This window comes from Lampetra planeri, chromosome 53 (assembly GCF_965212315.1).
Source record: "Lampetra planeri chromosome 53, kcLamPlan1.2.h2, whole genome shotgun sequence".
Lineage (NCBI taxonomy): Eukaryota > Metazoa > Chordata > Hyperoartia > Petromyzontiformes > Petromyzontidae > Lampetra > Lampetra planeri.
Window position 1 is genome coordinate 842,165 of NC_136159.1, and position 143,265 is coordinate 985,429.

Here is a 143,265-nt window from a genome sequence, read left to right on the forward strand (position 1 = left end):
GACACCCCCCGTAGGATTTAGATTTGCCTGCAGCGTGGATACCGTGCAAGCGAAATGTTGAAGATGCGTCAGGGATGTCAACGCCACGCTGCGGCGACAAAGCGGACTGGCACACAAGGTGCACCACCACCACGTGCCTTGCTAGCCCCGCGACTCTTGTGTTGTGGCCTCGAGTTACCCTGGTCGTGTCTTGGGGGGGGGCGGAAGCCAGTGGTCTTGATTGGGGGGCAGTCATAACACTGAGGTTGGGCTTCCCCGCCCAAACCCATCACCACACCAGGGCCGGCCATAGGGGGTGCGGGACCCGGGGCGAGCCACAACCGACGCCTTCAAACTTAACCGGGAGGATGACATCGAACATCAACATGGTGACGTGGAAGCGTGGGGACTCCCCAAAGCGCGGGGCCTGGGGCAGTCGCCCAGCTTCGCCGTGCACCTCGGGACGGCTCTGCGCATCACCCCTTTTTTTAACTCGGAGTGGACTCGTCCCGATTTGTCAGCGCTGCCTCTTGTCGCCACCCCCCGTCCCCCTCCAGGTATCACGACAAATGGAATAGTCCGGACTGACATCAGTGAGTTTCCCATTGAATTTGGAACGATGGCAAATCGCTCCACTTATGAATTGTAATTACATTTCCCTGCTCTTTCACCATCAATGTCACGCGGGGGTGGATAACCTCCGTATCGTTTGGGGAGGAGGAAGGGAGTGGCAGCGGTGGCGCAGTGGTTAGCGCACTGCGCTATGCATGAACCCGACAAACCCGAATTCGATTCCTAACAACAGTGTGGGCATTGACCAGCGTGGTGAAGTATGGTCACACCCCCCCCCCCCATGAACGACACTGTTTTATCAACATTCACAATGCGTGCTTGTTATACATAACAGCATGGGCTCCGTTAGGCAGGGCGCGGCAAACAAGGTGGTGTCAGAGTGAGACACCCAGGCAGGAGGCACTTGTGAAATCCAGGCTCCAAGCTGCAACGGATTTGAGTTATGGTCCATTGCGGGGTTTTCTAAGAACTTGTGAAATCGAGGCTCCAAGCTGCAAGAGATTTGAGTTATGATCCATTGCGGGGTTTTCTAAGAACTTGTGAAATCCAGGCTCCAAGCTGCAACCGATTGGAGTTATGATACATTGCGGGTTTTTCGACGAACTGCAGCGAAGGGCGACGTCAAACGGAGATGAATAAAGGCTCGGGAACCCGCAGCGGTCACTCGCAAAACCTGTCATGGAGTCGATTCACTTGGAGCATGGAGTCGTCGGCCGCTGTGCGCGAATGGGATTCGGCGACTCCGGTCCGAAGATCCGGTCCAGCCTTCCGAGCCGATCAACCTCTGCTCACATTACAAGGGCACATTTATTGATAATCGGATGCATTTATCTGCACACAAGGACCGTTGCCCGAAACATCGACTTGTCATATTGTTCCCCACGGAGGCCCAACATTGGCGAATATGTCTGCAGCGTTGTGTCTGTGTGACGGTCTGTGCGAGCGCCTCGCTGCCGACGCCGTCTCGCCGCGAGCCTCGTGACTCCGTGGTTCGGGAGCCTCCTGCGAGCTGTCGCGTCCCCAGGCGGGTTCACGAACCCAGGCGGGTTCACGAAGCCACTTGCGGCGCTGCAACCTCTGGGCCACCACCGCGGCAGCTGGGCGAGATTCAGGAGTTTGACAAATCTCGGCGCGATCCGCCAGCGCGGCCCTCTACGCGCCGCTGAGCCCCAGACTCGCAGAGTCGCCGGGACCAGCCTCATGGCGCCATTGACACATCAGACGTCACAATGGACAATGACGTTGATGAGTGCGGTGTGGCGTCACAGGCCACGCTGAGGCCAATAACGGTGACAGCCGATATTTGAACCGGTCCTGCAGGGCTTCCCCAAGGTTGATTCAGCCTTAAATGAGTACTGTGCCGGCCTTAAAAGGTGCTCGCTAACAGCACTTGCCTCAACAGTTCGTTCAAGGCTGTACGGGGGATCTTTGTCTCTGTGACGTGGTGGGCGCGTGGGCTTGGCGTGGTGCGTGCGTGTTGGCGTCGGCGACGGAACGCTGTGGAGGCTGCCTGGCCTGTCGCTCCGTACGATGCTCCGGGTCTCATCGGACCCCTTTGAATGAACATCGCTCCGAAACATTCAGGCCGGCCTGCCTTACAATCCATCCTGGGTTTAACCGGGCTGGATTTAAGTGTGAGGAGCTCACAGATCCTTGAAATATCTGGACTTAGTCCCATCGGTGAGCTCCTCCGGCAAGCAAGGCTGCGCTGGCTGGGCCACGTAGCCCGCATGCCCAGCCACCGCGTGCCCAAGCAGCTTCTGTTTGGCCGGGTAGAGGAGGCTGAACGGGCGCTGCACATGTTAGATACGAAATGGAGCTGATACGGTACAGGAGGATGTGGAGGTGAGTTGACTTACCAAAGACCGCTACCAGCGGTGTCAAGATCGGCTTCTGTGGAGGAGGAGGGGGGGCTCGTGAAGGACGCTGCTGCTGCTTCTGGGCAGTGGGAGGCAGTCGCCCTCCAGCAAGAACGGAGGAGCGCCGAGCCAATAAAATGCAGCGAGTTGACACAATGTGGAGCGCAGGGGGTGCATCTGCCAGGCATCTCAGTCGACCTATAGCACCTGGGTCTGTCCCGTGACCTTCTGCCAGCAGCAAGACTTCAACACTTTGCGTGGCCCAAGGTGCACCTAGCCTGGCACAAACGCCGTGGATGGAAGCTGTTGTTGTTTGTAGTCATGATGTCGGCGATGATGGTGCTCGGGCGAGCAGTGATGGTAGTGGTGATGTTGGTGATGGAGCTTAATGATGGTGGCGATGGAGCTCCGTGATGCGCAGCCACAGCACAAGCTCACGGAGGGACGCGTCAAACCGGTGTGACATGGCCAAATCACCTTTATTATTATTATGATGATGTCTACTGTAAGTGGTGATAGCATCGTTCGAGTTTGTTACAGCGAACTCTGCCGAGCACAGCCTCAAGTTACACGCCCCGCGGTCCTCCACCTCCTCCTATGTTCCCGTTGTCCCTGTCGTGAACGTTTCACTTAAGACGCAATCATCAGGGATGGACATGCATTTACCCGTCGACTCTGGGACGCGGTCACGCGGTTTATACGGCACACGTGACTTCTCTGCACCTTAAGCGCCCTTCATCATCATCGCTCAACATCGCTCCTCGCTTAATTAATTCCTCCATCAGTCCACCTTTCCGTCACCCCTTCATTGTATTGATAAAGCCTTCATCTTTGTATCTCTCCATCACTGCTTCCACCACCACCTTCCTTAAACTCCTCCAATCAAGCAAGTCCTCCATCATACATCACTCACGATCCCATCCCTTCGTCTCTCTCACTCCAACCGTCCCTCTCCATCGCGCCCTCCTCCATCCACATCGCTGAACCTCGCAATCACTCCTTCACTCTACCCCTCACCATCTCGGCCACTCCACTCGTCATTCCACGCTTCACTCAGTTACACCGATCTCTTCAGCACTCGAGTCATCCATCCCTGAATCATTCCCCCCACCATCAGTCTATTCCTTCCATTGCTTCCGTTACTCATTCCCTCTGTCCCGCTTAATATCTCAACACTCATTCAATCCTTCCTCCACTCATTCCCTCCGCGTCATTCATTTCTTCTACTCCTGCCTCACTCGATCATTTGCGTGTTCTCTCGACACTCCCATCATCACTGCATCTCTCCATCCCTCGTTTCAGTTCCTCATTCACACGCTCCCTGCACGAGTTAATCCCTCAAACACTTCACGCCTTTTCCTGCCTCCATTTATCTTGAGGATCGGAAGCTCTTTGACTTCCACCAATCTCTCTCGATCCCTCCATCCATCTCGACCTCCATCCATCTCGACCTCCATCCATCTCGACCTCCATCCATCTCGACCTCCATCCCTCCCTCCCCGAGCGAAATTCCGGAGAAATTCAACCGCCATCATCAGCGGCGGCGGCCTCCGAGTGAAAGTGAGGACGAGTTTGCATATCACCACGGGCTCAGCCGCAGCCGTTCACGAACGCACGCACAGAGAGCAGCAGCAGCAGCTACAGCAGTAGCAGCAGCTACAGCAGCAGCAGTAGCTACAGCAGCAACAGCAGCAACAACAGCAACAGCTACAGCAGCAGCAGCTACAGCAGCAGCAGCTACAGCAGCAGCTACAGCAGCAGCTACAGCTACAACAGCAGCAGCTACAGCAGCATCTACAGCAGCAGCAGCTACAGCAGCAACAGCAGCAGCTACAGCAGCAGCAGCTACAGCAGCAACAGCAGCAGCTACAGCAGCAGCAGCAGCTACAGCAGCAGCAGCAGCAGGGCGACTACGACGACACAAAACACCCCCCCCCCCCTCTGCGGTCTCAAACACCCCCCCCCGCGTCTTCACGCGCGCACCCCCAAACACCCCCCTCCCCCCCACCAAGTTCAATGCTACACGACTTTATCTACCCCCCTGGCTTGATGATGATGATGAGGCGGTGGTGGTGGTGGCAGTGAGCGCTACCTCAAGGCAATGTACGCAAGCGGCGACTCAAAACAAGGTTACCCCCTCCCCTCGACAACGGCGCTGTTTGTCGCTGGCCGCTTCACGTTCTGGTCCCTGTGCTCATCAGCTGCGTTAGAAGGGGCAGAAAATGCACCTCTTTGTCCATGAAGCCCCCCTCCCCCATCCCCCTGCCCCCCTCCAATTGCCCATGGGGGGCGGGGGGGGTGACAACTCCCAGCGAGGAGCCCTGCTCAGGACGACAACGCAGGCGGATGACTGAGCGCAGCTGAGCAACAGCCGACGTCGTGATCACAGTGGCGAGCAGTTACCGTGCTCATGGGATCACCCCCCCCCCCCCGTGTCTAGTTCCTCCACTCACACCACCACCACTTAATCACCCATGGAATATTCTCCAGGAGCCCCCCCCCTCCACCCTTTGACCCGCAACTCCTAACCCCCCCCCCCTCCCATTTTCTGGAGCTCGGCCCTGGACAGCTCCGGCTGACGAAGCTCTGGCCACACCAAACACGCTTTGTCTGCGCTTCCATTGCGGCCGTTTCATCCGATTAGACGTCAATCACCACATGAGCGAAAGCATAGCGAGACAGAAACACAGCTGATGAGCATGGTGGCATGGAAGCCTGCGGTAATCTGCGTAAAAGTTACGAGCGTTTAAACCTCTGGCTAAAGGCGTGGGCTATCCGCAGCCACTGTTACGTATCGGTCACAGTTGACCTTTGTGGGTTAGGCCACGCAATGATCCGGCCACAGCTGTGTCGTCAGGACCCTCCACCACTACCCCGACGCAGCCAAACAAATTGTCACGTGGCGTACAAGCGTTTAACAACAACAACGACTACAATTGTTTCAGCTCACTGACTCACCCACACACTCATCCACTCCCACAAAGACAAAGATCCCCCGTATAGCCTTAACATACTGTTGGGGCAAGTGCTGTTAGCGAGTAGCACCTATGAAGGCCAACACGGCACACGAGGGGGTGGGTGGCCAGCACCACGCCCGGCCGCCTTTGTCTCCCCAATGGCGATGTTCACACACTCACCATCAGTTACTCATTCACCCACTCACACATCCACCCACTCACACACGAACATCCACTCACACACAGACAAAGATCCCTCGTATAGCCTTGAACAGACTGTTGGGGCAAGTGCTGTTAGCGAGCACCTATGAAGGCCGGAACTCACACACCCACACACACCCACACACTCACACACACACTCACACTCACCCACACACCCACTCACCCACACACCCACTCACTCACCCACACACACACACTCACCCACTCACCCACACACTCACCCACACATACTCACACACACTCACCAGTGAGTCAGCTCAAACAATGACAATCCTCGCTTTGTTAAACGATTGTAACACCTCCTGACAAATCAGTGTATTTGGCTGTGTCGGCTGGTGGAGGGTCTGGACGACACAAACACATCTATTATGAATTACAACTTTAAATTCCGCTTCTAATTTAGTGAGGATGCCGCAGTGGTGCAGCGATGAGCAACACTGGCCACCCAGACTGGGGGAGCATGGGTTCGACTCCGCCTTCCGCCACACGCTTTGAATGCACGGGGCCAGCTCCGAAGCGACATTGCATCCATCCCCCTGTGACTCTGTCGATGGGTGGCACCAGCGGTCACGTGTCGTGGCGGTGGTGGTGGGGTGTGGATACTCCCACCTCTCCCCCCACGCCATGGCCAACGTGGTAGGCCAAGTACCCTCCAGATGCTCCCTCTAAGTGGAGGTCCCACCCGCGAGCAGTGGCGTGAGCAAGGCTGTTGCAGGGCTGCCCCTTTGCCTGCTGCCGTCCAATGGACACACAGCCACGGACGGAGCCGGGGGCGCGGGGGAGGGGGGCACAGGGGACCCCCACTCACTCGTCTAGCAGTGATGCCCGTACTCTGCCCCCCATCCTTCCACCCCCCCACCCCCCCCCCCCCGCACAACTCATTAACGACCCCCACACACACGAGCACCGGGAGATCTTCCTCCCCTCCTCCACACCGGCACACACGATCCCTCTCCTCCTCTCTACACTGTACACTCCTAGCAGATCTGTGGTGTCCTCCCTCCCCCACCCACTTGGATGTAGGGGTTAGGTTACGGGGTTAGGGATAGCATTGGGGTTGAGGGTCTGGGTAAGGGTTAAGGGTCAGGGCTGGACATCGTCGTGACCATTCCCGAACCGCTTCACCCATCATGCACTTCACCACAACCTGCGCCGCCACGACAGGGCGAGCACCGCGCTCCATCACCGCGCGGCTGGTGCAGGTCACGTGGAGCCACGTGGAGCCACGTGACCTGCACCGCGCCGACAGCGACACCGGCGCACAGCCCGTGGGGACGAGCCCCCTCGACCGCACCGAGACTCGGGGCCCGACGATTGTGCCCTTGTCATCACGGTGACTTAGTCACTCCGCGCGTACAGCACGTGGCGTTGTGATTTGCTTGGCCGTGCCGGGTGGTGGAGGGCCTTGACGACACGGATAGATTTAGCGCGAACACTCGGCTGCGTTTCAAATTCGTGACCGCTGCGAGCGTGAAATGTCCACCCCGCTCAGTCGCACAGAACAGTGGAGGGGAGCGGGGGGTGGAGTCAGGGGTCCCTGTTTCGTGATCCCCAAGTCTGGGGGGGGGGCAGTGGTGGGGGGCGAGGCGGGAGGGGGGGTCGTGGATATGACATCGCAGCATCGCGAGAGGTGGTGACGCCCGTGTAAGATCAATGGTGTGGCCGCCCTGCGGTAAAGGGGGGGGGTGTTGTGGCCGCTGGTGGCCCCTGTGGTCTGGGACGTCTCTGACGCCGCATGCCAGGGGTGTACATGGATGACATTCGGGGTTGGGTGAACCCTGCGACTCAGGCCCTGACCTTGCACGCTGGGGTTCGATCTCTCTCTCTGTAAGTAGACGGCGTGGCTGTATCTCTCGCTACATGTCGAGATGGTGTGCACCTTGTGGGGGGAGTGTTGTACAAATAAATATTTTGAAATTCTGATCGTGGCCGGTCGTGAGGCGTCGTTGTATGACGATGGAGGCCCCCACCCCCTCTCAACCACCCAGCCCCCCCCCACCACGCTCCTGGCGGAACTCTCAGAACTCGACCTTGCAGGCGGGGAACGCCTCGCCCTGCATGAGCACGGTGCTGTTGGCGGCGAGCACGGCGACGTGCAGGCGGCGCTGCTCTTCGCGCGTCTCGTGGAACCACTGGCGCAGCACCTCCGTGTCGTGCGTGGGCACCACCGTCACCTGGACCCCCCCACACCACCACGATCAGTCACGGTGACACACAGGTGTGCACTGTACAGGTGACACAGGTGCGCACTGTACAGGTGACACAGGTGCGCACTGTACAGGTGACACAGGTGCGCACTGTACAGGTGACAGGTGCGTACTGTACAGGTGACACAGGTGTGTGCGTGCGTGCCGGCAACAGAACTGTGAGCTGCGTTGAATCAGCACTCCACCCCCACCTCCGCCCTCCCATTCCCCCGGCTCACCTGCGCGTCGCCCCCCCAGGTGGCCTTCCCCCGGAGCAGCGCGTCGAGCACGGCGCGGCAGGGCTGGCTGGCGCCCGCGTGCGCGCCGCTCACCACGTAGTGCGCCGCTCGCACCCGCCGGAAGAATTCGGCGTCGCAGGCCCCCGGCGCGGCGTGCCCCGGCACGAACGCGAGGTCCACGTGCACGGGGAGGGGGGCGGCCCCCCGCGGGGAGGAGCGCCCCGCGCCTGCAGCGGCACAACGCAGAGTGGGGGGGGGGGGCACACCGCACGTGAACACGCAAAGACAAAGATCCCCCCCTTCCCCCCCGCGTGTGTCGACTTTGACAGACCGCCGGGGCGAGTGGCTGTTTGCGAGCAGCACCTGCGGCGGCCGGGACGGTGGGGGGTGGTGTGGTCACCCACCACGCCCGGCCGCCTTTGTCTCCCCAGTGGTGACGTTTACACGCCACGCCAGGTACTCATTTAAGACTGAGTCGACCTATGGGAGGCCCAGAACTGATTCAGATAATGGTCACTGGTGTTGGCCATGGGCGGGAATCGAAGTCGGGTCGACGGGTTCGTAGTACAGCAAGTTTACCGCTACACTACCGCTACCCACAAAGACAAAGATCCCCCGTATAGCATTAACAGACTGTAGGGGCAAGTGCTGTTAGCGAGCGTCTGTGAAGGCCGGCACGGCACACGAGGGGGTGGGTAGCCAACACCACGCCCGGCCGCCTTTGTCTCCCACACACCCACACGGACACACACACACACATGGGCACAGGAGTACAGGTACACAGGTGACAGGATATAAAGGTGACTGTGCGCACAGGTGACGAGGTAAACAGGTGGCAGGTAAACAGGTGGCAGGTAAACAGGGTGTACAGATACGCGGTTACACGGCGGGGAAGCGATGTCAATCGAGGGGAGCTCGCAAGGGGATCACGCGCAGGGCTCGCCACGATGGGAGGGGGAGCCGAGCGCGCTCTGCTGGCAGCAACAGCAACGAGCCATGACGCTGCTGGTGACGATGGCGATGCAGACAATGCTGCTGCTGCTGATGGTGGTGCTGCTGCTGCTGATAGTGGTGGTGCTGCTGCTGCTGATGGTGATAGTGATGCTGGTACTGATGATAATAGTGATGCTGCTACTGCTGCTGCTGAAGGGCAGCCTCACCCGTGCCGGCCGCCTTCCCGTCAACCCGTGCCCGCGTCTTCCCATTGGGGCTCTTCGCCGCATCCTTCTCCACATCCTCCTCCTCCTCCTTCTTCTTCTTCGCCTTCTTCTTCTCCTCCTCCTTCCCCGCGCCCGTCGCCACCCCGGCTGCCCTGGCCTTGGCGTGCGACCTCCGGCCCGGCGAGGAGGGCGCAGCCGTCGCCTTGCGACCCTTGGCGGCCTTCTCCCCGGGCTCCCGCTTGAGCTGCCCGTCCGGCGGCGTCGCCACCTCGGGGTCGACCATGGCCACGCCGGGGTCCCGCGCCGGCGGGCGGGGATCCGGCGGCGCCGCCGTCACCGCCGCCGGATGCCGGAAGTCGGACGAAGGCGCCGGGGGAGGCGGCGGGGCCGGCGCCGGCTTGTCGGCGGGCAGGCACTCCGAGTCGTCGTCCGAGTCCAGCATGGCGTCGGCTGTGATGGACGGGCACTCCTCCGTCTCGGGGGGCACGTCCGAGTCCGTCTGCGTGGGCAGCGACTCGCTGACGGACGAGGGCGGCGTGTCGTCGTCGTCGTGGTGGTGGCGGTGGTGGGTGTGGTGGTGGTGACGGGATGCAGCTGGCGGCGGCGGCGGTGGCGGCGGCGGCCCGACGGGCCCGCACAAGGGCCCGGCCTCGCTCACCAAGATGCCGCCTCTGCCTTCTTCATCTTCTTCTCGTTTCTCTCCACGGTCCCAACCTCCTGGGCTCCACGGTCGGTCGCCACGTCGGTTGTCCCCATCGGACATCGGAGACAGCGATGCCCTCGCGTGCTTGAACTCGCAGGGAGACACGAGGCACAAGTCGACGGCAGCAAGAGGTGCAGCCTCGCTGATAAGAAACCCACTGCCACCATCGTCGTTGTCATCGTCGTCGTCGCTGCGAGCTCTGCGGCCAGTCGAGTCGTTCCCCTGGTCGCACGGCGCGCCGTCACCGCGTGCCGGGACGGCCGGCGCGTTGTCACGGTGGGCTCGGGGCGACGGCACCTCCACAACGGACGGCCCCTCGAGGGTGCGGGAGGAGGACCTGAACGAGGAGTTCCTCGACAATTCCGGAGAGGCTACCTCCTCGACGATGGGCGAGGTGAGCGGGGAGCCGGCAAGCGGGTCCGAGGGCGACGTCACGGACTCGATCAAGGGCCAGCGGCCCGACTCCGGCTCCTCCTCGGGGGCCGCGTCGGGCGTTTTGGCGAGCTCCACGACAGGGTACCCAGCGGGGGACCCCTCGGGCGAGGGGCCGCTCCCCCCACGGGGAGACCCACGGCCGCCGCTCTCTGAGGGGTCGCCCTCCGGCGCGGACGACTCGGGGGAGTTGTCGGATTTGCGCAAACTCAGGTTGAGGACGGGCTCGGGTCGTGCGACGGGGCCCGGCGGGGCGTTGCCCCACCCCAGCTTCGCGTCGGAGAGGAGGCAAGGCCCTGGGCCCTCCGCCGACGGGGAGAAGTCCACCTCTGTGGGGCCGTTGGCCACGGCTCGAGGGGCCGCTTCACGTTCGTGTGAATGCTCTTCTCCACGCCCCATCACTGCCGATTCCCGCTCGGGGGGATCGCGGCAGTCGTCGACCGTGAAGTAGCGCCACTCCTTCTCCGGCGGGGCCCGCGTCTCGACGGCGCTTCCCGGGATGAGCACCACATTGGCCTTGCTCGGGCGACGGGGGCCCTGGGACTCGGGCGACGGGGCCTCGAACTGGATGTAGCCCGGCCCCACGATGTTCTCCTCCACGGGCGACAGCGACCTCTCCGAGGAAGACCGCGGCTGCTGCGACAGAGACCCCTCGTGCTTCCGGCTGGACGCCCTCTGCGCCCGGTCGCCCTCTCCGACGGTGGCCGGGCCCGAGCCGAGTGGCGGCCGCGCCTCCTCGAAGGGGCTGAGCGAGGGGAAGTCGGCGGCGACCCCCAGTGACGGGGGAATCTTGTCGAAGCTCAGCGACCTCGTGCTCTTCGGCGCGCCGCCCTCGCCGGTCAGCGACTCGAACTCCTTCAGGTCCAGCTTGGGGGGGCCGGCGGCCTCAGCGGCCTCGGGAGTGGTCGACGAGCCCCGATCCCTCCCGCCCGGGGACTCCTCCTCAGACGCAGACGACTGGCAGGATGGCGGCCGGTAGCAGGAGCCCAGAGGCGGGGGGCTGCGCATGGGGGACAGCACTTTCTCGTCGGAGTGGACAAAGTCCGGCACGGGCTCGTCCATGGGGCTCACGTTCTGCTCCCCGTCAGGGCTCGTGGCGCTGGGTGGCGCCGCGCCTGGCGCGGTCGCATCCACGACCTCCGCCTGCACCATGCTGAACTTCTCCTCGACGGGAGACTGGTAGAACGGCGTGTGGCCGGCGCTGGCCGGCGGAGAGACCGCGTGGGAGTCCGGGCGGAAGGCCGTAGTCTCGTCAATGATATGATCATTTAGCGAATTGTTGAGCTTCTGCTCAAAGTTAAGGATGTTCCGGTCTAGCGTCGTCCTGATCTCGGTGGGTGTCAGGTCGAAGTTCACGCTCCGCTCGCTGCCGGGGGTCTTGAGGAGCGGCGACGGAGGAACCGGGCTCTTTTGGGGACTTCCATTGCTCGCCGAACCTCGCCGGAACAGCTGCCCTCCCTCCCCTCCCTCCTCGCCATTCTTGGCCACGTTGGCAAGGCAGAATTTCGCAGGCTGCAGTTGAAAGGACCTGTCTTCTTCGATGGAAGAGGTGGGAGATATCGTGTGTGCCGAGACGATGCAGTCCTTGCCCTGCGTCTCCTCCGTGCGGGTCACCGTGGAGGACGATTCGCTGTCGAGGCGCTCCCTCTCCAACCACGCTGGGTTTGCTAGGTCCACGTGGAGCTTCGTCGCGTGGCCGTTACCAGCGGCTCCGTTCCCAGCGGCTCCGTTCCCAAGTGTCTGGTTCCCTACGAAGGCCAGAGACTCCATCTCTAGGTAGGTGGACAGATTATCCGCGGCAGGGTAGTGCAATGGTGCAGACGGCACTTTGCCACCGCTCGTGGGGAAGTTTTCTGTCAGATTTGACGACACTTTTTCACGTTCGCGTTCGAAAGCAGCAGCTTCTTCTTGTTCGTCATCGCCGCCGCCGTCCTCGTGTCGTTCAGGCTCTTCATCGGAGCTCTCCGCGTCGGCCTGGTTGGCAGCTCCGTCCGAATCGGTCCGGCTATCAGAATCCCGCGGCGCTCCGGGGCGAGCGGAGCTCGTGGCGTCTCCCGTGATGGCACCGCCGGCCTCGTCGCCACTGCGGTCTCCAGGACCCTCGGAGGCTTCGCCGCCGCCCGGGCCCGGCTTTTGTCCCGCGTCGTTGTTCGCGTCGTTCCGCGTGCTGTCCCTCTCTTTGAACTCCTGCTCGTCATTGTCTTCGGTCTCGGCCTTCTCCTCGTAGTCCCCCGTGTCGGAAGATTCCCCGAAAGCATCGTCCTCCTCCTGCTCCGCCTCCACCACCGCCGCCACTTCGCGTTCCTCCCCCTCCTCTCGGCCCACGCCTCCTTTCCCCACCTTGATCTCACCGCCCGACTCTTCGGGAGGCGAGGACTCGAGCTCGGCTTCGCCGTCCGTGGCTGCGATCCCTTCGTCGGGGGATTCCGTGGAGAGTGCGGTGCAGAAGCAGGGCTCTTCGCCGATGCTCGGGACGATGTCCTCCTTGGACAGCGGCGTCTCAGGACTCCGGTCCTCCAGGACCTCATCTTCCACAGGGACATCTCCCTTATCGATGATCTCCAAGCCGGATTCCTCCCCCACCTCCCCTTCCACCTGCTTGAGGTCTTCGAAGTCACGGGTCAGATCTTCAGGTGTGGACATGCGGGACCTTTCCAGCTGCTGCTCCATCTTTGTGTGGAGTGTGGCCAGGGCGGGTGACGGCGCCACATTCGGAGCGGTCACCGTGGTACTCCTGGCTGGGCCGTCGGCCTTCTTCTTGTCCCCCTTCGCTTTGGCTTTGTCTGCGGTCTTTGTGGCGACGGGCGCCGTCTCCTTCAGGGAAGATTCCCTCTTGAGCGGCTTCTCCGGGGTCTTCTTGGTTGGCTTGCGAACGTCCTTCTTCACCTCCTTGGCCTCTCGTTTCACCTTCCCCTCCGAGGCCCTGGCCGTCTTCTTCGGCTCTTCCTCCGTTTTGGACGAGAGTGACGACTCCCTCCTCACCTCCTTCCTCACCTCCCTCTTCACCTCTTCCTTCTTCAGCTCCTTCTTGTCGACTCTGACCTTCCGCTCCGCTCTCTTCACATCGTCACGCTTCACTTCCTTCGTCACGTCCTTCTCCCGCTTCACCTCCTTCTTCGGCTGCTTCCCCTCTTTCTCCTTCTGGCTGATGCTGTCTGCCCTCTTCAGCCTCTCCTGCGGATCCTTCACCGTCTTCTTCGGGACCTTCTGCATCTTCTTGCTCTCCGCTGGCACGGCCTCCCTCTTCTCCTGCCGGTTCTCGGGAACCGCGGCCTCGCTCGGGGCCACGGACGCCGACCCCGCCGCCGCCTCCTCCTCGGCCGGCTCGGCCCGCCAGCTCTTCACCGCCTCGCTTCTGTCGGCGTTCACGTGACCCAGGCCCCGGTCCCCCCCCGCGCCCCCCCGCGGGCCTCCCGGCGGAGGCGGCGGCGCCCTGTCGCCGGCCGGCCGAGACGCCGGCCCCGCCGCCGCGTCCTCCTTCTCGTGGCCCGCCGCGAGGTCTTTCTCCGTGACCACGGGCCTGCGCAGGAAGTCCAGGTGCCGCAGCCTGTCGAGGCCCTCGAGGATCTTGCCCTGCGGTGCCGAGCCGGCGAACAGGACGCGCACGGTCTTCTCGCACGGCGCCACGGGGTGCCACACCACGAGCGCCGAGATGGACGTCGCGTGGTTCAAGGGCGGCGCGGTGCCGGGGCCGCCGGGGTCGCGGGCCCAGCCCCGCACGAAGCGCCGCAGCTCCTCGCTGTCGCCCACCGGGTTGAGCACGTACATGTCCAGGCGGCCCACGCCCATCTTGTGGAAGAGCGTCACCGGCTTCAGGGCGTCGGAGGCCGGGGGTCGGAAGAGCGGCTCGGGTTTGATGCAGAGCTTCTGCAGGAGCTGCACCGTGAGCCGCGCCTCCTGCGCCGCCGTGCGGGCTGACGGGGCGCTGGCCGACGAGGAGGAGGAAGGAGGGTGAGGAGGAAGGTCGGGCGCGTTGAAGAAGACGACGCCGATCTCGGGGGAGACGAGGTTCTTCATCCACTCGCTGGGCGAGGTGGAGCCCTGCGAGGCTTCCTCGTCGCCCTCCGCCACCTTGCGCTGCAGGAGGCTGTTCACGCTCGGGAGGTTGTCGGCGCCGGCGTGCGTGATCAACATCGAGTCCACCCGGTCCAGGTGGCGAACCTGGGGGGGGGGGGGGGGGTTACGGGGAGGACGAGGGTGGGGGGATGAGGAGGAAGAGGAGCAGAGGGAGGGAGGAATAAGAAAGCCTCGTTCACTCGAGGATTGCTCTCCTTCTGGCGCCATGCTCGGGTGAGGTCGTTTTGCCACAACGCAGAGCAACGACCGCCAGCAGCGCCACACAAGGGTAGTAAGCGTGGCGTTGTATACTAAAGGATGAAGACGCAGCCCTGCAAGTGCTCGCTCGGGCCACTGCTATACGGAAACCTAGAGAGCCCTTCTAGAGAGAGGGTGTTTTGGCCTACTCCTCCACACTAACTAAGCATCTTGGAACATGTGGTCCACCAGTTAGTCTGTGATCGGCAGGTAACGTATGGTGGAGTTTGGATACTTCGCTACCGTGGGGAACGGTGGCGCAGTGGTTAGTGCACTCCGCTCCTGGGCTTCTTCTAGGTCGACTCAGCCTTAAACTGAGTATCTAGTGCGATGTGTAAACATCACCACTGGGGATACAAAGGCGACCAGGCGTGGTGCTGGCCACCCCACCCTCTCGGTGCGTCGTGCCAGCCTGAATAGGTGCCCACTAACAGTACTTGCCCCAGCAGTCTGTTAAAGGCTATATGGGGGATCTTTGTCATTGTACTCCTCCTCTTCCAACACGTCTGGTCAATGTGGAAGAGTCGCCCCCCCACCATCCCCCCCCCACTGCACCCCCCCCCCCCCACTGCCCCCCCCCCCCCACCCTCCTCACCAACTTCCAGAGTCCCGAGCTGGGGTGGGAGCCCCCGTCCAGGAGGATGTTGAAGCCGTTGACAGCGAAGAGCGCCGAGTCGCCTCTTCCCCCGGGGAAGATGTAGCAGCAGGGGCGAGTCAGCTGGTCCACCATGCGGGGGGGGGGGGGAGTGGACATACACGTTCACCTTCGCTATTCAAGACGAGATGTTTGGTGGATGCGTGGTCAATTAACAAACACCCCAACCCCCACCACCCACAACTCACATTGTTGTGCTTTACATCTATGCACCCGGGTCTACGTCCCTATGCCTTTCCCAACCCGACCCGCACCCCTGACCGGTGTGGTGAAGTATGGTCAAATACCCCCTACCACTGCAACGTCGCGTTGGGGGGAGGCCCTCATCCAGCAGTGGATTCAAGATGGTGATGCGGGCGCTGCCGTAGCGCGTTGGCCGCCTGTCACAGAAGGCTCCAATCCAGTGGCCGTCCTGGTCAATTTACAACTTGGCATTGGCGCGTGTATTCGGGTGGCAGCAGGAAACTGTTGCCGTGTTGAACTCGGTGGTGATGACAGAACAGTTTATCGACCCGAGGAGGTATGATGGGCTGAGAGAAGGCCTAGGCCACGGGTCGGCAACGAAAATAACAAGGAGGCATTTTTGTCGAATTCGGTGAAATAAATAAACCTCAATAATAAGTAGCGCCATGAAGCGGTCACTTCAAGAGCCACCGCACGCGGCTCCGGAGCCGCCGGTTGCCGACCCCTGACCTGGGCCGACTGTGGGCAAGGCGGCGACCCCCCCCCGCCGCCCCCCCCCCCCCCCCCCGGGGCTCTCCGCTGCACCTTGAGGAATCCCCCGGACGTGGGGGGCTCCAGGAGGTCGAAGGGGCCCTGCACCTCCAGGGACTCGGAGAGGTACTCGGTGAACTCGAGCAGCCCCTCGGTGGGGGGCAGCAGCGGCTCGGGGTTCACACAAACCTCCAGCAGCTCCTGCAGCGCACACGGGGGGGGGGGGGGCACGGGGGGTCACGGGGGGTCACGGGGGGGTCACAGGAGATTCAGGGTCATCACGGAGGACATGGGGTATCATAGGGGACACCTGTACACTCACTCACCTGTACACTCACTCAACTACACACACACTCACCTACACACACACTCACCTACACACACCCCTACACACACCACTACACACACCTCTACACACCTGCACACACCTGTACACACACCTGAACACACCACTACAAAGCTACACACACCTGTACACACCTGCACACACCACTACACACCTACACACACCTGCACACACCACTACACACCTGCACACACCACTACACACACCACTACACACCTACACACCACTACACACACCTGTACACTCGCTCGCTCACCTGCTGCAGGTGCTCGAGTGCCGGCGAGGAGAGCGCGTGCCACCCCCCACGGCGAGGACAGTGCAGGGTGAGGCGGGGGCGGTCAGGGGGGAGCTCGGGGGAGCTCGGGGGCTCAGTCACCTGGGGGGGGGCGGTGAGGGGGAGGGGGGCGGGGAGGGGGGGGCGGGGAGGGGGGGGCGGTGAGGGGGAGGGGGAGGGGGGGCGGGGAGGGGTGGGGGGCGGTGAGGGGGGGGGCGGGGAGGGGGGCAAGACCGCGGGGTCGGGAGTGTGCCAGGGTTAGGGCTGTGGTAGCGCTCACGTTGACACTGCACAGGGGTGGACACTGCACTTGCTCGGGGTTTGGGTTAATGGATACGCTTGTGGGGGCCCAGGGGTAGGGATTAGGGACAGAGTTGGGGTTAGGATTGTACTTGGGGTGCCACGGTGACTAGGAGATGTTGACTACCTCGCCTGGTATGCAAGAGGTCGTGGGTTCAATCCCGACCCTGACGCCTGCTGCTGTATATTTGGAGGTTGCGTGTCTCTCTCTCCCCGTTGTCACGTGGATTTTTCTCCAGGTGCTCCGGGTTTTCTCTCCGCATTTCAAATCAGCGTAGCAAGTTTCGTTTAACTCCACTGCGCAGGGTCACGGATAGAGTTTGGGTTGGCATCGTGATCGTGTGGGGGGGGGGTGGGGGTCGGGGGGGGAACCTCGGGCTCGGAGAAGATGATGTCGGCGAGCGAGTCGGGGGTGAAGAAGCCGTCGCGGAGACACAGGTCCCCCGAGTCCTCGTAGCAGCAGCCGGCCAGGACGAGCAGCTTGTGGCGGCACGCGCCCGCGACCAGGGCTCGGACCTAAGTGGGGGGCACGGGGGGGGGGCACACGCGGGGGGGGGGGGGGCACACGCGTGAGCTTGAAGAGCGGCGGGGGGAGGGGGGGCTAATACCCCCTTGCATGCTGGTCACATAATGCAGACGCGCGTGACGCATGCCACGATCCTAACGGTACCCCTGAATTCTAGATTTGAAGTTTTCGCGACTGCAAGGATCCATACTATTTGGTTCTTTCGGTAAAGTCACGCAGGTGAAAATAATAATAAAATAAAATAAAGTGAAAAAACAAGTAAATTAAATCACGATGTATCGGGCGCAACACAAGCGCCCTTCATAAGATTTGTCCATGAAGCCATCCAGATATACAAACATAGACACAACTTCAACCGAGAGGATGGATTCAAATTGAGCAATCATTGGATGGATGTTGTTAACCAAGTTAAACTTTAGCTGCCTTATAGTTTATATTCATATCCACATCTCCAGTATTTTATTCCCAGCCTTGCTCACTACCATCACTAGGAAATTTGACGTGCAGTGTTTCAATCGTGCAAATGTGTCCCCCCATCCCACTCCCCCCCCCATCCGATGTACAGGAGCATCACGTCCACCCTGAGGATTGGCCTCCATAGCCCACGCCCCGCCCCCACACTCACCCCGCCCTCGTCCCCCCCCCCACCCTCCTCAGCTATATAAACTCTTCTCAAAGCCACCTCGTTGGCAAACCTCAGCAACTGTTCTCGCTGTGGTGGTCCCCACCTGATGAAGGACGCTTGTGTTGTGCCTGAAACGTCGTGATTTTATTTAGTTGTTTTTTCACTTTTTAATTTAATTTTATTATTATTTTCACCGACGTGACTTTACCGAATGAACCAAAGAGTAAGGTACCCCTACAGCTAAACACGACCCCTAGCACAATCCCAACATCTACCCCAACACCACCCCCGATACTACCACGAACACGATGTTACCCTGCCACCTCAAATACCCCAAATTATAGCCCTGGCATCACTCCCGAGGCTATCCCTACCTCAAACTAAGTATGTTGAACTTCTTTAGCATCGTACGTAGCCAATCACACTAATCGGAGGTGAGGGGGGGGACAACAAACTGAACCCTAAAGAAATGAGTTTCCAATTTGTATTTAGGAGTGCATAGCTCCAGTGGCTTCGTGATCACCACTCCCACAGAGGACACGAATCACGCGCCTACAGGGCCGACCTGGGGCACAGGAGGACACGAATCACGCGCCTACAGGGCCGACCTGGGGCACAGGAGGACACGAATCGAAACTCAAAGGCAACAGAAGCAGAAGAAGCCGCCACGCAAAGCCAAGGGAGAAGGATCCCGCCTCCCCGTATAGCCTCACCCGGCCCGTGGGGCAAGTGCTGTGACCCCGTTAGCGAGCGCCGATTGTGAGGCCGACTCGGCTCACGAAGGTGAATGGCGGTCTCCCCCACCCCCGAATGCTGATGGGGTTTACTCACTGCACCAGGTACTCAGTTGAAGGCTGAGTGGACCTAGGGGAGGTCCATTGATCGGTTTGGATATTGGCCGTGAGCGGGAATCGAACAGGTTATAGATTTGAAGCTTTCGTGACTGCAAGGATTCATACTCTTAGGGTTTTTCGGTAAAGTCACGTAGGTAAATAATACATTTACTCACAGTAAATTTAGTTGTGACGGTCCCACCTGAAGACGGAGACTTGTGTTGCCTCCGAAACGTCGTGATTTAAATTAGTTATTTTTTCATTTATTATTATTTTATTTTATTATTCTTCTTTTTTTACCTACGTGACTTTACCGAAAAAACCTAAGTGTATGAATCGAACTGGTGTCTGCAGGGTTCGTAGGGCAGTGCTCTTTCCACTGCACGCATCCCGTCACACACACCAACACATACTCACCCCGAGATGCTGAGACGCTCACGCACATCAAGAGTAGGGAGTGATGCAGGGGGATGGAGGGGAGGGGGGGTCTAGGATGGAGGGGGGGGTAGGGGTGTAGGGGAGGGAGTGATGCAGGGGGATGGAGAGGGGGGTCGAGGGTGGAGGGGGGGTAGGGGTGGAGGGGAGCGAGTGATGCAGGGGGATGGAGGGGAGGGTGGAGGGGGGGGGGTATGGGAGGGGGCCCCACCTCTGTGAACACCGTCTCCTCGGCGGGGTTGATGAGCACCACGCTCTGCAGGTCGTCGCTCTCGTGGTGCAACACTTTTTGTCCTTCAGGAAGGAGAAGAGGAGCGGGCGGAGCAGCCAGCAGAGGGGGCGGGGGGGGGGCAATGGGGAACGCGACCACCGACATTCATGTTGACGAGCAGAGCTCAGACTCGTACCTCGCAGTTCATCAAATCATTACTCGACAGGCACCTGCGCACGTGCACACTCCCCATTGGTCAATCCACTGCTCGATTGAGGAGCTCTCTGCCTTCCCGTCCACCTTCAAACCTAATTTGCCCGTGCCAACTTTCATCACAGGAAATGAATTTTCTTCAATATCGACCGGATGTCCGTGCGGTATTATCGATTTCTTCGGTAACGCGGCCGTCTCGGCCATGATGTGTCTATTCCCTTGGTCGCTGTAACTTTCTTTTATTTGCCTTTGCCATTTAGATGATCCATGCCACTCGTGCAAATGAGACTGCGTTGTGGTCTCTTGAGTTCCCAGCCTGGTTAAGCCAAATAAACAGGGAACTCGATGAACTCGCTCATTCACTCACTCATTCACTCACTCGCTCAATCATTCACCCACTCCCTCACCCACCCACCCACTCATTCGCCCACTCATTCACTCACTCGCTCACCCAGTCGAGTGATTGAGTAGGTAGATGAATGAGTAAATGGTGAATGATTGAGAGGGTGAGTGAGTGAGCGAGTGGGTGAATGATTGAGTGGGTAGGTGAGCGAGTGAGTGAGCGAGCTCAAGTTCTAAGCTGACTTTGTGCGACGAGGTGAGAGCTCAAGAGGAGACGAGGAGAGATTCTCACGCGCAAGAGAAGACCCTGGGGTCACCCAAGACCACAAAGGCGAAGCAGACACAGCCATGCTGGAGCAATGAGGCGAATAGGACTCGGGACAAGAACGGGAAGACCCCGCGTGGCCTGGGGCGTCACCCCCCACAAGGAGACGAGCAGACAGAGACCCCCCCCCCAAAAGGTGGGGGAAGGCGCCTTTAAGCGATCGCCAACGAAGGCCGGCACGGCACACGACTGAGTGGAGGGGGGCGGGCAACACAGCACGCCCGGCCGCCTTTGTCTCCCCGGTGCTGGAGATCCGGCAGCGCGAGGGTTAAGCCCGGCGAGACACCGCGGATGCCTCCGCCGCCGCCGCTGAGATTTGTGGCGTGTTGTTTTTTCTCTCCTTCCTCCCTCCCCAGGAATCCGGAGAGAGTTGACCTCGCGCCATGAATCGCCGATGAGGCGCGGCGAGCGAGCTCGGAATTGGCGCGCCGGGCAGCCGCACCACGCCGGCCGCACCACGCTGGCACAACCATCCCGCCCGACGAGACATCATCGGTGTGAGGGCCACCACACGCGTTTACAACCATTGGGGATTTGACAGCATGTTGATGAATGGGGGGGGGGGGGTCGTCACGTGTTGTGTATTATGGGGGGCCGCACGTCAGGGGCCGCACTAAAGGCCGCCAGGGGCCCACGGGGCCTCGCAACGAAGAGCGCCGCTCCGTACATCGAGAGCCGTCCTCGTACACGGAGAGACCCACGGGCTCACGTGGAGATACACAGCCAGCGAAGACTCCCACAGACACCAGCACACACAGTGGGGGGGGGCAGCGTGAGTGGCAGGGCCCCTTAGTGCAACGCCTCTGTCCAATCCCCCCCCCACCGCCACCGGCCCCGGGCAGTGTGGGCCCTGGCGCAGTTGCACCGCCTGCACACCGTGACGGCTGCGTCACTACGCAGAAGGGACCATGAGGATGATGATGCTGATGAGAATGCTGCTGCAGATCATGTTAGATCGTGATCGGGGTGGTTGTGATGAAAAAATGAAGGTGGTTATGATGGTGAGTATTAATGGTGATGTTCGCGATGTTAAGATAACGGTGGAAGTGGTGATGATCCTCGTCATGGTGAGCCTACTGCTGCTGATGATGACGATGCTGTTGATGATGGCGATGATGACGCTGATGACGGTGGTGCTGATGATGCTGATAATGACGGTGGTGCTGATAATGATGCTGATGGTGATGCTGATGACGATGCTGATGATGATTATGATGACGGTGGTGGTGTTGATGATGACGTTGATGATGATGACGGTGGTGCTGATGATGATGCTGATGATGGCGATGCTGATGACGATGCTGATGATTATGATGACGGTGGTGTTGATGATGATGCTGATGATGATGACGGTGGTGCTGATGATGATGCTGATGATGGCGATGCTGATGACGATGCTGATGATTATGATGACGGTGGTGCTGATGATGATGACGGTGGTGCTGATGATGATGCTGATGATGACGACAATGGTGCTGATTCTGATGATGCTGATGATGATGATGACGGTGGTGCTGATGATGATGCTGATGATGGCGATGCTGATGACGATGCTGATGATTATGATGACGGTGGCGCTGCTGATGATGACGGTGGTGCTGCTGCTCATGAAGATGACGACGATGGCGTCTCCAGTGCTCGCCCTCGTGCGAGCCGGGGTTTGTCTCGTACCTTGGATCTCGGCTGAGAATCGCGCCGAGTGTCGCGACACGAACATCTTGAGCTGCTGGTCCAGCGAGCGCGACCGGCCGTTCACCTCCCAGCCACGCACGCCTGCAAAGACAGAGACAAAGGTCCCCCGTGTAGCCTCCAGAGACCGTTGGGACGAGTGCTGCGAGCGCCTACGAGGGCCGGCGCGGAGCACGAGGGGGGCTGTGGGTGGCCATCAACACCGTCGCTGATGTGTCATGCCCACCGCGCACCGCAACAGGTGCCCAGCGATGCTGTTACTCGTAAGAGGGAATCGAACCGGGGTCACCGGGTTTGTGGCGCAGTGCAATGCGTAGACGATCAATTCAAGGTACAGGCCACAGCAGTGCGACCGTGGCCATGCAACCCGAGCTATGGACCACACAGTGAACCCACAGAGACACACAGAGATACATGGAGACTCATAGGGGGCACAGAGAGACACATACAAATATAGAGGTACATAGACATGTATAGAGACCCATACATAGAGAGACATTTAGAGGTACTGTAGATTGAAGACAGGCCACAGCAGTGAGACTGTGGCCATGCTGCACAAGCTATGGACCACACAGTGAACCCACTGCGGGCTGCGCTCCTTCAACGGAGGAGGTTGAGGAAGAGCGACACGACACGGACTCTCTCTGTCTGCTGAAGCCCTCTCGTAGTGGCGAGCTACAGCAGCAGTAGCAGCAGCAGCTACAGCAGCAGTAGCAGCAGTAGCAGCAGCCTCGACAGTGGCCTCGAGCTCCTGAACCATCTCACTGCTGCTGCTGCAGAATTCTCCTGGATCTGATCTAACGTCGATTTATACAGCGCCCTACTCCAAGGCGCTTTCACAACAATATTACATTTGTACATACGATGATCGTGGTTGAAATAAAGAGTGGGGTTTTGGTATTGACAGGGGTTGGGTTGAGGTAGGTCTGCTCGTAGCTGGGCAGCAGGAGCACGGAGTAGCAGTCGGCAGGCTGTGCTCTTCACGAGGCATCGCTGCTGGCACGGTCCATGCCAGCAGCCCGAGTGGCTTTGTGGCTGCTGCTTCATGGCGCCTCCTGTAAGGTTGAGATCCAAGCGCGCGCTCTGTCGGCGTTACTGACTCGCGGCTGTTGGACGCGGGCAGCAGCGGCGGCAGCAGCAGCGGCGGCAGCAGCAGCGGCAGCAGACGCCGGCAAATGTCACTCGGAGACGAGCGAGTTGACGAGCGACATTAAACCCGCGCGAGCAGCAGCAGCGACAATGCAACTCATTCACTCCGGGCCAGGCGCCAGCCAACCACCGTGATGGCTCGTGCCGCCAGAATCAACAACAACAACAACAGCAGCAGCAGCAGGACCCGCAGTGTTGGCCGCACGGACCCTGCCAAACCCAACCAACGGCAGGAGAGAGATGGCAGCGAGGCAGGTTTTGGATGCCAAACAATCGCGTGGAGCTCTCCCCGTTATCCCGCTCGTGTGCGCCAGTTTGCTCTGGGTACGCCGCGCTGTGTGTGTGTAGTACCAGCGGTGCGTCAAGATCGGCCTCTGTGGAGGAGACTCGTGAAGGACGCTGCTGCTGCTGCTGCTACTGGGCAGTTGGAGGCAGTCGCCCTCCAGCAACAGCGGAGGGCAGAAGAGCGACGTTCATAACAACGAGCGGAGCGCCGGGCGCATAACACAGCGAGTTGGCATGGTAGGGGGCACAGGTGGTGCATCGACCAGTCATCTCAAGCATTCAACCCATGGCACCTGGGTCCATTCTGTGACCTCCTGCCAGCGGGCGTTCGACACTTCACGTGACCTCAACGTGCACATAGCCTGGCACGAGCGTCGTGGTGACGTAATCGCCACTTCGTGGCGAATGGCAGTTGTTGTTGTGTGTTTGTGTGTGGGGAGCGGTAGTGTAGAGGTGAGAGGTGAGCGCGCTGCGCTACGAACCCGGCGAACCGAGTTCGATTCTGGCTCACGGCCAAGACCGGTGACGATTATTTGAACCGGCCGCGGGCCTCCCCTAGGTCGATTCGGCCTCAAATGAGCATCTGGCGCGGTGAGTAAACATCGCCACTAGGGAGACAAAGGCGGTCGGGCGTGGTGCTGGCCACCCACCCCCTCGTGTGCCGTGCCGGCCTTCACAGGTGCTGCTCGCTAACAGCACTTGCCCCAAGGGATCCTTGTCTTTGTACAAAAACAAGTTATATTGAGATGTGAAAGTGCAGATCTCCAGTGGCTTCCTAATATACCGCGCGCGTTCAGCAGCGCACCTGCGGTGGCCGTCGTGGTTCGATGGCGAGACAACAGCAGCAGCGGCAGCAGCAGCGGCAGCAGCAGCAGCAGCAACAGCTGCTGCTGCAAGGATGACCGCAGTCAGTTCGCGTGCCCCTTGACGACATCAACAAAGCGTTTGTGGGTTCATATGCGGCAAGCACTTTGTGTGCAATGAGCGCGACCCTAGAAGCAGGGCCATTGCCCGAAACGTCGCCTGTCATATTTTTAAGACCACACAGTGGCATTGGCGAATGTGTTGAGGTTTGTTGGCGTGCACACTTGGAGGCGCGACTGCTGCTCTGTGTGCACCGCGCGCGGCCCAGGGCAGCGCCACGGATCGCACTTCCCACTGACATTGTTCATGGCCAGAAATCAAAGCAAGGTCACACGGAGACAAAGGTCCCCCGGGTAGCCTCTAACAGGCTGTCGAGGGCAAGCGCTGCTAGCGAGCAACACCCGTGAAGGCCGGCACGGCACACGAGAGTTGGCCAGCACCACGCCCGGCCGCCTTTGTCTCCCTTCGTGGCGACATGTACGCATCGCAGCAGGTAGTCATTTGAGGCCGAGTAGACCTAGGGGAGCCCCAGGACCGGTTCAGAAAATCGTCACTTGGTGTTGGCCGTGAGCGGGAATCGAACTCGTGTTCGTAGCGCAGCGTGCTGACCGCTGCACCACCGCTCCCGACACCCCGACTGACGCACGCCCACACCGGGCAATCATCACCGCACTCTGCTGACTCAGCTGCTCCCTGCGTCTCGCCCCAACAAAGGCGATGGATTTAATTTCCCTCTCTCGCCTCCTCCCTACGAAGTACAACATCACTCAATGAAACACACAAAGGAATCGACGTTTCGGCCCCAAGCCTCCAACCACGCAAAATAAAGCACTTGCACGTGAATGAGCGCTAATTCATCATCATCATCATCATCGCCGCCATCAGCCATGGCGATCCACTGCTGGACGAAGACCTCCCCCCGCCAGCCTGCCGACATCGCCCGCGTGTCTGCGACGTAGGGGGTCCACCCGGAACGTTGGACGCGAGACGACTGCCCCATCGCTCCGTCTTCACGGACAAGTTCCACTCCTCGCCTCGCGCTCTTCCGCTATCCTTGACCGCCGCCGGCTATCAACCCGTGGAGCCAGCGAATTGGACCGAACATGTATCCACAGCACATACACAGGAGCAATTAGAACCATCATCATCATTATAATTAGAATCATTATAATTAGAATCATTATCATCATTATAATTAGAATCATCATCATCATCCCTCCGCCGTCCCGTCCCCTCCGATCGTGTATTGCCGGGAGGAGACGTGGGGTGCAGCCAAGACTGCAGAATTTTGCATCGAAGGGGGGGGGGGGCGTTAGGGGCCATGGGGGACGGAGAGAGCCCCCCCCCTACCCACCCACGCATTCCGATGCACCCCCTTCGTGTGAGTCGTGGGGGTTCGTAGGGGGGCTCATTCGGAGTCCCGAGGACGAGGGGACGTGTGGAGCGAGGGGGGAGCCCGGTGAGGTCTGCAGACTCGCCCCTTGGCAGCACGCCCACCACCCCGAGTTCTTACGCTCACCCCGTTAACCACAAACCAGTACACACACATCTTGTTCTAACGCACATCTCATACTAACGCCCGCCATTTCAAGGACACATCAGTGAAGCTGAACTTCCGGTTCTAACAAGTACCCTGTTCTACCGCACACCGCTTCCTAGCGGACACTTTCTGCCCTGCAAACTCCGTTATACTGCACAGTCACCCACACACCCACTCACCTACCCAGTCTACCACTCACCCACACACCCACTCACCTACCCAGTCTACCACTCACCCACATACCCACTCACCTACCCAGTCTACCACTCACCCACATACCCACTCACCTATCCAGTCTACCCCTCACCCACACACCCACTCACCTACCCAGTCTACCACTCACCCACATACCCACTCACCTACCCAGTCTACCACTCACCCACATACCCACTCACCTACCCAGTCTACCACTCACTCACATACCCACTCACCTATCCAGTCTACCCCTCACCCACACACCCACTCACCTACCCAGTCTACCACTCACCCACACACCCACTCACCTACCCAGTCTACCACTCACCCACACCCCCCTCACCTACCCAGTCTACCACTCACCCACACACCCACTCACCTACCCAGTCTACCACTCACCCACACACCCACTCACCTACCCAGTCTACCACTCACCCACACACCCACTCACCTACCCAGTCTACCACTCACCCACACCCCCCTCACCTACCCAGTCTACCACTCACCCACACATCCACTCACCTACCCAGTCTACCACCATCGTGCCCGGGTGCCTTTCCACGGCACAAAGGTAAAGGTCCCCCGTGTAGCCTCAACAGACTGCTGGCGCAAGTGCTGTCAGCGAGTAGCACCTATGAAGGTCGACACGGCAGACGAGGGCGTGGCCAGCACTACGCCCGGCCGCCTTTGTCTCCCCAGTGCCGATGTTGATTATACAACTCACCGGCTTCTTCATTCAGGGCCGAGTAGACCAGGGGAGTGTGTGTGAGTGTGAGTGAGTGTGTGAGTGTGTGTGAGAGTGTGTGAGTGTGGGTGAGGAGGGGCATAATCGGTTCAGATAATCGTCGCTGTTATTGCAATCTAACTCGGGTCGCCGGGTGCGTAGCGCAGTTGCGCTAATCGCCGCGCCACCGCTCCCCACACTCGGTCACAGGCGGACATCTCGGCTGTTGTGAGTGTGCACCATTGTTATGGTGCAGGCACGGCTGGTGGTTGTTGTTGTTGTTGGACTGAATGCGTTAAAGCGACCATGGTGGTGTTTCACTCTTGCGGGGCTGTTACGGGGCGAGATGCGGCCATGATAACACCGACTACCCACACGTGCCCCAATTAATACCACGAGTAATTATACAATAATAATGATACTATATATGTATTGTGATTCCTGATATTCAGAAAAAAAATCCGATGTGATGTTAAAATATTCTCTGCAGTGTTTAAAAAGATAATATTCAATTTTTTTTCCATATATATTATATATATAGGATATCTTAGCCAGCACCCAGAGAAAAAACCCCACGTGCAAGGGGGAAACACTCTATCCCATACAGATGGATCCTCGACGCCCACGGTAAGGGAGTTGGAACAGATGGAGATGAGTCCACACTTCGCCGCATTCTCCTGGCGAAGAAGGGAAGAAGGGAGTTTCGTGACCTCTCTGCGTGATCCACCAACCCTCGCTGCTGCTTCCACAATCGTGGATTACAGGCCACGTGCAGTGTAGCCAACACCACCACCAACACCACCACCACCACCAACACCACCACCAACACCACCACCACCAACACCACCACCACCACCAACACCACCACCAACACCAACACCACCAACACCACCACCACTACCACCACCACCACTACCACCACCACCAACACCACCACCACTACCACCACCACTACCACCACCACCACCACGCATGATGACGAGGATGATGAGGATGAGATATATGGACAGAGTCTGCACGAAATCACCACGTGATTGATATAAAAATCTTAAATATTTGATAAAATTACAACACTGAGATTGCACAATGAGTGGACGAGCTGTGCAGGAATGAGACAGCGTCAAGGTTTAGGACCAGGGCTGGAGAACCGGGGTTAGAGTGACAGTAGGTCTGGGATTAGAGTGACAGTAGAACTGGGGTTAGAGTGACAGTAGGTCTGGGATTAGAGTGACAGTAGGTCTGGGGTTAGAGTGACAGTAGGTCTGGGGTTAGAGTGACAGTAGGTCTGGGGTTAGAGTGACAGTAGGTCTGGGGTTAGAGTGACAGTAGGTCTGGGGTTAGAGTGACAGTAGGTCTGGGATTAGAGTGACAGTAGAACTGGGACTAGCGCCAGGGTGCTTGGATTTATTGGCTTAGAGTTCGGGTTGGAGCTGTAGGGTCAAGGTCAGGACTAGCGTTAGGGCGAGGGTTAGGGCTACGATGGTTAGGCTTAGGGTTATGGTCAAAGTTAAGACTAGCATTAGGATTAGGGCTGTGGTTAGTATCAAGGTTAGGGTTGTAACTATGGTCAGAGCAAAGGAATAACTGGCATTGGACTAAAGGGATTTAGGGCTATGGTTAATGTCAAGGTTAAGGTTAGAATTGGAACAAGGGTTAGGAAAGAGCTGGGATTATGGTTAATGATTAGGGCTATGACAATTGGTGGGAGTAGGGTTAGAACAATTGCTGGCATGACGTCAAGTGTTAGGCTATGAGCTTTGGTCTAGGAGCGCTGCTAGGGCCTGCGCTAGGGCGAGGGTAATGGACGGGGTTCATGTGCGGGCTGTGACTCGTGCGTGGGTTTGGGGTTAGAGCGATGGCTGGGGACTATCGCTCGGGTTATGGGTGAGGTTCGTGTTAGGTTCATACATGGGTACTCGTGTCAGAATGAAGGTTAGAGATAGGGGTTAGGGATTAGGGGTTAGGGCTAGGATGGCAGATAATGGAAAGGGCTATGGTTAGATATAGGACAGGGGCTAGGCTTAGAGACAGGGCTAGGGCTGGGGTTAGGACCTGGGCTAGTGTTGGAGACAGGGCTGGGGCTGGGGCTATGACCTGGGCTAGTGTTGGAGACAGGGCTGGGGCTGGGGCTATGACCTCGGCTAGTGTTAGAGACAGGGCTAGGGCTGGGGCTATGACCTGGGCTAGTGTTGGAGGCAGGGCTAGGGCTGCCCTCTCACGCTGGGGCTAGGTCAGGGCTAAGCCGATGGAGAGATCGATGCGGGAGATCGATGCGGCGAACACGCGCGGGTCACGCCCCGCGCGGAGCACGGATACGAGCAGAGGACACACAGACAAAGATCCCCCGTATAGCCTTCACGGATTTATGGAGGCAAGTGCTATTAGCGAGCACCTATAAAGGCCGGAACGGCGCATGCGGGGATGGGTGGCGATGACGATGCCCAGCCGCCTTTGTCTTCCGAGTGTTAATATTTGCATATCGCACAAGGTACTCATTTGAGGCTGAGTCGACCTACGGGAGGCCCATGACCGGTTCAAATATTCGCTGTCACTGTTATTTTGTCATGAGCGGGAATCGAACTCGGGTGGCCGGGTTCGTAGCGCAAAGCGCGAAATCCACCCACCACTCCCCAAGTGGGAAGACGCTGGCGACAGACCGATCCGACGTGATGATGTTCGTTTGCCTCGTATGAGATACGCTGCGACATTACCCGTGTCATAATTGCTATTTTACATGATTTACCGTTAATAGATGCAAGCATTTCATTACAATACGTGATTGCAATACGTGATTGATAATTAGACGCGCGCACAGAGGGGCCTTAATTACAATTAGTCATCCATTCATATCGCGTGCGAATAAATCTCAAGATACTAAGACAAAAGCACAAACACACAAAGACACGTACATAGAGACAGACACACAGCAACACACACACACACATATACACACGGAGACACACCCACTGATACACACAGACACACTGACACACCCACCGATACACACACTGACACACCCACCGATACACACACACAGACACACAGACACACTGACACACCCACCGATACATACCCACCGATACACACACACTGACACACCCACCGATACACACACACTGACACACACACACACTGACACACACACAGACACACACACACCGACACACACACAGACAAAAGACAAAGACCCCCCCCCCCCATGTGACCGCTAACAGGCTGTTGTGGCAAGTGCTGTGAGTGAGCACCGATGAAGGGCGGCACGCGGCGGAGCGGTGTGGCCGACACCACGCCCAGCCGCCTTCCCCCCCCTTCCCCAGTGCTGATGTTTGTCATACCGCAGCTGGTACTGATTTAAGGCCGAGTTGATCCAGGGGAAGCTCACGACCGGTTAAAATATTCACCACTGCTTATTGCTTGTAGAGCTGGAATCGAACTGGGGTCGCCGGGTTCGTAGCGCAGTGCGCTACCCTCTGTGCGGCCTCTCCCCTACAGCAGCACGCGCCACGCGGCGACATGCACACAGATGAAGATCACCGCCGGTGTAGCCTGGCACAGATCGTTGTGTAGGAGCTGTTGGCGAGCGCACAGATTGTTGTGTAGGAGCTGTTGGCGAGCGCACAGATTGTTGTGTAGGAGCTGTTGGCGAGCGCACAGATCGTTGTGTAGGAGCTGTTGGCGAGCGCACAGATCGTTGTGTAGGAGCTGTTGGCGAGCGCACATTCAGACCGCCATGGCGCGCTCGGCCGGGGGGGGGGTCTGGGCAGGGCCACGCCCGACCGCTTTTGTCTTCTCCCCCTCCCCCCAGTTCTGATGCTTACACACCGCACCTGGCGTTTATTTCAGGCCGAGTCAACCCACGGGAGGCCCACGATCCGTTCAGCTGTCATTGCCCGGTGATATTTGGCGAGAATCGATCTCAGGTTGCCAGGTTCGTAGCGCAGTGCGCTAACCACTGCGCCACCGCTCCTCCCGCACACGGACACGTTCCCCGACACACACACACACTGACACACACACACACGGACACACACACACCGCAAGACACACACACACACCGCAAGACACACACACACCGCAAGACACACACACACGGACACACACACGCCGCAAGACACACACACACCGTAAGACACACACACACACCGCAAGACGCACACACACCGCAAGACACACACACACCGCAAGACACACACACCGTAAGACACACACACACACCGCAAGACGCACACACACACCGCAAGACACACACACCGTAAGACACACACACACACCGCAAGACACACACACACACCGCAAGACACACACACCGTAAGACACACACACCGCAAGACGCACACACACACCGCAACACACACACACACCGCAAGACGCACACACACACCGCAAGACACACACACACCGCAAGACGCACACACACACACCGCAAGACACACACACACCGCAAGACACACACACCGTAAGACACACACCGCAAGACGCACACACACACCGCAAGACACACACACACCGCAAGACGCACACACACACACCGCAAGACACACACACCGCAAGACACACACACACCGCAAGACGCACACACACACACCGCAAGACACACACACACCGCAAGACACACACACACCGCCGCTGCAACTCACCTCGCTCCACATCCTCCACAGCCACTCTCAGCTGCTCGTCACTGCTCAATTCGCCCACGACCACCACCATGGATGCACCGCCATCCACCGAGCACGGTGACCCTCCACCGATGCCCCCTCCATCCTGCACCCCCATTCCTCCGTGGCCCGCGTCGCTTCCAAACGGAGCCGCGTCGCTCGCCATTGCTTCTCTCTCTCTGTCTCTCTCTCCACCTCCTCCTCGTCCTCCTCCTCGTCCACCTCCTCCTCCTCCTCGCAATGCGCTGTGGACGCGCCGCCCCTCTGCGCGCGTTTAAAGGGACCGGGGGCGGGTGACGTCACCGCGGGCAGGAGGAGATGCGGGCGGGGGGGGGGGCTGCGGGGATGAAGAGGGGGTGGGGGGGGCTGCGGGGGATGAAGAGGGGGTGGGGGGCTGCGGGGGATGAGGAGGGGGTGGGGGGGGCTGCGGGGGATGAAGAGGGGGGGTGGGGGGGCTGCGGGGGATGAGGAGGGGGTGGGGGGGGGTTGAAGCGATGGGACAAGGAGGGCGCCCCCGTGCACGATCACGACATCGCAGGGTCGTGATTGGCGGTGGACTTCATCCAGCGGTGGATAGACCCTGGGGCATGGTGATGACGAGAGGCGTGGGTGGGGATGAGAGGCTGGGAATGAGGGGGGATGAGAGGGGAGGGGTTGGTGGAGGATAAATGGGGGGGGGGGGGGGAGGTGGCGTCGGCTTCGGGAGGGCCGTCATCCAGCAGTGGATAGACCATCGCTGATGATGAATGGTCGCTAGGGGTGACTTCGGAAGATGAGGGGCGGGGTGAGTGGGGGATGGTGGCAGGGTGAGTGGGGGGTGAGTGGGGGGTGAGTGGAGGGTGAGTGGGGGGTGAGTGACAGGGTGAGTGGGGGGTGAGTGGGGGGTGAGTGACAGGGTGAGTGACAGGGTGAGTGGGGGGTGAGTGACAGGGTGAGTGACAGGGTGAGTGACAGGGTGAGTGGGGGGGTGAGTGGGGGGTGAGTGGGGGGTGAGTGGCAGGGTGAGTGGGGGGTGAGTGACAGGGTGAGTGACAGGGTGAGTGGGGGGTGAGTGGGGGGTGAGTGGCAGGGTGAGTGGGGGGTGAGTGACAGGGTGAGTGACAGAGTGAGTGGGGGGGTGAGTGACAGGGTGAGTGACAGGGTGAGTGGGGGGTGAGTGACAGGGTGAGTGACAGGGTGAGTGGGGGGTGAGTGGGGGGGTGAGTGACAGGGTGAGTGGGGGGTGAGTGACAGGGTGAGTGGGGGATGAGTGGGGGGTGAGTGGGGGGTGAGTGGCAGGGTGAGTGGCAGGGTGAGTGGGGGGTGATTGGGGGGTGAGTGACAGGGTGAGTGGGGGGTGAATGGGGGTGAGTGACAGGGTGAGTGGGGATTGAGTGGGGGGTGAGTGGCAGGGTGAGTGGGGGGTGAGTGGGGGGTGAGTGGGGGATGAGTGATAGAGTGAGTGACAGGGTGAGTGACAGGGTGAGTGACAGAGTAAGTGGGGGGTGAGTGACTGGTGGTACCAGCGGTGTTCATTTTGGTCTCGATGGAGCAGGCTCGTGAAGGACGCTACTGGGTGGGTGAGGCAGTCGCCCTCCAACAACAGCGGGGGGTAGATGAGGGACGCTCACAACAACGAGCAGAGCGCCGGGCGGATAAAGCGCAGCAATTTGGCATAGCGACGAGCACAGGTCCGTCACATGACCTCCTCCCGCCAGCCTTCCACACTTCACGCGATAGCCTCAAGGTGCACGTAGCCTGTCACAACGGCACAAGCGCCGTTGTGACATCACGGCCACTTAGTGGCGAATGGCGACATTTGTGGGGCGGTGAACATTGGCCCTGCGGTGGCGCGTTCACCACTCGCTGCAGAGGTTCCAGCCAGGTGGGTAGCACAGCGTGCTCACCATTGCACTACCGATACCCCCACACACAAAGATCCCCCGTTTAGCATGAACAGACTGTTGGGGAAAGTGCTGTTAGCGAGTGCCTATGAGGGCCGGCACGGCACACGAGGGGGTGGGTGGCCAACACCACGCCCGGCCGCCTTTGTCTCCTTAGTGGCGATGATTACACATCGCACCAGGTACTCATTTGAGGCTGAATCGACCTAGGGGAGGCTCGGGACCGGTTCAGATAACCGCCACTGGTGTTGGCCGTGAGCGTGAATCGAACTCGGGTCGCCAGGTTCGTAGCGCAGTGCGCTAACCGCTGCACCACCGCTCCCTCCCCACACTCACACTTACACACACACTCACACACACTTACACACAAACTCACACTTACACACACACTTACACACACGCTTACACACACACTCACACTTACACACACACTTACACACACACTTACACAAACACTCACACTTACACACACACTTACACACACACTTACACACACACTTACACACACACACTTACACACACTCACACTTACACACACTTACACACACACTCACACTTACACACACTCAGCGCGAGGCCAACTCATTACATCTCGCGGGGCATCGCTCCTCTGAACGAAATAGTGCCTCGGTTCAGTTTGCAATTGCGAGTTTGCGTTTTAAGTAAATCTCTTTTTTATTTTTCATGGAATCTGGTTCGTAAGTACGGGTGTGCGTAAGTCGGGCGTTCGTAATTCGATAACTGCCTGTATAACGGGGTCTACATAGGCAGTCAGCGCCCCCTACTGCGAATAAACCGATTGCTGAGACTCAGTTCTTGGGTAGCAAGTGTCGTGATGATCGTGACCGTGGTGTGCTAGTCTGTAGGGACGGCTGGAGGCCTTCACACAGCAGTGGATTCACCACGGCTGATACCATCCCCACACACAACATCGTTCTGGGTCATAATTGAGTTGTTAATCGAACCTTTATTATTGTTATATTGGCAACAAGCGTACACATACACACGTGCAGTGTTGTCGCAGGGGTAGCAGGACATGCTGATGAGTGATAATACTATAGACGAAACCAGCGTGGATTTGTCGTGTAGTCATTGCAGCGATGATCCCCAGTAAGTTGATGATCCCCAGTAAATTGCCAAAACCTCAGCAAATGAGTCAAAAACACGAAATGTATACAGTACAGTAATATTATAGGCGACGTTTCGGGGAATAGCCCTTATTCATATCACATCATGCTACGTTGAGATGTTTTTGTTAATCAGAATCTTTATGTATCCTGGAGAAATCCGATGAGCTATGAAGCTCTTTTCCACCGATGTCCAGGAGGTGCTCGTGCAGCATCACCAACGAAGTCTTCAGGCGAGAGAGAGAGCAGATGCCACAGCCGTCAGGATCACAAATCTGGCTGGCGCCTGATGAAGCTGGTTGTAATTACTGGCGAAACGTCGTACTCGGATTGTAAATGTTGTGGCTTGGCTCTCCAACACACCGGTTAGTGCTGTACTAGTACACTACACTATACACTACTATACACTACACACTGCACTATACACTACACATTATACTACTATACACTACACTATACAATATACTACACTATACACTACACTACACACTAGTGCTGTACTAGTACACTACACTATACACTACACTATACACTACACTATACACTACACTATACACTACACTACACACTAGTGCTGTACTAGTGACGAATTGGCCACGTTCTGTTTACGTGACAACTCTTACTAGTTGGCTGTGTCGGGTGGTGGCGGGTTTTAACGACACATTTATATATTTACGCGATCTAACCCAACAACCTCTACTATGGAGATGCGTTAAAGACAAACTACGGGCCACACAGTAAACCACTGTAGCATGCGCTCCTTCAATGGAGGAGGAACAGCAAAACGACGCAAAACTCTCTCTCTGCTGAAGCCCTTCTCATCGTGGCCAGCAGCAGGACTCGACGTTTCACACCCAGCTCCTGAATCACGAAGCTGTTGCCATGGACACGGAACATCATACCAAAAGACAATCACCAAGCACTCGCGCCCTCAAGCGACAGACGTTGGAATCTGCTCAAAGTTCGAATTATATCACTGGTCAACAACAACAAAAAAAACAGCTGTTTTAGACTAATTTCAGGGTGCTGATTCCAAATCTGTTTTCAAATTTGCTCTATCACATCTCATTTTTATGCTATCGGCATACCCCATTTTCATTGATTTTACCCGAAATTAACTCTGTCACTTATGATTGCAAGTTGTTGCGAGTCAGTGACTGCTTTAGTGTTAAAATATGGTGCTGTATTTTTAGGATAGTGTGTTTATAATATCATTTTATGTAGATATCCACATTTATTTAATATTTTTCTTCTGCAGTTTTTATTGAAAATGCAATATTTGATATCTCAAAAACCTGATGTGATCGACAAAAACTGATGCCAGATTTGGAATCAGCACCCCAAAATTACCTTCAAACCGTTGGAAAACCTTATGCCAGAAAAAGTGTGTTGACCAGTGTCAGTATTCGTCGGGGGGATTTGTATTCGCCATCAGATTCGTCCCGAGGCCCACAGCGAACTGTTCTGATATCCCCACCGTGGCCACCACTGGTCCTGTAAGAGCTGCTGCTGCTGGTGGTGCTGGTGGTGGTGAGGGGGGGGCATCCACACGTCACCCCACACGTCACCCCACACGTCACCCCACACGTCACCCCACACGTCACCCCACACGTCACCCCACACGTCACCCCACACGTCACCCCACACGTCACCCCACACGTCACCCCACACGTCACCCCACACGTCACCCCACACGTCACCCCACACGTCACCCCACACGTCACCCCACACGTCACCCCACACGTCACCCCACACGTCACCCCACACGTCACCCCACACGTCACCCCACACGTCACCCCACACGTCACCCCACACGTCACCCCACACGTCACCCCACACGTCACCCCACACGTCACCCCAGCGCCCGTGTGGGCACAGACGACTCGTGGTTCTGCCCATTTGTGGAGACCGTGCGGGCACTTTCGGGATGATTGGCGAGATGTTAACTAATTCTAGATTTGAAGCTTTCGTGACTGCAAGGATTCATATTCTTAGGGTTTTTTCGGTAAAGTCACGTAGGTAAAAAATGTAAGTTAATAAAAGTATATTATTTTATTATATTATTTTATTTTTATTTTACTTTTATTAATTTTAATTTTTTACCCACGTGACTTTACCGAAAAAACCTAAGAATATGAGATGTTAACTACCTCGCCTGGTGTGCAGGAGAGCGTGGGCTCGATCACGAACGCTGGCGCCTACTGCTGTGTATTTGGAGTGTGCGCTCAGTCCGGCTATCTGAGAGTAGTTGGCTGCTACAACAACAATAACAACAACTAACAATGGTATTAACAACAATGACTACAATATTGACAATAGATAGGTTCTTTGAACGCGACTTTACCGAAAGACCCAAAGAATATGAATTCCTGCAGCCACGAAAGCTTCAAGTCGAGAGTACGACGTTTAAGGCGGAGGAGGGGTATGATGATGATGAGGAGTATGATGATGATGAGTATGATGATGATGAGTATGATGATGAGTATGATGATGATGATGATTAGTATGATGAGTATGATGATGAGTATGATGATGATGAGTATGATGATGATGAGTATGATGATGATGATGAGTATGATGATGATTAGTATGATGATGATGAGTATGATGATGATGATGAGTATGATGATGATGAGGAGTATGATGATGATGAGGAGTATGATGATGATGAGGAGTATGATGATGAGGAGTATGATGATGATGAGTATGATGATGATGATGAGTATGATGATGATGAGGAGTATGATGATGAGGAGTATGATGATGATGAGTATGATGATGATGATGAGTATGATGATGAGGAGTATGATGAGGAGGGCTATGATGATGATGAGTATGATGATGATGAGTATGATGATGATGAGTATGATGAGGAGGGCTATGATGATGATGATGAGTATGATGATGAGGAGTATGATGATGATGAGTATGATGAGGAGGGCTATGATGATGAGGAGTATGATGATGAGGAGGGGTATGATGATGAGGAGGGGTATGATGATGATGAGTATGATGAGGAGGGCTATGATGATGAGGAGGAGTATGATGATGATGATGAGTATGATGATGATGAGTATGATGAAGAGGGCTATGATGATGAGGAGGGGTATGATGATGAGGAGGGCTATGATGATGATGAGTATGATGATGAGGAGGGGTATGATGATGAGGAGGAGTATGATGATGAGGAGGGGTATGATGATGATGATGCGAGATTGCTGCCCGCGTGGCGACTGCTCATGTCAGGTCGGAGGTTCCCCGCCTCGGCGTCTGCGCGTGAGCGACGCGCCAGGTCAGAGGTTTTACCTCTGACACGACGCGCCAGGTCAGAGGTTTTACCTCTGACACGACGCGCCAAGTCAGAGGTTTTACCTCTGACACGACGCGCCAAGTCAGAGGTTTTACCTCTGACACGACGCGCCAAGTCAGAGGTTTTACCTCTGACACGACGCGCCAAGTCAGAGGTTTTACCTCTGACACGACGTGGTGCGCCGATTGCAGCTAAAGCTGAGTACGCGACTTCACTTGGCAAATTGCATCTTTTATTTATATTTTAGTTTTGTTATCCTGACAAATCCAAAACGACCACCGCCCCCGTCAGTCGGCCACGTGAGCGAGTGACCGGAACCCTGGAATTGAGCTGCTGGGGTCGCGAACGCCGCCGCCCGCAGCTCGCCCGGGCGGCGGTGGCCGCCGCGCTCAGGCGCTAGGAAAGCCGCCGAAAGCCTGCGGGGGTAGGCCCGGGCCGCCGCCCGCAGGGGAATGTCCGCCAAAGGCAGGAAAAGGGCGCCGCTGCCTTCGCGGCCCGAGCCGCCCACGGTGGAGGAGGTGGTGGAGGACGTCCACGGCGCAGGGCCCTCGGACCCCGTGTTCAGCTTCTCCGAGGAGAGTGAAGGCGAGTCGAGACACTCACTCACCTACTCACCTACCCACTCACCCACCTACTTACCTACTCACTCACCCACCCACCCACCTACTCACTCACCCACCTACCCACTCACCTACCCACTCACCTACGCACTCACCTACCCACCTACTCACTCACCTACCCACTCACCCACCTATCCACTCACTCACTTACCCACTCACCTACCCACCTACTCACTCACCTACCCACTCACTCACCTTCCCACCTACTCACCTACCTACCCACTCACCTACCCACCCACTCACCTACCCACCTACTCACCCACCCACCTACTCACTCACCTACCCACTCACCCACTCACCTACTCACCTACCTATCTACTCACTCACCTACCCACTCACTCACCTACCCACTCACCCACCTACCAACTCACCCACCTACCCCCTCGCCTACCCACCCACTCACCTACCCACTCACCTACCCACACACTCACTCACCCCCAAGGCCTTCTTCTGCCTGGCGGAGGCCTCCCTCCCGTGTGAACCTTCACGTACTTGGGCAATGCTCGGAGGGTTGAAAGTTGCGCGATTTAAAGTCTTTGGTTTGTTGTGCCGGGTAAGAGCCCAGCCGAGGTGCTCAGAGGCGACGTGTCCACACGAGAGCGCCACGGAGCGGACTTGTCGTGTGGACACTTAAAGAAGCCACTAAATAGTCGCGACTCGTGTACATCGCGATGTTAATAGAATGTAATGTTGCTAATAGTGGTTATGTTTGTGCATTGTTTTGGGTGCTTTGTGGAACACGTTTTTCTTTTGCATCGATTTCGATTTGCTTAATCGTTTTAACTTTTTTTACGTCATTGAGTTTGTCATTTCGGTGATAGAGGTCACTGTCCTTGGTCTCTTGCATTCTTGCCTGGTTAAACAAAATCATCTTCAACTCGAAACTATGTCGTGTCTCTCTGTATTTGTGTGTCTATGTATCGCTATGTACGATTTGTATCTGTCTCTATGTATCTATCTGTCTCCTTGTATCGATGTCTCTATCTGTCTATATCTGTGTATATATCTCTGTGTATCTTTGTATATCTATATGTCTGTGTATCTCAATGTACTATATTTTTCTGTCTCTGTATATCTATCTATCTCTATGTATAAATATATCTTTGTGTGTGTATCTCCCTCTATGTATTGACATGTCTGTATGCATCTCTGTGTGTGAGTGTGGTGAGCAAGGTCACTTGTGAACCCGACTCTCTGGAGTTCTCGCCCGCTAAAGTCAACGTGAAACTTGGGTGGCCGTGGGTCCCATTGCCTCCTTCAGTGTAAACCTTTTATCATCATTGTCCCCACACCAAATAAGTTACCGATAAAAATTAATTCTGCAGTCACCTAGTAACAATGCTCATACATCGCATGTTCTAGTCGCGTAACACAAACCGGTGTTGCTAAGTATTTGCCACCTCCATCGATGCCAACTTCTACTCAGGCCCATTTTGTAATTTAGAATCGCTATTGATGTATGCAGCATATGCATTTTTATAGAGGCAGGTAGTCGTGGGTCTCTTAGTCAGTCTTGATCTCTCTCCGAGTCTATAGATCTCTGTGTGAGCCTATGGGTCTGCACGTAATGAGTCTGTGGGACTGAGTGTATGAGTCCCTACGGATCTATGGGTCTCTGTGTATGTCAATACAATATGGATTTTTCAACGACTACATGTAACCACATCTGTACAAAAAAGGTGCATATGTCTTCATTGTATTTAGAGGCAATCAGTAATCGGCACAGGAGAATAAACATGGTATTGAGTCCGGACTTAGGGGGACAGCAAGGATGGGCGAGGGAAGGGGGTTGCAGACCGTGCACAGGAGAATGACTGAGCTCTCGCTGAGCGTGGTTGGCATGGGCTCGAGTGCAAGGATTTCTATTGGGCCATCTGTCCACAATGTCCCCTATCTGAACCACTACCGTTCCTGCTCCCTCTTCATAATCTCTCTCCGTGGCTACTACTCCTTCCCCATCCATCCAATCCATTCATCATAATTTGCTGTCATCAATTTTGCTTTTACTTAATTCACGCATCACAGGTTCACCCATTACTTCCTCTCATGTGTGTTATTCGCCTCATCTTCACCATTACAGTCATGCGTACCGTTGTTAATTCGCTGCAAAGCGCCTTGGTTAAAGCGCTATATAAATTACGTTAAGATAAGGTCTTTGTAGCCTGGTGCCTGAAAACCCCTGTCACGGGTTCCAGTTCACGGCCTACACACTCAGTTGTTATGCCACTGCACTAAGCTCTGCTCTCAAATGTCACCTCTGGCACAGGAGGAGGAGCAGGGGTGCAGGACATGGGCGGGCGTCCTGAGCACGATACCACAGACACCCAGGTCCACGACTGCTTCCAGCGCTGCCGGCGCTTCGTGGAGACGCACCAGCAGCTGCGTGCCGCGCGGAGCCTGTTGGACGAGAAGCTTCAGCAGCTGCAGAGCAGCGAGGAGGAGCTGCAGGCCACCGTCGCCGAGCTACAGGCCAAGGCCAACGAGGGCGCAGGCCTGGTGGCCTGAGGGAGGTGCCCTCTCGGTCGTCCCCCGCTTCCAGAGACACTGAGTCGTGAAAGCCCGTGGCATCAAATCACGTGGCACCGCATGCAGAGTTCCCAGCCCTTCTCAAATTAGTGTTTACAAGTGATTGTTAGGGTACGCTGAAGTTTCGTGGGCTGGTCTTTAGTATTTATCAGCATACTGGATGGTACATTCCCTTGACCCTTTTCTCACATCCTGACAGGTTTATTCAGTGCTTCTCATGACCTGTTGGTAAATTTGAAGTCGTACTTGGTAGTAACGTGAAATATTGCCACTTACAATTGTGTACCATTAGCCCTTCCGCCAGCAGTGGTTTGAGCAAGTAATTGCAGGGCTGCATTTTAACCTTTCTTTTTTAACCCCTTAGCTGGTACCGTTATCGTATTTTCCACGCAAGGCACGTTTCGGTGATGTTGGGCTGCCGGATGTGGTTTTCCCGGTGAAGGGAAATCTTGGGCGACTGACACCTGAGAACCGAATGGTTCGTGCCACGTCCAAGCAGCCAAGCTCCTCCAGCGAGAGACGCATGATTTATGACTACTCCCTGTGGTATTGCGAGGAGGACAGCGCGGTGGCCGAAGACATCACAAACACGCTCGACTCAAAGGATCTCCGCCGCTTTGTGGACCATGTCGATGAGGTGGCTGGTGAGCTGGCCATCAAAGCAGTCACCAATGTCATCCAAAGCAGCCGCTACTCCGTGGTGGTGCTGTCCCCGCAGTCACTGCAGTCAGCCTGGTACAGATCCATTATGCACTGGAGCCTACAACAATGCTTGGAGCCATCCGTTTTGTTCAAGTTGGTGCCCGTGTACGTGGGAGGGGCGAAGTCGCCTCAGATACTGTCTCACATTGCCGGCCTGCAGTACTCCCACCGCCACTTCCACACCCGCCTCATCAAAACGGTGGACTTGAAAGTCAAACTCCGTAGAGTCACGTAGCGCCACGGTCCCCCGAGTGCCAGGACGACCTCGGCGACGCGATGATGCGTCTTATGGGAAGATACAATCCAAGAAAACAAACAGTTCTAAATGTTATTGCTACACGGTTTACGCATGTGTGTATGGGTGGGTAGCGGTAGCATAGTGGGTCGCGCGCTCTGCTAAAAACTTCGGTGATCTGAGTTCAGTTCCGCTTACGACTATTAGACAGTGGCGAATATTTTAAGAGGTCCCGCGTTGCCCCCCCCCCCCCATGTTGACTCAGCATTCAAAACTAGGACCTGGAGCGGTGTGAAAACACAATCATTGGAGAGACGAAGGTGGCTGTGCATTGTTGGCCACCCACCCCCCTCGTGTGCGGTGTGCCGGCCTTCATAGGTGCTCGTTAACGACACTTGCGCGAAAAGTCTTCTGAAGACTGCAGCTGCCAGCTTGGTAAGAAAAAGCCAAATTAGGTCAAGCTTTTCATTATAGTACTGCAGTGATGTCACTGATTTACCATAATAATACATGAGAGTGATGTCACGACGTCGCTAGTGCCATGATGACATGCTCCCCCATCACTTTAAAGTCCTCATTAAAGAAGCTTCAAACTCAGTCTGCCTGGGTCACGCAGCATAGGAGTGTAGCTAAAAATAAGAGCTGAGCGACTGCTGCAGTTTGCATATGTCGTGCTTATGTGGATTTTGACCGGCTGCAAGGCGTGTCCATTAGCAGTGGGCCAGCATGAACATGAGCTGAGCATCGGGCTTCTTTTGATGGTTACTTTCTTCCTCTGCATTGGCATGTCTCTGCAAGATAAATTATTTTTAAATTAACTTGTTCCACGTGCACGGAGGCAGATGGAGCAATGAAAAGGACTCTTGTGCAGGTTAAGGATGGATTGTTACCGTGAGAGATGGCAACGGCTTGGAGAAGCCTTCGTCCAGGCGCGGATTGACCGTGGCTAATTATAAGCATGAGGATGATGCGGAGGGAATGCTGGATTGGTGGTGGGATTAAAAAGCAGGTGGCTTTTAAATGTGTACTAAAGAAAATAATTGTGCCTTCTTGGGGGTGTGTGTATTTATGCCATCGCTTTTGAATGTTTGAAGGCCAACCCTGTATTGTGTGTGATTGCGCCAGACATCCGCGCGCACCTGTGATGCAGCGCTGTAGAGGAAAGGGTTGGTGGATAACAGAGATGTGCGAAAATCTCAAACATGCCAGGTTACTAAGTGACCAGGAGTTATGGCAGCAGTGCACGTGGATGCACAAACTCCACTGTGCAGAGCTCTTGGGAGTTATCACATTGTATGCATGCTTTATTTTAACTGGGTACTCTGATTTCGTTCCGCAGTCCAAACACTCGAATGTGGAGTTGACCAAACATCCTGATGTAGGACCCTTCCTGCAAGAGAGTTGAATCTCAGTGATCATTTTTTTTTATAAATATAATTAGAAGTGTGACCTGACATTACTGTACCCATTCACCATTGAAAAATAAAATCCAAGAGACTTGGGATAAAAACAAGAAAAGCCGATTTTATTGTGGTGCATTTGATAGATAATTCTGCGCATTATCAGTACCACCTGATAGCACACCTTTCCTCAATACAACTCTTACTTTTAATGCATTGACATTCTGACTGCATAATTTGTAGCAACAGACCTCGTTTGGGTCAGTTGTGAGTGGGCTTGGGCAGGACACGTCGCGATCAAGGGTGTCAAGGGTGCTGACTGGGAGCCGAGAATAACGACTGAGTAGCCAGCCAAAGGGAGGGCGCCTGCCGAGGAGATGGAGCGATGGGATGACCCGTTGTGCAGGAGCGAGGATGGATCGTTATATTTTGTAACTGTGAGGGATGGCGACAGTTTGGAGAGGGGGCCTCCATCCCAACAGTGGTTAGTTCAAGGCTTATGATGTACTCATGTATGTTGAACTTCTTTCGCACCGTACGTAGCCAACCGTGCATATCGGCAAGCTGATTATACTCGCCTGTCGGTGGCGAGATGGAAAGAGGGTGTGGCGTTTCACGATTTCGTTTCTATCATCACAATCTTGGGATGGCTGGGCTCGCCTAGAGACACGTGACCTTTTCCTCTTGAAATAAAACTTTGACCTCAAATGCGCGTGTCCATGCTTGTAAATATTCCCATGACGCTTAGCACTCCCTGTCGTGGTATTTCACCTGTATTACACCGGGAGATGAAGGCAATACAAAATGCAGCCTCAATCGCAAGGGTATCCAAGATGAATCGTGATGCAGACCTTCCCCAAGCGCAAACCTTTGGATGCCCGAAACAAAGCGTGACCCCACATCACCAATGAGCTATTTTCAGTAAACATTCTCCAGTTTAATGCATTTATTTTTTTGTCCTAGCAATCATAATAATTTTAACGTGTAACGCACCACCGCACAGTATTTGCTCATTCTCGTAGAGCAAGAACGTCTCGGATGCACAAGGAACCACAGATGCAGCAAGGCAGCGACGAGATGATCCAGTGCCAATATTCGCCCAATCTCTGCGGTATTGAGGTGTTATCGGCCAACGAATGAGTGTTTACACGTGGGAGGAAACCCGGGCACTCGGGGAAATCCCTATCGCAGCAGTTGTGCCATGATCCACCAACCCTCGCTGTCCCCACAGTGCTGGATCACAGGCCACACGCAGGATAGCCATTCCCCCCCCTCCCCCAATCATTTACCTGGCTAGCCTGGCTAGCCAGCAGAACGCTCTTCCTCATGTGAATGCAAAGTGTGGACTCCACCAGTTCCGTCTGTATGGGATAGAGTTTCTCCTCGCATGCGTTGATTTTCTCCGGTTGCTCTGGTTTCCTCCCCATTAATTGCCCCGATGACATCTTGATATATAGAGGAAAGAGGACCGCAGAGCTTGGGAATTGTGTGGTCGCGCCGACTCCATTGCAGAATGAAGGTCCCGCCTGGGAACGCCACGTGGGTTAGTGGGGGGGGGGAGGGGGCAGGGATCGTAATTTGACCATACTTCACCACGCAAGCCAATGCATTCCACTGCGTTAAGCGCCTTTGAAAGTGACATGAAACCGCGTGGGAGTGACCGGTGAGGGCGTGGCAAGCAGTGGCCACGTGGTGGCGCCATGCCGCCGTCGTCGATACCTCTCGGCGTGTTTTTGCGGATCGATAATTAAATAAAAAACAGCAATTTTTTTTTATATATTATCAACCCAAAACAAAATAAAATTGTCGCCGTTCGTATTAAATTCAGGGTGCGCGTCTCACGCGACCTAAACCCGCGGCTCGCGTGAGTCGGAGTCAAATCTAAATAAATAATTAACTCGCTGCAGCCACCGGCCCCTTCCAGAGGCAGCTGGGAGGCCGTGCGGACACCACTCGCAGCGCTCCGAGTAACTAGAGCCGCGACTCAAAACATTCTCTACGGCATCCACGCGGCGTGTTTGTGCTTCTCTACTTAGATTGTAAATGTAATTTCATCTTTAACACTTTTCTGTAATAAAATAAGAGTGACTTGGGGACGCGGTTTGTCCCCGGGCCTAGTGCTGGGTGGGACCCGGACTCCCACCGAGGCCTGGCGCTCCACTACGTCGACTTCGACAGAATCCCGACCACAGCCATCGACTGTTGCGTTATGTCGCACCTCAACAAGACGCCCGCCGACAAGGAGAGGTGAGCGACAGGGACCTGGGGAAAGCAAAGGAGAGTGAAGATTATCGACTCCACGACGGGCCCACCCTCGACCACGGCCTGGCCTGAGTTGCCCGCCCGCCAGCGAAGCCGCTGGGTCGGTACGCGGCGCTAGTCTAGGGCGGTGACGGGTGCGCAAATAACACGGTTCAGTCACAACTCCTTAACGTTTATAATTATTTTGTTGTTTTAACGCGCAAATTCAGACACTGAGGCGACAAAATAAAGTTGCGAGGCATGTCTACGATTGCAATTTGGTTGTAATTAAATGTCATCGGTACCCGCCTTGGTCAAATCAACTGCTGGATGGAGGCCTTCACGACTCCGCGATGATCGTGAAACCCTCTGGGGGCCCGCACACAAACTGATTCCACCGCTCCATCTCCCCTTGGGTTTCCTCTCTCTCTCTCTCTGGGACGCGTTCCCTTCCCTGGCTGGCACTCACGCATTAGTCTCGACCACACGGCCACCAACATCCCTTCTCGCCATGACGTGGCCTTCCGAAGCCCCCTCCATCGCATGGAGATGAAGAAGTCTCCAACCCGCTTGTGTGTTCTCTCATCCTCGTGCTCCTCAGGCTCTCCGTGTCATTTCGAGCACGCTTCGCGGTTATTGTTCCACTCTCGTTATTTTCCGAAACATATGTCGAAGGCGGACGGTACAGCATCACCACAAGCTATTGCGACTTAACCAACGTGTCTCATATAAAACAAAAAGTTGATTGCGGAGATGGAGCGATGCAATTAGCTCGCCAGATGGATTCTTACATCGTAGAATCGTGATGACGGCCGCATGGTGACGAGGCCTTCATCCAGCAGTGGAGAGACCACTGCTGATAATGGTGAACAAATGGATGGCGTCCGTCTGGTGTCGACATGACGTTAACTGCGAAATCTGGCATCGGGGAAGAAGCGATGGCGTGGCGTGAACGCGTCGGTTGCGAGTGTATGGCCGTGATGACCTCTTGAATGAGTGAGCAGGGTTAATGCATCATCGCGAATTCAGTTTGAGCAGCTGATGGTCATCATAACCACATCCCTTGAGAGTTGGAAAATACGCCAAAGCAAAGTTAGTTGGCATATTTTCCGACATGATAGGCTGTGTCGGGTGATGGAGGGTTTTTAATTAAAACATTGACATACACGAACTAACCCAAACTAAACAAATTATAAATGAGATGGAATAATGTTTTACCCATGCTCCAATGTCAGAAGGTTCGTGGAATTACTATGCGCTGAGAATCATCACCGGTGTTTATGATGCGACACGGTCTCATCCCACCCGTGATGCCCCGTCTTGTTTGTGGCGTGTTGCCACAGGTTCGTCTGCATCTACCCCGCGTACCTGAACAGCAAGAAGACGATAGCGGAAGGGAGGAGGGTACCAAAGGATAAGGTGAGGGGCGGCTCTCGTCGTAAATCATCGTAATTAAACACGTCCCTTCGGAGTGGGCAGGTAGGAACTTGGTTGATCAGCGCATTCGTGCACGACAGACAAATATGCACGAGAGACAAATAATCCCTGGTGGGCAGTGTGGAACCTGTTGTTCCTACCTGTATAATTAACGTACAATCTTGATTACGTACAGCAGCCTCTGTCTCTGTCAAGCCACTGCTCAGTGAGGGCCTCCCTATGCCGTGTTTGTCAAGCGGGCCTTGTTTGACCCTTAACCCCTCCCCCCGAGTGCGGATTGGTGAAGTGTGCACCGAGAAATGGTTCAGAATTTTCCCCGCCGCCACTGATTTAGCTGTGGCCGGGGATCAAACTTGGTTCGCCCGGTTTGGAGCGCAGTGCACACTGCAAGCCTCTGCCGCCAACACTTCTCCGCTTGTCGTTTAGTAATTGCTACTCATTGGCCAATTAGGTGTTTACCAATTGCAATCTCGGTGTGTGTGTGTGTGCCATCAGGCGGTGGAGAATCCGACCTACGTGGAGATCAGGGATGTCCTCGTAGCGGCGGGCATGAACGTTGTGGTGGAGGTAAGGCCTCAACGTACTTCATCGCTGGAGCTGGGATGGACGGTCGGTCAATCAAGTCGACTGAAAATTCAAATCGTCGATTTGTATGAAAAATAAGAATAGGTTTGACCCTTTTTGGCAATAAAACTGGTGTTAAAATGTTCAAACACCAAATAGAAACCTTTTTCAAGGAATCAAGTCTGCATTAACCACACGTACTTGTGGTGAACATGCAAACCAACATCCTCTGATAATATATTTGCATTGTCTTTGAAACTCATTGGCCTACACCAGAGACAGCCTTCTTCATGGCCTCGTCTTACCAGTGTCAGGCCAGAGAACGTCAAACGAGGAAGAGTACAAAGCCAATGCACTTATCAGAGCATTTATATTTCGGGGTGAGCAGCTATATCATGGGACCTTTTGGCATTGAGTGGATAAATGCATGAGGGTGAAAGAGTGACACTATAGCCTCGTGTGAAACACGGCAGGGTCTTCCCTCGTGATGCTAGCCCTGCACTATAAGAAGGATTGCGCCAACACCAAATGTTGCGAACTTGTGCGGATTGCGGTGCTCGTGTGAACTTGTGGCCTCTGCGGTCCGCAGAACAAGATGTACCCCCGCGAGTGGAACCGCGACGTGCAGTTCCGCGGACGGATCCGCGTGCAGCTGAAGAACGAGGACGGCTCCCCAGTGCTGGAGGCCATCCCCACTCGTGAGTCCAGCACACGTGCACAACCCCCTCATAATTAAGAATGGTAATGAACAATAATAAATGATTAATGATGGCAGGGGGAAAAGAGTTCCCTACAGTGATAATAACTGATAAAATTTGGTATTGGTGGTATGGTTTCGATAGCGAAGGGCGATTGTCAAAAAAGGAAGGGGCAGCTGTTTCACAGGTGCAGTTCTGCAGTGGTTTCACAGTAGGGGTGCGATGTTTCTGCTGTGTGATTCCAGTTGTCATTTTTAAAAAATTGGCAAATTTGGACCATGACGCCACAGTTCAAATTACCTCACGATATCTTTGACGTCAGCTGTGAGTTAAGGAGACGGGTACGTAGCAGTATTATGGTTCATTGGGACGGCCACTGGATTCTGACCTCTGTAACCTCCTGATGAGCCAGGGTATGGCACCTCAATGCCCGCAGGAATGGAGCTTAACATTTTTGCGATCCACCAACCCTTGCTGCTTCCAGTGCTGGATTACAGGCGTGCATAACCACCACTGCCCGTCTGCATGTAAACACTCATTAATTGGCCGAAACATCTTATTACATATAGGGGACCGCAGAGCTTGGGCAATTGTTGGCACCGGCTCACCGCCTTGCTGCTGCTGCTCGTCCGAGTCCCACCTGTTTGTGGTTCCTCCTCATGCCCCGAGCCGTTCTCTCTCATTCGAGAGTGAGCGAACACTGCGGCGCGTTCCAAGTTGAAATTGTCACGCAGTTATACGATGCTATTTCATTCTTTATTGTATTAGTACCGGTAGATGTGGACTAAGTCGCTAATTCAGTCAAACGTCGGGCTTTGAGGTCGGGCGCAGTGGTGACCTGTGTTGCGATTAATCGTGCGTTACTGATGGAGAGACGATGACGTGATTTCTCTGTACGGTGTGGCGCGCAGGCCAGGCACTCTTCACCTACACGGCCGACATGATCCCCAAGCTGAAGGCGCGTACAACCAAGACGGGCGGCGCCGAGCCGGCCAGCCAGCCCGGCGACAGCAGCCGCAAGGGCAAGAAAAAGAAGAAGTGATGCCGCCAACACCGTCACCGTCATGGCTCCTCTCTCATCCTCGACTTCAGATTCACGAACCAGCAACACCTGTTCACCCATCTTCGCGTACCACCCCGTTAACGGGCTCTACAGCGGTTGTCAGGATAACTGTGCCACAAATCTAAAACGTGACAGCCGCACACACTTGGGACTGTTCCTTCCCCTTGTCGGCTCAAAGTACGACTGTCTTCGAGTTCTGTGCGGGTCAGCTCATGTGAATTTGTACCTCTTGGCTAAAGGCCACGATCCACTGGGGCAATTTTAGGGCAAATGTTGTCTACAATGCATTAACCATGAACGACCAAGGCAACTTGAGTCGGCAATGGAATGGCGTGAGATAGATTGCTCTAGCCAATCAATTAAAGCACAGCTTGATTACAAGTGTGCATGCTGAACAATCTGGTTCATTTACAGACTGTAAATGAAACGGATTAGGGATGGGGTAGGCAATGTAGTTACTAGCTGAGGGATGGGGTAGGCCCTAGTACAAGTCATTAGTTGATTGGGGATGGGTAGGCCGAGTACTCGATGATTAGGCATGAGTCAGGACTAGTTAATAGGTTAGTCAACTTGTCATGTAGTCATTCCTTTATTGAAGTCAGCCAGTCAATACATAACTAAACAGAAGAACAATCGGAAGGCTTTCTGTTCTGTCTGCCCAGATCCCACTCATGCTGGATTTGGAAGCTGACATTTTTTAAAAGATGCATGTAGTGTGACGCCACGAGGCAGTGCTGTGCCGTCTGCCCGTCTGATTGGAAGTTCTTGCCCCGTTCCCACAAGGGGGCAGCTTGAATCTGAATTGAGTTTTCTACAATAAGAAATTCCACGGTGACAATTGCCCTTGAAATGTTCAGAGTGGGTCATGGCCTTAATAAGAGCTGCCATAGAATAATTGCATGTCCATGGGTACTGCATGGTCTGCAGTTTACCTACCACCTTGTGCTGTCTTACAAAATAAAGTAATGTATGTCCTCTGCTCAAGGCTTTGGTGTGAGCATCTTTTCGCGAAGGGCACACACCAAGGCAAGGTGGCGCCCCTCGCCTGCACTTCAGTTCCCAGCACGCCAAGCAAAACGTCGGACATAGCGTAGAACAATACAGTGCTGCAGGTTATACCAATTTATTGTCAATTAACTCATTTACATTAACAATTCCTCATATAGACTGGAGTACAGCGCATTAAAAAAGCAAAATCTCATACATTCAGGGTAGTTCGCACAATGGTTTCCACGTCTACTTCTGCATAAACGAACGGGAGGATGGGGGGGGGGTTAGGGAGTACAGCCTGGCAGTTAAGCTCTTGCTTCTCGATGAAGCAATCCCTGTGTGCAAACGCGTGTCCTCGGGACCGTCCGTCTCAGCCCTTTCCCCGTCTCTTAAAGCAAAAGCGCTGCAGAGTCGAGTGTCGGGACGCCTTCAGCGACGATGGCGTGCCGCCGACCCGCGAGGGAAAGAATGGCCGTCTCGTTTGGGCCCCGCTCGCGACCACCAATGAGAAAGGCGGCGGGGCCAAAACGGTCTTAAGGTCGCGGAGGAGGGAAGAGTTGGCAATCACAAGCCAGGTTTGGCCTCGTCGACGAAGAATAAATTAGATGGAACGGCGAGATAAAAACTCAGGCCCCTGTCGTTAAGTTTATCGTACGTTTTAAATCGCACACGGTTCGCTCACGGGGAGTCCTGCCAATAGGCGGTCTCCGTGTTCGTCATAATACTCTTGAGAGGGCAGCTCAACACCGAGGTCAATTGCTGACAATCATAATTACACGAGTGAAAAGCTACTTGTTACACAACAGACGACACACACTGCTACGTGACCCCCAGACCGCTGCAGAGTTCTCCTCGACGGCACCAATGCCTGCGCGCCGTCGCGCTCGCAAGCCGGCGAGAGCACGGCGCCATCGGCAACGGGCGACATCCCACAAAGTACCCCTCCTCTTGCAGACCGCCGGAACGCCGGCGACAGGAACAAAGACGCGCGTTGTACGCATTAAATATTGACCAGGCTGTACAATCGCCCTTTAAAGCATCCCGCAAATGAGGACGAGTAGTGTGTTTCCAGTGGTTACACGAGCACTGCTTAAAAGACTCGCGAGCGCTGACAGCAGTAGTAGTTGTAGTGGTGAAGGGGTGGATTTATGGCTTGTGGGGTGAGCCCAGAGGAACTAAAACTTACGAAAAGGTAATTTGGGGGTGTAAAATAGAAAGGAAACCCAACACACCGAGACACAATCCATTGCTATGTACAAACCGTTATGCCTGCCCGGAGTGCAGCAGCAGCATGCCATTGCGACAGTAAACACTGAGAAACCACGACAAGCCCAGGATCAAGATGCAACTCTCGGGGTGGGGGAGGGGGGTGAGGTGGGGGTGAGATCTGGAAAAAACACAGCCTACTATCAAGTAGTCAAAATGAGTCGATTAAAACTTCAAATAATTCATAAGTTGGTTTGAACTTTTTTGTTTGTTCAATAAATAAAAGTGAGTTCCACCGTTTAAGTTAACTTCATTGGAACGCACTTCACATTGCAAATTCTAGGTAAAAACGTACACCTTGATTTATTTTGTCGCGGTTCCGCCCACAGTAACACATCGCTCGCGTCACGCACAAACAGAAAAAAGTGCAAACCCATCCCCCCACCCCCCTTCCCGCACCCTTGGCGTGTTCACCGCAGTTCGATCGTCGTCGGGATTATTATTTTCATCGTCATAATCGGCGACACCGCGGGCGGCGGCGGCGGCACGCGAAGGCGTCGCGACCCCCCCGGCTCACACGGACGTGACGAGGTACGACCCCGAGTGCAGCTTGGTGTTGGCGTCATCGGCGTCGCCGCCACCGCCACCGCCCTCCGCCTTCGGCTCCTCGTGCCGCTTGCCAACAACGGGCGTGGGAATCTGGGACGGCCTGGCCGCCGCCACCACCACCACGCCGCCGCCGCCGGCACCGCCGCCAACGACGACGGCCCCGCTACCGGCGTCGGCGCTGGACTTGCGCGGGCTGGGCACGTAGTTGAAGGGCGTGACGCGCACGGAGACGGCGCCGCTCGGGGAGCTGTGCTTGCTCGAACTGTTGGAGCTGAACGGCGTCTTCTCGCTCAGCGTCGGCTGCGACTCCAGCTCGGGCGACTGCTGCCCGGCGGACGGCGGACGCTCGCGCTCCCGCTCGGCATCGCCGCCGCCGTCGGCCTCGTGGTTGAGGCTCAGCGTCGACGCGTCTCTGCTGCACGTCCCGCCCTCCGAGAAGTCGTCCAGGCCCGACTGGCTCGTCTTGTCGGGCGACGTGGCGGCTCCGTCGCTGCCGCTCGCCGACTTGCTCGAGCGCGGGTTGTTGATGGGGCAGTCCTCGATGCGCACCCACACGTCCTCCGTCTTGGAGACGGCGGGCGCCATCCGCAGCGCCGGCTCGTGGTTGGCGTGCGCGTCCACGTTCTGCTGCTGCGGCGGCGGCGGCGACGCGCTCACGTCCGCCGCGTCTCTGAGCTTCCGCCAGGTGCCCCGCGACCGGTGGCCGCTCTCCCCGCCGGACGGGCCGTCTGAGATTCCCGTCCCGTGCACGGGGCCCGTCTTGGAGGCCCTGTCCGTTGTCAAGCGCTGGCCAGACTGCAGCGCATTGCTGCGCTTCTCAGTCGCCGCCTGGCCAGCCTGCGCGTTTGGGTGAAGCTTGTCCGGACGGCCTTTCCCGCCGTTGGGAGGGTGACCCTTGGCTCCTCCTCCTCCCAGGGCTTTGAACACCGCCGCCCCCTGCCGAGGCTTCACGTCCTCGCTCCTCGTCTTGTCCGACGACTCGGAGGAGGCGGACAGGATGGAGGAGGAGCTGCCCACCCGCCGCCAGGTGCCCACGCGGGGCAGCGAAGAGCTGTGCTTGCTGCCCTCGCGCTTCCACGTGCCCGAGCGGCCCGTGGGCACGCGGGTGGGGCTGCGCGACTGCGATCGGCTCGGCCGCGCCCGGGCGCCGTTGCCGGCGCGTTCCTCCGCTCCCCCCGCGCCACCCCCCCTCCCCTCGAGGCCCCGCTCCGAATTGGGCGACAGCTCGGGCAGCCCCGACACGGACTCGCACGACGCCGACTCCTTCAGCTTCTTGCGGAGGTCCGGGCTCGGCGTCTCCTTGATGAAGGTGGACTGCCGCACCAGCGCGGGTTTGTCCGATCGCTCCGACTCGCTCTCGCTCGACCTGGTGGACGACATCCGCGCCAGCTCCGCGCGCTTCGCCGGGATGCCGCCGCTCCTGCCGCTCGTCTGCGCCACCATCTTGGCTCCGGGGGATCCCCGGGCGCCCGCGGGCTCCGGCCGTCCGGCGGCCCCGTTGCCGTCGACCCTGCTCCCCGCCGCCGCCGCGCCGCCGGCCTTGGGCGGCGTGATCTGCCGCGGGGGCGTGGAGGAGCCCAGGGAGCGGCTGGAGGGCAGGCAGGACAGGTTACCGCTGGTCGGGAGGCAGGCCAGGTTCCCCGAGCTGGACGATCGCGACGAGGGGGCGTTGGGGGACGACGTGCCGGCCGACGTCTGCCCGCTCCTCCCCCCCGCGGCGGCGCCGCGCACGCCGTTGCGGCCCGACGGGAAGGAGTTGCGTCCGGGCGACATGGAGGCTCGCCCCGGAGAGAGCGACTTTCGCGCCGGGGACTGGAGGCTGCGGGCGCTGGCCAGCTGCTCCAGCCGCGAGCCCACGGCCTTGGGCGTCACGGGGCCCAAGCTCAGAGACGGCCTCGCCGCGGAGCTCATGTCGGAGCGCGCCGGCGCGCTGATGGAACGGCTCGTGCCGGCCGGCGCGCGCGCCGACGCCGGGCTCTTCGAGCCGACCGGCGTCTTGGCGACCGGCTTCTTCGGGGCGGGGCTGGCGGTGGGGGAGGGGTTCCTGAGACCCGGCGACGGTGCGGTGGCCCGGCCCCGCGTCACAATGGGCACCACGGCCGCCGGCGGCTGAGCGGGGCGAGACAGGCACGGCACCGCCGAGTCCGAGCTGGGCCGCGCCTTCCCCGTGATGCCGCTGCGGTACACCTTCTTGCCTCCCTTGACGGCCTTGGGCGCCACCTCCTCGTCTCCCTTGCGCCACTCGCCGCCGCCCTTCTCCGCGGCCTTGACGATGCGAGGGCCGCCGCCGCGGCCGCCGGACAGCGACTTGTTCTCGTGCTCGGGCGTCATGTGGAGCGGCGAGCCCAGCGAGAGGCCCGACACGAGCGAGAGGATCGAGTCCGAGTCGGAGGAGGCGCGCCGCGACAGGCACGCGGCCGCCTGGTTCAGGCTGCTCACGATCGAGTTGGCGCCCTCCTGGATGGCCTTCCAGTCGAAGCTCTCCGAATCGGGCGAGCCGATCTTCTCGGAGCCGGGGCTGTCGAACCGCTCCACGGGGACCCCACCCTCGCGGTTCTCGGCCGCTCCCCCGTCGTCCCTCTCCGGCTCCACGGTGCCGGGACCGTGGTCCCTCACGGCCGCCTCCTGCCCGCGCGCTCTCAACCTCCTGACGGACGGGTCGGGGGGGGCGCCGCCGTCGTCGCCGGCCGCCCCCTGCTCCTTGGCCTCGGCCTTGCGCGTGCGCTGCTGCTTGCGCCGCTGCGGCATGGCCGACGAGATGCACTCCTGCAGCAGGTCGTCCTCCGAGTCGACGCTCAGCGAGCTGAGCGAGCTATTCCTCGAGAAGCACACGGGAGTGTCCTCCACGCGGAATGCCCGCGGAGCGTAGGCCGACGGCTCGGCGGCCTTGGCCCGCGCGGGAGGCCTCTCCGTGGCGCCGCCCCCCTCGCCGCCGCCGGCCGTGCGCGCCCCTCCCCGGTTGTTGTTGTCGCGGTCGATGTCGCTCAGCGAGCTGAGCGAGGAGTTGCGCGAGAAGGACACGGGCGTATCCTCCACCGCAAACCTCTGCACCTGCTCCTCCAGGCCGCTCCCCCTCTTGTCCGCGTTCTTCTCGGCACGCGGCAGCTGGCTCGTCGGCACGAGCTTCGGCAGTCCCTTGGGCAGCTTTGTTCCCGGCTTCTGGCCCTCCTCCGGGATGGCCGCCGGCTTGTGGACGCCCTTGGCGGCCGGCGGCCCCGACGACTTGGGGCCCTTGTGGTAACCGCCGCCTCTTCCGACGGCGCTGGCCTCTCCCGATTTCTTCCCCGGGCCCCTGGCCCCCCCCGCGGGAGCGTCGGTCGCCGCCCCGTCCGTCTCGAGTCCCGCCTTGTCACCGGCGAGGTCCGTCTCGTCGTCCTCGAAGTCGAGCGAGCTGAGCGAGTCGTTGCGCGAGAAGCAGTACGGCGTGCCCTCGATGGGCGTGAAGTGGAGCGGCGAGTCCGACGAGAAGCCGGGCCGCGGCCGCTCTTCGCGCGCCGCCGCCGCCGGCGGGCCCCGGTGGCCGCCTCCGCGTGCCTCGTGCCTGGCCGGCAACCTCCTCGCCGGCGCCGGCGCCGCCTCCCCGCCGTCGCGCCGCTCCGCCGTGTCGTCCGCGGTCAGGTCGCCGAGCGAGGTGGCCGCGGAGAAATTGACGGGCGTCCCTTCGGTGCGGTACGTCTCGAGCGAGTCGCTTGCCGGCGTCGGCTGCAGGAGCAGGCGGCCCTGCGCCGCCGAGCGCAGGGAGGGCAGCTTCGACTTGGCCGATTCTCCCCCGGCCGCCGGGCCCTGCTGCATTTGGTCCATGATCTTCTTGACTCGGTGCGGTTTGTGGCTTTTTCCCTTGGGCATCGCGGAGCTGATGCACTCGGCGAGGATGTCGTTCTCCGACGGCTTGGCGCCGCCGGCGCCGGGGGTCCCCGCGGCGGCGCGGCCGCCCTCCTCCTCGTCGTTGCTGCGCCCTTCCGTGGGGACGGCGTCCCGCTGCTCGGCGGCGTCGCCGCCCGCGCCGACTTCGCCGCTCGCCTCGTTGGGCGGCGAATCGAAGGTGAGGTCGCTGAGCGACGTGGCCGTAGAGAAGTTGATGGGCGTCCCCTCCGTGCAGTACACGTTGGGCACGTCCCGGTTGAAGATCTCGCTGGTGAAGCTCACGTGCTTGGGCGCCTGCACGGGGAGGCGCGTGCCGCCGCGGGCCTGGTACAGCGGCAGCTGGCTCGGCTTCTTGGGCGCCGCCGCCACCGTGCGGCCCTTCGCTCCCGACGCCTTGTGCGACGGGGCGGCGGCCGCGTCCTTCTTCTGCTTGGCCGCCGTGGACTTTGTGGGCATCGCCGAGTTGATGCACTCCTCGAGGATGTTCGAGTCGTCCTCCGAGTCCTCCAGCGCCTCCGCGCTGCCGCTCTCCTCGGCGCGGCGACTGCGGCGCGCCCGCTCGGCCGGCGTCGCCGAGTTCTGCGCCGCCTCCGGCGACGCGGCCTCGGCGGCCGCCTCCTCCACGACGGCCGCCAGCGCTGCGCCGCGCAGCTCCGCGTCCTTGGCGATCGGCGGCTCGTCCATGCTGAGCGCGCTGAGGCTGGACGCGCACGAGAACCCGTCCGGCGTTGCCTCCGTCTCGAAGTGCAGCAGCGAGTCCCGCGACTGGGTGCCCTGCGCGCCGGCGTCCGCCTTGCCGCGCCACGGCTGCCGGCCCCCGTCCGGCTTGGCGCCGCCCTCGCCGGGCCCCTCGCGGCCCTCGTCCTCGTCGTCCGGCCGCTCCGACCGCAGCCGCGGCGGCGGCGGCGTCTTGCTGCGGCTGGGCGGCATGGTCTGCCCGGGGCTGTCGGGCAGCTCGCTGGGGCTGATGACGCCGCTCACAGTGCCGCTCACGGGGTCGCTCTGGATGGAGCTGGCGATAGACGAGTCGGGGTAGCTGTCCAGCGAGCTGACCGAGCTGCACCGGCTGAACACCAGCGGCGTCTCCTGCACGTAGTGGTCCAGCGGACTCTTGGGCGTCTGCGAACCGGACTTGGACGGCGACTTGGCGCCCGAAAAGTCCACCGTCTTGTGGTGCGCCCCCTCGCCGTGGTGCCGCGCCGCCTTGGCGCGCCGCGCCGCTGGCGACGGCTCGGGGCTCTCCTCTTCCCCGGCGCCGGCGCCGTCCTCCGCCAGGTCGACGATCCGGATGTCGGCCCGGCCGGAGCCGGACTTCCCGCTCGGCGGGTGGTGTGACGTCTCCATGCCGTCGTCGGCGCTGCTCAGCGAGGACAGCGAGCTGCAGCGCGAGAAGCAGATGGGCGTGCCCTCCAGGCAGAAGGTCTGCATCTTGTCGCCGCTGGCTGCCTGCCTGTTGGCGTACAGGCCCTGGCCGGGCTCGCCGGCCCCCCCCGCCGCCGCGTTGCCGTCGCGCACCGCCAACTTGCCGACGCGTACGTTGGCGGGCTTGCCGGCCACGTGCGCCGACTCCTTCTCGGCGCTCATCTTTTTCACGCCCATGAAGAGCTTGTGCCCTGTGGGGCCGTACTCCGCCGGGTACTTGAGGCTGTAGTCGATGGGCTCGTCCCGCACGCGCCCCTTCTCCGGCAGCTTCATTCGGTACCCGCCGAGTGCCGCCGCCTCCGCCTCCTCCTCCTCCTCCTGGTTCTCCTCCTCCGAGTAGCGCTCGCTGTAGTTGGTCGGCTTGTCGTCCTCGTAGTCGTCGTCCTGGCAGTCCGCCGCGTTGATGCGCCGCTCGACGGGTGGCTCCCTCTTGCCGCCGCCGCCGCCATCTCCGCCGCCGCCCGGCCGCATTGGGTAGAACTGCGCGGCGGCCTGGTGCTGCGGCGCGTACTGTGGCCGCTTGCAGTAGCTGGGGAACTGGCCGGCGAGGCCCTTCTCCTCCGCGCTCTGCTTGTCGCCGCTCTCCGCTTCCTGCTTCTGCCGCACCCACACGTCGCTGCCGCGGCTCGGACTCTGCCGGCCCGAGTTGAGCTGCTCGTCCGAGTACTTGAGGCTGTAGTTGATGGGCGTGTCCGTCTCCGAGTCGTTCTCGTCCAGGTGGTTGGCGCTGTGAATCTTCTGCGCCAGGTCGGGCGGGTACTTGCCGTAGCTGTGGTACTTCCCCTTCTCCTTCTCGAAAGCCGCAGAATCGGACGGCGCCTTCCCCGACGCGCCTTTGGAGTGCGCGGTCTTCCCACCGGCTCGGCCTCCGTCCCTGTGCGCCGCCTTGAACTCCACGCCGCCGTAGTGGTACTGGAAGCCGCGGCTCTGCCCGTCCGCCTTGCCGTAGCCGGGCGCGTTGGGCTGCGGGTACGAGGTGCCGCCCCCGCGTCCGTCCGACGACAGCGACCTCGCCCCGTCGACGGAGGACGCCGAGCTTCCCGCCGCCGCCGCCGCGGCGTCCTCGATGGCCCAGGCGACGCGGGAGTGCTTGCTCACATCCGGCACCGCCTCCATCGCGCCGCCCACGCGGTACGCGTCCGCGGCCCTCGGCTCGCGCTCCGCGCCCAGCGCCGGCGACTCCCCCTTGGCGCCATCGGCCGGCAGGTGGTGCCGCTCCTTGGGGTACAGGTTGTGGTGGTGGTGCCCGTGCAGCAGCGGCGAGTTGACGAACGGCGACAGCGCCGCCGGCTCGCCTCCGCCGCCGGCGGCGGCGTCCGCCCGGCACACGTTCACGCCGTTCTTGCGCCCGCCGCCGCCGCCGTCCAGCACGTACTCGCTAACCAGGCCGTGCCGCTGGGGCTTGTGCGCCGACTTGCTGCGGTGCTGCGCCTTGGGGCTGAGGTTGTCGATGTTGTCGAAAGTCTCCGTCAGGTTCTGGGCGTCCAACTCGGCCTCCAGCGCCCGCTGCTTGCGCACGGCGAGCGTGGGCATGCCGGAGTCCGGTGACAGGATGTTGGCGTCCTTGTACTTGGCGGGCCGGTTGGCCATGAGGTTGCGCAGGGCGGCGGCGCTGCCCATGGCGATCATTTTGTGCTTGGAGTGAATGAGGTTCTTGAGCATGGCGACGGCGCCCATGTCCCAGAGCGCCTCCTGGTCGCGCGCGTTGCGGGCCGACAGGTTCCAGAGCGTGCCGCACGCGTTGCTCACGATGGTCAGGCTGTGCGACTTGAGGTGCTGCAGCAGCGTCTGCAGGCAATTGTGCTCGCGCAGGATTTGCCTGGGGGCGAGGGGAAGGCGAGGGGAGGGGGATGCGAGGGAGAGGGGAGGGAGAGGGGAGGGGAGAGGGGGATGCGAGGGAGAGGGGAGGGAGAGGGGAGGGAGAGGGGAGGGGAGAGGGGGATGCGAGGGAGAGGGGAGGGAGAGGGGAGGGAGAGGGGAGGGGAGAGGGGGATGCGAGGGAGAGACGAGGAGAGGGGAGAGGGGAGGGCGACACCAGCTTCGTAACGACTCAGCGGCAGCAGTAGCAGCAGCAGCGTCGCCAAACCCTCCCACCAAATACTACGACAAACTTAGCAGAACCCTCAATAAAATATAAAAAACTAAAGATAAAGATCCCCCATATAGCCTTTAACAGACTATTGGCCCAGGGCCGATTCAAATCATCATCACTGGTGTTTGGCCGTGAGCGGGAATCTAACTCGGCTCACCTTGTTCGTAGTGCAGCGCGCTAACCACTCCACTGCCGCTCCAAGTACATGCGCACGCTCACACACACACGCTCACACACGCTCACACACGCTCACACACGCTCACACACACACGCTCACACACGCTCACACACGCTCACACACCTTCACACACACACGCTCACACACGCTCACACACACACGCTCACACACGCTCACACACGCTCACACACCTTCACACACCTTCACACACACGCTCACACACGCTCACACACCTTCACACACGCTCACACACCTTCACACACGCTCACACACACTCACACACGCTCACACACCTTCACACACGCTCACACACCTTCACACACGCTCACACACACACACCTTCACACATGCTCACACACCTTCACACACGCTCACACACACTCACACACGCTCACACACCTTCACACACGCTCACACACACTCACACACACTCACACACCTTCACACACGCTCACACACACTCACACACACTCACACACACTCACACACGCTCACACACGCTCACACACCTTCACACACGCTCACACACGCTCACACACGCTCACACACCTTCACACACGCTCACACACACACACCTTCACACACACTCACACACCTTCACACACCTTCACACACCTTCACACACGCTCACACACACACACCTTCACACACGCTCACACACACACACCTTCACACACCTTCACACACGCTCACACACGCTCACACACCTTCACACACGCTCACACACCTTCACACACGCTCACACACGCTCACACACCTTCACACACGCTCACACACACACACCTTCACACACCTTCACACACGCTCACACACGCTCACACACCTTCACACACGCTCACACACGCTCACACACGCTCACACACCTTCACACACGCTCACACACGCTCACACACCTTCACACACGCTCACACACGCTCACACACGCTCACACACCTTCACACACGCTCACACACGCTCACACACGCTCACACACCTTCACACACGCTCACACACGCTCACACACCTTCACACACGCTCACACACCTTCACACACGCTCACACACACTCACACACGCTCACACACCTTCACACACGCTCACACACCTTCACACACGCTCACACACCTTCACACACGCTCACACACCTTCACACACGCTCACACACGCTCACACACGCTCACACACCTTCACACACGCTCACACACGCTCACACACGCTCACACACGCTCACACACGCTCACACACCTTCACACACGCTCACACACCTTCACACACGCTCGCATACGCTCGCACACGCTCACACACACTCACACACACTCACACACGCTCACACACGCTCACACACGCTCACACACCTTCACACACGCTCGCATACGCTCGCACACGCTCACACACACTCACACACACTCACACACCTTCACACACGCTCACACACACTCACACACCTTCACACACGCTCACACACGCTCACACACGCTCACACACGCTCACACACGCTCACACACCTTCACACACGCTCACACACGCTCACACACGCTCACACACGCTCACACACGCTCACACACCTTCACACACGCTCACACACCTTCACACACGCTCACACACGCTCACACACGCTCACACACGCTCACACACGCTCACACACGCTCACACACGCTCACACACCTTCACACACGCTCACACACGCTCACACACCTTCACACACCTTCACACACGCTCACACACGCTCACACACCTTCACACACGCTCGCACACCTTCACACACGCTCACACACGCTCACACACGCTCACACACGCTCACACACGCTCACACACCTTCACACACGCTCACACACGCTCACACACGCTCACACACGCTCACACACGCTCACACACGCTCACACACCTTCACGCACGCTCACACACACTCACACACACTCACACACGCTCACACACCTTCACACACGCTCACACACCTTCACACACGCTCACACACACACACCTTCACACATGCTCACACACCTTCACACACGCTCACACACACTCACACACGCTCACACACCTTCACACACGCTCACACACACACACCTTCACACACGCTCACACACCTTCACACACCTTCACACACGCTCACACACGCTCACACACCTTCACACACGCTCACACACGCTCACACACCTTCACACACGCTCACACACCTTCACACACGCTCACACACGCTCACACACCTTCACACACACTCACACACGCTCACACACCTTCACACACGCTCACACACCTTCACACACGCTCACACACACACACCTTCACACACGCTCACACACACACACCTTCACACACCTTCACACACGCTCACACACGCTCACACACGCTCACACACGCTCACACACCTTCACACACGCTCACACACGCTCACACACGCTCACACACCTTCACACACGCTCACACACCTTCACACACGCTCACACACGCTCACACACCTTCACACACGCTCACACACGCTCACACACGCTCACACACCTTCACACACGCTCACACACCTTCACACACGCTCACACACGCTCACACACCTTCACACACGCTCACACACGCTCACACACGCTCACACACGCTCACACACCTTCACACACGCTCACACACGCTCACACACCTTCACACACGCTCACACACGCTCACACACGCTCACACACACACACCTTCACACATGCTCACACACCTTCACACACGCTCACACACACTCACACACGCTCACACACCTTCACACACGCTCACACACCTTCACACACGCTCACACACGCTCACACACGCTCACACACCTTCACACACGCTCACACACCTTCACACACGCTCACACACGCTCACACACGCTCACACACGCTCACACACGCTCACACACCTTCACACACGCTCACACACCTTCACACACGCTCACACACACACACCTTCACACACGCTCACACACCTTCACACACGCTCACACACCTTCACACACGCTCACACACGCTCACACACGCTCACACACCTTCACACACGCTCACACACACACACCTTCACACATGCTCACACACCTTCACACACGCTCACACACCTTCACACACGCTCACACACCTTCACACACGCTCACACACGCTCACACACCTTCACACATGCTCACACACCTTCACACACGCTCACACACCTTCACACACGCTCACACACCTTCACACACGCTCACACACGCTCACACACGCTCACACACCTTCACACACGCTCACACACCTTCACACACGCTCGCATACGCTCGCACACGCTCACACACACTCACACACACTCACACACGCTCACACACGCTCACACACCTTCACACACGCTCACACACGCTCACACACCTTCACACACGCTCACACACGCTCACACACCTTCACACACGCTCACACACGCTCACACACCTTCACACACGCTCACACACGCTCACACACGCTCACACACGCTCACACACGCTCACACACGCGTAGCATTGTCGGCGCTCACCTGTAGTCCTCGTTGGTGGCGATGAGGCTGGAGACGTTGCGCAAGATGCCGCCGCCGCTCTCGATGATGGCGAGCGTGTTGGTCTGGCTGCGGTAGGCCAGCGTGTCCACGAGGAAGCCCAGTGCGCCCACCACCGCACAGATGTCCGCCTTGTTCTCCGTGCAGTGGGCCGACAGGTTCCAGAGGGCGCTCAGCACGCTCTTGAGCGTCGACTCCTGTGAAACCCGTACGCCCGCCCCACCATCATCACATCATCAGCATATATATAATGAGTGTGTTGGTGAGCGAGAGGGTGAGTGGATGAATGATGTGGGCGGGTGAACGATCCAGGTGGGTGGGTTGGCGAGTGGACGAGCGACACTTTACCATCAGAGAAACATTAAATACTCCCAAATATCACTGTCAGCAGTAGCAGAACAAGCGTGCAAACCAGGACACTCAATTGGTTTTGATAATGTTGAAGTTTTGTGCAAAACTAGCTACTACTGGCCAAGACTAATTAGAGAATCTATCGAAATTGAAAGAATAAATTTTTACTGTTCGGATAGCTCCCGTCTTAGTGCTGCGTGGAAGCGAATCATCAAAAAATACATTATTTAAATGCATGCCTATACAGAGCACCATACCTCAATAGGGATTGCCTTTGGTACGGATATTTTAATACACACAATGCACAGGAAGAACAAGACCAAAGGGTTTCGCATAATGCACACGCATAATGTACGTTGCCTCAGTAATCCCCCCCCCCCCCCACTTTGCACAAGAGCGCAGAAGCGTGGTCACCACATCTACTACCCCTCTATATAAGGAACGAAACAGGTGGACTTCTCCACAAATCTGGCTATCGCCTGATGAAGCTGGTGGTAATTACTGGCAAAACGTCGTACTCGGATTGTAAATGTTGTGGCTTGGCTCTCCAAAACACCGGTGTGCTGTACTCGTACACTACACTATACACTACTATACACTACACACCAGAGGTGGGACAAAGTCATTGTTATGCAAGTCCAAGTCGAGTCGCAAGTCATCAAATTCATGACTCGAGTCTGACTCGAGTCCAAGTCACATGACTCGAGTCCACATCTCATAGGTGGGACAAAGTCATTGTTATGCAAGTCCAAGTCGAGTCGCAAGTCATCAAATTCATGACTCGAGTCTGACTCGAGTCCAAGTCACATGACTCGAGTCCACACCTCTGCTACACACTGCACTATACACTACACATTATACTACTATACACTACACTATACAATATACTACACTATACACTACACTACACACTAGTGCTGTACTAGTACACTACACTATACACTACACTATACACTACACTACACACTACACTACACACTAGTGCTGTACTAGTGACGAATTGGCCACGTTCTGTTTACGTGACAACCCTTACTGGCTGGCCGTGTCGGGTGGTGGCGAGTTTAACGACACACTTATATATGGACGTGGCGATCTAACCCACACACCTCTATGATGGACACTATACCCCTCTGTGAGACGCAGCAACGCCTGCCTTCGGCCAGTGCCACGTGCGATGAAGAAATCCAGCGATTACTTCGGAAGCTCAATCTGCCGCTCACCTTCTTCACCTCCAGGGCGCACTCGGTGAGGGCCGAGACGCTGCCCACCTCCCGCAGGGTCTTCTTGCTCGTGACGTCCGCTCGCCACGAGAGGTTGCGCAAGACGCTGGCGATCACCTGCGGCACGCGCAGCACGGCCGGCGGTTAGAGCCCCGCCGAGCTTGCGGCAGCCACCCCACGCTGAATCCCTCCCCCCCCCCCCCCCGTGCCCTCCACCCGCTGTGTTCAGCAAACGGCGCTCTTCCGTGCAGCAGCGTCGAGGCCCTGATGTTGCCTCTTCCCTCCTAATTCTCTTCATCTCGCCTGATCCTTTGGCTCCGGTTCTCCCTTCTTTTTCCACAATTTTCCTCTCATTTCCCACTATTATTTCTCTTCTCTTAACTCTTCCTATCTCTGTTCCAATTACATGAGCATCCTCGAGACTCCACGACCTTTCCCTGTGGTGAGCCACCACGGATTAGCAGGTTTTAGCGGACACACATCGTGACCATTAGTGTCGTCGTGTTCTTACCTGTCGGAGATCCTCGCTGTCAGCCTTCAGCTGGGCCACCATGCCACGCATGCAGCCCCGCATTGAGCACAGCGTGGCCTGCGTACAAACACAGCAAGCAGCACGCGCACGCCACGCACACGTCACGCACACGCCACGCACACGCCACACACATGCAATGCACACGCCAGGCCACACACCACGCACACGCCACGCACACGCCACGCGCCACGTACACGCCACGCACATGCCATGCACACGCCAGGCCACACACCACGTACACGCCAGGCACATGCCAGGCCACACACGTAGGCAGGGGATATGTTTAATGTACAGGGCAGACAGCAAGGAGGGGGTTGGCAGTAGTTCCACAAATTAGCTACAGTCAGCTTCTATAAACAGTCCTCACGCTGTACACGGTGGCCATGAGCACGCGGGCGACTCTCAGCGGCCGAGGCTCGCCATAGGAAGGTTCAGAGTTCAAATCCTGGTTGGGGGTGGGGTTGACTCGGCCCATCATCATCCCTCCAGGGTTGATAAAAGAAGCACCACTTTGTGCTAGAAGTCAACAGTGGCTGTCCGATGGTTAGACTCGCACCCCCCCCCGCCACCACTCCCGCCATGGGAACTTGCAACTTCCACCACTGGCTCTGCAGGGCTTTAAACATAAAGAAGAGCACCATTTGAACAGGAAACTGCTGACTTTGTAGAAGCACAATTCTGATATAAGCAACACGTGCTTGCATTACACTGGTGGGGGGAGGGGGGGTGGAAAATTAGGACAAATTCTGATACAAGCACACGACTGGTAATTACCGACGACCTTCAACATGCCCGTCATTACAATTAATTTTTGGGTCAGATGGTCGCGTAAAATGTGTGGGCCGTGCACCCTTCCTCCACCTGACAATGAAATTGTCTCGTGAACAAACGCGGCCAATTTATTACTGCTTCAAAGCAGCACCACCGCTGCGTTGGAGAGCGATCCACACGCATTGAGAATGTCAGGTGCGGACATTTCGCCAGTAGTTGCAACAGCCATCATCATCAGGCAGTTGCCAGAATCGTGACAATGTTCCCCCGTCTCGGGCCGTATCCGTGACCTGCAAAGTGAAGCCCCCGCAAGGGGTGGAGCCGTGGTGCAGCGGCAGTTAGAGAACCGCCCCATGACCCCGGGCCACCCGAGTTCGATGCCCGGCTACGGCTAACCTCAGTGGCGAGTAATTTCCTTTCACCAACGCGCACCAATCAATTCTACACTCGGAGCCTGATCACGGCCGATGACATCGATGATCCTTGCCACCGGCGAGCCCTCCCCGGTGGTCTCCGCGGCGGCGCAACGGGCCGGGCGGCGGCGGCACGCACCTTGTTGGCGACGTCACCGAACGTCAGGTTGGTGAGCGCCATGCCGGCGTAGCGCCGCAGCGTCACGTTGTACTGGTCGCTCGTCATCGCAAACATCTCGCAGTCGGCCTGCAGCAGCTCGGCGATCGCCTGCAGTCCACCTGCAGGGAGCGCCAGCGTGTATAGTTACTCTCCGGCTCAATCACCCGCTCGCCCACCTGCTCGCACACTCACTCACTCGCCTGCTCAGCCGCTCACTCGCTCACACACCTGATCCCCCCCCACTCACTGTCGCTCACCAACATGCACACTCCCGATTCATACATTCACTCGCTCGCTCACGCACTCGCTCACCATCTCACTTAACCACCCACCCACCCACTCTCTCGGACTAGCTCACTCCGACTGGCGCACTCCTCACTCGCGTCACCCCGGCAGCCACGAGAGCCGCCACCCGGTGCGGTGCTGCCCTCACCGAGCTCGTTCATGGCGTGCCGGTGGTCCTCGTCGAACGACAGCTTCATGAGCACGCAGATCGCCGGCCCGATCTGGTTCTCCACCGGCGACGGCTCTGTCATCGCACGGAGCCGGGGGCAGCACACAGTGGAGAGGGGGGGGGGGGAACGTCAGACAAATGAGCGGTGTGCCCGAGGGGTGGAGGGGCCACTTTGTTCCGACAGCAAAACATGCGGGAGTGCTCGCGGCAGATGTGGCACGCAGTCAGGCGGCACATCTGGCTCGTCGGGGAATCTCGTCAGCACCACGCTGCTGTCGGCGTTGGGTCACGAGGCCGAGAACTTGTTCCCCGACACCTCCGCCCCGTGAGGGCCCGCGGTGAGAGGCGCGTCTGAAGATCTTCCTCGAGTGAACTCACTGCGGTCTGACAACCCGCTTTGATCGCAGGCAGTCGCCTAGATTCAAACCCAGGTCTCTAAGCGACAGTGCCCTGACCCCGTGAACACCGCATTGCACCACGACACTTGGTCCCACGACACAGCTGCGGGCGTACAACTGCTACGGAACCGCAAAAGGGGCGGTACAAACAGAACGTGTTTAGATTTCTGAGCCAGCTGGCCAGGACTGGGCCAGTGCACAGCTCGTTTTCCACCCAGGCAACCGGAGAGTCTGTGCCCTCCGGTTGCCTGTCGTGACGGTGGTGCGGTGGTGCGGTGGTGCGGTGGTGCAGTGGTGCGGTGGTGCGAAGGCGGAGCCCCCCTCCTTACTGCTGACGGACGAGACGTCGGCGGCGATGGCGGACGCCGTGGCGCCAACGCCGCCGCTGGCGGCCTCCCTGCCGTCCTGCCACTCCCAGCACGCCTCGCAGTAGGCGCGGATCTGCTCCAGCAGGTGGAGCACGCGCATCTCGCGGTGGCCGCGCTTGTCGTCGGGCTGCGAGTGCACGATGTTGTGGAGCGCCGCGCTGGCGCGCGCCCGCGCCTCCCGGTTGCCCTTGGCGGCACCGAGCAGCGACGAGTCCTTGTTGTTGCCATGCAGCAGCTGGATGAGCAGCGGCAGGCAGCCCGACTGGCGCATGGCGATGCAGCTGTCTTGCGAGCTGCTCATGGCGAGCAGTGTGCGTGACATGTCGTCCTTGTCGTGCGTGCCCAGCATGGACAGCAGCGAGTAGACCATCTCCACCTAGGGCACCCCCAGCGGCAGCGACCGTGGCACGCGCGTCGTCACGATCGACGCACACACCCAGCCGTGGTTGCTACAACTGGTCAACGTCGCTGCTTACACGAGAAGTCGAGGCATTGGTGCTCAATGTCCCGTTTACAGCTTTGCGGAGCCACTCGTGGCCATTGCACATTCCTCTGGCGGGGGGGGGGGGGCAGGGCGAGCCTCCCAATAGGACGATCGCCATTGACTTTCATACAAAGTGGTTCTCATTTTCTCGACCTCCATAGGGATTTATTGGATGATGGACCGAATCAAATCTCGACCATAATATTAACTCGTAACCCACTGGATTCGTGAGCTGCCGCCCGCTCTATCGCTGAGCTACTTGGCCAGGTTTCTATAAACAGGTGTCCACAAATAATAGGGGCAGATATATACACAAGCAAACCTCTGGACCGATTACGACAGACAGTATCTAGGACCCATAGATTAGCATTTCGCCAGTATTGAAACAAGCAAGCCTGAGGAGAATCAATACTGCTGGACCATACGGTCAGCCACTGTGGTCTGCACTCTCACGAGAGAATGCCGCTGCGATTATGCACACTGGCAGACAGAAGGCCGTGCAGGGCGGCTGATGGGATGCGTCAGAAACGCTCACATTGCGTTACGTGGAGAAACGGATTCTATGCGAAGGAGACGCGTTGTCTGCGTACGCCCGTGTGGATCGGGTCACGTGTTCCGATGCCGGGCGGCCAACGAGCACGGAAAACGGAGACTCTAAAACCGGCTTGGCGGCACAGCGAGCGACGAGCCGGTGCATGCGGTTACTGCCGCCTCCTATCCTCACCACCGCTGACCCCCTGCCCACCCACCCACGAACGCTTCACGCACGCGGCCCCAATTTCGGGGAACAAAACAATGGCTCCTATGACCAAATCACCCGGAATGCACGCAATCTCGTTACACCTCGGGTTAAGCCCGGATGAGCGGCACAGAAGGGGCGGTGTGGGCAGGATTGCGAGGGATGGCAGTGGCTTAAGAAGGGAAGGCCTTAGCAAAGCAATCCTTTGTTGTGCTGCACTATGCCACATCGCCTTCACCAAGCTGCACAGGCCAGCGTGGAGAAGTGTGGTCTACTAATCACCTCCTCCAGTCAAGCACTGACAATGTGGCTGCACCTTTGCGTGTACAAAACGGCTGAACCTCAACGGTGCGGGGGCCGGGGCTAAATGCGGACGGGACCCCACGCCGTGGGGGAGACAACAACGGGCGAGAAGCAGCAGCGCTCAGAAAATTAACGGAGGAGGCGGCGTCCCTGTGAGCCGCATCGAACCTCCGACGATGGACGAGACGAAATGTATATTCAGTTATAGTCAGAATCATATATTTGAATGGGCATTCGTCTGCCAGTAGGGGAGGGGGGAGATGATGATCGCTCCTGTACGTGTAATCCCAATTGAGTCAGTTGCTGTCATTTTCCCGATGAGGCAAATCTTGACAGTGATGCCGGCACACAATGGCCTACTCTTGCGAATGTCCACCGTGAGTGAATGATTATGGCTAATACACACCACCGCGGTGATAACCACTGTTTACAAGCACACACACGCGTACACATTCATTTGGCAATACATTCAATAACGCACGGAAGTTTTTGTTGCAAAACATGTAAGCAGCCGCATTATGATTAATGAGATAACATGAGAAGAGGCAATAATTGCTCAGTAGCCAAGCATGCTGCGCGGTTGTCAAGGTCTGACTGAGCTTAGCGGTTACAAGGTTCGGCATTGACGAGTGGTGACCAGACGTGCAGTTTGAAGCGTTAGTTTAGGCCGAGTGGCTATGCATTGGCGAGGTCATCACGGTTCAGAGATATATGATATGGCTGTAACATGCATGTGCGTGTACGTGTGTTTGGCGACTGACATGGGCTCTGCGGGAACACGTTCGCCGCTGGCTGCAGAGGTTCGCGGTTCGATTCTGGCGGCCACCCTGGTTAATTCTGCGGGCGTGATTTAACGGCCACCCTGGTTAATGCTGCGGGCGTGATTTACCGGTCAAGGACCACGTGACGTAATTCGCAAGAGTCGGCCGTTGTGTGCCAACATCACGGTCTATGTGACCAAATGTTTTAAATTACACTGCTGATTTCTCAATTGAGATCAGCCAGGGGTCGGCAACCAAAATAACAAGAGCAGCCGTTTTTGTTCGAATCCGGTAAAAAAAAAAATCTCAACGTATCGAGAGCCGCAACGCGCGTGGTGAATAACGTCACGAAGCGGCAGTCCCGAAAGAGCCGCGCGCCGAGCCCGGAGCCTCAGGTTGCCGACGCCCTGCCCGAGAGGGCGTTCTTGGTCTACTCTTCCACTTTTAGCCAGTCGTGTGGGAAGAGATGAGGGCGTACCCGCCACTTTGCCCCGCTGTAAGCGAGCGGCCGATCACAGGTCAACTGTGGGGGGGCCCATTTACACGGCTGCTGGGTTGACGGCGGGGGCGGCGGTGGGGATTTAAGAAACTTGCCCCGTCGCTTCAACTGCCGCTCCAGGAGATGGAATCGAACCGACGACCTCGAGATCGCAAGTCAAGCGCCACTGCTCACCATTAAGCCACAGAAGTTAAGAAGGTGTGCGGATAGGTGTTTGCGGTTATCAGGGTTGTGTGTAGTAAACAGACTCGGCACAGAGTGAAAGAGGGCAGTGGAGAAGGCAGAAACCTGAACTCTGACGTCCTCCGTTACCTTGGTACCCAGGTGGCTCGCCGGTTGCCGCGGTAACGAGCAGGTACTGCTGAAGCTCATCACACTGCCCACGTCGTGCTCCTGCCCTCCAGAGCTCTGCAGTGACAGCAGCAACAGAAACAACAGCAGCAGCATATTGCGAGGCGCTCACACCTCACACAACGTGCACATCCACACTGCTGCTTTGTACTGCACGGGTTTCTCTACGTGAATCTACGGTTCTCTGTGCGAGTCAAAGGGCCTCTATGTCTGTACACAGTCACTCACTGACCCACTCACTCAGCCACTCACCCACACACTCACTCACCGACCCACTAACTCACTTATCCACTCACCCACCAACTCACTCACGAACACACTCACTCACTCACTTAGCCACTAACCCAGACACTCACTCACCCACTGCCAGTAAGTTTTCTGAACAATTCTCACAACCAAATGTAGCCAAGTGTGAGAGATACGCGACGTTTCGCTTGAAACGGCACCAAGCAACTCCAGGACAAGTTCTAGGACATAAAAAAAAATCCAGGAAGTTCAATTTTGGGCAGATCATTAACGTGGCCTGGCCTCAAAAAATGTATCAATCACGAATCATTGAACGCAAAAGTGAACGAGCGAAGCGCAGATGAATAACGAGCTGCGTTACGCTATGCGCTGACACCACGGCCGCAGAACAGAAATGAGATTTTCTCGCTGTCACTTCTCATTCGTTTTGACACCGCCAACGCGAGTCCCGAGGTGTGAACATCTGATTTGACACGGCCATCCAAGGCAGCCAGTCAAGCGCAACGCACGTGCACCAAACGCGCGTGCGCACACACGCACACACGCACACACACACGCACACACGCACACACGCACACACACGCACACACGCACACACACGCACACGCACACACGCACACACGCGCGTACAGAAATCCCAAACATCCTCCGTGTAACCACAGAGACACAGTCAGAGCAATGGCTGTTAGCAAGCACCTGTTAAGGCTGGAATGGCACACACAAGGGTGTGTAACGGCCTGCACCAAGCCCTGCCACCTTTGTCCCCACCCATTGCTGATGTTTGCTCACTGTGCCATCTTATCATCTAAAGTTGCTGACCAAGAGGACAGCCCAGGACGAGTTGTGATATCGCTCGCCACTGGTGTTAGCCACTGGTGTTAGCCACTGGTGTTAGCCACTGGTGTTAGCCACTGGTGTTAGCCACTGGTGTTAGCCACTGGTGTTAGCCACTGGTGTTAGCCACGGGATAGAGATTGAGCTCAGGTCACACCAGTTTGGAGCGCATCGCGCCAACCACTGCGCCACCGCTCCTAAAATCCACACCTAGCAATACAGGAACACACAAAGGAACACAGGAACACACACACACACGGGAATACACACACACACACAGGAATACACACACACACACACGGGAATACACACACACACGGGAATACACACACACACACACAGGAATACACAGGAACACGCACACACATACATTTGTCTGCAACTCCCCTCCCCCCAGCCACCTGTGCCGTCGACTCCCTGCCTCTGTTCAAGTCCAGGACTTGAGCCCTTCATCTTCTCCTGTGCCTGACGGCCTCTCTCTCTCTAAGTGAATATCGCCCACTGTTTCTGTACACAGCATCTTAGGCTGCAGTCACACCGAGACACACTGGGGGTGGACTGCATGCGTGCGGAGGGCCTAGCGTGGTGCAGGGCTTTGTTCTCCCAGGTGCCATCAAGTAACAATCACAGATTCACGACGCTCCGACGACTCCGGCACGGGCGGCGCACGCAAGCGCCTAGTGGGGCAAGGGCACACACGCCTCCCCCCTCTCCCTCCCCCCTCTCCCTCCCCCCTCTCCCTCCCCCCGTGCACACACAATGGAAGCAGCAGGCTAAACGCCCTCGCCAGTGCCGTGACTATCGGGTGTGCAGGCAGTGCAGCTGCACCTGCCGGAACTACGAAGAGGGGGGTGGTAGAGGGGGGTGGGGGAAGTTGGACAAGGGGTGGCCATAGCATTCCTTGCACCAGGGCCCATGCCGACCACGTGATGCCACTCTCTATGGGTTTCTATGAGAGACGATAGGTACCTATGTATGTCTGTCTCTATGGCTTTCTATGTTGCTGCGACATATACCACTTTAAAAACTAATGATCGGAAAACATTGTTTTAATGTAATTCTCATCAGGCCCCCATAATGTAAACAAGCGCAGTCTCCATCCATCCTGTCTCTCTGGGTTTTCAACTTATGTTCTATAAATAGGGGCAATTGCCCAAAACATCGGCGATTATATAATTTCCTTTAACGCCGCAGTGTTACTGGCCCACGTTGTTTGTTGTTCGTGCTTGTCCCCCAGTGCAGCAGCATCGCCCGAGGATCCCTTACGGGTTTATATGCGAGTCTAGACTTGAGGACAACCCAGCCTATGCGAGTCTACGCATCTCAACAGCAGTCCATAGGTGTCAATGTGAATTTCACTCAATCAATATTTATTTTACACGCCAAAATCGGCCTCAATTAATGAGGCATCGGTGCACATTACAGAGAAACGGGAACGGTACAGGGGCATACGGCAACAGGAATGGAAAGGAAACCCGTCACGCTCCCAGCGCTTTAATGGACATCGGCGTAGCCGTCGAGTGTGCAGGCGGTGCACCTGCACCGCTAGGGTCCACGGGCCGGACAGAGGGGGCCCAGGCGTTGTTGCAGTGTGGCATTGGTGAAGAGGGCAGCACGCGCACACTGGACCGGTTCAGGTATCACTCGCCGCTGCTGTGAGCCGTCACCCTGGACCGGTTCAGGTATCACTCGCCGCCGCTGTGAGCCGTCACCCTGGAGTCGAACCCAGGTCCCCGAGCTCGCGGTTCAGGTGTGCGAACTTCCGCGCGATCGCTCCGTGATTAATTGCCCCACTAATTTATTTTAATTACCCCACGCACAATCAATGGCCCATTTTTCTCGTGAACGATTTATCCGCGTGCTGGATGCTGCAGGGCAGCCAAACAACTCCACGCGGCATGCCAGTTACGATTATTATCGTTACGCACGCTCGTTTACCCAGTAAAGCCTCGTTAAGTCTCTTTATTTTCATGAGGGTCCTGTCAGGTGTGTGCAGAAGGGGTGGGCGACGTTCCTGCTTTGTGTAATCCTCCATTGAATATAATTGTGGATATTTTGGCCAAGGCCAGTTACGCTGTGTGTGTGTTTAGCTATGGGTGGAAACAGGAGAACCCAGAGGGTGTCGTGGTGGCGAGACGTTCACTACCTCGCCTGGTATACACAGGAGGTGATGGATTTCATCCCGTCCCTAACGCCTGTACATTTTCGAGTTTGCACGTTCCCTCTCCCCGAAGTCGAGTGCATTTTCCCCTCCTCATTTAGAGTCAACATGCGCTTAGATGACGAGCCACCTCGTTGAGCTAGAATTCGTGGCCAGGTCGCTTCGTGGGCCTTGCCTGGTAAAATAAAACTTGTTTGGTTTACATTACACAGCAAACGGCAGCTCACGAATCGACGTGTTCACACGACAGCTCAGGGCACGGCAATCCGCTGCCTTGCTGCGTTTCGACTGATTAGCATTGATGTGTACACCGTTCTTATTATTTTGCCTACGATTATAATCGATCGTCAGTCCGTGCGCGGTTCGAGGCGCGCATCGTTGAGTGTAGCGATCGATGATGATGGGCGAACCGATCCGGTCGTCGCGACGAGTTCGATGCGAATTCGCTCACCTGGCCCCGCCGCGCTTCCTTTGTGCAGGGATTGGAGCCGAGCCGGCTCAGCCCCATTGTCCTTCACCACCCCCCCCCCCGCCGCCCCCCCAGCTACCCAACTCCTTCACCCACCCGCATTGAACCAGCGTGGTGAAGTACGGTCAATCAACATCCCATGACCTGCACCAATGCGGAGGCCCACACGTCCAGCAGTGGATTGGTTGCGCCCGTGCACACGACCGGCAAAGGCACGTGGAAGGCTTCATCCAGCAGTGGCTTGACAGAATGCCGTGAATTATTCTTACGATTGATCATTGATTTTTGGGTCAAGTAGCACGAGTGAAATCTGTGTCGTGGACCATCCTCCACCCGCCACAGCCGATTCATTAAGTTGTCAGTTGAACAAATGTGGCTATTGATCACTGCTTCAGTAGCACTACCAGCAGCGTGCTGGAGTACACACCCGGTATGCTGGACAATACACCGGTGTGTTGGAGAGCGATCCACACGATTTTAACAACCGAATACCGAAGATACTACTCGCATCTTAATCATCATCAGGCAGTTTGACAGAATTGTAAAAATGTCCTCCAGCCTTGTACTTAACATCGATCGCAAAATCCTGTGTGGTGTTGAATTTAAGCAATTCTCATTCATTCAAACGGCAAAGCCACCGAGCAAAGCCCTGCAAACTGCACCGACACCCAACGCGTGAATGGCGCCGCCACCGTGCGGACTGCGAGCGCTGCACAAGACAGTGCTGACACGCTGCTGCTGCTGCTGCTGCTGCCGCTTTGTGCTCGGGGGATTATGAATTACAGCTGTCGGTCGTACGGGTCACGTGGGACCGCACCGCAGCGCCGTCGCCTGGGCAATCAAGCCGATACGGTTCCTCCCCGACATCGGGGACCCGACCGTTAAACGAGCCACGGGGCGCCGGCACACGCCGAACCGCGGGGAGAGGGAGGCAGCGCACGACGCCCGGGGTCGCTCGGCCATATTTTGTGGAGATTCCCTCTCTGGTCACGTAGCGCCACGGCCATTGTGCACCTCCCTCGCTCGCTCGCTCCCCTCGCACAGCCTCGCGTTGCCAGGCAACCACAGCGAGCAGCCAGGCAGCAAGGAATCATCTCTCCCTCCCTCCCTCCCCTGCTCGGTTGCTCATTCCGTCTCGCCGGTTTTTATTCAACCTTTTCCCCTTCTCCTACTCCGACCATCGCCGTCCAAACGTCAGCAGCGTCCACAGCCGTGGACATTGCTGAAGAGAAATATAATCACGGAGGAGGAGGGGAGAGGTGTGGCACCACCTCTGCCTCCACCATCGACCGCGATGATTCTCCAAGCCATCGGCACAACAAGAGGCACAGTGTGAGCCTTACAAGACGCGTGTGACATCACCGGGGCGGTGTTGTCACCGCGCCAGGACACCCCATTCGGCGCCCACGCCGCAAGATACATTTACGTTGTCTGTTCGAGCGTGATTGCTGGAAGCGACGAATCTGTACCGGGGCCAAAGGCATCTTCGCCCGTAAAAAAAAAACACAGCGCTGACGCCAGCACGATGTGAAAGTTCCCCCCCCCCACCACCCCCACCCCCACCCCGCCACCAGAAAGAAGACACAAGAGCTGGCACGGGCGGCTGCATCTCGCGGCCAGGATCTGCCCGAGCTGATCGCTGCGACGCGCCGCCCGGGCACACTGGGCCCCTTTGTACGAGCGCCTGCCTTCGGAAGATTCACGACTCGTCAAATGGCGCGCCGCTCACAGCGACGGCGGTTTATCACGGAGAGCCGACGGGAAGATGGCCCCGCCGAGCGACGTCACCTCACGGGGTCACGGTCGAAAGGTCGATGACGTCACCAGCGTCCCCACACGCCGCCTTGCCATCGCTTCCTCCCATCTGCGAGACTCCCGCAGTCAACACAGTTGGGGACGAGGCAGCGCAAACAATCCCGCATCCTTGTCGCAAATTAATCGAATCGTCGCGATCCAGGGCCCGAGGGACTGGATTGAAGAAATTTATTTTAAAAAATGTAAGCTGCAGTGAAAGTAAGGGATTGCTAGTGGGTCACATTCTATCAGTATGCAGTACACATCAACAATATCACGCGCTGCTCGATGCCGTCAAATCGCGAGTTTCCAGAGACCGAAATCAACCAACAAACCGAGGCAACGGTAACGCCTGTAACGAGTCGGCACCCGGCTGCCACGGCGGAACTCGGCAGCCCGAATCTGCCACGGGGAGAGACCTTGCACAGAGTGCGGGAGGCTGGGGCAGGAGAGCAGAGCCCAGACAGATTTGCGAAAACACGCAGCGGGCTAGGGGAGCAGATGAAAGCTTCTCGGAAGGAATACGAGAGGCAATCGACAGGAAACGTTTGGAATCCATCGCCGCTCAATCGTTAATTAACAAAGGGCGATGCTGCGCGCCACCATTACCGCTGCGCTTCTCAATGCGCTCCCGTTCGGAGTGCGGACACTCATCGGAAGTGACGTCCCCGAAATGTGAACAGACCCCCTGTCGTCAAGCCCCTGCTGGATGAGGGGCCTCCGAATGCCTTGCGGGGGGTGGGGGGAGGAATGTGTGAGGGCACACTGCCGTGACACGGCAGGGATCGTAAGCTGACGAGCCCGCAAACAAGAAGCGCGGAGTGCTGCACGTTTGCGCATTCCGCGCATTGAGAGGACAGGAAGGGGAAAACGCACGGATCGAAACAAGTCGGTGACATCGTGGCGACTTGAGAATACTTTGGTGGGCCTCGTGACAGGACGGCTCCATGCCTTGGAGGGGAGCGATGGCCGACGGTCGAGGGCGGATCCTCGCCGGACGAGGGCGTCCGCAATAAGCGGCACCGCGTGAGCGGCGCGCCACGGATCGTGCGGCATCCGCACGTACCGTGATACGTGTGGCAGCGGGCATCGGGAGGTCTTCATCCAGCAGTGGATAAACCATGGCTCGTGGTGGTGAAGATGATTAGTAACATGGAGAGATCGATAAGCATGCTCACTGCATGATGGCCTGTTCGGCGCGCAGAGAAGAAAAAAGGTTCCAGTCCCCATACGTCAGTTAATCCGAGACCCGAACATTGAGTCCCCTCTGGACCGCAACGACAAACCTGCGTCGTGATGAATTATTGGGCGAGGCCACGGTAATGATCTGAGCGAATTGGTGTCAAGAGCCCACCACCACCTGACTGGCACGGGCGCCAGCAAGTGTCAAGCGATGCACAACATCCCTACGCTCTGTCCGGGTCGGCGACCTCGTCAAATATATTCACACCCAGCACACCAAATCCAGTACCCCTCCCGTTATGCCCTCTGGCTACGAGTAGTCACGTGCCACCTATCCCAGTCAGTCCATCAGCGACCGGTTACAAATATCCAGTGAGAAATCGAAGCGACAGGCCCCCCCTGCCCCCACCCCCCCGTCACGTTACCTGGCGGCACTCTGGGGGGTCGTGGTCCGAATCCACCGAGGCGGAACTGCCGCCGAGTCCACGGGAGCCGCGCAGGCCGCCCGCGCCCTCCCTGTGCGGCACCGACTTGCGGTTGGCGAAGAACCTCAACATGAGCGCGGCGCTCCACTCCGGCATGGGAGGGCCCGCAGGTGCGACGGGGCCGGGACGCCGGCTGCGGCGGCGCGGGTGGGGGCCCCGTGCCTTTGTCTCCTCACCTGTGTATTCACCTGTCTGCTCACCCGAGCTAAGCCTCCGCCTGTCTGCCCACCTGAACTAGCCCTCCCCACCTGGCCGCTTCACCTGTACATTCACCTGTGCCAACACCTCCCTCTAGTCTTAGGTCACCTCTCCCACACCTGTGCCTGCACCGATCCGCTCGCCTGCGCTTAGACCTGCCACTGCAGCCGTCCACTAATGGCTTCCAGCACTGTGCGCCTGTACCCTCACCTCCCTACACCCATCTGCTCACCTGTACTCAGCTGTCGGCCAATCCTTTTACCTGCAGCTGGGAACGCACCTATACGCGCGGCAACTGCCACGATCCCTGCACCTGCCCCCGCCCTCCCCCGTCCGCACCGAGCCAGCCCGGAGCCACGCCACAACTACCGCCGCTCCGGCACAGGCACCGAGTCTCGGGCCACTGGGCCAATCGATCCACCGCCACTCCCGCGACGACCGCGGCAGCGTGAGCTCAGCGCCGCGGACAAATAGCTGCTGCCGCCGCCGCCGCACACGCGCACACGGGCAGGCGGGCGGGCAGGCGGGCGGGCGAGCGAGCAGGCGGGCAGCTTGCGAACGTCCACTCGACGAATTAGCGGAGGGGCGTCGTGACCCCGGCGACTAAGGTCCACGCAGACACGGCGCGCGCCAGCGAGCGTGCAAATTGTGGGCGCGCAGAGGGAGGCCGCGGCGAGGCTCGGTGCCGCGACGCGCCGGACAATGGAGGACGGAGCATGCTCAGTGGCGTCCGCCCGTCCATCCGCTCGCCCACCCGCAGTCCCCGTGTGCTCGCTCGCTCGTTCGCTCACTCCTCCCTCGCCGTCTCGCTTGCTGCATCTCGCAGGCGCGCGTGCGCGCTCGCTCCTGCCCTGCTATTTCTCTCGCTCTCCCGCTCGCTCGCACTTTGCTTGTGCTCTCACTAGCGCTCTCACTAGCGCTCCCTCTCTCTCATTTGCTCTCTCTTATTCGCTCTCACCCGCCCGCTCTCCGGCTGCAAAGCCAAGGCACCAGCCGCTTGCTCACGTGACTCCTCACTTGCAAGACAGATTGCAGGAACAAAAAAAATCTGCGGAAGCCTCGTCTTATTCTCGAGGAACGACCGATTGTCGGATTTTTTTTCTTTCAGTTTTGTTAGAGCCTTAATTATGCATGGCATGCAAATGCGTGCGCTGATCAATGCATCCCTCGACACTTCGCGACCGCTCTCGCGATGAGAAATGCGAGGGATACCAATAACTTCCGCTGATTTCTAGGGCCCCCTGCCTGGGTCTTGCTGTAGCTCCTATCTCCCTAGACTGCCCTGACCCCCTTCTCCGTGGGACCCAGGGTTCAATTGCAAAACTGCTGAATAATCGCTGCGATATTCCAACTGACCCGACACAGGGAGCCGCGTAGCTTTCGATCGCTTTCAAACGGGAACAATCGACAATGTGCATTTACGCAAAATGGGCACGGAGCTTCCGTGCACTCAATCTAAGGCACGACTGGTGCCACGCAAGCTCGTTAGGCCCAGCAAGAGCACCGGCTAATCCGCCGGATCCTCATTAGACCCCCGCATGCCCAGCAGATTTAACAGCCGAGGCAAACAAAAGCACGCGGTCCGTTTACAACGGGGAAAAATAACCAGCGACAATCGCAGCGGAGAAACACAACACCGTGCCGCTGCAGCTGGAGCGTCCAATTAGGCTGATTCGTGTATTATTGTTAGATTTTATTACTTCTTCTGCCAAACACCGGGCTGGACAAACGACGCCAGGGCCACAGAGCTCCTGGAGGCCGCTCGCCATCCAGGGGGCGGTGATGCAGCCTCGGGTTAGCCGCGTTCGCCGCCGCTCGCCGCAAAGGTGCGTGGTTTGATTCAGGCGGGCCGCCCTGGTTAATACCACAGTTGTGTGCATTGCCCGTAAATTTACTCCGACAACCACGACGTGCCGTCTGCTTCATTCGCAGTGGAACGTTAAGAGGTCCCGTGACATCGCTCTTAAAGAGTAGTAGGCCACTGCGCACCGGCTTCACGGTCCAAGTTTACCAAATTTAAAAAATCACACAGCAAATGACTCAACTGGGATTACACGCAACAGCAGCAACATCGCCCCCCCCCCACCCCCAAATGTGAAACTACCGCAGCCTGTGTCCGTGAAACCCAGCAGTGCTTCATCACGATCATAATTACCGTTATCCCTCCGCGCGCACAGAAACCACGACCGCCGGCGCAACAAATCTGGAATTCCGGCGGCTCTCGCGGGAAAACCCCCGAGCCCCACAGCACAGCGCCGCCCGCACACCGGCCCCGGTCACACCGGCCCCGGTCACATCGGCCCCGGTCACACCGGCGCCGCCACACAAACCGGACGATGCAAACGAAATGTGCCGCCGCTCGTTTTTATCTGCGGCAAAACAAGGCGGTGAAAATAACCACGCTCCCGCGCTAAACTTGGGGCGTCCGCCGCCATTCGCCCAGCCGACTCCGGGGTACATCGGCGTCACCGAGGGCCGGGCGGCGTCCACCCCGGATCCGTGCCGCCAGCAGTGGTGACGCGCCACCCTCGTCAAGGGTACGTCGCGCCCACAGCCCACGCACTGACCGCCACACATCTACACGTGCGCATGTAGGCGACAGGCCGTTGCGCACGCGTTACTTTACACCACATCCACCATACCTCTTTGCGAATGGCTACTCCTGGTCACGTGCCGCCAGCTACCTACCTACGTACCCCCGATCATTCTGAGGATAAGGGTAACAGGACACATCCTGGATAGATAACCCTTGATGCCGGTTCGCTTTCCCAGCTATCGCTGTGCACCCGCGTAACCTCTGCCACGGACCGCAAGCGGGAAAACCTCGACTCCGGCAAAATCGAGTTTTTGCTGCGAAGCAGAAAATATGAAAATGGAGGAGGCAGCAGGAGAAGCAGCTGTTGGGGGTTGCCGTCTGCCGTGCGGGGGGGGAGGAAGAAGCCCCCTCATAGGCGCACAGCCAGATGTCACGTCAAGGCCACAACTAATGCAGGGGGGGGGCCGCAGTGATCTCATTATTCACCAATACCACGTGCCGAACAACATCGTCACCAGCAGCATCATCATCATGGCCACTACATACCGAGTGACATCATCATCGTAGCATCACCAGCAACATGAACATCATCATCACTTACAGAAACATCACTCTCAACACTACTATAAGCAACATCATCATTGCTACTGCCTTTAACACCATCATTACGAAAATCGCAGTAACCAGCACCACCACCACCACCATGGCCATCACTACACCCATCATGACCACATTACCATCACTCGTCAATGTCTTCAATACACCAGTTGCATTTCCTGTGTCTCGGTCGAACTATTTCGGTAACAGCGGCGCAGCTATCGAGTGTGCAGGCGGTGCACCTGCACCAGGGCCCACGGGGTGCCGAGCTCAAGCAGCAGGGGCTGGGGGGGGAGCGAGGAAAGGAGGGCCAATTTCATTTAGTCAAAACCAGTTAGAATCATTTTTTGCGGAGGAAACCCAGAGGAATCCTCGTGTAGAACAAGGGGAGAACATACAAACTCCACACGCTGACTCTCACACTAATACAAATATCCCCCATTTAACCTTGACAGACTTTTGGGTCAAGTGCCGTGAGCGAGCACTTAAGAACGGGCATGGTACACGAGGGAGTGGGTGGCCAGCACCACGCCCTACTGCCTTTAACTCCCTCGCAGCGATGTTTACACCAGGCGTCAGGTACTCTTTTAAGGCTGAGTAGACCTAGCGGACGCCCTGGACTGGTTCAGCTAATTGTCACTGGTGTTGGCCGTGAGCTGAAATCTAACTCGGTTCACCGGGTTCACATTGCAAGCACGCTAACCACTTCGCCACTGCTCACACACACACACTCGCACACTCTCACTCTAACAAGGGGAGAAGACACAAACTCCACCCAAAAAAGGGGGCCGGCGTCAGGAATCGAACAAAGGTCCCTTCTTGCTGCGGGCCACGAGCGGTGACCGCCGCGGCAGCAGCTGTTGACAACCGACGGCAGAAGAACCCTCGCGGGAGACAGTGCCGGGGACGGCACCCGCGGCCCACGCAGCAACAGCGGCAGCAGCGAACCGCCGGCGGCTCCGAGCGGCGGGGGTGGAGAGGACACCGCGGCCGCCCAATGGTCTCTGCTCTCACCGACGACTGCCTCCATTTCTATCGCGTCAGCTGCGGCGTCACGTGACCAAGGGCGGTGCGGGAAATACTCTCGTAATCGTTTTCGAACATAAATAAATAACCATGAGACAACGCGCACAGGACAATACGATCACTGGAGAATCGACCATGAAGGTGCGGGAGCGTCGCCGTTCAATCCGGCTCCGGTGGACGGACACATTCAACACGACGCAGGGGCTGGAGTGACCGGACATTACAAATCGCAATTGACAATTTTTTTGTGTGTCAGATCGCCGCGTGAAATTTCGTGTCGTTAAACCCTCCTCCACCCGGCGGTTTCCCTGGGAATCTGGCTGTGCACCTTCGTGTGATATTTGTTCCGTCGCAAATTGTCGCGCGGAGAGACCGACCGTCCCTGCGATGGGAATGTGGAATTTTCTACCGTTGCTTCCGGACTGTTTTGCAGACTGCGGTCTGCTCGCTCGCCCCCCGTGAGATGAGACCACGTAGCCCCAACGCGGGGGTCGACCCACAACCCCGGGTCAATTACAAGACCGCACTCCACAGACTCACCTCTGCTTACCTCTCTCATCTCACTCGACTCCCCTCCATGCACCACTCTCCTGCCTCTGCCCTCTGGTCTCACTCAACTCCCTCCCCTCCCCCCCACCGGCTCCCCACCTCTCTCCTCCCATCGCTCTCTACTTCCCTCGCCCTCTCCGCTCCATCAACCAACGCTTTCTACCGAAGCCCGCAATCAACCTTCTCTCCGTGGGAGGTCACTCATTCTCTTCCTCTGCTGCCTCAGGAATTTCCTTCCCCCATCCGTCCATCCGTGCTCTCGACTCCCTGCCCCTGATCGAGCCCAGGCTCAAGGCCATCCCCCCACTTCTCCTCTGCCAGCGACCGGGAGCCTCTCTCTGCACAGTAAACGTATCCACTGTTTCTGTTCCGCGAAATCATTAAAACACGGTAGATCCACACCGTGTTTTAATGATGAAGCCGGAGCAGATGACGGCTGAAAAATGCCTCTGGTTGTGTTCCATCGCTGCGAACCCGGGCGACGCAAGTTCGATTCGCACTCACAACCAATAACAGTGGTGCACATCTGAATCGATTGCGGACCTTCCCGACGTCGACTCGGTGTGTAAACAAAATTGCACTGGGGAAACAAAGGTGGCCAGGTGTGGTGTTGGTCACTCAAATGTGCTGGCTAACAGCACTTGGCTCGAAAAATCTGTTAAAGGCTATACGAGGGATCTTTGTCTTTATTTGTGTACGTGTGCAGATGTATGTGTGCCAACCTCTCACATACCTCCTGCTTCTCAATCACGTACGTACGTGCGCGACCGCATAGTAACAACCGCAAAAACCGAAAGCTTCCGCAGATTTTTTTTTCCCCGGAGCCCTCTGCACATCAACCACAGCAGGCAATAAGTGCGGTGCACGATGGAGTGGAGCGGATGTGAGCGGGAGTGACACGGGGAGGGGGGAAGGGGGGGCGACCGTCTCGTCTGCCACTCCGCAGCAGCCGTGGGGATTCTGGGTAAGACCCAACATTCTTATCGCCTTACAGAGGGAGACGCGATGGTCCCCCCCCCCCCCCCATCATACAGCGCTCTTCTTCCCTCTCACGCACCGCGGAGCGTCCGCTAACGTACCGGGCTAATGCATGGTCAGGGTGCCTGGGTATGACAGGTTCCCTAACAATATCCCCGTTATTTTCAAGAGCCCATTCACAGCTTGTAATGCTATTCATGTTGCTTTTATTGCAATGTACAAAAAAAATCCTGACATGAGTACCAGGCAGATGTTTATTTGACCACAGGGACCACTTTTTGACTTGGGAGCGTTATTTACGCTTTCCAGCCGACGTCGAACACGTTAATGCGTCCACTCCGTCCGCCCGTCACGGTGGGAAGCGCGTTAAATTCTCTTGAAAGTGATCCAATACGAACGAAACTGCCGCATGAAGTTGCGTTGTTATAACCAACTTTAACCAATTGAAAAACTGCATGTCAGTACTTGGGTTAAATACGGTGGCCATGCGCGGTCACGGGGACGCTCCGGCTCGCACACGACTGGCTGGGTGCTCGGCGCTGGGAGGGAGTGGAGCTGTAGCTAAGCCACGGGGGGGGGCGTGTTGATGACCACCATGTGAACAAGTGGACAAACTGATCCATCAGAAGTGCGGCCCCAAAGAAGCCGGGAGACAAAAGCCAGAGCACAAAAATAGCCAAACACGTGAACGTCATTTGCGCTGATGGGCTCCCCATCGGGCTTCCGTTGCCGCCGATTCAACACGCACAGAGACAAACGCACTCCCCCGCCCCCGCCCCAAGCTCTGTGGTACTCGATATATGAAATTGTTTACACCCGGAGAAAACCACACGTGCTAAGGAACAACGCTATCCCATAAAGATTGACCAGGTGGCATCTACATTTTTGCTGTACCACCTTCTCCTGGCGAGCCGGGGTACGGTTCCCACTTCGACGCCCAGGGGAAGGGAGTTTCACAACATCTGTGCGGTGATCCACCAACCCTGGCTGCTTCCTCCACAGTGCTGCCGGGCTACAGGCAGCAGCCACGTGCAGCAACGTAGCCACCACCGCCAGGCTCATTTTAGAGTGCGCAGCAAAAAAAAATTTCCATCGCAAAACAAAAACGCAAGAGGGAGATTTACGTCGTTGTCTGCCCGGGTACTAAAACTAAGAAACAAATTTTTTTAAACGACACGAGAGCCCACGCAAAAACATCCCCTTGGCTTCCACACAACGCCTTGCCCCTGTGCCACCCCGACAAGCGGAGGCCTCACAAAGCGCCGCAGCGGTCGCTCCGTTGCCAGGGGGACTGGCCGAGCCGTCGATGCGACGACGGACATCGTTCAAAACCAAGCCGCCCATTGTTGCAGGCGGGCGGGCGGGCGTCCAGGCCCGTTGGAACGGAGCGCGAGCAAATTTGCTCGGATCGGAGCGCGCGCGGTCAAATGGACGAATCGGGCATTAATAACGAGAGGCGATGTGATTACAAAGAGGGTCGTTATTACTTGAATTGTTATTGTTGTTGTTGTCGAAGTAACCAGTATCAGCTTCATTACCAATGTCATCATCGTCACGGTCACTGCAGTCAAGGAAATGGGCCGGACAGCCGGTGCTAACACCACTATTGTCAGCCTCCAACCATCGTCACTGCTATCATCGTCGTCGTCGTCGTCGTCACCACCACTGTTTTCATCACTAACACCATCATTGCCATCATAACCTCACGAAATCATCACTCTCATGATAAACATCAACATCACCACAATCACTACCACAACCATGATGTCATCATCAGTGTAACACGTTTCCACTTAAGACTTGTCCGTGCCCCAACCTCAAGCAATGAATGTTATTAAGATTATACGCAGGCTTTCTCGAGCAATATAACGATTCGCAATTAGTTTATTGTTGAGTTAGATCGTGTAGGTATACGTAAGAATGTTTACTATAAACCAAATCAGTCGGCATATTTTTAGCCACGACTTGACAACTTCATTTGGTTGGCTCTGTCGCAGGGTGGTGGAGGGTTATAGTTCAACTTTGATCGGCATTACACCTTCGCAAACTAACACAAAACAAACGAATCGGGTAACGCGATTGTTTTTCTTTCCGCTGGATGTACCAGCCGAGCCCGTCATGTTGCTCCTCCTTAAAGGTGCTAAGCTGGGCAGAAGCACAGAGACACCGAATCACAGATGGATTCCGCAAATGATTGATTAAACTTGATTGACTGAAAAATGAATCTAATTCAAAGCCTTCTCCCGCCCCCTATCCCTGCCCCCCCCACCTCCTGAGAATGTATTAGATAACGTCAACTTCTATTTGTGCACTATTTATCAATTTGTCATGTTATGACACAGGCGCTTTGGCGATGATTTCTCATTTCTTCATTGCTGTACTTAATTTGTTTTGTCATTCGGGTGAAGGAGGTCACTCAAATGAGACCCCTCCTTGTCTCTTGAGCTCTCACCCTGGCTCAACAGAATCAACTTGTAACTTGAACTCCACGGCCCACTCACCCGCCCACCCACTCACTCATTTACTGCTCACTCGCCGACTCACTCAGCCAGTTTGACACGTAAGCTTTCGCGGCCAATATTATTCATAATGAAGGTGTTTAGGGTTAGATCGCGTACGTATAAATGTGTCGGTTACCCGCCACCACCCGACACAGCCAACCAGTAAGGTTTATTGTGTAAACAAAACGCACCAATTAGTTGCTACTTCAGCCCACCGGTGTGTTGGAGAGTAAATCCACAGTATTGACACTTTGAGTAATGTGACGTTTCACTGGATATTACATCCAGCATCATCGGGCGATTTTTCCACTCAGCCACTCACTCCTTCACCCAAGCGGCTCTTGTAAATGTGATTCTATCCTGGTCTCTTCTTGAGTTCTCACGTGGTTAAACAAAATAAGCTTGGAGCTTGTTGTTACTGCTGTGGGTGCTGGGCCATGGCTGCTTTGTCTCCGGCCATGCCACGGAGTCACTCTCTCTCTCTCTCTGCTGCTTCACGTCTTCCCCTGCCCTGTGACCCGCACTCTCGTTCCACCCGAACTTAATCATTTGTCAATTTGGTAAATGCTCGTGAGATGCGACGGGCTTACAATACGCCGTGTATATTTAATTTGCTGTTGTTGTTGCTATGCTCATGGATATTCCACGTGCAGTGAACTCTGCGAATTATATTCTTGCCCACGATGACAATATGTTCAGGAGCTAATTGCAAATGTTCAGGGGCGCTATCCATGACAAGAGGGCTTCGGCAGAGAGATTCGTGTAGTTTTATTGCTACTCCTCCTTTGAAGGAGCGCAGATTACAGTGGTTTACTCTATAGTCCATAGTTTGGATTGTATGACCAAAATCTAGATACTGGGGCTTGTGTCTTTAATGTTCTGTTTATGAAGAAGATGTGTACATCGGTCTGTTGATATTCTTTGGGTCTTTCGGTAAAGTCACGTAGAACAAACAAAATACAAAAAAACTACGACGTTTCGATCGCAACACAGGCAGTTGATGGCTACGCCAGTGTCTTCCAGGAGTGCCAATGGTGCGAGTGACAATCGATGACTTACATTTTTAGGCAAATGATATGCAAACGATACTCTAGCGTTAAAATGACATTAACGGAGGGAATAACAATCTTGATTTTAATAACACTGTACAGACGTCAGAGCAAACATGGGAAACGTGAGCAAGAGACCACAAGAATGGGCTCTGGAATTGAATCATCGCATTTCTGACTCATGACAATCCATCAAAGTGCTGGATATCGTAACCCGGCGCCCCGACCCAGCGTCCTGCTCGCTACACCGATAGCGTCCGCTTCATTTGCTTCTCTGCGAGTCGGCAAATTTTTGTGCCAAGATAATACCGGAGGCTACAAGCGAGTGACCGAGCAACGCGCCCCGCCACCGGCCACAAAACAGAGAGCCCCTTCGCCGGCGCTCACCTCGCCGTCGCTGCCGACGCCCTGGGCCTCGTGCAGCAGCTGGCGCACGCGCGCTATCTCCTGGTCGATCTCCTTGATGCGCAGCACGTCCACCTGTGGGAGAGAGGCACCACGCTGCAGCTCGACCTGACCGCGTCCCGCCGGCACTCCCGTCGCACGAGCGGCTTTTGGCTCGCCGTCAAACAAAGACGGTCACTGCCGCATCGCGCGCTTTCAGATGCGCTTCTGCGGCCGTCTGGAACGCCCTTCCTTCCGATATTAGAAAGCCACTAGAGCTATGACCTTTTAAATCTAGATTGAAATCTAATTTCTTTAGAACTGCATTTTGTGTTTCGTTTGTTGTCCTTCCCCCGCACCTCCGACTAGCACGGTTGGCTACGTACGTGGTGCAAAAGAAGCTCAACATAACGCACAGAACCGAGTGGACTGGCCAGGTGGCTCGGAGGTCACAGAAGCCGAGCCGGCACCGCTGAGACCCTGGGCTCGAATCCAGGTTTCAATCCCAACCACAGTGATGAAACCGGATCCTCGAATACACCAAGTTGATGGTTTGAGTCCGCTCACCAACGGTTTTCATACAGACCCATAGACTCACATCTCTGAGAATGAAACATCGGTGTGATCGTCATGCGCCAAACATGAATCTCAAACGGCAGAGAGAGAGCGGGAAAGCGCTGCCCCCTACTGTGTGTGCAGACGACTGTCGCTCAGATGTAGCTCTGACATCCGCTATCGTGGGCCGTACTCTTGACACGAATCGACGCACCGCCTTGCAAAGAATCCAAAAGGATTCTTTGACTCGTGACAACGCGACTCAAATGAGATTGCACTCAATAAGCATCACTCGAGTGACGTCACAACGCACACAGAAGACACCGCCCCAATACAAAATATACAAAAATGAGCAATTGGATGAGAATGGGCGGGTCAGTGAACGTGTGGGAGGGTGAGCGGGTTAATGAGTGATAGGGTGAGTGGATGGGTCCGTGATTGGATGCATAAGTGAGTGAGTGGATGAGCGATTGAGTGTGAGTGAATGATCAGGTGGGTTGGTGAGTAGATGAGTGGCACGAAACCCCTCCGTAACACACAGCAGGGCCTTCCTTCGTGATGACGTACAAAATTACATCATCATTATTATTACGTCACCGATAACAATCAAGATAAAAACTAGGGCTGAACGATTTGGGGAAAATATCTAATTGCGATTTTTCTGACAGATATTGCGCTTTGATTTGCGATTACATTTTTTAAAGTCAAGCTTCAGTTCAATATTCACTGTGTAATAGATTTAAAACATGTGATGGAGCATTACCACAAGATACCATCAAAATATGAACTGCTCTATATATTCTAATGGAAGGATGAGAACTTAAAAGATATGAATTGCTTCCAACATGCATTTATTAAAATGTTTTAATTGAAATAGAACAATCAAACATAGAACAATTGTTAAGTTAAATCAATACAGTTATAATAATACAAAAATAAACAATTCCAATAAGAAAGTAACAGGACTTTTCAAATCGCAAAAAAATCGCAGCCTTTGCGATTTGCTAATCGAATGTTTCAAATTTCGATTTGTAATTGATTACTCGTTCAGCCCTAATAAAAACCATTTGGGAAATAATGACATTAAAGTGGAGATGCGGAACCAGGGCATTCTGGTGAAGGGAGGGTGGGGGGGGGGGTTGCGCAATCGGGCGGCACCTGTGCTCTCTGCGCCATCTGCTGGCAAGTGCCCAGCCGCTCCTCCATCGCGGTGCGGATGTTCTGAGCCTCCAGCTCCAGCTCCCGGCGCGTCACGTCCGTTTGCAGGTAGTGCTGGGGAGGGACGGGCACACCAAGCCGCTACACAGGCTGTCGGGGAGCAAGCGCCGTCAGCGAGGTCGGTTTTACTTGTTTTATTTTCCAGGTAAGGGCCACCGAGCTACGTAGCTCTTTTTCAGAAGCCACCTGGCCACAAACAATAGCCCAACAAAAGTGGAAATTTATAGCAGCCAAACACTCGAAACGCACACTTCTAAATGTGTAGGGAAAAACCGGAGGACGTGGAGGAAAATCCACGCGACCACGGGGAGACGCGCAAACTCAAAAGATACAGCAGCATGCGTCAAGGTCGGGATCGAACTCACGACCTCCTGCACACCAGGCGAGGTACTTCACATTCTGCCACCGTGGTGCTCTTATGAAGGCCGGCACGGCACACAAGGGGGTGGGGGGTGGGGGGGTGGCCTGTACCACCACAATTCCCGACCGGTGGCGGTGGCGGTGATGATGCTGCTCACCCCGTCGGTGAGAGGGAGCCCGTCGATGCGCTTGGTGAGGTTCTGGAGCTGCGCGTAGTACCAGTCCTTCTCGCGCTCCTCTCGCTCGATCTCAGCCAGGAGGAGAGACCTGTGCGCCACGGACAGAAGCACGGAGGGACCGACGTGTCAGATGAACTCCGTGAACGCACACGTGCGTCGCCTCCAATGCCGCAAGCACCGGGCATCCAACACCACAACGTAGACAACGATCCCCCGTACAGCCTAACAGACTGTTGGGGCCTGTTTGTGAGCACATATGAAGGCCGGCACGGCACACGAGGGGGGTGGGTGGCTAGCACCATGCCCGGCAGCCTTGGTCTCCCCTAGTGTCGGAGAGGGGGGGGGGGCGATGTTAATGCTGTGTGTGATCCCAATGGAGTCATTCGCAGGGACGTTTCCAGCATTGGTGATGTTTGGCCAATGCCAGTGACACCGAGTGTTCGTTTTAGCTCTGGGAGCAAATCCGGAGAACCTGGAGGGAACGCGCGCAGAGCAGGGCGGGAACATAAAAACCCTCCGCGCAGAAAGGCGTCCGAGTCAGGAATCGCACCCAGGATTCCTTCTCGCTGTGAGCCACAGTGGTTGTCGGTGCGCTGGCACCACTCTGCCACCCTGTTCTTCCTACAGGGCTGCATTTTTTTCTAATTCTGATGCATTTCACACGACGTATTTTTGTCGAGTGGTTTTGATTTCATACGAATCTCTCCGGCGAGCCCCTGAGATACATGTGTCACACACATCCCCGGGTCTCTTTGCCGTTTTGTTAGTCCCCGAAACTGCGTACGCAAGACGCCCCATGCAACAGAATGAATAAAACGCCAAAGGGGCGGTGGCGATGACGACGGACAGCACTGTGGTTATAACGTCACGTTTCCACGCACACTGGCAAGCGTTCACGTTTCCACACATCCCCATTAATTTTATACGTAGGCTTCTTTTTATACAAGCAGAATTCACGATTCATTATTAGTTTTCGTGTGGGTTAGATGGTCGTGTAGGCAATAATGTCGACTTGTTTCACTGTAACCCTCCACCACTGTGCAACAGCGCCGACCAAATCAAGTTGTCATGTCACGGGCGATTATAGCGATCGATTTGATTCGTCAAAAAAGTCGCCGGAGGTGGAGGAAGAGAACAAACGAAAGTACGACAACTTCGCACGGCGTTTCGCCGAAGATTACGTGCAGCATCGTCAGCTGTTAACAGCAGCTCCGCTCTCTGTGTTAAAGAGGTTCCTGATCCAGGTCCTTATGGACTTAGCTGGAGCTTTTTTTTGATACGTCGTACAAACAGCCGTAGTTTTGCTCGGGCTTTTCAATGTTTCTCATCCTCCTCTGGTTTTTATGCAAAACCAAATAAATCACGACGTGACAATGTAATTGGCTCTGGAGCATTACACCAACACGATCTAACCCAAAATAATCTAATTACGAATGATACACCGTACTCATTATTATTCATAAATGTTTTATTGGATAAGCCACGTAACCCAATAATCAATTAGGAATCATAATACTGGCTGCGAAAACCTTTGTGTAAATGGTCGTGTAATGATCATGGAAGCTGAGACATGGAGCAGTCATGCGGTGGTGCAGTGGCTGACGCTCTGCTCCCTATGAACGTGGCCATCCAAGTCCGATTCCCGGCCACGGGAGCCGTCGGTGACGAGCGACGTCCACACAGGCTCCCCGGGGGCCCTCTTCCCTCTTCCCCTCCGCACAAACGCACGCTGCCCAGGGTGGGCTAATTATGATCGAGCAACACACACGACCAGCACTGTGAGGGTGTCGTCGGGGGGGGGGGGGGGGTGTAGAGGGGAGGGAGGGGTAGAGGGTAGACCGTCATCTAGCAGTGGATTGACAAAGGGCCCCAGATGTGAACACGCACGTGGGAAGGCGGAGCCAGCACGGCGCGACCTTGTGCCACTTCGTGGGGAATCAGCTGCCGGCGGCGCTCCTCAATGCGCCATCGATTTCCGTGAGCATCGCTGCTGCCGTGAGCACCGAGCTCCCCACCCCGCACCCCCCTGCTCTGAAGAGGGGAGAGTCCACCTTCGTGCCGCTATCCCCGGCACCTCCCGCCCCTGTCAGTAACCGCAGGCTCAACCACGAATGGCGGCCCAACGATTATAATAAAAAAAAAAGCTGCACCGGCAGAAAATACGGCGACGAGAAAATGAATAGCGACGATGAAAGCGGAACGCTGCAAATAAACGAAGAGCCCCCGGGCGCCCGAGCCGCGCACGAAAGGTTCTTTTGCGCCAACAAAACGTGCGGACCGCACGTTCGCCAGAGAAAACCCTTAATGCAGAACCCAAAATCAATATGGCTTTTACGTCGTCGGCCTCACCATCCCACTAAAAATATATAGAGTCACCGCTCCCGCCGTAAAAACCCCACGTGTGCCACCGCCAGATTGCAGCTCATTACAAAAACAATGACCCCCATAACCTCCCCGCCCCTCCCCCACCAAGGGCCACGTAAAGATTTTACGCCGTGGTTGGGGGAGGGGGTCGAGAAAGACCGAGACGCTTAATAAAATATATATTTATATACCGGCTACGCAATGCTGACGGATCCTTCGCGCTTCGTCATAGATATGCCTCGACAAGGGGAAGATGCAAGCGCTGGGGGGTCATAAATTAAGCGGGGAATCGGAGGCATCGTCGCCGTGCAAATAGCAAACAAAGGGCAGCCGGTCAAATTAATTTTATATATTTTTTTGGACCCGCAGGGCTGTCTCGCTGGACCTTGAAGCAAATCCTCCTTCATCCTCCTCCTCCTCCTCCCCGTATCTCCCTCCCTCCTCCTTCTAATCCACCCTCCCTCCCTCCCTCCTCGCACATGGCGAGGAGGACACGTCCCAGCCTATAGCGACGAGACCGCCGCCGCTGCCGCAGTAACGTCGGCAGAGCGGGTGACCTACTTTCCGCGGAGAGCGGGCGCCGAGACGCGGCGCCTTTGTGGTGCTACACGAGCAAAATCACAAGCAGGCGCATTAGCATCACGGGGGAACGGGACACGGACAGACAGCAGCTTAAATTCACGAATGGCTTTCGGGAGAAGCTGGAGGCCCCTTGGCCGCATCACAAAGTAAAGAAAGGCTCTCTCCCAGCCCCCTTCATCCGATTGATCAAGAAAGGCAACACAATGAATCGGGGGACACTGCTCACAGTGTCGGGTCTGTTACTTGTATTTTTGTTACGCGCCTACAAGACGTAAAATGCCCCCACTGGCAAATCCGCTGCTGGATGAGGGTCTCGCCATGCTGCGCGGATCCGTCGGGGTGAACTGACCACGCTTCGGCACGCTTTGTCGGCGCGGCCTGGTGAAGCTGGGAGAGGAGCACAGACGTGGGGAGCATATAAGTGCAGTACAACAATGTTTTGCCGCACGGCCCCCACTGCTGACCGCCACATATTCCCGCAGCCTACGACGCCGGTGACGCACGGCGGGCACCCATCCCATCGCTATCCAGGCTCAGTCCCGTTTGGCTTCCGGGAGGGTGAATTCTGGGCGATTTGATCGCAGGATTAGGCGCCTTGGAGGAGGCGAATGGGAAAGGAAGCAGCAATGTGGCGAGGCAGTGCTACCAACAATTGCCCAAGCTCTGGGGTCCTTTCTATATGAAGATGTTATCGGCCACTTAATGAGTGCTTATACACGTGGGAGGAAACCGCAGAGCCGGAGAGAACCCCCACGCGTGCGAGGAGAAAACACCGTCGCTTACACACGGAACAAGGTGGAATCCACAATGTTGCTGTACCGCTTCCTCCTGGCGAGCCAGGGAATAATGGCTCCTCCTCGACACCCACGGGGAACGGAGTTTCGCAGCATCTGTGTGGCGATCCACCAACCCTCGCTGCTGCCTCCAGAGTGCTGGATTACAAGCCACTTGTGTACGTATGTTGAACTTCTTTCACACCGTACGTAGCCAACCGTGCTTATAGAAGGTGCTTAGTGCCGCCCTGCCAATTTTATATTTTAAGCTTGCGTTGGTGACAGACGTAGGGAGTTTATTTGTTGTGCTTGCGTACCGCTACCAGTACCCGTCCTTTCGTTTTCAATGCGATGAACACAGATTTTGTTATCAGTGTGTTTTTAGTTTTCTGTATCTAGATTGTTGACAAATCAAGAGATCCTAGCACAAAACACAAATGTCTTATGGCGAGCCATGCCACCCCAAAATGGGCAAAATCACCCCATTGTGACGGAGTGAGCGGGCATCGAACAAACTTCCCGAGTGACTCTGCTACCCACGACCACATTACCCAGACCACACCCACAATTGTTGTCTGACCTCGGCAGTTAAGCACGGTTCGAGTTTCAAGTGTATTTTGCTCAACCGGGTGAGGAGAACTGAAGAGACCAGGATAAAAGTTATTTTGCAAGAGTGAGTGAGTCAATTAGTGAATGAGAAAGTGAGTCAATGAATGGCTGGATGGAGGATTGAGTGAGTGAATGAGTCAGCAAACCAAGTCATTTTTATTTAGTTTAATCATGTGACAACTCAGGATAAGTCTTATTTGCAACAGTGGCCTGTGGGGCATTAGTCTACAAGTAGGGGGCAGTGAGTGCTGTTATGTGCATCGTCCCAATTGAGCGACTTGCGGTGTAATTTCAAATTTGGTCAATTTGGACCCTGACACTGGCACACAATGGGTCACTCTTGCGAATGGCGTCACCGGAACTATAATGTCCACTGCGAGTGAAGCAGACGGCGTGGTGGCCCATGGTAGCCGAGATGTTAACTACCTCGCCTGGTCTGGAGGAGGTCGTGGGTTCAATCGCACCTCTGACTGCTGTTTATTTGGAGGTTGCGTGTTCTCCCTCCCGTGGTCGTGTGGATTTTTATCTGGGTTCTGGGTTTTTTCCCTCCACATTTACAATGAACGTGCGTTCAGAGTATTTGGCTGCTATACATTTACACGTGATAATCCACTTCGTTGAGCTCTCACTTGTGGCCACGTGGCTTCTGAAAAAGAGATATATAGCTCAGTGGGCCTTGCCTCGTAATATAGAAAATTGTTTGGTTTTAGCATTATTACTACGGTCAACACACACGCTGCAGTATTAACCAGGGCGGTCGCTGGATTGTGAACAGTCAGCCTCCGCAACAAGTGACGAACACGTCGCCGCCCGGGTTCAGCCTGGGTAGCGCTCGGACCGGCGACCACCACGCGCACACAGGTGCTATAGGCTGCTGCGGGTCTACTTGACGGGCAGCACACAGCAGTGCAGCAAAATATATACCGCCATTCGCCGACCAGAATTGACCAGGTTGGTGAAGTATGGTCAAACTAAACCCCAGGACCCACACCGGGGCGTGGGGAGGGCCCTCATCCGGCAGTGGATTAAACCAAAAGGGCACCGCTGCACATTTATTAAATGCACGTAAATGAACGACGGCGCCACGCAGAACAACGCCCTTCTCCAGGAGGGGCCCCTCCACCCCTGGCTTGTGGGATACATTCGCTCAATTCTTCACGCAGTGCACGTCGTCTTGTATGCGGTCAAAGAAAAGGCGAAATAAAGGGCCCCTCTCATCAGCGGGCTGCTCCCCACCATAGCGACTTGGTGCGGGGGCAACGAGGCTCTCGCGTCGGAACAAAGCGGCAAAGCGGCGCATGTGCGGCGGCAGTGCCCCCCCCCACCCACCACCGCACCCCCCCCCCCCGCCACCACCACTTTGAATTCCCCTTCCATTCATCGGCCACGGCCACACAGGACCCAGAAACGGAGAGAGGGAGAGAAAATAAATGAGAATGCAAAACCGTCGTTCACGCCCTCTAGAAATTTCGCATTGGCAGCGCTGCCGCTGCCGCCACTGCACACAGAGGGTACGAGCGCAGACGCACGCCAAACTGCGCGCGTCCGTGTCACAAGTAGTGACGCGCGCGTGCAGCGTGTGGAGGAATTTAGGGAGCACGGCAAATACGGCAGCGAAGAGAGAGCCCGGAAAGGGATGCCCAACGCAGCGGGCGTAGCCGACGAGTGTGCAGGCGGTGCAATCGCACGGTGGGCCCACGGGACATCATGCGTCGGGATGAGGGGAGCGCCAGCAAAGTGTGTGGAGGGGACTAGAGTGAGGCAGAGAGAGGGGAGAGGTAAGCAAAGGCGAGTCGATGGAGGATCTTGACGACGGTCGGGACGATCCGGAGGTTTATCTGGGACTGGATTGGGAGCCAGCGGAGGGATCGGACGGTTGGGGAGGACGATGTGTCCATTAATTATCGGTGGGGGTGAGAGTTCGCTCCTCAAAAACGACAAGGGTAAACTCGTTTCTCACTTAAATTATACTCCAGCTAACAGGAGTACAAAAAAAGACTCGGTTTGACTGCCACATGACAAACGCCTCGACCGCGGGGCGTGCGAGGCGCTGCAGTGGCCACCTAGCACGGGGGAGAGAAGCAACCGGAGGGATTTGTCAGAAGTAGCTCCGTGGTGTCATCTTCCTGACGGCCGTTCGCTGGAGCGTGGTGGGGGTTACGTTTCGTCACTTGTTGCCCGATTACCCAACGAGATCGCCCGATCATCCTGTGATAACGGTGGAGCCCGCAGGTGGGTTGCAAATTATAATTGGAAGAAAAGACCAAAAACTGAAAATAAAACAAACCCACGCTGCGCGTGCGGTATTTTGAGCCAGTGTAAGCAACGCGACGCTCTGCGCTTTAGCCAAGGATGCACTCAGCTGCGACATCGATACGGGGTCCTCTCTGTTGATTATTACCACATCCTGCCATGATGCCATAGGAGACAGAAATCAATAGGGCACTGTGGGGTAGGATTAGAGGTTGGGCCACTCACTTGCTCTCTCACTCACTTCCCTTGCTATTTAACTCACTCGCTCTCTCTCTCTCACTCGCTCTCTTCTCTCACTCGCTCTCTCTCTCTCACTCGCTCTCTCTCTCACTCGATTGCTCTCTCTCTCTCACTGACTTGCTCTTTTTGTGCAAGAATAATCTCGGGCATTAGTCTGATGCCAGTAAGGGGTGATGAGTGCTGCTGTGGGTACAATCCCAATTGAGTAATTTGCGGTGCAATTTTTTAATTTGTCAAATGTGGACCCCGACACCAGAGCACAAAAAAGGGCTGCTCGCGAATGACATCTGAATGGATCTTTACCCTCCAATGCGGAGCAGACGGCGCCTAGCACCATGACCACGGTTATTATTATTATTCTTATACCCGTGGTGGTAATCGGAGTGGCCTGCCGGATTCGAACCGTAAACCGTCGCAACGAGTGGCAAACGTGCTGCCGCTAGCAGGCCATTGTCACCGTCCCCAACAAGCGCTATGACTACCGACACCGCGTGGGGGAGGGCCTTCGTCCAGCAGTGGATTGCCAAAGAACGGCGAATCGTCGTAAACCATCGCACGCGTGAGAACCGATGCCGCTCGATGCACCATAGGCCAGTTGCATCGCGAGCGGCCCCGGCCCCTTTGTGCGGATGTCACAGGCGTGGCCACACCCTGCCCCTTCTGGCAGGCTGCGTGTGGCAGCGCTTGCACAAAGGGACGGCGCCGTTACAGCGTCTTGAGACGCGGTCGCATTTACACGCCATGTAATCCACATCGTGTCGTTGTGTGTGTTAGGCGGCATGTTGGCAGCGCTGTTGTAGAATTCGTGCCTCATAGCAAAAAGGCCCTGGATTCGATTCCCGATTCTGGTGCCTGTCTGTGTAGAGTTTGTATGTTCTCCCCCTGATCTGTATGGCGTTTCTCCAGGTTCGACGGTTTCCTTTTGGAGCTAAAATAAAGTAATTTTAATTCGTACAATGTAACTGCAATTGGCCAAAACACCTCAAACTGAAAAATTACCTCCTAATAACTCAATTCAGACCACACAAAGCAGCAGCCTTGAAAATCGGCGAGCCTTTCCTGGGTAAACAGGCTTAACAAGACAAACAATACTCACCGTATGCTGCTGCATCGCTGATATTTCTGCTGTAGATCTGGGTGAACGCCACCGTCCCGAAGAGTAATCACCGGACCGCCGGTCCCACCGGTTCTCCGAGTCGTCTACGAGTCTCTACGTGCTTCGATGAGTCACTATGTGAGTCAGTGGGTTTCTGTGCGATTCTTTCTAATAATAATGTCAACTTGGAATGCAGCACCGCTGCCACACAAGTGTTCGTGCACTCTCGCAGACAGAGAGAGGACGACTCGGAGGCGTAAGGAGGAACCGCAGACAAGCAGGAAGGCAGCCACGCCATAAGCCTGCACCAACGATTGCCCAACCGATGCGGTCCTCTAAATATGTGAAGATGTTACTGGCCAATTATTTAATGTCTATAAATGTGCAAGGAAACCGGAACACCCGGAGAAAATCCACGTGTGCGAGCGAGGGGGAAACCCGACATCCCATACAGATGGAACAGGTGGAGTCCACATTTGTGATGTACTGTCTTCTCCTGGTGAGCGAGGGGGAAACCCGACATCCCATACAGATGGAACAGGTGGAGTCCACATTTGTGATGTACTGTCTTCTCCTGGTGAGCCAGGGCAAAAGATCTCTACCGCTGGACAACAAATGAATAACGCACGCTTGACAGCAAAAGCCCTAAGTGCCGAGGGGTGGGAGGGCGCGATCGGCATCACCGTCTCTGTGGACTGCCCGAGCGTTGCTGTGGCAGCACACAGGGCACGCTCACTCGGCGTAACCATCCCTGGGGAGGAGCCGAACCGATAGAACCGTGCGGCCTACGATCCGTAATTGGTGTAAATGATACCCACAGACTTAACGGGCGTAATGAAAGAGATGGTATAAAGGAGAAGGAGACAACAGGGCAGGGCACACGGTACGGGTAAAAGTGGTGCAAGGGAGACGGTGCGGTGCGAAGAGCACACACAACGCAGCTGAGCGTGCAATTTACAAATGAGGCCGCGCAAACGAGATGGACGGCATGACTGAGACAGTACGGATGAGGCCGACAGTACCAACAACACAGCACACATGAGACAGAGAGTACAAAGGAGACCGTATGGATGAGACGGACAATGCAAGCGAGACTGACAATAGAGATGAAATTGAAAAAGGACAAGATGGAGTCGGTCCTTTCATCAAACCACTATCTTGAATCATGACGATCCATCAGATTGGGGGGGAAAGTGGTGGTGGTGGAGGGTGGTAGCGATGGGAATGAATCATTACATTCTTAACACAGAGACCCACAAGGGGAGCCGTCACGATGACGACCGGCTGATAGCGGGCGACGAGCACCTGGGTGGGATAGGTGGGATTGGGGGGACGGTGGGGACGGAGGGGGGGCGACGAGCACCTGGGTGGGATAGGTGGGATTGGGGGATTGGGGGGATGGTGGGGACAGAGGGGGGGGGGCGATGACGACGCAAGGATGGACTCGGCCCCTTGGCCCAGAAGGCACCGGGAAGCGATGACAAAGCACGCGACTCGCCGACCACGGGGTCACACGCCCAGCCGATGACTCCCATGCATCGGTTACCCTCGTTCGTGGACCAAGGCCACGTTTCGTCAGGAGGTGGGGGAGCTTTCGCAATTAGTTTTGTATACAGTATAATTTAATGCGGAGTAGGTCTTCGCCATGACCAATATAATGACTCATTACATTGGGTTAAACTATTGTTTAACCATCCGGCCAAATGTTTGTCGTTAAGAACGCTCCACCACCCAACACGGCCAAACAAAATTCAACTGTCACATGGTGTGCATGCATTTAACAATGCATCAAAATTATCGTGACCGTTTCAGCTCAACTTAGCGTTGAGCCGATACAATAATAATTTGTTCGGCAACATCATTCTTATTTAATATCACTTGCTTTTGACACCGGATTACGAAACGCAGCGATGTTTTGTAATTGTCTTCTGTGAGCAGAGTCTCGAGCCAGCTGAGAGGATTACGGGGAGGTTCATAATGGCCGTGGCGTTGCCAACCGAGCCGGCATTTGTAAAAATGTGGATGTGAGTCCGGGTTCTTGGCGCCCAAACCGTGGCTCTCAAGTGCAAGGAGTTGATGGTTCCCGCTTGGTCACAAATGAGAGCCACATAAGCTCGCACAGAGACCCACGGACTCATATAAGACCCCAATAGATTTGCATAGACTGGGTTGTGATTAAACCGGGTTCTGAAGTGTCGTAGAGTTGATGGTATCAGGCAGGTCACCAATGACTGCACAAATAGAAACCACCATCACCACAGTAACACTTCCTTGTGAACTATCCCGGTGGGAATTAGAACATTTCCGTTTGACTGCCATGTGCGCCACTCGTGCTAGCAAGTGGCCTCAAAAGTAGTTCTGCAACGTCTCCTTCAGGGGCATTCTTTGTTCATAACGTGGCAAGATGCACAATTGCATTATAATCGTAGAACAGTTATACAATGCCCTACACATTCATCATCAATCTACCCCAAGCCTGTTTAATTTGTAAAAGTGCATCTTTATTGATTCTTTAGAAATGAACGGATAAATCTTCTTCCAACTGATCAATCTTCGAAATTGCACTTCAAATTAACATTCTAAACGTGTCCCTCATTCTGTACTGCCGTGTGTTTGACCGCACCGGAGTTCTGTTTCGTTTTTTCTGGCCATACTTGTTCTGACCCAGATCTCGCTTGAGAAAAGCATATCTTTGGCCTCTCTCTCTGCACGCTCTCACCTGGTTTAAAATACAAAGTCAGTTACCAACACTACCTGTGAATACCACACACAGCAAGCTGCGAACCTGGTGAACCCCAGTTCAATTCCTGGCCGTAGCTAACATTGTTGACCAGTTGATATCTCAAACAGGCCCCGGTGGGTTCCCCCACCTTCACCAGCCCCTGTGCCACACACTTACCAACCCCCGTGCCACACACAGTCAGCAACCCCTGTGCCACACCCGGTCAGCTGCCACCGGGGGGGGTGCCCCCTTCTAAATGCGTTGAGGTGAAACGCGATGATGTATATTATGATCATGAATAATAATTATTATGTAATCTTGTAATGTCCTTATTATACTTTAATATTGTAATGTGATTATTATAATTTAATATTGTAATGCGCACAGTATTTACTCACTCTCGTAGAGAGAGAACGACTTAAGAGGCATGATGAGGACCCACAGACAAGCGGGAAGGCAGCCAGGCGGTGAATCGGAGGTGGAAACCGGAGCACCCGGAGAAAACCCACACACGTGAGGGGGCAACACTCGATCCCCGTAAAATGTAAACAGGACTTTAGCCCACTTGCTGTACTGCCTTCTCTCGGTGAACCAGGGTACAGCTCCTCCTCTACGCCGGCAGAAATTAATTTTCACAACATTTTTGTGTGATCCACCAACCCTGACTGTTGCCTCTTCCACAGTACTGGACCACAGGCCACGTGCAGCACAGCCACCACCACCACCGCCACCACCACCACCGCCACCGCCACCGCCACCACCACCACCGCCGCCACCGCCACCACCACCACCACCGCCGCCACCACCACCACCACCGTCACCACCACCGCCGCCGCAGCCCGGCTAAGCAACGGAGCACAGGTGAGAGCGAGTACCCCAACCCCACCCCGCAGTACCTCTCCTTTTCCAGCTCCTCCAGGTAACCCGCGCTCCTGCGGCTGCCGTTGAGGCAGCTCCGGGGCTTGTGCCCACCCGCCCCGGTGGTGCCCGCCGATGCGGTGCTGCTGCTGCTGCCGCCGCCGCCGCCGCCCGCGATCGGGCTGCTGTCGCCCGAGCGGCTCGACAGCGGCGACCCGTCCCCACCGCCGCCGTTGCTGCACAGCACCACCTTGGAGCGCAGCTTCACCCCGCCACGGCACACGCCCTCCAGGTCTGCAATGTGCGCACACGTATGTACAATGTTGAACTTCTTTCATACAGTACGTAGCCAACCGAGCTAATCGGAGGTGTGTGGGAAGGACAAATATCTAAGCACAAAAAGCAGTTCTACAGAAATTTGTTTTCAATCTAGATGATGATTTAAAAGTGCATAGCTCCAGTGCCTTCCTAATATCGGACGGAAGAGCGTTCCAGACGGCCGCAAAAGCGCATCTGAAAGCGTGCGATGCGGTGACCGCCTTTGTTCGATGGGCGACCAAAAGCCTCTGCGAGGATGGCAAGAATGGAGCGACGCGTGTCCGGGTTAACTGGCCGTAGCTGCGTGTTCACAATTTATTCTTGGGTCAGATCGCCATTGTGAGTAAAATGTGTTGTGTCGTACGCCCTCCTCCACCCGACATGGCCGATTAATAAAGCTGCCGTGAAACAAACGCGGCCGATGTATTACTGCTTCAGCAGCAGCGCCAGCGCTGTCGTTGGAGAGGGATCAACACTCATGGAACAATTGGGTGTGGGCGCTTCGCTGGTGGTTACAACCAACGGTTGCCAGGATTGTGAAAATGTCCTCCAGTCTTCTTGGGCTGGAGGTGGTGAGGCAGGAAGTGCTACATCAAGTTTAACGTATTTCAATAAATTACAATGCTGCGTTAGATCATGATACATTGTGTTAAAGGTTTGTACATATAATTACATGGTGACAGAGGTTAGTCATAGCTTCGACCAAATTTAATTTACATGATCTGACACAAAAAATCTATTATGAATCATAACACTGATTTCGAAAGGCTGCGTGTGAATGATTTGGTGTCTCAGGTCACTTGTGCAAATGAGATTCTGATCCTGGTTGTCTTGAGTTCTCACCTGGCTAAATGAAATCAGCTTGGAACTTGCGTGCAGATTTAGTTTGCTCGTTTTCAAACCGTTGCTAAGCACATGGCCCAAAATCCCAAAACGTCAAGTGGCCAGCAACAAAGAGCACACGTATCAGAGTTGTAATAGATACAGAGTATAGTGACACGGTCCTTGAATTGAGCGAGGGTATTACTGTCAGATATTGGGGGGAGGGAGACAATCATGGGAGGGGAATTCAAAAGGAGAGCAGTGCGAGGAAAGAAGTGGTAAGAAAAGTAAGGTGACCTGCAGTGTGGTGAGTGAGTGAGTGGGTGAGTGCGTGTTGTTGTGACCTGCAGTGTGGTGAGTGAGTGGGTCAGTGGATGGGTGAGTGAGTGTTGTTGTGACCTGCAGTGTGGTGAGTGAGTGGGTGAGTGAGTGTTGTTGTGACCTGCAGTGTGGTGAGTGAGTGGGTGAGTGAGTGTTGTTGTAACCTGCAGTGTGGTGAGTGGGTGAGTGAGTGTTGTTGTGACCTGCAGTGTGGTGAGTGAGTGGGTGAGTGAGTGTTGTTGTGACCTGCAGTGTGGTGAGTGAGTGGGTGAGTGAGTGTTGTTGTGACCTGCAGTGTGGTGAGTGGGTGAGTGAGTGTTGTTGTGACCTGCAGTGTGGTGAGTGAGTGGGTCAGTGGGTGGGTGAGTGAGTGTTGTTGTGACCTGCAGTGTGGTGAGTGAGTGGGTGAGTGAGTGTTGTTGTGACCTGCAGTGTGGTGAGTGAGTGGGTGAGTGAGTGTTGTTGTGACCTGCAGTGTGGTGAGTGAGTGGGTGAGTGAGTGTTGTTGTGACCTGCAGTGTGGTGAGTGAGTGGGTGAGTGAGTGTTGTTATGACCTGCAGTGTGGTGAGTGAGTGGGTGAGTGAGTGTTGTTGTGACCTGCAGTGTGGTGAGTGAGTGGGTGAGTGAGTGTTGTTGTGACCTGCAGTGTGGCGAGTGAGTGGGTGAGTGAGTGTTGTTGTGACCTGCAGTGTGGTGAGTGAGTGGGTGAGTGAGTGTTGTTATGACCTGCAGTGTGGTGAGTGAGTGGGTGAGTGAGTGTTGTTGTGACCTGCAGTGTTGTGAGTGAGTGGGTGAGTGAGTGTTGTTGTGACCTGCAGTGTGGTGAGTGAGTGGGTGAGTGAGTGTTGTTGTGACCTGCAGTGTGGTGGGTGAGTGGGTTGTTGTGACGTACAGTGTGGTGAGTAAGTGGATGGGCGAGTGTATGGGTGAATGTGTTGTGATGATGTGCGGTGTGGTGGGTGAGCGGGTGAGTGGGTGGTTGGGCGAGTGAGTGGGTGGGTTGTTGAGACCTGCAGTGTGGTGGTTGAACGGTCTGGCAGACTGAGTGTGTGGGAAGTTTAAGCTGTGTGCACGGTCCATGTGTGGTTCATGCACATTACAACATCGTATGATTGCGTGTAGTATGGTGCACGCATGGTGTGTGCACAACGCGAGTGGTGGTGTGCATGGTGTGTGCGTGGTCTACGCGTGGAGTGTATGGCCTGTGTGTGGTGTGTGGTACGCGAACGTGGTTTCTTCGAGGTGTGTGTGTGTGTGGGGCGCGTGATCAGCAATGGGCCCACAAAGGGAACTGGGTGTGGTGTTGGTCACCCACCCTTCGTGTGCTGTGTGGGCCTTCATTAGGTGGTCGCAAACACATCTTGCCCCAACAATACAAGGCTTTATAGGGGAGGGGGGAGGGGTCGTTGTCTAATGGTGTGTGTGGTGTGTGTGGTGTGTGATGTGTGTGATGTGTGTGATGTGTGTGTGCGATGTGTGTGGTGTGTGTGTGTGTGTGCGATGTGTGTGATGTGTGTGTGTGTGCGATGTGTGCCAGCGCACGGTTTACCCTTCAGACGATCGAGCAGGGCCTCGGGTGTGGCTGCCGCCGCCATCTCCAGCGTATCTCCCTTCACGCTGCTCTGAAGCTGCTTGAGCACCTCCTGCAGCACAGAGTGAACGCCCAGGAGGAACAGGAGGATCATGCTCATCCACTCGCCGCCATCGCCGCCGACCCCGCCGCCGCCACCATCGCCACCATCGGCACCGCCGCCATCCGCCGGACAAGCCGCCACTCCGCCAAGCCTCGTCGATCGGTCTCTTCGCTGATAAGACGCCGGTCGGCCTTTAGACAAATGGGCGTTGAAGCTGGCTCGGGCGGGGACAGGTCGTGGCTAGAAGGGACGGTGGGCGGCGGTCGAGGCTAACGACGAAGCGGTAAGCAAATGGGGGAAACGCTCCCGAGTGGACGACGACGACCACCACCACCGCTTGGCGTGCCCGAGTGAGATGGGTCGTGGCGCCGCAGGGCTGTGACGGGACAGAGGCAGCGAGTGTTGGGTAGCCTTTGTCCAGCAGCGGATAGACAATGGCTGAGACGACGACGACTATAATAATAATATTAATGAGGGCACCTCAAACTCCCCGCAGGAATTTCCCCAATCGTACGTCCGGGAATCTGGGGCTGTCACACGGAGAGCGGTGGAGGCGGGGGGGACGCAGGCTCGTCCGGCGTGACCGAGCGGCAGCGCTTTCCGAGGCCTCCAGTCCTACAGCCGAGTGGTCGCAGCGCGATCCCACGGCCGCTCTGCCGCACGCGCCCCGAGGCGCGCTCCTCGCAGCGGGGAGGGATTGGTTGCTGTCAATCTCTGCAAGTGACGTTGCCACCCTGCCCACGTTTCGTATCGGCCCCGGCCGTGTCCTTCACCCCACGCAGAAGGCCAGTCTCTTGTTGTTGCTTCCCTGATTATTTCACGCAAGCAGGCAGCAGCAGCAGCAGCTGGCAGAGAGGTTTTGCAGAACGGGCTTCTCTACTTTGCATAAACTATCGGTGAACGAGGCCAATTCATTTGTTTGCCGGACGCGCGGTGCGATCGGCGCCAAAAGCACCGGCAGGCCCTCGACGCTCACCGCCGCTCGCTGGGTTTTGTGCCTGAAGAGGATAACGGGTTTGTTTTGTTTCGCGTGGACACAACAGGTATGCAAATTAGGAGCGAGGGAGCGCCGCACTAATGCACACAATTTTTGCTGATGGGGCAGCTTCCTGAAGGACGGATGCAGCAGACGAGAGAAGAGCCTGTTATTCGATAAGTCGCTCGTGCGCTCGCACAATTTTCCGTCTTGCAGATTATTATTAATTGGATCCGCCCGACCGTGTCCTTAAGGACGCAGAATCACAGCGAGCGGGGCGGAAACGTCGCAGGGCCCGGCGCACGTCATTTTATTCGTGGATCCCGTCGACGAGGCAGCTTCCCGCAAGGCGCCCAGCGGCGAGGGCCTCGCCTTTTTCCTCGAGCGAACGCCCGCGGCTCCCGAGATGCAGAGCGCCGCACGGCCGCCACCACCGACGAGCTCAGACCACCGACCCCTCCCCACCGGCAGCGACGGCCAAGGCACAGTGGTGAAGCGGCGTCACCGCACGTCCTTGTAACTTTCCCAGCGCCGCCCCCGCACCCCCCCCGGCCGCCGCATTAGGGAGGCAGCTGTCGTTCCCGCGGCTCGACGACCGGCGGAAGCTTGGCACCGATTGCCGGCTCGGCAAAATCCCTCGCGCCCTCTCTCTCCCTCTCTTTCTCGTCGTCAGCGGCGGCGTCGCCTCGCGGCTGCCCGCCTGGCCGCCTGACCAGTGAAGAAGCAGCGACCGTACGTCTCGCTCGCCGATCCGGCAAGCACGCTGCTCAAACGCAGGGCGCCCCCACCCCCCCCATTATAGAGCTCACGCCAATGTAGACGTCTAATTCAGCCTATTCTGCAGACGAAAATGGTAATTTTGCAAAAAAAATTCAGATAAAAAATAAACCCCTACGTCGCCAATTACAGCGATTAAATAACACCACCGGAGCCGATCCAAATTCAAAACCCTTTTCCTTCGGCGGCAGCGCCGCGGATTCTGCGTGGCAGGCGACGACGGCGCCGCTACGATTCCACACGGAGCCAGACGCGTGCCGCCATCCCCCCCACAGCCGCTCTGCGCAGCGCGCCGGCGCTCTGCTCACGCACGCGCGGAGAGAGAGCCACTCCCCCACCCCCGCCCCCCCGAGGGCGCGGAGCAGTGGCGAGCGAGGAGCTGTGCGCACGCACGCGCTCTTCTTCTGTGCCACTCGACCCCGTTTCCGGCGAGACAGAGCAAGCGGCTGACATCATCAGAGGGCCGAGGCTCGCGTGGCTTTATTTATTAATTTATTTGATGCTCCTGCATTAGGGCCGATCAATTATTAAAGATTAACAGAGGTGGTTCGTGACAATTACATTGCTCGCAGGCTCTGGAGTGGCCGGAGCGCGTTGTCTGGAATGTAACTCGCAACCCCGCCGCACATCCTGCCCGCGCAGCTGCCCACGCTGCGCATTCATCTTCCGTTCTCTCAAGGAGAGAGCGGCAGCACCTTGGCGGCGTGACATTTGCACCGCTCCGGATTGACACGGGAGGGGGCACACGTTATCGATGTTGTCGGCGCGGCTAAATAATTAACGCAGCCGAGCCATCACGTGCAAACTGCCTTCGGTGGTGCGATGACACCCGATGAGAGATCAGTGGGACGCCGGCCTCGCCACGTCAGAGATAGCGGGGACTCGTGGTCCACGTTAAGATGCCGCTCCGTCAACGAGCCGTACACGTGTAAGCAGCACGCACACCCACAAGTCCCCGCGGCGTTCACGCACGCAAGACCGCGCCGACTGCGTACTGCCCGAGTCAACATTCTGCAGGATAACAAATGGCGAGACTGGCACCGAGACAGAAATATTTGCGACGGAGCGACGGACAAATCGCCCCAATTAACGGCCCTCCACGTCTGCGCGTGCGCCCTCTCGATGCATCGCAGCGACCGTCTGGCTCGGCGGCAATCCGTGAGCGGCGACTGCAGGCCGGAATCAAAACAAATCCGCTCTCAGCAGCGCACGGCGGCTACACCCCGACCGACCTCGGAGCCATCGGCGGCACTCCCGCTCCTCCACCACCGCCTACCCGTCACCTCCCCCTCCCGCCAACACTCTACACTGCCCCCACAACCGCACAGCAGCCGCTAAGTGAAATGGCTTCCTGGCTTTACACGTTAATTTGAATCCCGGCCGTCTGCCGGTGTCACGTTTCTGAGATGCAATCCCTCCTGCCTTCCTGCTCCTCCACCCCCATCGCCGCCGCCGCCCCCTCGCCACCACCGGGGCTGCCCATCCCACACTCCACACGCCCCCCACCGCCACCAACTCACGAGACCATCAGAAGCAAAGGATTTCCCCCCCACTCGGTGATGCCCGAGCAGACAATGCCACATCCTGCTATGTAGGTCGCCCCCCCCCCCACCGCCACTCCGACAGCACGCTACCGCGCACATCCCAAGGAGGAGAGTGGCTTTTGTGTTGGCAAGCGTCCGCGGGCTGCGTGTGCATCGTTAAAAGGAGACGCGCTTATGCAGCATTGGCCGGCTTTACATGGTGCTGTGCGCGAGCGCGCCTTCTGCAATTGGCATGGTACGTAACGTAGTCGGTGTTGTGTGGCCACGGCAATGCCCGGCCAAATGTGTCTCTCCAATGATGATCTTTCACACGGCGTGCCAAGGACTCTGTTTAAGGATTTTAATGCACTGAAAAATAGTCGATTTTAAAAGGGGGGCTTAATCGATATACAACCTCCACGCTGCTCGTAACGATACGTTCACTACCAGCAGAGGGGTACGCACAAAGAGTGAAAGCAATCGTCACGTTCGCTGCCTCATTGCCGACTATCGGCAGTGCTGAGTGTCCGACGAAGGTAAGCCAACACCGATTTGATAGCAACTTCAACCCTGACGATGACGATGCTTGAAAAGCCGAATGGGGGTTCACGTGAACTCGCGAACAAACACCTCCTTGTGAAAGACCTGACGGCGTAAAAGATCCCTGGCTACGATCTTACGCCCTGCAGCTTCTGGGCCATAACCCCTAACCCCCATCATCTGTAACACAAACCATGGCGGCAGCGGCAGCAGCAGATGCGGATACCCGATGACGACTGCACAAATTTTAATCTCTGCGGTCACTGTGGTCACCCAGAACAGAACCGTGAAACGTATAAAAACGAATCAATGCTCGATTCACAAATACAATTACATTGCTTGCAGACTCTAGAGTGGCCAGAGCATCTGGAATGTGACTTGCAATCACGCCGCACAGACCCACTTCGCCAACACTGCAGGTCATCAGAGCCATTCACCACGACAATTCTCCCGATGCAATCATCTGGCTCAACCACCTCAATGTAAAAATGACAGCTGTCAACATCGGCCACACAAAAAAGAACGCGTACAACTAAGGAAGGCGGTCCACCGATTGGCCAAAATGCCTTTGCTGTGACACTCGTTCATCCTGCGATCGCGTTTTAGATGTCAGTGCTGTTTTATTGGCCCGGCCTGGCTCAAAAAATTAATTAACAAAACATAAAACGCAATTTAACAACAACAACACTCACAGGCAGAGGGAGCACACGGTGAGTGGCGTCACGGCGGCGGGATGTTAATTACCTCGCCTGGTATACAGGAGGTCGTGGGTTCACTCCCAAACCTCATGTCTGTATATTTGGAGTTAGCATGTTCTCGCCATAGTCGCGTGGATTTTTATCCGGGTCCTCTGGATTTACATGCGTTTAGAGTATGTGGCTGCTAGAAATTTGCAAGCGATAAGCCACTTCGAGTGAGATATCAATTGTGATGGCCAGGTCGTCGCTTCTGAAAACAAGCTACGTAGCTCAGTGGGCCTTAACTGGTGAAATAAAAAAAACTGTTCAGCTTAGAGTGTTCGTGTCAGGGCCCCTGCAGCCACCGCCGCCCTTGCGATTGGAGCATTTGCCAAAATCCTCCCTGTTACGGCCGCCCTGAACGAGCACCGCAGACCATCTTGACGGGGCATGCCCCAGCGAGGGGTCCATCGACAGCACGAGCAGCAATGACAAACGGGACGAGTTTAGCTCCCCGCCCCCCACCGGCATGAATCTTTGTTGCTATTTTGAGATCTGGTAAACACGGACGACTCGGGAGGCGGCACAAGGAATCTCACTGCGGCATTTTGTGCTGACACCAGAATCTTGTGACCGTCCTGTGGTGTAGTAGTAAACCCGCTGGTGTAATGGTAAGCTCACTGGTGTAGTGATAAGCCCACTGGTGTGATGATAAGCCCACTGGTGCGATGGTAAGCCTGCCGATGTAATGGTAAGCCCACTGGTGTAATGGTAGCCCATTGTTTTAATAGTTAGCCCATTGGCGTAATGGTCAGCCCACTGGTGTAATGATCAACCTAATGGTGCAATAGTTCGCCCACTGGTGTGATGGAGGTGATCTGTGCATCGGCTCAGTGATGCGGTTACGGCAGTTGAGTATTTGTGATGAATGCACACACACACAAACAAAGCAAGAAAATGTCTAGAAACTCACACGAGCTCAGAGAGGGCATCATCAACACAGCAGCTGACAAGGCGGCCGCGTGGCTCGGGGTGGGGGGGGGTCATAACGGCGGTGTCAGAGCCACGAAGCGAGCGGCACCGCTGAGGTCCTGAATGTGAATTTGAGTTTCAAACGCCCGTGGTTGAAACTGGGTCCCCGATTGCAGAGAGTCAACAGTCTTAACCCGGCAACTAATGACTGCAGATAGAAACCATCGTATAATAGATAAATCCAAATTCCGCTAATTGGTTGTGTCGGGGGGGTGGTGGTGGGTTAACGACACATTTATATTTCAGAGATCTAACCGCAAAAAAGACCCCTGTATTATGGATGATACTGTTCGCGAAAGCCTACGAGTTAAACTGAAAAACCATCGCATTAATTAGGATTTTGCCACCTTATCACCACCATCTCCCTGGGACGACACGCAGTGTAGCATCGCCGAGTCTTAGTAAGAGGCCAGTGAAAGGGATCTCAGCAGTAGTTGCGATGTATGTATTCTGGACGTCTGCATTGTTCCACTCGATTCACCAGCATTCTTCCAGATCTGGGCGGATTCTAGGACGTTGACAGCGCGATCCCAGAAGGGTATTCAGGACTTGATTTGGTGGTAAAGTACACTGTTGAATAAACACCTCATTCGAGACACAAACGCTGCATCTCCCGGCATTGACATGCATCCTTGTGTGATGCTACACCGAGGCAGCCGTACGACCGCTTATTCCTTCTCACTCGATCGCGTTATATCCAATTCGCATCTGCGTTATGAAAATTTGTTCCCCAATACATTCATCACGTTGTATCCAATTCGCGTTTGAGCAGAACAGACTGTGCTCGCCACTAATTCAATAGAGGAGCACAAACTCTCTCCTGAGGCCCTCTCATCGTGGCCAGCAGACCTAGAGTTTGACATTTATCTCCTGAACATATTGCTGCAATCTTGATTTATATTGCTGCAATCTTGATTTATATTGCTGCAATCATACAAAGGATAGAACAGCAGTAGTTATGTGACATCGCCTTCCATAGGCCCTTCACTGATGCAGGGTTGCAGTCAGCTGACTCTCTGCCGAAGATTCCAAAAGAAAGCTTTTCACCTCATGACATAATGTCGATAGCACGACCGCAATATGATTGGAGAAGGAAAAACACAGCTTTTAGTTTTTTTAAAAAGTGGTTGGCAATTCGAAAAATGCCAATTCCAGAACCTCAATCTCCCCAACAGCAGGCTCTATGCGAATCGTTACTTGACCGCCCCAAAGACCACTCCGAACACAAGCAACGCGCCCCCCGCACAGTACGCCATAAATCCTACCCGACCGGCCAAAGCCACAGCACCTTCAATTATCCGCCCTCGCCCATTCCGCCATCAGCCTCTCGATATACGGCCAAAGCGAGACGCATGAATTGCGCCGGCTGTGTCCAGAGAAATCAATGTTCGAACGAACCAATCAAAAACACCGCAGCCGCGGCCGACGAGGACGAGACACGTGCTCACGGGGAGAGCGCCGCGGGCGGCCAGGGTTTGCGTGTGGGCAGACGCGAGGACGTGGAAATCAATGGCAACTGCGCCGCCCTTCGCAAGGGACGGTAAGCTGGCCGCGTAAATCATCAGCAGTGTCGCGCTAATGATGGAAACTAGGGGTGTTCATCGGTCACCGGTAACCCAGCGTTTAGAGAATCGATCACAGCTTCCGAAAGTCAAAATTACAACGGAATTTTAATAGTCAAGATGTGGTGGGCATTGCCACACTCTGTCCCACCACCACCACCACATGTGACCCGCTAATCGTACGAACGGTGATGTACCCATTTTATACTGCTGGTGACTGGACAGGAGCAGTGGTGGGCGGTGGGGTGGGTGGATTTAAAAAACTTTCCCCATTGATTGAACTGCTAGGAATGGAGATAGAATAGAACCGGTGACCTCTGGACCGTAAGTCCAGTGCGTGCTGCTGACCGTTAACACCACCACTGTGGCAGCTCCCGTGTTCCTCACGTGAAAAGCTAACTGAGTGGATGTTTACTGCACTGGATATTTCTAAAAACGATATGAATCAGTTTTGACCATTTGATTTCAGCCAGTTACCGCGACTGGATTTTACCCGCCGCGATGGAAATCTAAACGCGGCCCTGCAGTCGTCATACGAGTCATAAGAACGATCTGCAGCACTTTGTCAATCCACTGCTGGGTGAGGATTATTTGAACATACTTCACCACGCTGGTCATTCCGTTGCACTTTGTATATATCACTCGCCACTATTGTTAGCCGTGGCCAGGAATCAGACTCGTGTGACTGTGCTCAGAGGGACAGTGCGTGAACCACCACAGCACCGCTGCCCCACACTGTACTCCTACAGAGGGCAAATCCACTTCGCCAACAACCGAATTTAAGAGTCAGGGGTAATACGTTTAAATTATGTATGAATTCGTTTGAAGGCTATGTTTTATCATGCAATAATAATAATTCTATATTTGTCCATGTGAGTGCCACTTAAGACTCCTCCCAAGAAGGAGCCCAACAAAGGGATGTTTGGCCAATTCCTTAATTATGCATTTACATTTGGAAGAAAGCAGAACACTCAGAGAACTCCGATGCACACACACAATGGACGGATAACACTGCAAAAATCCATACAGATCATCCAATAACCAGCTGTAACTCCCATCTCTATGACTAGCCGTGGCTAACCCGAGATAGGCCGATGGCAAGGTGCCGCGATTCTACTCCCCACAAACGGGTGGGATAGCTTCACCGGCTCGCCCTGGCCAGCACAGCGAAGTATGGGTCACGTATCTGCGCTCAAATGGCAGTTCCCGTAAATACGTCCGTCAGGGAGATGGAGCGATGGGGTCAGCTCGTGCGCAGGAACTAGGTGGACTGTTGCGTCGTGTGACCGTGAGGGTTGGTGCAATGGCTTGGGGAGGCCTGCATATAACTCAAGAGTGGAGAATCTTTGGCATCACAGGCCCCATCTGGCCAACGACTTCATTTCACACAACCCGCAGCAACATGAGGCCTACCACCTCCAAAGGGCCAGCAAAACGACGTAATTATCCGTCACTGCGATAAGCATCTTAGCCACACTAAACGGTTATTGGACAGGGAGTATTTTCAACCTGGCAATGGCACTGATGAAGATCAAGACGTCACCGTGGCTAAAGCTTTACATGCCACCGTTCCTCGCCAACACTTTGTATGGGCGGCGCAGCGGTAACACTCATGCCCCACAGCAAGAAGGGCCCCCCCCGGGTTCGATTCCTAACTTGGGTGCCTTTCTAGTGTGGAGGTTATATGTTCTCCCTCTATTCTGCAAGTGTGTTCTCCCCTTAGTCTGCATGGGTTTCCTCCAGCTTCACCGGTTTCCTTCCAAGGGCTAAAAAAAAACCCCACACACAATGTAACAAGTATCGGCCAAAAACATCCCAATGCTGAGAGGTTACCTGCAAATTACTGAGGTGGAGATTACACACTGCGACAACTCGGTAGGACCCTCCCGATAAAGAGTTTTGGGACTCGGTAAAATTTTCTGCTGGGTAAACAAGCCTAATAAATCAGGCCTACCAATAATGAGGCCTGCCAATAACAACAGTAACAATGTTAATGACCCACCACCAGATCCAGTAGCTGCTGCTGCTGCACGACAGGCACGTGACCTCAAAGGTTTCTAGGACGCGGCGCTACGTGACGCGACACACCTTCATGCTCGACGCCTCGCTCTCCAGTTTGGTGAGGTGGTTTGAGTTGTCCTCCAGTTCCTGGCGGAGGTTCGAGTTCTCCATCTTGAGGGCCTCCACCTGCATGAGGAGCTGGTCATACGACACGCTCGGCAGCGCCATCGCACATGCTTCTTGAGCCTGCGACACACACGCAGAGCACGCCGAACATTAGGTACAGCAAGTAGGATGGGACTCATCAGGAGAACTATTTTACCTTGTAACGCGTCGCCGCAAAGTCTTCGCTCGCTCTCATACGAAAAGATCGACTCGGAGGCACGAGGGGAACCACGGACGAGCGGGTAGGCAGCGGCAGGCACGCGGTGATGAGCCGGCACTACTAACAATTGCCCAAGCTCTGCAGTCCTCTATACATTAAGGTGTTACCTGCGATTTAACAAGTGCTTACATGTGGTAGGAAATCAGAGCATTCAGAGAAAATCCACACACGCGAGGGGGAAACACTCTATCCAATACAGACAGAAATGGTGGAGTCCACTTATTAGCTTGTCCAACCCTCCTGGCGAGCCAAGTTACACGGCTCCTCCTCGACAGGTTCGTCACGTAAACAGAACGTGCCAATTCGTCACTAGTACAGTACTAAGCGGTGTGTTGGAGAGCCAATCCACAACATTCACAATCGGAGTACGACGTTTCACCAGTATATACAACTCGCTTCATCAGGCGACAGCCAGATTTGTGGGGAAGTCCTCCTGTTTTGTTCCTTAAATAGAGGGGTAGTAGATGTGATGACATCACTTGTGCGCTCTTCTTGCGCTAAGTGGTGGGGGGTTAATGAATGCATATGACTACGAGTATCCATTGCCGTTTGGGTAGATTGGTTCGATTCTGAGCGACGAACCCCAGCTTATTAGAGGCGGAGTTGCCGTCAACACGGGAGACGATGGCCTGCGATTTGCACCTCGACATCGCCAGAGAGAGGCAGCGAAAACGATCGCAGGCAACAACCCAGGCGGCGATTGGGAACGAGTTGCTGTGATCGACGGAGCCGCCCCCCCCCCCCCTTCACGCCAGGCTGTCTCACGCAGCTCCGCACGGCAACCAAATCAGAGTGAATGGCAGGTGGGGGAGCGAATCGTTCCACGGGGGATAGACAAACGAGGTCCGAATGCGACCATCCGTTACGCGCGATGGGCGACTTGCACGTCGCGTCACATCTCAACGCTGATTCCCCAGGGGCAGCCGGCCCTGTGCGCCAAGAGGCCACTCAGCGCCTGGCGGGCGAGCGGACCCGGAGTTTGCCGGCCAGGGCGGGGGGGGGGCTATGATTGTTACCGTCATCCCAACTTGAGTGACTTGCGGCGACACTTTTTGAGCTCGGCGAGATTGTCACCACCGTGACGCCGGCACACAATGGCCTGCTTCTTTATAACGACGTCAGGGGATCTTTGAGGTCTGCTGCGAAGCGGGACTGCGGGTAGTATGTTATGGTTAATGACAATACTATAAATACACACCGCACTGTTAACCAGGGGAAGCCGCCGAGAATCAAACCGTGAACACCTCTGCAACATGCGGTGGCGGAGGCGCCTCCGCTGGGCCGTGTCATGCCACCCCCCCTCCCCCCATGGAGGTCAGCGAGCAGCTGATTTACGTGACCCCCACCAGCCACTTGAGGCGCGACATTCTCCCACAATGCGAAGACCGCGCATAAAACAAAAAGGATTCGTGAATTGAATCGCGAAGCTCCAAATGGCGACAATGCGTAGTTTGAGAGGGGGAGGGGGAGATGCCGAGGGAGCGACTCGTAACACCCGGGATCAACAATCGAGGTCCGAAGGCGCCCATCCATCACACACAGACACACAGACACACACCAACAACAACAACCGCCATTCGCCACTAAGTGGCGGTGACGTCATCACGACGCTTGTGCCAGGCCATGTGCACCTCAAGGTGCACACAGACACACACACAGACACACAGACACCGGCATGGAACCCGCCTGACCAAGTACCGCGGGGCCAATTTCTCAGCGTGATAACAACAATAACAACAATAACAACAACAATAACAACAACAATAACGACAACGACGATGATGCAGCAGTCGATTCCTGTTCAATCCAACTCGACGCCTCACCTCATCCCGGACACTAAAGCCAGCCAAGCAAGGCGGCGGCGGCGGCGACATCGTTACCTGTCCCGCCACCCAGGGGGGTGCAGACCCTCACATGCCACCACCCAATCAATGGCAACGCGAGCCAGACATGAGGAGCAGACTGGCAGAGCCTCCTCCTCCTGCTGCCCCTGACGAGCTATTCACTAACAAGAACAACAAATGCTGCTGCTGCTGCTTTCCAGCTATTAGTCGCGTTGCGGTCACTGTGGAACTGGTGCCAGGCTAGGTGTACTTAGGGGCCCATGGTGGTTTGCTAGCGGGAGTCCCGGAGGCGAGGGTTCACACATCGCGGTGTTTGTGAGTCCGATCACTGCGGTGAACTGACGCGCAAACACACGACACGACAGAGAGGGACACGTGCGTGGACACGCGGCAGGACGTGCACACTCAGAGCCACAGGCGTCGTGAACCCAACACAGTCCCATTACACACGCACACACACACCGTTCAGCCTTACACACACACCACGGACAGTCGCCACAGCCTCATAGACACACAACACCGAATGTGGCCATGTGAACAAAAACCAAACACCCACCTACACACCACGCATGCAATGCAGCTTTAGTTGCAAACCCTAAGAGAGAAAGCCCACATAGCTGTATGGCACACCGCACATTCTTACACACACAATACAGCTCACTCACCACAGACTCACACAGCCTCACTCACCACAGACTCACTCACACACCAGCCTCACTCACCACAGACTCACACAGACTCACAGTCTCACTCACACACCAGGCTCACTCACACAGTCTCAAACACCACAGACTCACTCACACAGACTCACCCACCACAGACTCACTCACACAGACTCACCCACCACAGACTCACCCACCACAGACTCACTCACACAGACTCACCCACCACAGACTCACTCACACAGTCTCACACAGACTCATTCACACAGTCTCACACACCACAGACTAACTCACACTCACTCAAACACCAGGCTGACCCACCACAGACTGACTCACCAGACTGACTCACCAGACTCACTCACACAGTCTCACACACCAGGCTCACGTCGCAGACTCGCACCACTCACAGCAGTATCACTCACACCACAGTCGCACGCACACCACAAACACTCACACCACAAACACACACCCCACAAACACACTCACACCACACACAGCCTCACCCACCACAGTCTCACGCACACCGCACACACACACCACAAACGCCACACACACACCACACTCACGAGACAAGGCCTTGAATCCGAGCTGCTCACACCCTCCGCCTAATCCCCCCCCCCCCGTACCTGCCACTCATCAACACCACAACCCTGACAACAACCTCACCGTCAACCACCTCAACACCACAACCCTGACAACAACCTCACCGTCAACCACCTCAACACCACAACCCTGACAACAACCTCACCGTCAACCACCTCAACACCACAACCCTGACAACAACCTCACCGTCAACCACCTCAACACCACAACCCTGACAACAACCTCACCGTCAACCACCTCAACACCACAACCCTGACAACAACCTCACCGTCAACCACCTCAACACCACAACCCTGACAACAACCTCACCGTCAACCACCTCAACACCACAACCCTGACAACAACCTCACCGTCAACCACCTCAACACCACAACCCTGACAACAACCTCACCGTCAACCACATCAACAACACCTCGGTGCCGATAACCACCACGCTACGGTCCCGCGAGCCCCACCACCATCTACACACCAGAAGAAGCCCCACCACTACGTCTCTCGCCATCAATCACAAACAAGCACAGCGACACCCCCAGCGCCGGGGATCAGCAGCACTACGGTAGCCCCACCACCATCACGATGCGCGTTACCGCACCCCCCCCCGTCCACCACCACCACAATAGCGGCCGTCTCCACCTCGACCCTTCGCGTCCCCTCGGGACACCCTTACGAGGGGGGTACCGGGACAGCGGGGCCCGAGGCAAGACAGCCGAGGGAGTCGTAAGGACCCCCCCCCCCCACACACACGGGGGCAGGGAAGGGGCCGCCACCACCACCACCACCGCCACCCACCTCCGCGCGTACGGGCCGCACAAAGCCCTTCGCGATCGCCGTCCGCCTCCACACAGTCGCGGGCGTCTCGCGAGCTCTGGTCGACGTCGCCGTCACATGATTCGCGGGGCCGCAGAGAAAGTTGAGCGGCGGCGCGGGGTCGAATGGGGGTCCGACTCGGGGTGAGATGGAGGAAGACGGCGACGGCGGCGGGGACGAGCGCGGCCCTCGCCTGGCACGGAGCTCTGCGGGGAGGGGGAGGGGGGCACAGACCCTGGGCCACCCCCACCTCGCTCAGCCTCGCGTCACGTGACCAAAATACGAACACGCCCGCTTCTTTTTTGCCAGAGCCACGCCCCCTCACATCAAACAGGCCTCGAGCGGGGGGCGGGAGCGGGGTCCGAACGTGACCACGCCCACCTCGCCAGCAAGCCACGCCCACTATCAAGCCACGCCCACTATCCGGCCACGCCCACCTCGCCAGCAAGCCACGCCCGCTACGACGAAGAAACCGATGGGGGGGGCGGCATCGGAGCAGTTCCCAAGAAAGCCACGCCCTCATCGCGATAAGCCACGCCCCGTTACTTGTTGACCACGCCCACTTATTTCGACCTCCCAATCGGAGCCACTCCCCCACCCCGGTGTCAGCCAATGGGGCCGACTCGATCACGTTTTAGTTTCTGACACCGCCCCTACTGGAAATCTGTGAAAGAGCTTTATAGCTCATCCGATTCCTCCAGGATGGAGATTCGGATTAGTGGGTCACGCCCCGACTGGACATCTGTGAAAAAGAGCGTTATAGGTCATCGGAGTCCTCGAGTATAAATACATATTATGATTGTGATACAAAGGAATCAATTAGGGGGGGGGGGGGCTCGTAATAAGAGCCACGCCCCCAAACCAAACCACGCCCCTTTCACTGCCGCGTCCACTCCCCAACAAGCCACGCCCATAAAATGATCGCCTACGTCCATTTTTACTTCTTGGTTCTTTCGGTAAAGTCACGTAAAATGGAATAAATAAAATAATGAAAATAAAACATAATAAAATTTATTCTCACGACGTTTCGACCACAACGCAAGCAGCCGTGCTCAGGTGGAGAACCTCGAGAACAGGTCTGTCGACAGACCTGTTCTCCACCTGAGCACGGCTGCTTGCGTTGTGGCCGAAACGTCGTGTGAATTTATTTTATTATGTTTTATTTTTATTATTTTATTATTTCCATTCTACGTGACTTTACCGAAAGAACCAAGAAGATGAATCCCTGCAGTCACGAAATAAGCTTTAAATCGAAATACGCCCATTTTTTTACAAACTAACCAATGGGGCTCTCCCGTTGGAGCCACGCCCACTATTCGGAGTTCAGCTTGTCTCACGTGGTAGGCGGGCATGGATCGTCGCCGCGTGTGAGCGTGAGCGTCGTGCCGGGTGGTCGAGGGGTTCTCGACGCATTTGGCAACCAACCACTCCCACGGGAGGCAACCCAAACACCAACACGCACTAAACCCCGCCGCCTCCTCCCAGCCCCGCCCATGCAGCAGTCGCCCCCTCGTGGCGCGCGCGAACAACACCGCAGCATTAATGAACTCTGCCAACAACACACGCACAGCCCCCCCACACCCTACCCCCTGTTTGTTAATCCACTGCTGGACGGTGGCCTCCTCCCACGCATGTGCGGGTCGTGGAGGTGAATTGAGCGTGGGGCGAACTGCACTACCACGTGTCTCCCGCAGCATCATTCACAGTCCCACGACGGTACAATCATTGCAATTTACGGCCCACTAATTAATCATTTATCGGGTGATAAAACTGACGATTTACAGACCCATGAAGTCTCTTGTCGATTAGTTTGTTGAATGCAATTACTGCCGTAAAAACAACTCGCATTCGTCAACAACATTTTATGACCTTTAAAGGAAAATATACAATCGGCGACGTTTCGACCACACACACACACGTGTGTGCTGATGCATAGCTGTCAACCCATACGGTTTACCCGCATTCTTGTACAAGAAAATTGAGTTTTCAGGACAATACGGCCTACAGCCGTTTCAATACGGACATTTTTAGTTTTGTGTATTTTTTTGTGTTTCTCCCTTGTGATGGGACTTTGTAGGATGAACGTTGAGATTTGTAAGGGCACGGGGTGACCACTACGGTCTGAGTCGGTCTGTAATGAGGTAGGCACTGATAAGGGGTTGACAGGTATGCTGATGTATGTGCTATGAAGGAGGGTCATTGCCCGAAACGTTGCCACGCGATTGCAACTGTTTGCCGAACATCCCATGTTGACTGGGACACGCGTTCATGTGTAGTTCATTGCACGGTGGAGTCCACGCATATCACCACGTGGCAGATTTATCCGGGGATGATTATGAACCGAGGTGTAAACACCAAACCAAACAAAACCGTAATCCTCCGAGGTTACACGGAGCCGTTCGATTGATTTTGCGCGTACGTGGATCATTCCCCGCGATGTCATGTACACAATGGACTGTGTGCACGTGTTATAAAGAAGGGCCCTCTTCATATATCATCCAATGCTGGACGACGGAGGGCCTTCAGCACAACGTGCAGGTAAGTCGTGGTGATGAACAGTCCGTACGACTGCCTCAGAGCGGACTGAGAGGGGAAACACCGTACAGATATAAGAACAGGTTTTACTCTCTCTGGAAAGAACACACAGGTGTTAAGATGTTAAAACACAAAACTTGAAACCTTTTGTAGGGAATCATATCTGCAGTATCCACATATACCCGTGGTGAACATGCAATAAAAAAACATGCTCTCGTCGTAAAATGTTTCAGTTTGTAGCTTTAACATCTTAACACCTATTATATTCTTGGTTCTTTCGGTAAAGTCACGTAGAAAGGAAATAATAAAATAAAAATATTAAACAATAAAATTCTCACGACGTTTAGACTACAACACAAGCAATCATCAGGTGTGAAACCCACAGCAAGAACATTTTATTGGTGATGAACAGTCCGTACACGACTGCCTTGCTGTGAATTTCACATCTGATGATTGCTTGTGTTGCAGTCTAAACGTCGTGAAAATTGTATTGTTTAATATTTTTATTTTATGTTATCATTTCCCTTCTACGTGACTTTACCGAAAGAACCAAGAATATTAATCCCTGCAGTCACGAAAGCTTTATATCAAAATATTAACACCTGTTTCATTGACAGACAAATCGCTAACCTTAAAATACAGTCGTTCATAAAGTTGAAGGCGGTATAGTACTATAGTAATAGAGCTAGTGCAGAATCATTGAACCGGAATTTATAGCTGAAAACATTTAGCGCGTGGCTCTTGAATGTGTGGGGCCCGTAGCATTTGCTACTTGTGCTACTAGAATGATCCGGTATACTGGAACCAGCAGCCAGTCTCGCACATCCGACCGCTTATCCAGACTCCAGCCGCAGCTGAGCTCTCAATATCGGACGAAAACAGTCGCATTCCGGGCGGCGGTGGCGACGCACGTGGCCTGTAATCCAGCCCTCGTGGAGGCAGCGACAATGGGTGGTACGCCTGTTGGCGTCGTCTGGTCCAACACCAATGGAGACTAGGCTCTAAGAAAAGCTGTCTCGGGTGTGGACCAATCAACTTCAAGGACAGTGCATATCATTATCAGTTGTTTCTTTTTGTTTGCATTTTGACTGTGTTGTTGTTATTGCAAACATGACCCCTTGTATAAAGGTGTCAGTTTTTGTACCAGATGAAAGGGTAAAAACCTATTACTATTGGTGGATGGCACAAACATTGTGAAGCTCCCTCCCCATGGATGTCGAGGGTGCTGTACTCTGGCGCGTCAGGAGATGGCGGTACAGCCAAAATGTGGGCTCCTCCACCAGTCCCGCCTGTGCCGGAGTAGTTATCACCTCGTAGGCGTGAGCATTCTCCAGGTGATCGGCTTGAATCCCACATATAAACACTCGTTCATTGACCGACAACACCTTCATATAGAGACGCAGTGGTTCTCAACCTTGTCTGGCTACTGCGGTTGAAATTAGTTTCAACAGAGTACCTTGCCCGACTCAACATAGCTCTGAGAAATAAATGAATGAAAAACGAACACCTCTACTTTAACCAACTGTCCATTTAGTGAGGTTATCCTCACGAGCCAGGAACTGCGAGGAAAACAAAATAACCATAATAACCATTCTCGGGGTCGCTCTCTACGAGTGAGGCAACGCTGTGCAGCGGCGCGTTACAAGTTGATCATATTTCGTGCGATTCGGTCACAGGAGTGTACCTGTACACAATGTCCGTGTCTATGCATGCACGGGGTTGTTCAATGATAAAACCCATAATAAACACGTCTCAGAATCCGTTATCGCTTCTGAAAGCCAGGAACTGGGAACAGTTTCCGGCGGGATGAGTAAAGAATGTTATTGGCACGCGCGCAACGTACTAACGATACAGCAGGTCGTCACGGCGTGATGCATTTCAATTATTCAAACAGCATTTTTTATTTTACCAGGTAAGGGCCACTGCGCTACATAAATATTTGTCAGAAGCGACCTATCCGCAAATGATAGCTCAAGTGGCTTACTACATGAACATGTATAGCACCCAACTACTCTTCAACGTATGTTTATATATTTTAAAAGAGAAACCGGAAAACCTGGAGAAAAATCCACGACCACATGCAAACTCCAAATATACAGGCGTCAGGGTCGGGGATCGAACCCACGGCGTCGTGCATAGAAGGCGAAGAGTTGGTAAGAAGCGCAAATTAAATATCGCCCAGGAGCCGAGTTGTTTGTACAATTACCGTACTTTGTATTGCGAAAGCACACATTAAAGCATTACCTTTTACGAATAACACACACACCTGTATTTACAAAGGTCACAGGTACAGTGCATTCCTCTTCTTCAGCAGGCACCCGTTAAGATTCATATATCCGTTGCGGTTAAATCCACCTTTTTGGCGAGTATGACAAGTCATTTTCAAATAACTATTTTGTTGCTATAGAGGACCATCGCTCAAAACGTCACCTATACCTTCCCCTTTCAAGACCAGTGTTATCGATTAAATGTGTTGAGTGTTTTGTTGTGCTGCTTATGCACCACTGCAAAAGCGGCATCACCAGATAACTGAATTCAGATGTATTGATGAACCAATCAGGCACAGCACACGTCAATTGGCGCAATGTGGTGGCGATAAACCTGACCACGCCGAGACCACTTGGGCAGCGCGATCTTGTTAGCGCTGTTCGTAAAACACTTCAGCAATGAACCATGACCGTTCCCGTTAACTTCCCTCATTGATTCCTCCTCTATGTTGAGGACGCAGCCTACCGGACTTCGTTTCATCTCATGCAACGTTCACTCAACACTGCGTATCACACACTCGCCCACCGACTCAAGACACTTGCTCATCTGCTCACCCACTCACGATAGGTCACAACTCCCCTTCCCTTGCTCTGCTCCACTCTGAAAATCTCTTTCATCCCCTATTTTTCCTAAGCTATAACCTTTTTTTTCAAATAAAGTAAAATATAAGTATCCATTCTAACGTCAATAATGCGGTTTGTTTTTGACTTCTTGGGAGGGTTGGACTTTTGAGTTTGTTCTTCAGCAACCGCGACTTAAGAAAGAATATTTGCTGCATGAAAATTTTAAATCTCAAACCAGGCCATCGCTTGACATTCGCGTATCATTCCACCAAGCGGAATTGCAGCATTGCACAACCACCGTCTCGAAAGAAATTGGACACGACATGCCAACAACAACCGCACACGTTGGTACAAAGCATTTTCAAACATTCCATTAGTCGGGCTCTCTCCCATTCTTCTTCAGCTGCAGCAGCGGCCCTTTCACAGACAACTCAAGCGAAAGAAAACAACACGGTGGAGGCGGGCATCCGTTAAAAGCTGCAAACCAAACATCAGAATGGCTCAAAGACGACTCGGGGAAAAGGATACTGGGATTTTTTTTTATTTTGTATTGATTCTGAACAAAATCAAGGCATGTGCACAGAGATTTTACTTCAGCGGGATAAAACGGGAAGAGTGGGTGGCACCGATACCGGGCCGACCGTGCTTCACGGGCTTGTAGGTGATGGAGAACTCGCCCAGGTAGTGGCCAATCATCTCGGGCTGAAAGAAACACAAGCACACCACAATTATTTACACCCAGGCGAGAGTCCACCACCACGGAGATTAAATCTTTTTGCAAACGAGACGAAAGGTAAACACGAGCAGGATTATATTACAAGTGTACACATTCGTAGGTGGGAGGGGGACAAATGCCACACTGAATTAGCAGCATTTTATTGCAGCCTATACCTTTACACACATTACACAACCCACAGGCAAATTCAAGTTGATTTTGTTTAACCAGGTGAGAACTGGAGACCAGGAATAGTCCAATTTGCAAGCGTGCAAATGTGTAGGTGACCTATTAACTTCATTCATCAATAAAGATTAGTATCATAACATACAAAGCTATACTGTATTCTTAAATAGAATCGTGGTTAAGAGTTCTACCTGTATCTAAACATAGAACTAGCCAAACATAGTGATCAACGCAGGACACTTCTCAAAGTCTTGAGACTCAATGCGGTTTCCAGGGTAAAAGGCATTATTATTACTGCTGCTGGCCTTTTGTAGCTGCTTTGAAAGCACTGGGGATTGATGAGCCGCACAAAGCTTTTCAGAAAGCCTCTGGGTACGAAGAGGAAGCCTCCAGCAAACGGGAGATGCTCATGGTTTGCCCCACTAACTTGAAGTGTTGCCATTAAGCATATTCATTTAGGAATGCCAAACATGAAAAGAAAACATTTAAGTGAACTTTCCAGAAAAAGACTGATGCATCGCCATTATAAAGGCCCACAACAAATCAATCCGCTTTTACAAGGGATTAACCCGAGCAGACAAGCAGTGGGCTTTTCAGCCGGCTTGGCAAACGTACGCACACAACTAGATGCTGCCTTACTTTGTCTCGCTGTGCAAACAGCTGCAGTTCCCACTCCGTAGCAGTGGAGCTAGCCATCACGACTTAAACAAATAGGTTTAAGACCAAGAGACCCTTCGAATTTTAGGTATGATTCTGTAATTAATATAAACTTATGTCATCCAAGGTGAGCGATTCATAATTATCAATGATAATTCAGAACACAACTTGCCATGTCATGGACCCTGCTGATAAAAACCGAGTTATATATTTTTCTATTGTAAAGAATTGTGGGCATGGCAAACAATCCTTACAAATTATGTACTATTGTACAGGCGCCCCTCGAGTAATGCGCCCCCCACCTGAGCACGAATTTGCAGTTACGCGATTCATCATCAAGGAACATACTTCACACTTATGCTATGTGTTTCAGTTACGTGCTCAAGAAAAAAACGAAATAGAAAACTTACATTTTTTTTGTAAAAAATATTTTTCAAATAAAACAATGTAGCACGTTATGCAAAGGACGTCTGTATTTGATGGTTGGCCACTTGAATGAGTTCTGTTGCGCTTCTCTAACGTTCAGAATGTTTTGTGCAAGGTTTTATGAACTTGGAAGAAGACGGTAGCAGGGAACGAGCAGTGCGAGGGGTGAAGCTGTAGTTGAATTACAAGTCCTTTACAATTCTACGACGTACATGTACTTCGTCGGAACGAAATCGGGAGAAAATAACTTAAACGGTACTGAGGCTCCCAAAAAGCCATGCGGGAGGACGTGGCAGTTTGGCACCAGCTATTGTAGAGTGCGATCGTGTTGCTGCAGTTCTCTGCGGTGAGTACAATGCCTTTAAAAACAGCGGCGTTATACGGTTAGCGGTTAACGCCAACCGCTTGCGCGTTCCGAGATTCAGGGGTGAACAGGACCCACTCTGCAACTTGCAGACGTCTCAAAGGGTTAAGTGACGCCGCTGCTTTAGTTTTCATGTGGGATTAGAATGTATCATTCAGGGTCAAGTTTGGGGTGATGTGTTTAGAGGATAGATGTTAAGGGTTTAAGACTGTAGTGTCTAAGACTGCCCATTGGTGAAACTGTCCTTTGGCTCAACTGCTCAATGGCTCAACTACCAAGCTGAGAGATGGAATGAAATTAGAGTTTATTTGATTGGTTACACGGTTGGTTCCCGTTTATCCAGTTTCCCGGCTATTTTACAAACGAGATACGTTGAGCCCAAGCACAGCCACAACAGGTTAAATCGGTGACCTGTGTATTGCCAGTCCAGTGTGCCGACCAATACACCCGCAGCAGCGAGGGAGACCGTAGCCTCAGGCCCAAAATAACAAAAGGACGAATAAAACTTCTTAGTACCTTGACTTCGACCTGGTTGAAGGTCTTGCCGTTGTACACGCCCACCATGCTGCCCACCATCTCGGGGATGATGACCATGTCACGCAGATGCGTCTTCACCACCTCCGGCTTCTCCAGCGGTGGCGCGTCCTTCTTCGCCTTGCGCAGGCGCTTCAGCAGAGACAGCTGCTTCCGGCGCAGCCCACGGTTGTACCGTCGCCGCTGGCGTGCACTGAACATCTGCATCAGCTGCTCACTGCGTAGTTCGCACGCGATCACGGGGAGACACAGGCACGCACGCGGCACACAGAAACACAACATCAGATTAAGGGGTATCGGAATGTCATCTTACACAAAATCAAAGATCCTTAAGGGAGTGCTTTTCTTTTGCAGCACTGTTTCCGGTCAGAAGCAGGAGATAACTTTCTTTCATTCAGATAAAAAAAATCCTTATTTTATCATGTTTTCCAGTAAGCATTTGTTATGGACACAATTTTCATCGGTCCTATCGATTTTAAAAGACACACGCAAGAGGATATCCAACGAGGGAGATGGATCAATAAAATCAGCTTGTGCGGAAGTACTAGGTGGATTATTACATTGCATGATAGTCTTCCATTCTTGAATGGCAATATAATGTTCAGGAGTTAAATGCCAATATCGAGGTCTGCCCGTCACAAAGAGAGGGTTTCAGGAGAGTTTGTCTAGTTTTCCTATTCCTCCATTGAAGGAGTGAAGACTAGTGGTTCATAAATGATTGCATGGCCACAACCGCACTACTATGGCTTTTCTCTATAGCTCTACTGATCATATATTAACGACATCCACTTTACCCAGATGACTGTTCTGTTTAAGGTAACATGAAAAGTATACCGTCTCCCACCTAGCAGAATAATGAGCGGTGGGGGGGCGACTTGGGAGAGGCCTTCAGATCATGGCTACTGATGCTGAAGGCAATGCCGACATGGTGAGTTTCGTGCCACAGAAATGTTTTTGAACACGGGGATAAAGACCGCTTCCCTTTCTCCCAACCCTCTCCCCCACACCATTCAAGCGTCACAGTAACTCTAGCCTGTGGTTCCCATTGCCGGCCTTGTTAATAACCAAAGGCGCCATTGAGCTGGAAAGCCGAGCTGCTGGGCTCCGGACATGTGAAAGCCACCGACGTGAGGGGGCACTCAAGCACGTCGCTACAGGCTCAGACCGAGCTCCTTTTCTGCAGGAGCAATGTTAACGTTTCGCTCGAACAACAATGCGGTTTTGCCCCCTACAATGGAAAATTCAGTGGAATAGAGCCACAGCCGTCTTGATACATGGCTCTGTGAAAGGCTCCTCCCACGTTTCTAAACTCCCTCCCCGCAATAGTACGCAGATTGAGCTGTGTCACGTCGTCACGAGACGACGTATCCATTTGGATCTCTCGCAGAGCGATGCTACGCTTCACGCTGTGGAAGCGGATGTCATAGAAATACCTCAGATCCCTTCAAGTGACCTTTTAATCCACAGTATGGGGCAACACTTTCCCACTCACTCTACCAACGACAGAAATGTTCTTCACATGAGAGTCAAACCAATATTTTTCAAAGTTCAGGGCTGAAATTATGTCTCATAAAGTGCAATTAACATGACGATTTTGCTGTTGTTGTGAAGTCATTGGTGACCATGCTGAGACCGTTATCTCCACTACAACCTTGCTTTAATCACACGCAGGGCCCGAAACCCGGATTCAATCCCAACATCATAGCATTGGCAGCTCGACGCTCGAATCTCCTGAGCCACCGGGCAACCTCCGGAGTCACCACTCGCCTGTGACGTCCACCCACGTGACCTACTACTCACTTGGACATGTCCAGCAGCTGGTCCAAGTCCACGCCGCGGTACGTGTACTTGCGGAAGGTGCGCTTCTTCTTCTGGTCGCCTTGATCCGCCTGCGAGGGACGGCGCAACCACAGTTAGAGGAGACGTAAACACGCCGCCGACTGGCACATGGATATGCCTGCTGCTAGTGTAACACTTCACATGAAATACATAGTAATGACAGTATTACATGCAGGTATCGTACGAGGCGGACACCACGGTCCCCGCAGATTCATAGCAAGTAAGTACGAGTCCCTGACCCGTTAACATTTTTACGTTTGGCTCCCCAGAAAGGCCCGATTCTCAAGACACATTTTCAGGAGGGTCCTACCGAGTTTTGCAGTCGTGGCCGACGCTGCTGCTGCGTGTAACCCCAATTGCGCAATTCGCAGGTAACTTTTAATCAGTCATGTACAGTATTGGGAAAATACCAGTAACTGTGTGCTAGTTTGTTTAACCGATTCAAGGAAACGGAACCTGGAGCAATCCCATGCAGAACACGGGGAGAACAAGCCCTTCACAATACCAAGGTGACGGAATCTAGAATAAAACCCAGGGAAGTGTTACAACTGCACCGCCGCCCAAAACTCTAAATAACCACTGGGACTGTGTGCTAACTTGTGTCTTATTATGGACACAGCGCATGCGAGAGACCCGAACTGTTAAGAGAACCAGGCACCGACCTCAAGTGAAACCAATTATTTGATGCTGCTGCTGCTGCGTTGTGGCAGTGGTGCACGGGTCCAAATAACAAAAACACCTCAACAGCACCGCTTTTAAATATATAAAACTTCCGACGTTTCGGGCAACGGCCTTTCTTCATAGCTTACATTAAAGCGTCTTCCAACTCCAACCACGCGTGCAGGTCGGCGTTCATCCTATACAGTATTTTATGACCCCGAACCGATGATGGAAATTCTACATTCCCATACCGGTCTAAGTTTTTTTTCCGGCCTCAATTTTGCGACCAATTCCTTTTCCAAAGCAACTGGGAGGACAAAAGTCAAATGAGAATAACTGCGAACGTTATCCATATCGACTCTTTATAAACTAAACAACTCTTGAGATCCCCACTCTGTCTTGACATGCGGTGAGGTCTTCATCCAATAGTGGATTGACCAAGGGGCTAAAAGCTACGTAAAACGTAAATGTATATATACTACAACAGCTTCACTCACTCCCTTGAGCACGATCCTAACACCGAATAGTACTGCACACTCCGAGTCTATTGCAATCAGTAAAAGGGGTAGGATAAGACTATCCTGAGGGGATTTTAAAAAGTTCCAAAAATATAATGCAATATTAAAAATAATATAACAATTCACAACCGCTCGCCATGTACAATAAAACTACATTCATAACCACGTAACCATTGAACATCGCTACACTCAAGAGGAAGCCTCGCCGACAAGGCCTTGCCGATAAGGCCGCGCCGCGCACACTAACCATAATGAGACAAAAACACAATATTCCGACGCCATCCGAGACAAATGAATGCGCGAACGCGAGCGAGGGGATCTTTCCTTCGCGGGGATAGGCGATGGAAGTCGCTAGGAAAGACAGGGAAGGCGATGCTAAAGGATTGGCGAACGACGCCGAAACACCACCATACTCACCATCTTGGAGGCCGCTTGCGAAAGAGGGGGTGAGAGTTCCCGCGGGACGTGAGTTATCGCGAGATGTAACGGTACATTCGATTCCGTAGTATGGATAAGAGCGCGCGGCGTCGCGAGATTTGGATTTGCTCGTTTACATAAGCGGCACAGCGAGGGATATTGGATTTACTAATTTACATAAGCGGCTGAGTGGGTTTGGATTTGGTAATTTACTTGCGTAACGAGTTTAAAATGCTAATGTATTTGTTTAGTAAAACCTCGCAGGGTCTCAAACATCACTCAACACATTCGTCAATCACACTGTGTGTGTGGCCTTCAAAGGGAAAACCAACAGGCGACGTTTCGAGCAATGGTCCTTCTTCACAGCAACATAGAGAGAGGTCTGCAAAGTGTAAGTCGTGAGTCTCAGGATTTGGTTAACGAGACGTTCCCCCCACACAGCCACAATTATCTGAATGTTTTAAATGAATTATTTGACATCAGTTATCTATTGAAAAATATAGAGAAGACTTAATTTATTAAAGAAATTTACCCCAAAAAAATCTAGTACTTATTTTAAAAAAGTAATCGCTGTCGAAAAATAAAAATAAGTAACTGCTAGCAGAGGATGGTTTCGATCCATCGACCTCTGGGTTATGGGCCCAGCACGCTTCCGCTGCGCCACTCTGCTTGGCGATTCCACCCACCTCACACGACCCCTATATACACACAATAACAATACACACATAACAACAATACACAACAACACGCACTCTCACACATACTGCCATGGCTTTGTATGTGATACTCTTGGGTTTTTTCGGTAAAGTCACGTGGGTAAAAATAAATAATAAAAATAATAAAATAAATAACGGTAAAAATGTACATATTCATATTTTTTTTATTTATTTTTACCTACGTGACTTTACCGAAAAAAACTAAGAGTATGAACCCTTGCAGTCACGAAAGCTTCATATCTAGAATTTGTATGTGATGTTGAATTTTTTTCACACCACACATTGCCAACCGCGTTAATCGGAGGTGTGCGATGGAAGGACAACAAACTAAACACAAGGCAGTTCTAAAGAAATTAGCTTTCAATCTATTTTTAAAATACTGTGGTGGAGGGCCATTGCCTGAAACGTCGCCCATTACACACCAGTTATAAAACAAATCAGTGGCGCACGAGCACAATAAACTAAAAGACTCAACACATTAATCAATAACACTTTGTGGGTGGCATTAATAATAAGTTTACCCCTTCTTCAAAGCACATACATTAAACGAATGTATGTACTGTATGTTGAACTTCTTTCGCACCGTACCTAGCCAACCGTACTAATAGCACACAGATGCACTTTACCCAGTCAACATTCAACGTTGCATCAACGTTGGCACGCTGCTGGAACAGTTGGCCCGACGCTTCTTGTTCACTCGATGTGCCATGAAGAAGGGCCACTGCCCGAAACGTCACCTTTTGTTATTTTGAAGGCCACGGTGTTATTATTGATCAGTGAGGATGTTCATTGTGCGTGTCCACCACTGCCCAACGCAGCAGCAGTATGGCCCAACATGTGAACTCTTATTGTTGAGGTGTGGATTGATATTTGTTGATATTTTAGTTTATACTTTGTGTATATGTTCGATTTTCGACAACACATTATATGACGTATTTAATATGTCCTCAATTATTAACAAAATATGAAATAATGTTCGATCGTTAACAATATAATGTATGCTGCACATTAACACAACTGATTAATCATAATTTGAATATTGGTCATGCAAAATAAAAAAAAATGATAATCCGTGACATTAAATCCACAGTTATTAGAGACATGGTATATAATGTATAAATGTCCTGCTTTTAAATGTTGAAAATCGAATATATATAAACAATCAAACATAGCAACGTGCATGTTGAACTTATTTCGCTCCATACAGAGCCAATCGTGCTAATATATCATACTTTAATCAAGTTCAGTTTCTTCGCCAATAACTCTCCAACCTGATTCGCTTTCAGCTGACACAATAGTCAATGTATCAATACTCAATGAATCGTTTCGTTTTGTGTCAAACTATCGAACCCATGTCCAACAGAGTGGGGCCTATACCAGTGGCGGCTCCTGCAAAATCTCTCAGGGGGGGCAAATGTCTGGATGATTTATAAGGATAAGGTCCACCCATGCAAAGGATAAATTAACAGCTTAAGCATGTAAAGGCAACTTCACTTCTTTAATATTAATGAAAAACAAAGTGACTCTTACAATACATCTTGTTTGTTTCTATACTCACTATTAATACAATCCACTCAAGTTTCTTTTATTAAAGATTCCACTAGGTGGCGATAAATAATATTGTTGGATGAAACGTGCTTACGTATGATGACGTAAGCACGTTAGTGCGAGCCCTCCCGGAAGCCATAGAGAATGCATTGCAGCGCCCCCCGTTCGAAAAAAAACATATTTGAATGTAAGTCTATGGGAACACTCTGGGCGATTCTCAGCCGGAGTGAAATCGCCCAAAAAGAGGCGGTACTCCACAGAACGTGACATGACGCTGATTGGACTATATCCAGAGGCTGACAGTGACGGCTAGCGTGACTCTGTGGTTGAATGACATTGGTGGTGCGTCGCCCAATCGCCCTAATGAAGAAACCGCCCCTGGCCGATACACGTCTGGCAGTTCACCAGAATGAATCGATTTGTTCTAGCGAGCCTGGCTGCTGACGAGACGCTGCATTCCGGATTACCGTGGAAAAAGAGCTTGATAGCTTATCGGATTCCTCCGGTATAAATACATCTTTAGATTCTGAAAGTCGAAACCGGTCCAGAGTTTTGATTGTTGAACCAATGCTGCTGAAACGATGCCGCCCCACCCCCCCCCCCGAAGGCCGTGTCGCTGATGGGATGTGTAAAGACATAGTTTAGTGGTGTGGAAGGACAGATGTGGGATTGGAGATATAAGCAGGACTGTCTCGCTTATCTATTACATTCTTTGCATCCATAATCTACATAAGGGACGACCTCACCCAACCCCTCCCCTCACCCCGCCCCTCACCCCCTATCCCCTCCACCACCTCACCCCGCCCCTCACCCCCCTATCCCACCACTCCACCAGGTCACCCCGCCCCTCACCCCCCTACCCCTCCCGTCCACCACCTCACCCCCTACCCCTCCCCTCCACCACCTCACCCCGCCCCTCACCCCCTACCCCTCACCTCACCCCGCCCTTCACCCCCTACCCCTCCCCTCCACCACCTCACCCCGCCCCTCACCCCCTACCCCTCACCTCACCCCGCCCTTCACCCCCTACCCCTCCCCTCCACCATCTCAACCCGCCCCTCACCCCCTACCCCTCACCTCACCCCGCCCCTCACCCCCTACCCCTCACCTCACCCCGCCCTTCACCCCCTACCCCTCCCCTCCACCATCTCAACCCGCCCCTCACCCCCTACCCCTCACCTCACCCCGCCCCTCACCCCCTACCCCTCCCCTCCACCATCTCAACCCGCCCCTCACCCCCTACCCCTCCCCTCCACCACCTCACCCCGCCCCTCACCCCCTACCCCTCCACCATCTCAACCCGCCCCTCACCCCCTATCCCTCCCCTCCTCCACCTCACCCCGCCCCTCACCCCCTACCCCTCCCCTCCACCACCTCACCCCGCCCCTCATCCCCCTATCCCACCCCTCCACCACCTCACCCCGCCCCTCACCCCCTACCCCTCCCCTCCACCACCTCACCCCGCCCCTCATCCCCCTATCCCACCCCTCCACCACCTCACCCCGCCCCTCACCCCCTACCCCTCCCCTCCACCACCTCACCCCGCCCTCGGCCACCTCAACCCCAACCACGTGACATCGTCCCTTGCTGTCGCCCCCGCTCAGCGACGGCCCCCTCCCCGTGTGACGTCACGTGGGGGCGGGGATGTGGGTGGGGGCCTCGACCCTCCCCCCCACAGCCACTGCCCGTCAGCTGCTGTCGTAGCAGCAGTAGCCAGCAGCTGCTGCCGCTGTCAGTCGCTCCTGCTGCAGCTGCTGTTGTTGCTGCTGCTGCTGTTGTTGCTGCTGCTGCTGTTGCTGCTGTTGTTGCTGCTGTAGCTGCTTCTGTTGCTGTTGTTGTTGCTGCTGCTGCTGTAGCTGCTGCTGCAGCTGCTGCGGTGCCGCCGAGGATGTCGAGCTCGCTGCTGCTGCTGCTGCCCCCGCTGGGGATGTTTTGATGACGTCCCTGGCGGCTCCCCCTGGCAGCTGAGCGGGTAAGGAGGGGAGCCCTCCCCGTGCCGCTCTCGTCTCTCTCGCTGTGTTCCCCTCGCCACTCTCTCTTATAAGCGTACTTTCTCGACTCAACCACTTTAACACACATTCCGTGTCAATAATACTACTGTGTGGACAACAGACGACGGTTCGGGCAATGTCCCTCCTTCATAGGTGTCAACTGTTGTTGCAGCTACTGCGTTACCTTTGACACTTCGATGGTGCTGTTTGTTGATGGCCGTCTGACGCGGGGGGGGGGGAAGCGGCATTCTCCATCTGAACGTGTGCGCTCCATCTCCGTGGCGGACGTGGCCGTGTCTGCTCGGGTGACCGCTCGAGGGACTTAATAGGCGCTCGCTAACTAAGTCACGTGGGGCCCTGTGGCGCAATACCCAACCAGGCCAGCTTCTCCTCCTTCTCGTCGTTGTTGTCTCTTCCACCGATGAGGTTCAGTGTCTCGAGTTGCCTGCTTCGTTACGTTGAACCTCCACCGCGGCCGCCGTCACCAGCCCCTGCTCACTCTCCACTGCTGAATGAGGGCCGAGTCCCGTCTCCCCCCCCCCCGCCCCCCGCCCCCCGGGCATCGATCGGACATCGATCGCCCCCCGCGTGCTGCTCCCAGGCACGGGCTCCGTGCCGCCGACTGCCTTCAATGAAGGAAGCTGCTGCTGCTGCCTTCAATTAGCGACCCAAGTTCGCCCTGCGGTGCCCCAGGTTACCCCTGGCTACCCCTGGCTACCCCAGGTTACCCCAGGTTACCCCTGTTTATCCCAGGTTACCCCAGGTTTCCCCAGGTTACCCCTGGTTACCCCAGGTTACCCCAGGTTACCCCAGGTTACCCAGTCAGCTGTAGCTCGCAAACGCCCAAGCCACTCCAGACGTTGGCAACGATCGCTCAGTCGCGATTGATTGTTAACTGCCTCGTCAATTAGACCGGCCAACTTGGTGACTGCCGTCACTGACTAGCCATGGCTAGGGCCTGTCTTAGTAACTATCACTGACTAGCCATGGCTAGGGGCTGTCTTAGTGACAATCACTGACTAGCCATGGCTAATGCCTGTGTAAGTGCAATCGTTACTCACTCACCATTAAAAGTGCCTGTCTTAGTAACTATCACTGACTAGCCATGGCTAGGGCCTGTCTTAATGACTATCATCACTCAAATTATATTTTGTTACTAGTTAGTAAGTCTCAGTAACTACTGTGAATACTCTGACTGTCTGGGTGACAGCAGTGACTACCTGGTGACTGTCTGGGTGACAGCAGTGGCTGTCTGGGTGACTGGGTGACTGGCTGGGTGACTGGGTGACTGTCTGAGTGACTGGCTGGGTGACTGTCTGGGTGACAGCAGTGGCTGTCTGGGTGACTGGGTGACTGACTGGGTGACTGTCTGGGTGACTGTCTGGGTGACTGGCTGGGTGACTAACTGGGTGACTGTCTGTGTGACTGCCTGGGTGACTGGCTGGGTGACTGGCTGGGTGACTGGCTGGGTGACTGCCTAGTTGACAGCAGTGAATGTCTGGGTGACTGGCTGGGTGACTGGGTGACTAAATGGGTGACTGGCTGGGTGAGTGGCTGGGTGATTGGCTGGGTGACTGGCTGGGTGACTGCCTAGTTGACAGCAGTGACTGTCTGGGTGACTGGCTGGGTGACTAACTGGGTGACTGGCTGGGTGACTGTCTGGGTGACTAACTGGGTGACTGGCTGAGTGACTGTCTGGGTGACAGTAGTGGCTACCTAATGACTGGCTGGGTGACTGTCTGGGTGACTGGCTGGGTGACTGTCTGGGTGACTGTCTGGGTGACTGGCTGGGTGACTGGCTGGGTGACAGCAGTGGCTACCTAATGACTGGCTGGGTGACTGTCTGGGTGACAGCAGTGGCTACCTGGTGACTGTCTGGGTGACTGTCTGGGTGACTGTCTGGGTGACTGTCTGGGTGACAGCAGTGACTGTCTGGGTGACTGTCTGGGTGACTGGGTGACTGGCTGGGTGACTGTCTGGGTGACAGCAGTGGCTACCTGGTGACTGGCTGGGTGACTGGCTGGGTGACTGGCTGGGTGACTGTCTGGGTGACTGTCTAGGTGACAGCAGTGGCTACCTGGTGACTGTCTGGGTGACTGCTCACCAGGCAGGGCTGCAGGGTCACGTGGCGGGGGTCGTCGTCACGAAGCTCCCGGACTCGCTGCTGCGGTGTCAGGTGACGCGCCCACAGGTCGGGACACGTTCACAAAGCCTCTCAGTGTCTCCCTGAGCCTCAAAGTCTCCCCGGAGCCTCACTGTGGCTCACAAAGTCTCCCCGGAGCCTCACGGTGACTCACAAAGTCCCACAAAGTCTCCCCGAGTCTCACTGTGGCTCACAAAGTCTCACAAAGTCCCCCCGAGTCTCCCCGAGTCTCACAAAGTCTCCCCGAGTCTCACTGTGGCTCACCGAGTCTCCTCGAGTCTCCTGAAGTATCCCCGCGTCCCACTGTGTGTCCCCGTGTCTCACTGTGTGTCCCCGTGTCTCACTGTGTGTCCCCGTGTCTCACTGTGTGTCCCCGTGTCTCACTGTGTGTCCCCGTGTCTCACTGTGTGTCTCCGTGTCTCTCCATGGCATGTCACTGCGTCTCCCCATGCGTCCCGTGTCTTTATGTGTCTACAATTGTCTCACAGGCTCTCGCCTCGTTTGTCTGTGTTACTCCGTGTCTCTCCGTGTCTCCCTGTCTCTCTCCCTTCATATCCTTGACGTTTCAGACGTATTCCCGTGTCTCCTCGTGTCTCCCCACGTCTGTTCCCCCCATCTCCCCGTGTCTCTTCATTTATCTCCCCGTGTGTCTGCCCCCACCTCTCCGTACCTCCTCCTGTCCCCCCGTGTATCTCCTCACTCCGCGTGTCGCCTCCTCCTGCGTGGTGTTGTTGTTGTTGCTGCTGCTGTTGTTGTTGTTGTTGCTGCTGTTGTTGTTGTTGTTGCTGCTGCTGTTGTTGTTGTTGCTGCTGCTGCTGTAGTGGTTTGCGCGCCGGTCATGGCTACAGGCAGAGCGTTGGCCGAGCTGGCACGGCCTTGGTGGCTTGCTGCTGCTGGGGGGGATCTCAGAGAAGAGGCGGCTGTGTTAGTGGCGAGCAAAACACATAAGGTGTGCATTGTGTGAGTGCGTGCGGTGCGCGAGCGTAAAAACGACGCGCGTGTGTGTCCGTGTGTGGCTGCGGTGTTGCAGTGGAGTCGAGTTGCACCGCGCTACGAACCTCAGCCGGGTCCTGGGCCTCCGGTAGATACACTCAGCCTGAATTGAGCAGCCGTGCAGCCGTGCGTGGTGCTGGCCCCGCCACCTCCTCGTGTGCCGTGCCGGCTGTCTTCACAGGTGGAGCCCCCCAACAGCACGTGCCCCCCAGCAGCCTCTGTAGAAGGCGAGGCAGGGGGGTCCATGCCTGTGTGTGGCGGTACAAAGCCCCAGAGAGAGGAGGGAGCGATTCGTGGCCTTGGCGAGGCCACGTTGTGTCTCTGCATCCTAGAGGACTTGCAAAATGCCGCTGGCGGGCAACATCAAATACAAATCCCCCATACGGACTTCAAAAGACGTGGGGCAAGTGCCGTTCGCGAGCACCTGTGAAGGCCGGATTTGGCGAAACTAGGGGGAGGTGTAGCCAACGCCACGCCCAACCGCCTTTGTCTCCCCGGTGCTGATGTCTTATACACACACGCTGCACTAGCTGGTCATTTAAGGCTGAGTCGACCTAGTGGAGGCCCAGGAGCAGCTCGGATATTCGCTGTCACTGAATTTTGGTCGGGGAGTGGGAATTTAACTCGAGTCGGAGGGCAGCGCGCTAACCACTGTGCCACCGCTCCCCACTCGAGCAGTGAGTGCAGCTTACTGAGCACACCGACACGGGAAATTCAGTGTCACCACCTCAAAACTACTGCCCGTTTGTGCCCGATTAGTGCCGCTAATTTGCTTATTGCAGCGACCTGGATTAATGTAACTTTTGGGCCATTTGTAAGTGGTAGACCGTGCGATGTGAAGTCCTAAAACTTAACTTCATACGGTACGCAGCCACGAGGCATTCACCACTCCACATCTGAAATGCAGCCCAGTGAACTTGGCCCATCACCATCATTATCACCACCGCCACCACCATCATCATCATCTTTGATGTGCCAACGCTTTGATCCCCACCTGGAAGAACTCTCGTTTCTCGCACTGCAAAATTGCCTTGCAAACGAATGACTCTGTCGTCATGGAGACTTGCGGCAGGCACCGGGAGCCAGGTTCACTCCCTCCTCCTCTCTCACTGCACCGCACTCCGATCGGTGTGTTCCTTCAGTCAGAATTTTAGGACGTTTCTCTCCCTTCAATTTATATCTCTCTCGTGCCTATGAAAGTCCTCTTTACGTTCAACTTGTGCGCGTAAAAAATATAATAACGAATGAATGGCTTGGCCTGGAGGTGGTCCCCGATGTTGATGATGCCTACGTGCTGCCCTTCCCAGGGCGCTTGTCGCCTTATCAGTCAGTCAAGTGTCAATTGGCGCTGCCGTGGGGGGTCCAATGGAGTGGTGGGCTCAGCGGTCAGCGCGCTCTGCGCTACGAACCCGACGACCTCAAGATGACATCGGTGATATCTGACCCGGCCCTGGGCCCACACGCTAGCCGGCGTGGTGAAGTATGGTCAACCAAGCGCACGCTCCACCGCTCGCCTCATTCATTCAGCAGCGGATTGCCAGACGGCTGTAAATGGTAATGATTATAATTATGGATACCACCGGCGTAGGATCTCCTAGGGCTTCTCAAGGTCTAACAGGAGATAAAGGCGCATCCCTGCAATTGCTTTGCTCACGTCACCGTTGGCAGAAGGGCCCTCTAACTTAGCCAACTCTAGAGGGGTGTATTGAGTCTACTCGCCCACGTTGATCTCACGTGGTCGGGGAAAAAGGTGAGCGTGCCCAAACTTCACCCCACCACCACACGCCGCCCGACCTCCTGATCATAAACTTACCGTGGTGGACTCCGTTTATACCGCTGGGTGGACAGAGGCGGCGGGAGCGAGAAGGCGGGCGGAGGGAGATTGTGGGAGGGATTTTGAGAAATCTGTACCATTGTTTCAGCTGCTGCGCCGGGAGATAGGAGCACGCGGCTGGCTGTCTGGCTGGTGCGAGTGGCTGCGTGGCCAGGTGGCTTGTGGGTCGTCTAACCCTGTGGCCAGGTGGCTTGTGGGTCGTCTAACCCTGTGGCCAGGTGGCTTGTGGGTCGTCTAACCCTGTGGCCAGGTGGCTTGTGGGTCGTCTAACCTCGTGACCAGGTGGCTTGTGGGTCGTCTAACCCTGTGGCCAGGTGGCTTGTGGGTCGTCTAACCCTGTGGCCAGGTGGCCTGTCTAACCTCGTGGCCGGGTGCCGTGTGGGCTGGCTGGTGCGAGTGGCTGCGTGGCCAGGTGGCTCGCGGGCTGGGTGGGCAATCCGTCGTGAAAACGCCAAACAAGCTGACGATAATGTCTCCTCTTCGACGTATCATAATCCGTCTCTCCACGTAATACAAATACGAGAATTCCACCCCCCACATCCCGTGAGCCGCACGTGCACGGCCTTCGTTCCTGGAGTGGGTTACATTCAGCAGCATTGATTCAAGACGAGCAACATCTCTGGACCGAGTCAAGCTCGCTTGCATCAATGCTGGTGAACTGCCAGATGTTTATAAGCAAGGACCGGTTTCGATAATCAGTGTCTCATAAGGAGTAGAGTTAGGCTCCCTTGAAACAACGCTGTCGAACAGCCGGTCTTACAGGCAATGCCCCCTATATTTACGATATGGGTCACAGTTGTATCTTATCAATAAACCCTGGCAATACCTGAGATACACCTGATTGGATTGGTATGCCGGGTGATTGTCTTGGCTCGGAGCCCACCCCCATCTCGGTAGTGTCCTGGTTAATGTTTTACTGGCCCCCTCTCTCCCCGTGCCGGCCGTGTCGTGACCCCTGGCTTTTGTTTGTGCGGCAATTCACGCCGCCTCCTGCCACCGCGTCTGTGCCCAGTCAACGTATCCACGGCGACCCCGGGGCCCACAGAGGCCGCGTCTTCACCGCCTCCGCCGCCAGCTGGACCCGGGGCGTGCCGGGCCCGCTCCCTATCCCGCGAGCCTGGCCGCTCCTCCATCCGGACTCCTTTGTCTCCCCGTCGCTCATGTTTACGCAACGCACCGCCCGCGTGGTTTAAGGCCGAGTCAACGTAGGTGCGGGGCCCAGAACCACCTCCGATATCAATGCGGAACTTTGAAGTGTAACCCCCCCCCCCCCCCACGTCTTGAGTGTGCAGGGTTTTCTCCGGGATTCGCCCGACTCCTCCCGCACGAAAGCGAACGCTCGTTTCGCGGGATCGGTGAAGCATCCCGACGCGGCAGGGGGACCCCTCCTGGCAAGGGGGGGGGGGGGTCTTGAGACTCGGCGAGGCTTTCCGCGGGCTGACAAGCAACGAGGGGGGGGGGGGCATTGCTGCCTTGAGCCCCCACACTTGTGCTGGGTCGAGTAATGATTACCCTGGGCGTGCGGGAGAGAGAGAGCGAGGCCTGTAGCGTCCATTCACGCTTGACCACACTCGCCCCTCTCTCCGATGAGAGGGGGGTTGGGGGTGACTCAACGCGACTCAGGAGAGCCGCGTGGACTCGGCTGAGCAATTCTGTCACGGCCTCCCCCCTCCCCCACTCGGCCACTCAACCGCCGCTCCCGGGGGACGTGGGGGTGGCGATGCGGCGATGAATGCCCCCCCCCACCTCCCGTCGCAAACCGTCGGCTTTGTCGTTGGCAGGGGGCTGCGTCTGGAGTGTGGCCGCGATCCGAGCGGAGGGAGCGGAGGGAGCGGAGGGAGCGGAGGAGCGAGGGGGAGAGGGGAGCGGTCGGCGGATGACACAACGAGAGCTCCTCGCGTCGTTGCCGCCCGGCGCGGCGCTCTGACGGCGGAGAAGGAGGAGGAGGACGAGGAGGAGGAGGAGGTGCAGGCGAGGAGGATCGAGAGAGGGAGGGCGAGCGGCAGCCGGCCGAGGAGGTGGCGTGGGGATGTGAGGGCCCCTGAGCGGGGTGGTGGGGGGGTTTCTCCACGCGGACGGAGAGGGATCGTCCCGATCAAAGCGTCCGCCTGGATTTTCGAGTGACCCTCGAGACCCGAGTGATCGTCTGGATCGAATGATCGTCCGGATTTTCGAACGATCCTGGAGACTCGAGTGACCATCGAGACTCCGAAGTAATCATCCAAATTCGCGTGATCCACCGGATTACCACCAAGTCGTCGTGCGGACGTCCAGCGGCGATATCTGCTGCCACCGGATCGCCCCCCTCAACCCCCCCCCCCGCCTCTCGCCGTACCACGCTGGCCCCCCACCCCGTCGGCAGGGCCCCCCCGTCGCGCGCGACCCCCAGGGTGGGCGAGGATGAGCTGCCTGTGTGGGGGTGGCGAGGAGGAGGAGGAGGAGTTCTACTGCGAGGTTCTGCTGCTGGACGAGACCACGCTGCAGCTCACGTCCCAGCAGCACGGAGTCAAGGTGAGGCACGCGGGGTGGGGGCCGCAGGGGAGCGGTGTCAGGCGGACAGGTGTGTGGGGGGGGGCACAGGTGTGATGTGTGCAGGTGTGGGAGTGTTGTGTATACACCGAGTGTTGGGGTGTGCGACAGCGTGCTGTGCAGGGGGTGCGTGTTTTGCGTTTGGAAATGTCCACGGGTGTACATCGTGTATACATCGTGTACATTGTGTGCGCGTGTGTGTTCAGGCGTGTGGCGTGTTCAGGCGTGGCCAGGTGTGCATCGTATTTGTGCCCGAACCCCATGTGGACATACTAGCCCTCGTTATAGCAACGTGGAATTTCCAATGCTGGATTAAAGACAACTCCCCTGTGCTCACTTGAGCATCATCATCGTCATCATCGTCATCATCGTCATCATCATCAGCAGCAGCAGCAGCAGCCATGGTCAATCCACTGCTAGATGAAGGTCTTCCCCAAGCCGCCCACGATCCTCTCTCACGATCCTGCGATGTGACGATCCACCGTCGCCGCTCCGTCTCCTCGGTGGAGGTCTCCTCCGACGCGTTCCGTTTCCCTCGGCCGTCACTCCACCCTTGAGCTCGACCATCGGGGGGGGGGGGGGCACCGTCCCACCTCCAGCCGTGGCTAGACGCGTCCCTCCCCGAGCCAGCGCCCACAGCCGGTGCACAAGGACTCGTCAACATCAACAACAACATCAACAACAACAATAACACATTCATCAATAACAACACCGTGTGTCCGTGGCCTCAGCCCCAAACGAGCAGCTGGTGTAGCGGTGCGTAGTAAACATCGCCACTGGGGAGACAAAGGTGGCCGGGAGTGGTGCTGGCCACCCACCCCCTTCTGTGCCATGCCGGCCTTCATAGATGCTGCTTGCTAGCAGCACTTGCCCCAGCAGTCTGTTGAGGCTGCACGGAGGGGGGCCTTAAAAGAGGGAACGTATAGGCCCTTCTCCACAGCGCACATCTTTTGATGAACTCCGAAGAAGGATCATTTCCCGAAACGTCACCTGTCATTATGTTCTCTCTTCTCAGGCCACACGCCTGCGTCGGCCTGTCCTGACAGACCGACGCCATGAACCTGGCCGCTCTCCCTAATCCGTGTTGCCTTTCTCCTGCTGTCTCTCCAAAGTGCATCCTCGGCAGGGACGCGTCTCCCTCTCCGCACGTCTTTGTGTTCACTCTGCGGTTTTCGTGTTTTGTAAAGGACCGGACGCGACGCGGGGGAGGCGGTACATACCGACGTGTAAAAGACAAACAACTTTCATCGAGACGCGACCTTGACATCTGCACTCCGGACGAACCCCCAGAGAGAGAGAGAGAGAGCGGCTCACGTTTGAACTTTTTTTGACGAACAAAAACAAATCTGGGTTGGTGCAGCTCGGTGTGGCGCAGCGGTGGCCAGGAGTCTGCGTGACGCAGCACAGATCTCACGGCAAAGTCCGCGGCAGTCAACAGATTTTTCTCTCGGCCGAAAACCGGCGCAGTTCGGTGGCGATGGCGTTTCGGTTCCTGCCGCTAAAAGGGCGTCCGCGAACGGAGTCGCTGAGGACCGCGGGGTCATGGAACCACAAGGTCGCGCGGTC

At 55.5% G+C, this 143,265-nt stretch overlaps 6 protein-coding genes and 1 non-coding gene across 15 annotated transcripts in view; 3 read left to right on the top strand and 4 right to left on the bottom strand.

Moving 5' to 3' along the window:
• Positions 1-7,605: 7,605 nt before the first annotated feature.
• On the bottom strand, positions 7,606-31,793 carry LOC144734844 (microtubule-associated protein 1B-like). The gene is made up of 10 exons (XM_078617254.1): positions 31,507-31,793; positions 22,095-22,196; positions 19,544-19,626; positions 17,286-17,429; positions 16,596-16,715; positions 16,048-16,194; positions 15,220-15,342; positions 9,176-14,471; positions 8,016-8,242; positions 7,606-7,764 (listed from the first exon to the last, which is right to left on the bottom strand). The coding sequence occupies exons 1-10, from the start codon at positions 31,688-31,690 to the stop codon at positions 7,609-7,611; spliced, it is 6,582 nt and encodes a 2,193-aa protein (XP_078473380.1). The 5' UTR covers positions 31,691-31,793; the 3' UTR covers positions 7,606-7,608.
• A 6,177-nt stretch (positions 31,794-37,970) lies between these two features.
• Positions 37,971-44,035, top strand: C53H19orf25 (chromosome 53 C19orf25 homolog). The gene is made up of 2 exons (XM_078617253.1): positions 37,971-38,429; positions 40,731-44,035. Exons 1-2 carry the CDS (start codon positions 38,297-38,299, stop codon positions 40,967-40,969), a joined length of 372 nt encoding a protein of 123 aa, XP_078473379.1. The 5' UTR covers positions 37,971-38,296; the 3' UTR covers positions 40,970-44,035.
• A 969-nt stretch (positions 44,036-45,004) lies between these two features.
• On the top strand, positions 45,005-50,309 carry SRP19 (signal recognition particle 19). 2 transcript variants are annotated; one of them, XM_078617252.1, is made up of 6 exons: positions 45,005-45,294; positions 45,446-45,574; positions 46,912-46,987; positions 47,501-47,572; positions 48,159-48,267; positions 49,179-50,309. In XM_078617252.1, the coding sequence occupies exons 2-6, from the start codon at positions 45,537-45,539 to the stop codon at positions 49,307-49,309; spliced, it is 426 nt and encodes a 141-aa protein (XP_078473378.1). In that variant the 5' UTR covers positions 45,005-45,294; positions 45,446-45,536; the 3' UTR covers positions 49,310-50,309. The 2 variants fall into 2 exon arrangements, with proteins under 2 accessions (XP_078473378.1, XP_078473377.1); XM_078617251.1 differs by having other exon boundaries at positions 45,005-45,574.
• Positions 50,310-50,437: 128 nt separating this feature from the next.
• Positions 50,438-118,555, bottom strand: LOC144734841 (adenomatous polyposis coli protein-like). Of its 2 annotated transcripts, none has more exons than XM_078617248.1 (15): positions 118,246-118,555; positions 114,050-114,208; positions 104,790-104,883; positions 101,817-102,072; positions 90,261-90,369; positions 89,683-89,796; positions 87,973-88,065; positions 70,918-71,037; positions 67,805-68,219; positions 67,057-67,152; positions 66,603-66,742; positions 65,259-65,336; positions 64,748-64,864; positions 63,159-63,373; positions 50,438-59,240 (listed from the first exon to the last, which is right to left on the bottom strand). In XM_078617248.1, the coding sequence occupies exons 2-15, from the start codon at positions 114,188-114,190 to the stop codon at positions 52,100-52,102; spliced, it is 9,129 nt and encodes a 3,042-aa protein (XP_078473374.1). In that variant the 5' UTR covers positions 114,191-114,208; positions 118,246-118,555; the 3' UTR covers positions 50,438-52,099. The 2 variants fall into 2 exon arrangements, with proteins under 2 accessions (XP_078473374.1, XP_078473375.1); XM_078617249.1 differs by having other exon boundaries at positions 70,942-71,037; positions 118,246-118,554.
• A 5,599-nt stretch (positions 118,556-124,154) lies between these two features.
• Positions 124,155-130,338, bottom strand: RPS15 (ribosomal protein S15). Its single transcript, XM_078617276.1, has 4 exons — positions 129,946-130,338; positions 128,312-128,400; positions 126,494-126,728; positions 124,155-124,331 (listed from the first exon to the last, which is right to left on the bottom strand). The coding sequence occupies exons 1-4, from the start codon at positions 129,946-129,948 to the stop codon at positions 124,218-124,220; spliced, it is 441 nt and encodes a 146-aa protein (XP_078473402.1). The 5' UTR covers positions 129,949-130,338; the 3' UTR covers positions 124,155-124,217.
• Positions 130,339-130,543: 205 nt separating this feature from the next.
• On the bottom strand, positions 130,544-130,615 carry TRNAM-CAU (transfer RNA methionine (anticodon CAU)). Its single transcript has one exon. It is a non-coding gene; the product is annotated as a tRNA-Met (tRNA).
• Positions 130,616-133,907: 3,292 nt separating this feature from the next.
• Positions 133,908-143,265, top strand: part of EPB41L4A (erythrocyte membrane protein band 4.1 like 4A) — a 43,355-nt gene continuing 33,997 nt past the window's right edge. For all 7 annotated transcript variants that reach the window (XR_013588551.1, XR_013588552.1, XM_078617285.1 and 4 more), the window contains exons 1-2: positions 133,908-134,181; positions 140,952-141,681. Coding sequence is in view for 5 of the 7 variants with exons in the window: in XM_078617285.1 (XP_078473411.1) it covers positions 141,571-141,681 (111 nt within the window). In the remaining 2 variants the exon portion in view is untranslated. The remainder of the gene's footprint in view (positions 134,182-140,951; positions 141,682-143,265) is intronic.

What these genes read in the sequence shown, in the direction of transcription:
- C53H19orf25 (XM_078617253.1), top strand. Translation starts at nt 38,297, where the DNA reads ATGTCCGCCAAAGGCAGGAAAAGGGCGCCGCTGCCTTCGCGGCCCGAG. An exon ending in CTTCTCCGAGGAGAGTGAAG is followed by an intron (nt 38,430 to 40,730) that starts GCGAGTCGAGAC and finishes CCTCTGGCACAG; the next exon opens with GAGGAGGAGCAGGGGTGCAG.
- SRP19 (XM_078617251.1), top strand. Translation starts at nt 45,537, where the DNA reads ATGTCGCACCTCAACAAGACGCCCGCCGACAAGGAGAG. An exon ending in GGAGGGTACCAAAGGATAAG is followed by an intron (nt 46,988 to 47,500) that starts GTGAGGGGCGGC and finishes GTGTGCCATCAG; the next exon opens with GCGGTGGAGAATCCGACCTA. An exon ending in GCTGGAGGCCATCCCCACTC is followed by an intron (nt 48,268 to 49,178) that starts GTGAGTCCAGCA and finishes TGTGGCGCGCAG; the next exon opens with GCCAGGCACTCTTCACCTAC.
- RPS15 (XM_078617276.1), bottom strand. An exon ending in CAGCTGCTGGACATGTCCAA is followed by an intron (nt 126,729 to 128,311) that starts GTGAGTAGTAGG and finishes CGAACTACGCAG; the next exon opens with TGAGCAGCTGATGCAGATGT. An exon ending in TCAACCAGGTCGAAGTCAAG is followed by an intron (nt 124,332 to 126,493) that starts GTACTAAGAAGT and finishes TGTTTCTTTCAG; the next exon opens with CCCGAGATGATTGGCCACTA.
- LOC144734841 (XM_078617248.1), bottom strand. Translation starts at nt 114,190, where the DNA reads ATGGCGCTGCCGAGCGTGTCGTATGACCAGCTCCTCATGCAGGTGGAG. An exon ending in CCTGCTCGATCGTCTGAAGG is followed by an intron (nt 102,073 to 104,789) that starts GTAAACCGTGCG and finishes CGCACATTGCAG; the next exon opens with ACCTGGAGGGCGTGTGCCGT. An exon ending in GCACGCCATGAACGAGCTCG is followed by an intron (nt 66,743 to 67,056) that starts GTGAGGGCAGCA and finishes CGCTCCCTGCAG; the next exon opens with GTGGACTGCAGGCGATCGCC.
- LOC144734844 (XM_078617254.1), bottom strand. Translation starts at nt 31,690, where the DNA reads ATGGCGAGCGACGCGGCTCCGTTTGGAAGCGACGCGGGCCACGGAGGA. An exon ending in AGGAGACGGTGTTCACAGAG is followed by an intron (nt 17,430 to 19,543) that starts GTGGGGCCCCCT and finishes CCCCCCACTTAG; the next exon opens with GTCCGAGCCCTGGTCGCGGG. An exon ending in GCTCGGGACTCTGGAAGTTG is followed by an intron (nt 14,472 to 15,219) that starts GTGAGGAGGGTG and finishes CCCCCCCCCCAG; the next exon opens with GTTCGCCACCTGGACCGGGT.